Raw genomic sequence first — 144,179 nt, 5'->3', positions numbered from 1 at the left:
GGCTAGCTGCTAACGGCTATCGACCTTTTGAGTTTTTTTTTTCCCCTGGTGCCTGAGAGGAGGTTCGACCATGTCTGGTCGGCCTCGTGTGGATCCTCTCACGATTTCACCTACCTTTTTTGGACCGTGGACAGTACGGCCCTTTTTGAGCTTTTTCTGGTGCCTGAGAGGAGGTTCGACCATGTCTGGTCGGCCTCGTGTGGACCCTCTCGCCGTTTCATCACCTCGACGGCGGCTTCTGACGCCACCCGCGCTCTCATCGGCGCCTGGGTGGCACGCTTCTGGACCCCGTCTCGCCTCGGCGGTTTCGGACGTCGCCCATGCCTTTATTGGCCCGTGGGTGGCGCGCTCCGGGACCCTGCCTGGCCTCTTCCTTCGCCTCGGCGGTTTCGGACGTCGCCCATGCCTTCATTGGCCCGTGGGTGGCGCGCTCCGGGACCCTGCCTGGCCTCTCCTCTTACCGCGGCTCACGGTTGGCCTCGACGGCAGCTTCGGACAGCGCTCCGTCTGGCTTCTCCCCTGTCCACGGCTCCTTCCTCCCGGGGTGACTGCTCCTGCCTTCCTGGGATTCCGCTCCGTCCTTCCGGAGGTTTCATGCCCGCCGCCGCCGTGCCTTCGCCTGCGGCCGGGCAGCGCTTTTTCCTGCTGGGTTCGCCACGACACCTACTGCAGCCCCCTTACAACGGCCCGTTCCGGCCCGCCCCCGGTGGGGGTGCCCTCGCCCTCGTTAGGGCCCCTACCCTCTCCTGCGGCCTCCTTTCGTCGGCCCGTTCCATGGCCCGCCCTCACCTGCGACCCCACCCTCCTCGGCCCCTGTGGTGCTTCCTCCTCGGACACGGGGATTTTTTGCCATGTTTGAATTCTGGGGGGGCTTGTGTGGTGACCACCTATTTATACACTGGGACATAATTCAATCTAGGAACTACAAGTTGGGGCTATTGTTCCCACACGGACATGTTATGGTTCCCTATATATATTGTGTGCCCTCCTGGCTCTTCCTCTTGTCGTCCCGGGCTGCGACCCGACAACATGTCCTTTGCAGCTCTCTATTAAAGACAACTTTGCACCTTCGATGCACCGCCTCTGACTCCCTATCTCTCGGCACTACAGTACTAACATAGCGAGACATTCCGACACCGGACAAATTGTGCGGGTAGATTAGTAAACCTGGTGTTTACCCTTCAGGCTTCGCGTCGAGATCTTCGGGGAAGTTGAACGTTATGCAACCATTCAAAAAAGAGAACGTAGCGAAAAATACTAACAACAAATTGTGTCAGGTGCGCGTGACCTGCTCCGCTGCGCGTGCATCATTTCCAAAGTGCTTCCACAGCAGTGACACACATCTTCTTCTTCTTCTTTTCTTTAATGGCGAATCGCTTCCACTTGGAGCATATATCGCCACCTACTGTTTAGTTACTAAATGTTCATACTAAATCCTTGTCCTCAGACCAGTGCTTTTGAGGAATTTGAAGATCAGCTTGTTTGCTTCATTTCTTGATTTACTTTCAAATATTGCCTTGAAATCCATGTCCTTGATGTTGAGTTGTTCCAGTGCAGTTTTCAGAATGAATCTTTGTCTGTTATAGTCCGGGCAGCTAAAAAATACATGATGTATTGTCTCTGGTTGTTGGCAACCATCACAATTGCCATTTGGATGTTTTCCAATCAGATGCAGTGATGAGTTTAGTCCAGAGTGTCCCAATTTTATCCTGCTGTTGATGCTCTGCTCTCTTCTACTACTACCCCACGTGCTTCCTGTTCCTACTTCCCTTTGTATCTGATATAAATGTCTTCCTTTGGTGTTACTGTCCCATAGTTTTTGCCATTGTTGCTTGATAACCACTTTAGTAAAAGATTTGACTTCTGCTCTACTGATGGGTACACTAATATCAATCTGGTTTGCTTTCAAACCACATTTTGCCAGTTGATCCACTACTTCATTCCCTCTAATGCCCACATGCGCTGGAACCCACACAAATTGAACAACAATTCCCAGATGAACTAACCTAAACATGCTTTGTAAAATTTCATGTAAAATATCCTGACGACATTCTGAAGAGAAGTTGTTTATACTCTCCAGAGCTGCTCTGGAGTCAGAGCAAATGACCACTCGCATTGGCTGTATTTCCTCTACCCACTGAAGTGCTAGAGAGATAGCCATCATCTCTACTGTATATACTGCAATGTGATCACTTGTACGCTTTCCCACTTTGACTTTTAACTCAGGAACATAAAATGCACAACTCGTTAAACCATTTTCTGGATTTTTGGATCCATCAGTAAATATTTTTATAAAGTGCCCATATTGTTCATGTAGAACAGTGTTCACATAAGCCTGTACATTGAATTTGTTTTTCATTGAATGTACCCGTTTCAATAGTGATAAATCTACTATAGGTTGAGGTAGCAACCATGGTGGAACAGCTGATAACGCAACAAGTCCTCCAACTAATACGACCAAATAGGTCGATTGTTTTCCTCGTTTTCCGACCCATTAATACGACCCAGAGCAGCGTTTTCAATCAACGGGTGCGTCAGCCTGTATACCTTTAAGACCCACGGGCGCGTTTTAAATCAACGGGAGGCGGCGTAATGACGTACAACGTCCTCGACAACTTCAGTTAACAACCATCGTTTTTCAGACACGTACACTCTTCAAAAATCACGGCTGTCTGTCGTAGAACAAAACGTGATCCGTCTCTTAAATTTGTGTCGACCACAGACCTTATTTCGAGCTATTTTCCCAAATCCTATGGAGAAATCTCATTGGTTCTGACGCGAGGGAACCGGAAGTGGTCAAATGCTAACTTACCGGGGTTTTGGACTCGTCACTGCATCAGACAACATCCATTTATTTCCCAGACAAGCTAATAAACGTGAGTAGTCAGATATCAAAAGTATATTCATTTTGGGATATGTATTATGTTGTTTTATTTTGTCGTCTAGTACAGTGACTAAGATTACTATGTTTACCTAGGAATAATGATAGCAAAGCTAAATTAGCCAAAAGTAGAATCAGCTAACGTTAACGTGAGCATGGAAGTTATGTGATCCATCGGTTCATGCGGTTGATCCAAATGTTATCAAACGTCACATTCTTTAAAACTATATTAAATACTATTTATCTATTAAGTGAAGAGTGACCAGGGGTGTAATACTGCCGGAACACCGCTCCGGCACCTAAAACGGGGATGGTTGTTAGCATCTGGTGCTAGCTAGCTATGATAACGGATAGGCTAAGAGGCTAATGTACCTAATGTAATGTTTACACAGTTAACTTTAGTCTAAGTTATCTCAGTGGGTCTGAAACAGTTTGGTCACCATATATGGAAATACATATTTCCAAGGCACACTTTTATATTATTGTAATGTTCCACAATAGGAGTCGGAAATTCAAGTTCTTAGGTTCAATAGCTCCTTTGGTAGTATACAAATACAGGTTCATAGGTCACAGGTTGCAGGTCGCAGGTTCAACGTCACACAGCACCCTAAAAAAAATCGAATGAATCTAAAACATCGATGAAATCATTACAATTCATACTATTGGACATACAACAAATGCATAAAAAAACAAAACAGTAAATAGTTAAATATGCACAAAGATACATTTAAAAAAAGTATTATTCTTATCATTTTTTTTATTATTGAAATGTATACAGTTAAGTTTCATATGGGTGTTGACAGATGTATCCATAGATTTAGTTAATTTTGCCCTCAAGTGCACAAGATTGATGCATTTAACTTCACGGGGGCCTCCGGACCCCCCTAGAGGACATGAGGTCCACCCCCACTTAAAACATATTCACATGGATAGGATACTAAATACATGTGCACACTTTTTATATAGTAACCTTTGTACCTCAGCAGGAGGGAGTTAGTTTATAAAGGTCCTTCACTGATCACTTAACTATCACGCAGCTGTGTGCAGCATTTACTGTAAGAATCACACATTTATTCAATAATGCAGACTTAATAAATGACCATTCTTTGTTGATTCTGGCTGGAGTGTTAATTGACAGTAGTTACATAAGCTTCAAAACAAGCCACAACTGCGTGTGCACACGTGCAGAACTTATAGAATTAGCAATACACCCCTGCTAATGATGATTTTAGTATTATTTTCTGTGATGATGGAGCATCAACTTTTGGATCAACCAGATATTGACAGATTAGGGTTGTTCATAACAGTCACTTTAAACATGTGACTGACTCTGTATAACATTGTTTTCCTTACTCTTGTGATTTTTGTTCATCCTATCTAAAAGATAAAAAAACATGAGTTCATTGTTTTAACAAGATTTTTCACGATATAATAAAATACATGAATCCTGTAAACATTTGTAGTATAGTATTCTTATTTTTGGTATTCCCTGACATTATCTGTGTTTCTGTTACAGACGCCTACTCAAAAAGTGTGCCAGACATGCAGGCAAAGCATAGGAGTAGCAAGTAAAAAATGCAAACAATGTGGTGCCATCCAACCCTACAAAGAGAAACTCTCCAAGCAAAAAGAAAAGGTTGCACAGGAGTGGAAGGCCACGCAAAAGAAAAACCACAGTGTCAACAAAGTGTATGACTCGACACATTTACTGGTAAGCTTTTTTCTCTTGCAGATGTCAGTTATCATAAAAAAGTGTGTAAATAATCCCTGATCTTAATCTTTTTATACAAATTGTTAAATTACTGAATTGATTTATACTTTCCAACTGTCGCCCTCATTTACTTTTTAAAAATAATCCTAATTTCTTAAGTAAGTTTATGTGAGAAGTACAGACTAGTGCACGATTACTGCACTTCATGTAATGTGTTAAGCAAAATTGTTGTCACCGTTGTATTTAAAGCTGTAAAGGCATAACACATTTTTTCGAACTGATGTTAGATAGTGTTTGTACTTGCAAGCACCCAGTTTTAGTAAAACATTATTTCTTAACCAGAAGTAACATAGTTCAGGCCAGTGGTAATTCCTAGAATCAGAGCTTCAATGTACATGTTTTTCTAATTATATCTTACAAAAAAACCTGCATTTTGGTGTTTTATATTTTATTTTGGAACTTCATAGTATAGAAAACACATAATTATGTGACTATGGTTTCCAAAAGTAAAATAAATGAAATATCATATACATTTTTGAATAAATGGTAAAACCAAGAATGTCAGTGAATCAAAACCAGCCCATATTAATATAGTGCTTGAAAGACAATCAAGACCTGGAAAGAGTTAGTATTAATAAAGAGGCCCTTAAAAGCACTTTCATTAAGCTTACCAGAGTCTCTGACTTTGAGCCGTGTTCGAACAGTCCTTTAAAAATTCCCCTGTAACACCAGCTTTACATCTGAAGTGCTGTTAATGCGGAACTTTGAACCTGAAATGATATAGGTTATAGCTTGCTGACATGTTTCAAAGCTAAATGTAGCTTATTCAGATATCTGAATGTGAGAATTAAATGGACAAATATTAGGCATGCCAGAAACTGACCATGATCAAAATCGGACAGCCCTGGCGAATATTAATTGATTATTCGCCGCCGAATTGAAACTAAGCCAGGAAAAAAAATAAATACATAAATAATAATAAAAATATATATAAATAAAATCGAATTTTAAAAATAATTTTCGATTATGGAGACTGTAACGAATATTCGAAAAATAGAATAATCGCTGGCATCCCTAACCCATATAAAAATAACTATGCCCATGTAAAAAAAACTCAAAGTGAACCCGAGCTTGATAAACTTCTTTTTTTTTTTACAGTTCTTTTTTAGGGGCTCCCCTAAAAGGGGTCTAAAATCACACCTGGTTAATTGTGGGGTGCCTTCCTCAATGTGCACACGTATCACATCAGTGCATTTTTCACTTAGGCAAAATAAATGGAGTTATAATGGCTTTAGGTGTGTGAAAATGTTTAGAACTGTTGTGTACATAATATTTCTTGTTTTTTTGTGTCCATTGTGTTCCAGCTCCACAAATGGAAAATGTTAGATCGGCGTCCCATCCTCCTTCTTGCCAAGAGAGGCACAAATGGTTTTTGCCGATTGCATCTGTCCATGGCAAATCGAGACAGAAGATGGTAACAATGCACTTGTTACCATAAAGAGGATTTACGAAAGCCTTATTAATGGTAAAGTATACAAATCTGCATGCTATATTTCAGCAATTTATCTGTTAACATTTTTTGTAAATTAGTTGCTCAGTTATCTGGTTTTAAATGTAAAAAAATGTGAATCACTGTTTACCAAGTAGTACAAATATGTCGTTATGTCTTGTTTTGTCAGTTAAAGGGCCCATGTCATGCTTTTCTGGTTATTACCCGTCCCCTTCTGTGTTATGAAGCTTTTCCTGCATGTAAACGGTCTGCAGAGTCACAAACCCTCAAAGTACACCCTGTAGCGAGTAAAACTCTAACACAGAAAATACCTGTCTATGCTGCTCTTTTTCAAAAAAAAATCTTCCTGAGTATAGTGACGTAACGGGCATAGTGACGTACCGGCTCACACACACTCACTCAGCCTTATCTTTTCTCAGCCGAGGCTCCGTGGATCTCCTCACGCACACACGCACTCACACTCACAGCCTGGATGTGAGTGTGTGTGTGTGTGTGTGTGCGCTCAGGCTGAGTTCCTCGCTGTCTCGCAGACCCCACACAGCAACCAGGAAACAACACCAGTAATCCAGCTCACACTGTCTGCTCCTCGAGCCTCAAAGGGCGGAGCAGCGAGCCCCCCAACGTCCCGCCAACACGGCACCCAGACCCCACGCAGCATTCTCATCTGTTTGTCCTTACTGGTGTCATTTCCTGGTTGCTAACAAACGCCATTGTAACACAGAATCACTGATGTTCCGCTGTTTCATTTTTAGCTGTAATTACTCAGATTATAAATGTATATGGCGGATTATACTTGGTCATTTACTCACCATGCGTCTACTTTTTTTTCTTCTCAATAGTGACTTTGGCAGTTGAACCTGAGGGCCCTTGTACCACACAGGCAGAAATGGCCGCAGACCCAGGATCAGACTTGTCTGTACCTCTTACCACCGAGACTGACACTGAGTTCACTCTCTTCCTCACTCCTGTGTCCTCCGGCCTGACTCCTGCTCTCTCCTCCGGGCTGACTCCTGCTCTCTCCTCCGGCCTGACTCCTGCTCTCTCCTCCGGGCTGACTCCTGCTCTCTCCTCCGGGCTGACTCCTGCTCTCTCCTCCGGGCTGACTCCTGCTCTCTCCTCCGGCCTGACTCCTGCTCTCTCCTCCGGGCTGACTCCTGCTCTCTCCTCCGGGCTGACTCCTGCTCTCTCCTCCGGCCTGACTCCTGCTCTCTCCTCCGGGCTGACTCCTGCTCTCTCCTCCGGGCTGACTCCTGCTCTCTCCTCCGGGCTGACTCCTGCTCTCTCCTCCGGCCTGACTCTTGCTCTCTCCTCCGGCCTGACTCCTGCTCTCTCCTCCGGCCTGACTCCTGCTCTCTCCTCCGGGCTGACTCCTGCTCTCTCCTCCGGGCTGACTCCTGCTCTCTCCTCCGGGCTGACTCCTGCTCTCTCCTCAGTGTCTTCCTCACAGAAAAGAAGACCAACGAGGAATAAAGTGGCAATTAATGGTATGTGCGGGTTAATTAGTAATTATCTTATTTACATCGACTGAAACTGTGTTTGATTTTGCACATTGAATTAGTTAAAGAGAGAGAAAACAATCATCGGTACAATTAGAATACACCACCTTTTGTTTTGTTTAAGACTTTGCAGTATCGAAAGTCTCAGTGCCATTTTGAACAGTTTAATTGAGCACAATGTGATGTTAGGCAATGTTTAGGAGGTTATTGCTGAACTTCAACTTATTACCATCTTTTAATTCCTTGCAGAATGTCCCATTCATCAAGGGTCAGACACTTTCCCCTACAAAAAACTACTGAGGGAACGAATCAGGGAGGTTTGTTTAGAAAATATTTTTAAATAAATAAACAATGACAATAATGTTTCCGTGGAACCAAGTCTTATCTTATTGGATTTTCGTATACTTTGTTTAAAAGGAGTGTTTCAGTCTTAAGCATGACTGCTAATGTAAATATTGAAATTACAGTAACAATAATTTATTATTAATTTAAGGTTGAGGTACTTGTGTAATGCTTCATGTCGCATTAATGCATCATGTCCAGCCATTTATTTGTATATTACATTTTTTCTTGTAATCCTTTGTAGTTGAATTCCTATTCTTGGCAGTACAAATATTTTTTTAAATAATAATAGTATTCCAAAATATTAAACTGATGGGGAAAATGCTATTGACTATGTTACAGTCCTTCATATGTTTGAGTTAATCGTACCTACTATTATTTCAAATTATCATTTGATTTCACTGGACTTTTTGTATTTACATGTATGACATTTGAAAAAAATGAAGTTTACCTCAAATCTGTGTTTCTTTACTCAGGGCCATACCGAGGTGTTGGTGCAGTGGCAGTCTTGCTCTGGATGGTATGTATCTAATCTGAAGTTTCCTTCAGTGTAGCTGATGGGTCTGGCAGAACAGGGGCCACAAAGTAGTCTTACCAACCAACTTCATCAACCCTGAGATCACTAACTTAAACATTTTGGGTTCCTCAGCAGTAAATTGAATTTAGTTGATCACATGGGGGTGGGGAGCCATGTCATCAATGGCTCTATCAGACGTTTGCGCCATAAAGTAAGACATCCAAGTTCTCTGCCCTTCGTCATTCAGACATCGCGCCCTAGAAACGTTGTCTGATTGTAACACATAAGCAGGGAAGTAGCCTACATTGAAATAGAAATTAAAATATACAATAGAGTTTATCATTGATCAATATCACTAAAGGTTAAATGATTGATATGTGAGGCTGGATGGTATTTGATCTCTTTTGTAATTACTGACTTGTTACATTTGTTCTTAACAATTATACTATAAGTATAGTTAGTAGTAATAAGTAGTATTATTTCTGTGTGCAGTCTTGCAGGCAGTTGTCTAAGTTTAGTGCTGTATGTTTGGGCATTGATAAGACAGCAAATTCAAAGAATTGGTCAAATGAAACATTGACTTTGAAATAAAAAATGTACCTTGTATTATATATGATGTACGTGTTATATATAAATATATACATTATACTGCACTTTCATCATGATATTTTTGAGTGACTTAGTATATCTTCTCATTTGAAATAGCATTGTCAACATACTGTAGAACTACATATTCCAAAAAGTAATACTTTTTGCTGTGTCAGTATTGTCATACTGATATTCTGTACAAACTGTGAAGTCCATTGAGACAAATGTAACATTTGTGATATTGGGCTATATAAATAAACATTGATTGATTGATTGACTGTTTCTGTTTTACAGTGGGGCGAAGTGGAAAAATTCCTGGGAGCCAAAGGAAAACTTTTCCAGTTAAATATGGCTGACTTTTTTTTCTATTTTGGAGTAATAAAATACATATAAAAAAAACATCTATGTAAGTGTTGTGCCTATTTGTGTTCTTATGTTATCAGTGAGCTGAAGCCAAGACAAATACAAATATGTTTTAAGTGTATCCATACAAACTCATTCTCTAAAACTGTCATGATTGGTCTGTTGTGAATGACACCCATGAGGAAAAAGGTCCTATACATTATATCACATCGGCAGGGCTGTGATGTGATGAGGCCCTCGCGAGCGTCGACGGGGGGGTGGTGTGTAAACCCTGGACACACCAAGCCGATTACAGCTAGTGGAGCCTCGCAGCAGAAACTGTGGCGCGCTCAATTGCGTCGCATTTGCGCATCAGATGAGGCTCCCTCCACAAGATGAGGGCGAGAGGCAGACGCAGTCTGTGTGATCGGCGTGTATGGAGGGGCGGGCCTGCACATCGGCATATCACAGACTGGTGCATACATTGTACAGGCGGCAATTTGAAATGGAACGCAGCCCACACACGGCAGACAAACCCAAACACTTTTGGAACACGCCACCTCCAGACACATTAACATGCACTCCCCTAACTTTCCCCTAATCTGACATTGTATTTAATTCCATAACATATAAATATACTGTTCACCCATGTGAAACACACACACTGAAACCAAAATAATTTACAAACATGTGAAAATCTTTCATATGCGATGGAAACTTCTGAAGCAATGGAAACAGGAGTCAGAGAGACACGAGGAGAGCAGGAACTTTGATGGCAAACTGATGGTTTATTCACAAGACATGTTGTGTGCCACGAATTGACACAAAAGATGCCAAACCAATTCTGAAGATCTCTACCCCAGACCCATATTTAGCTAGTTCTGAGAGAAGAATCAACATTGTGCATAACAAGATAAAACCAACACCTCTATCAGCTGACGCCAATAGGCAGGAACAGGGAGACAAAACACTGAGAGCACAGTAGCCAAGGCTACAGGTGCCTGTGCTCAGTCAGGACAAGACCTGGGGGGTATACCACGAAACTGGTTCAACCTAACCTGGATATGTTTGAGTTAGCCGGTTGGCCTAATCCAAAACATACGCCCTCTCGCTAAACGGCACTACGACACGGGTTATCAAGTGGATCGCTCAAGCCAGCCGTGTCCTATCTAGTTAGGAGCGTTCACATAAAAGGGGTAGTATTTGGAGCATTCGACCAATCACAAACATGGAGAAGCGTACTGACAGCGCAGCGCGTATACTTCCTGAATGAAAAGTCAACTATATAATTAGACAAATATGAAGACTTTAAACATCCATGACTCAAACACTTTATCCAGGATAAAAGCCACATAGCTGCACCTGCAAGGTGAACACAGCTGGTAAAAGAAAAAGTGTTTGAATGCGTACATTAACAGGTTTATGATATGCCCCGTCTAAGACACGATCTGACTTTAATTACATTTGACTCGAGTGTTTCGTAATGTGTTGCTTAAAATAATACTTCTGCATCCAGTATGTGACACTGTAAGTGTTGCACGGCCAGATACGGCTCAGCTGACTCAGATAAGGAGATATATGATACATTATGATGTGATGCCGCGGACTGTACTGTGACTTTGATCCAGTTACTTATGTTGAGGCAGATATTTAATTAAGCTTTCTTAACGCTAATGTTATAATAGTCAGATTGCTCTGAAGATGGGAGGTGATATTCTATTAATGTTCACATTCACACGTGAACACGTTTGGTTCTATGCAAACTCAGTAATATCCATTGTGATACAGTTATAAGGCCTTCACAAGAGACTGTCAGTGGAGATTAAAGGGGATCAGGAGCTCACGTCTTCTCAGAGTCCTTGGTATCTGGCTTGATGATTGTCTCACATTTCTAAACTTCATGTCAATAACCTGCTTAAAAAGCTGAGGGTTAGGCTAGGTTTCTTCTACAGGAACAAGTCCTGTTTCTCTGCTTGAGGCCAGGAAAAGGCTAGTCACTGTGACCTTTTGACCTGTGCTGGACTATGGTGATTTGATCTATATGAATGCACCTGCCAATTGCCTGGTCAAGTTAGATGCTGCGTATCACAGTGCACTGAGATTTGTGACAAACTGTAAAGCATTAACCCATCACTGTACCCTGTATGCAAGGGCTGGTTTGCTTTCACTAACTGTATGGAGGCTCAGTCACTGGTACATTTTTATATACAAAGCCATGTTAGGGAAACTTCCATCTTATATCTGCTCCCTGATCTCACGGAAAATTGTAAGTGGCTACTGCCTGAGATCGAATGCTGTGGTTTTATTAAATGTGCCAACTGCTAGGACTGTCTTAGGGAAGACAGCTTTTAGATGCGCAGCTCCTCTGTCTTGGAATAGTCTGCAAATTAAATGGAAACTGAGCAATCTGGTGCCACTAAATGTTTTTAAAGCTCGGTTGGATGCTACTCAATCGGAAGCTATTGGTACCTGTTTATGTGGATAGTTATGTAAATGGTGCTGTATGATGTCCTTTTGTTGTTCTGTTTATGTTTTTATGTTTCGTGTGGAACCTACTTGAGCAGGTCTCCCTTGAAAAAGAAATCAATGATCTCAATGGGATACACCTGTATAAATAAAGGTTTGAAATTAAATGAAATGAGAGTCATCATCATCATGTTCTCTCTGCTGCTGCTGCTGCTGCTGGCAGCTGGAAGTGAGTCAACACTTATTATACTGCTGTTTAACAGGATAATCTGTCATATAACTTTTTTTTGTATTTGTACAGGTGTGAAGTGTGAACAGTTGACACAGCCAGCTTCTGTGACTGTGCAGCCAGGTCAACGTCTGACCATCACCTGTCAGGTCTCTTATTCTGTTAGTTAATAATAATAATAAAATTCAATAACATGCTTTAACCACTAGGTGCCCGTTTATCAGCTGTGCGCCGTTATGGTGTAAATACTGCCTATCTACCAATTGGATCCAATATAAAAGTCAGCCGAATTACTGTTGATATTGCAAGGAGACATATTGTGTGAAAATAAATCTAAGATGTTGTTAAATGGCTGATATATTTGTGATCCACGTCACGTTTTCAGTTTTGGCGGCAGTTCTTCCTGTTTGTATAGAAGTCTTCTCATCAGGGCTCTATAGATAGATAACTACGGCAGATATGTAATATGTAATGCAGCCGAACCATGTATTACAATGCCGTTATGTGATTAGCTCCAAAGAGAAAAGCAAGCAAACTCGGAATAAAGTATTATTTTTTTTTTTTTAAATGTTTTCGGATTTCACATCGCATAAACACCATTTCCCAACGTGCATTGCGGCTAAACCATGAATCACCGAGCTGAGGATCTTGGTTATGGCTAGAAAGGATCCGTCTTGTGTAAAACTCTCGCGAGAGTTCGGCTGAATGTCACGTGGCTGAATGTTTACGTTTGGCAGGCAGCCTTTCAGTTAGGATCGTTAACATCAGTTGGCCACAGCAAATGATGGTGAGAAGCTAAACTATCTATTAATTATGTCAATGACAGGGAGTGTGATCGTTGAAAAGCGGTCTTGCTGGTGTTCAAAGAAGAATGACAACACTGTAGATCACCAACACTATGGTTTATTTTTTATTCACAGGCAAGTCAACGTTGTCGCAGTAAAAGTCCCAAGATAGCTCCTGGTGCAATAAAATGTTCCCTTGCAGTGTTTTACTATTATGTCTGATGTTTCTCTATTAATATTGCTGCTGCATTAATGTGTATGTTGCATCATGTTACTGCTGTAGATGTGTTTCCGAGCCGCTCCGATTACAACGAGAGTTACAACGAGAACGTGACGTCATATTTACAATAGAAGGATCCTTTCTAGCCATAACCGAGGATCTTGCCTACGTCTGTTTCCGGTATTGTTTTTGACGGATGTATTTTGTTATACACACATTCCTTCACATTTAATTTAAAATGTACATTAAAATATTTCATGAGGCTTTCTAAAATGTTTTAAAATATAACTACGGTTCGAGTTGAAGAGTTTATAAATTAACATGAACCGAAGCTGTTGCCTGGTAACGCAATCGTGCAACGTCACGTCCGTTAATTCCACATCCACACACATCGATTTAATAAATGAATATAGCCTTTGTATCTGCTAAAAGAGGTGCCGACCAGCTGGGGCAACAGAAAATTAGCGAAATTGAGTGTGACTATTACAAATGAAATCATTATTATATTAATATTGATAATAATAACAACCGACCGTCGGGGTAGCATTTGCTTGGCATTTCCGGGTATATCTCCACTGGTTGGGCCACGTTAACAATACTGTGTAAATGTCACGTTTGAAGGGACGAAATCGTGACAGCTTCACGTCTCCCATCATGGTAAATCGTCACATGTTCACGTCTTGCCGTGATACCGGGTTGTGCTGACCATGTCCATGCCTTTATGACAACAGTGTACCAATCTTCTGATGGCTACTTCCAGCAGGATAACTCACCGTGTCACAAAGCTCAAATATTCTCCAACTGGTTTCTTGAACATGACAATGAATTTTACTCAAATGTCACAGTCCACAGTCATCAGATCCAAATCCTACAGTGCACCATTGGGATATGGTGAACGAGAGATTTGCGTCATGGATGTGCAGCCGACAAATCTGCAGAAACTGTGATGCGATCAGGTCAATATTGAGTGAAATCTCTGAGGAATGCTTCCAGTACCTTGTTTAATCTATGCCATGAAGACTTAACGCAGTTCTGAAAGCAGATGGGGGTCCAACCCATCCTAGCAAGGTGTACCTAATTAAGTGGCTCGTGAGTGTATTACTTAGCTCAATTTGTATTGTTAGTGTGTGTCTGTAGGAGTAAAGTCTAGACACATTCTTTGGATGTAAGCATTGGCTAATTAAACAGATCATGATTAAATGACATGATGATAATAAGGGTGATCACCAAAACCTTATACCAGGGGTGGGGAACCTCTGGCCCTCGAGGTAACTCGGATCTGAAGGTGACTGATAACTGCTAATGGCATTTACTTGGATACCAGACATAGTAAATGCAAAGCAGGATCATATAAAAAAAAAGGTAATAAACAAGCCATTCAATCGTAATACTCGTTTTAATACGTTGACATGCATACAACACAATAGACTTGTTAAGTCCTGTTCGTTGTCCTGTTTGTTGTCCTTATCACCGTCCTGTTAGTTTTCCTCATCACCGTCCTCATCACCGTCTTGTTCGTTGTCCTCATCACCGTCCTCATCACCGTCTTGTTCGTTGTCCTCATCACCGTTCTGTTCGTCGTCCTCATTACCGTCTTCAATGTCTTCCTCCATCATGAGAAAAGACGAGTCCGAGCCAATACAGCTGTAGGTGCTGGTGACTCTGCTCAGTTTCTGCTCCAGAAGATATTGATGGTGTAAAATACAGCAGTGCAGTCCCCTGTATCCCTCTTCTGTTATATCGCTTGGAGAAACTAAAATAAAAAGACAAAATGACAGTCTATGTAAGGCAACTTTTAATTAGCATTGATGTTGGTTCCATATAAGCAATTTGAATGTTTAACTCCGAGGCTGTATATTAGCTAAAAAGATTTGTGATTCAGAAAAAATGCAATCATTACAGATGCTATTCAGTGATAGACATTTGACACTGGGAGGGGGGCAGTGGCAAATATTATAAATCGGTATTTGTAGAACATACTTTGGTTTCTGATGTCGTCTTTTGTCTGATGAAGGAGGCGGTCCAGTTTGTCCAGTGCCTGCCTCAGATTTTGACAATGCTGGGTCATCTCCTTCACAATGATGACTTTCTCCTCTTCCATACGCCTGACCAGCATAACCTGGTCAAAAAGTCGCCTCTTTGTGCGCAGGTTCACCACTATAATGGAAAAAACGCAAAATATAACAACCACAATGGTAAGGCTAATAAAACAAATAATATCAGTTTGTATTCAATCTTTTTTAATTAAATTGACCAAAACCTTAAAATCTGGTAAAAAAAAATTCAACCTCGCCGCTTGCTGAATTTTTTCAATTCTGTCTATGTTGGCAGAATTACATTCAGTATGTCTTGAGATTCAACATTACTATGCAGTTCAGGGTGGTCAGGAAGGGTTTTACTGTTTCCATAGATATGCCTGTCCCAGTGAGACTAGACTATTAAGACTTGATAGGGCAACATCATACAGACCTTTCAATATAATTATTTTAAAATGATTTGTTGTGATCATGATGATTTGTGACACCTATGTTGATAGCTCTGTGTTACATTGGTGATTGTATTCTAGTACTTCAACTGAATTTATGGAATATCTAGGGCAAACAAAAACAAGTTGTTTCTTACCATCTCCTTGCGCCTCCCAGGGCAGAATGACATCCTCAGACAGACCGCATGCTGCTTCTGTGTCAATTTTCTCTGAACAGGCATCAATGGTGTTGTACTGCAGTATCCTCTCTCTGAGTTTCTTCTTGAGCTCTGTCAGTCTTCTCCGTTTGCGTTGCCTTGTTTGGTTGCTGTCTGTAAAGTAAAACAAAATACAAATAAACTAATATTAATAATACAAACAACAACAACAAGAAACAAATATTGTTTCTAGATAACGTAATAATAAATACCATTTTGTCGATAGAGGTCGTGTTTCTTTCTTCGGAGGGAATAAATAATTTCATCTATTTCTCTCTGGAGCTCCTCTTGGCTACTCTGGGCTCCATGTTTCTCTTGAAAACAGAAACAACAAGGTGTAATCATAAAACATGAAGCCAAATGTTTGGAAATATGGAACCAAATCTATACCACAGTGATCATATAACATACCAGTGGCTGCCCATTGCTTGACCTCCAACACCCACTGCTCCGTGTCCTCCAGGGAGATGTTCAGCTCTTGCTTGAGACTCTCAAGATTGTCCACTTCAGTTTGTGCTCTCTGTGTAGTCTGGTTAGAATGTTTCAAAGGAAAAAGTGAATATGCGTTCCAGTTGGTTGAGAAGGTTGTTTTTTACTGAATTCCTTTATGCACATTAACTGACCAGACAACAACATGAAATGCTAAACACCTTCTCTTCAAGGTTGGCAAGTATCACCTTAGTGTCCCTTTTTTTTCAAGATCAAGCAGGATTAACATTATTATTATTATTATTATTATTATTATTATTATCCAGAAATTCAGATGAATCAACCTATAGTGCTTTATTAAAAACAAACAGAACAGAGACTCTCTTGGCAGAACAGTGTGCCATGGCAGCGCCATCATAATGAAATGATTGCAGAATACATTCAATTCAACAACATGTAGCTAAGGATGGTGTTAAATTACTACAACAACAAACTCGGATAGTCTTAATATACATTTTGAAATGCAGCATGGACATCTGACTTTGACAAATCTCTTTGAGAGTGTCTTGTGGAGATTCTCCACCTTCCTGTGGTTCCATTGCATAGCCAGCACGGTTATCATATCTGCTCTAGCTGTAAACACAAAAACATAAAAATTCATATGAGCTTTACAATGTGGCACTACTTCAAACTATTTGTTTTCCTCTACCAACCTGATTTGGTCATGTATTTTGTTGTCAGAGCTGCCCTTGAGAGGAAGCTGTTAACCTGTTCCACTTCCTCGCCGACAGTATTTCCAGCACCTTCCTGGCTTCTGCCACCCCACTTCACCTGCTCAGAATCATAAACAATGAGATCTAGCTATTTAGTTCAATATTATAATTTCTTGTACTGTACATCTTTAGTTATCATCAGTGTCAGGAGCAATTTCAGAAAGTTAAAATGTTCTGATATTGAATTATGCTTTGAACTACAATGTCACAACTGCAGTTATTTGAAGCTCTATTCATTCATTATTTCTACAGTGCGGATATATTTACTAAAATAAACATAATGGGTTTTGGAAGCCTATCCTTGTGACAGTCTGTTTTGTAACAATTTTGTCAACATTTGTAACTATTACAATTATTCCACAGGCTTGAATAGAATATACTACATGATATTCTTATGTGCACTACAATTTCTAAAACATTTGAATCTAGTGACACAAATGTTTAACTTGCATACTGTACCTCGCATTTGCCTGTGTGGGCCTTGGCGTGCATTACAGAGAGAAAAGGTTTCATCTCTGTAAGTGGTTGGAGCTCAGGCAACTTTGCTGCCATCTTCTCCAAATAAGGCCAGTACCTGTAATGACAAAATCAATTAGCTTTTCCAGTTGCATGATGGCATAATAGTAAAAAGATAAACCAGGTCCTTAAAATTACCAGTACAATCCTTGTAACCAACATCAGCATTTATCCAAATGAATGTTTTTTTTGCTTTACATCTACTGGATGTGCAAGAATTAAATAGATAACACGTTTCCCACAAACACTTCCAATTTTGCAATAGTTATAACTACCTGCAGGCAACATCCATACAAAAGAATGTTGCATTCGCAACTTCAGCCAGCTCCTTCTGCAGGAACATTGGGTAGGCATATATTTCACCACGGTAGTGATTTAGGCCTTGTAGCAAGATGCCATGTCTGCACACAGCTATTTGCAGTCCTTCCTCATCCACCTTGGCCCTGGACTTGTGTGAGGTTTCTCTGCAAGCTGTGAATGTTGCCGGTCCACAAACATCACGACCACTTTTCTGAAATAGACACAATCTGTTACATTTAACCCTGTGCTAAGAAAAATAAATAAAGGGTTAGGGGATTGAATAGATTCTTACAATCGTCATCTGGCTCCTGATTTTGTCGACAAAGGCAGACACTTTACTGTCCTGGGCAATGAACAGTCCATCAAATAGAGACAGTTCATCTGTCCTGCGAAATTCGAGAAAGACATTGTAAGCAACATTATCATACATACATAAGTTTGATTGTGTCCTCTATTTAATGTGGCCAATTTGCTTTTGCCATAACATTTTCATAAATGTGGAAAAGGTCTTTGTGAATTTGATCTGTAATTCTGTGTAAAGTCTTTTGCCACCATTATTTAACATTAGTGAAAAGTTTACTGACTTCTTGTAAAAAGGTAAAAATAAAAGTACATCCTTTATATTGATGGGCATGGAATAGGGCAGAGGAAGGCATAGAAAAAGGTTCCTGGGCAATTTAATACATTTTTCATGAAGCGATTATATCCAAAACTGGTTCTTAGCTCCAACATATCCAACTAACGTCAACCATTTAACATTTTAAAGTTGAGTTAACTTTACAGGCGTCATATATAATAATTTTTATGAATTGGATTTATATAATTATGTGTAATTTCAAACCAACTATTGTTTTCTGATGGTCTACAAACTTTGGAAAAAGAAATTGCAGAGTTGGGGAAAGTTAGACATTTCAGCAAAGACATTCAGCTTAGTCAATAAAACAACAACTAAAATGAGAATATGATTTCACTGACCCTCTGGACTTCTTGAAGCGATAATGCTTTCTATTGCCATCTACAGCAATAGCCAGCATGTCAGGTGTGCATGCTGGGCATTTAAAGGGCTCCACCAGGCATAGATCTTCTTGTCTGTAATCACAGAAGGCAAACTCCCGAAAGACTCTGTGGAAGATATCGCTACAGATTCTGCCTGTCTGGAAAAAAGAATGGTATTCATTTGGTTAATTAAAAGTTTGGTATTCAAAAATCTTGAAAACCACATTTTATTCTTACCCTTCCTGTGGAAAACGATCGATGTTCAAGCATTTTTATAAATACTTGCTGGGATAATGCTGGGCTGGCCAATTTCATTTGCTCGAATGATGTGAACACATCAAAGTTAAAAATAATTTTGCAGCTGTCGGTTGCTGGCCAGTATTTGTATCCCAGCAAGTCACCTATGCTCGGGGACCATTTGGCGGAACAAATTGGGCAGCACACAGAAGGCAGACGAACGTTGTATGGACCTGAGAAAAAATATAAATGTGCAATTTGACAGCTATCTATGCAATGTAGGACAAAAGTATAATAGTAATCCTGTATTTCTGCTTGATCGTCTTCTGGTGGCAACAAACCATTGATAGTCACCAACACGGTCTGCTTTCCTGGGATGATGGTGAAATCTTGGCTTGGACCACAGAAGCAGATTTGGGATGGCGGAGGAATTGGAAGCAGACACACTGCAGCAAAGACAATTTCAGAGATTCATATGCATGTTAGGACATGTTAGGAAATGTAGTCAATACAAATTGAGACATTTTAACTGTTAAAGCAAACTTCCGACATGGTGAAAATGATGCCGCTGTATATGTAGTGCACATTAGGAAACCATGGTAAGGGAATATGTAATACCTTATTTGAACCCACCTTGTTCACAGAGTCCATATTGGCCACTTTCATCCACAACCACTAAGGATGTGGGAGGAATAGGTCTGTAAAACCCATCAAACATGGCTTCCCTGTCATGGAAGACATGTTTACCATGGATAATAGGGTCACATGCCGGACAAAAAAAGGGAGTTCCTGGTGGAACACAGTCCAAGCACCGGACCACAGCATCAGCAGTTTTGCATTGGAGACAGGAACGTGTAGTGACAATCTCTGCAGCCAATTTCAAATTAAGGAGCTCTGGCATTGCAGCTCTGAATTTTTGTTCACGTTTCAACTGTCTTTGGGTCCATGTTGATGCAGTGGGTGTTTCTTCTGATGATGCAGGGACAGTGAGAGAACCCAACAGGTTTCTCAGTGTCTGAAGATGTTGATCTAAAATAACAAAATATAAAACAAATCATGGAATTTAGTTTAATTTAAAAAAGATATTCCATACATGGCTTTTCACTTTACAATGTATCATGAACAAAGCTATTACATACTACAAACAATTACCTACATTTCAAGTTGAAGGATAATTTAAGAATTCATTGTGCATACCAAGACTTGGGACCTGTAGAGGAATCTCATGTGTCTCCTCGACCTCTGGGGACTTCTGAGAGCTGGAAGGTTTAACTGCATAAAACAAAGTACGATGATATGGGAAACATTATTGAGGACCGACCAACGACATTAAAACTTAATGAAACACTAGAACTAGATTATATTTTACAGACCAGATCGATTCTTATTCCAATGTTGGGCTATAATGTTCCCATCCAGGTCCCTCTTCCTCCAGGAAACATTTGATCCTTGCGTTATTTTCTTTGGTATCTTCTGTATCTTCGGTTTCTTTGGTTTCTTTGGTATCTTAATATATAAATATATAAAAGAGATTATATATTTCCCTTAATTGTTGCACACACATCTTTGTAATGTGTGTGTCTGTTATCATTTGAGTAAATGTTATAATACATTTTTGGATAATGTTGTACTTGCCTTATTTGCCAACTCATCTGCGAGGGCATTCCCTATCTCTAGCCATTCATTCAGTTGCTTGGATGACATTTTTAAGTGAGGATAAAAAGGGCAACAACAAACAAAGGATGAACTGACATACAGGGAGGGAGAAAAACAAAACAAAAGACAAGAAAACGAGAGGGGTGAAAGAGAGTAGGAAGAGGAATATGGCTCTGAAAAGAACCGTTGATTTTTTTATGATAATAGGCTACTTCATATAATTGAATTGATAGATGACCTGAAAAAAACCAAACAGATGAACTCAGATTAGCTGTGCTACCATGTAATTTAATTGTTGCTTCATAAATAAGCATTCGCCAAAATAAAACTACAGGCACCAAAATCAATCAAGTCCCAGGTAAATCAGTAATTACAGGGAAATATATTTCTCTTTTTAACTAGATGTGATGCTTTCACAAAACTTAAGTTGAATTAGCGAATGTTTAAAGTAGTAAAACAACTATGACCTGATGATATTCAAGTGTTGAACTTACCCTAACTATCATTAATGCAACATGTTAGGTGACATTTCGAAGAAAGAAAAAGTGTGTGCATTATAAAAAGCGCCATGTAAATGTCAACTATTATTATTATTATTATTAAAGTGCCATTTCCTTTCGCATTGTTTACGTTCATATCATGTCCTGGTCTGGTTAGCTGAATATACATACTTTTGCCATTGTTATGTGTTATGTCACGTGCTACCAAGGGTTTTGTTTTTAGGCAAGATTTTAGCTCCTTTTGTGCGAAGGAGAAAACTCTCCCTACAACTTGTTGTAGACGAACCTTCTTATATTGCAATACATATCCGTTAGCGCATATAAGCTAAGCGCTAAGCGCTAACCTTTACAGCCATGCTATTGCTAACAACATGCATTCGCCTATACTGCCTATGCCACGGGCCAGCCCTAAAACGTAAAACTGAAATATCGTGGTTAAACATGCTTAGTAGAAAAACGACAGGATTAATTAAAAGCGTAAACAAATCAAATGAAATACAGAAATCAGATTTACCACTTGTAAAGCTCTGACGCTCTTTAACAATCCTTCTTCTTCTTCATCTTCTTCTTCATCTTCATCTTCTTGGCTCTCGCACTTTTATTGATGCGCAAGGTTAAAGTTCACGGGATTACGATCGTGACAAAACGTGACAAAAGGTTGTAATAAACTGCTGCTAGAAATGAATAATGGGAAAGCTACGTGGCTATGGGTCGTAATATCGTGATCAACACTGCTTAAACAATCGACCTATTTGGTCGTTTTTTGTAGGAGGACAGGCTGTGATAACAACACCGTCGGACTAATATTCCATTCCTTAACTTTGAATTCCTTACATATTTCCGAAACACAAAAACAAAAACTTTCTTTTTTTATTTTGTTACTTTCCCAACTTGTTTGTACAGTTTGTTTGACACACATCTGATCTGTGGATAATCATTTATACGAAAATGGTTAAAGCAACCATCACTAAACGCCAGCAACACTGCATCTACTGCAGACAGTAGCAACAGGTCAGATGCGGACATCACGTTACCCTCCGTTGTGGACACTAGCTTACTCCCGCCTGACTCGCCGGCCCCGGAGCAGCAGTCTTCGTCGCCCGAAACTACGCCGCCCCTCTGCGGCCCGCAGGTGCCAGGTATATCTAAACAACTACCCGCCTATACAGTGGGGTAAGGCGGTCATTTTGCAGCTTGTGGTATAAAAATAGACAATGGCTAAAATATTCATGTGAAAATAGTACCATATTCTGACATGCCTTTAGAAATGTTGGGTCAAAAATAATGCATACAATAGCACAGATGCCTTCACCACGAATGGCTAAAAAAATATCTCATATCCCAAGCTTATTATCAACGAGCTGATGTTGCAGCTGAAATGTTCTCCAGGTCACAAATTCAACCTCACATGATGATGTGATACCAGTTTTAAAGCACAGTAAATATTCTCTTCCCAGCGTATATGATGGGACCAAGGTGATGATGTAGTAGGCTACATGGTTTTAATAATACTTTTGCCTTTCAATGTTTGCCATTTCAAACCATGAGCATGGTTTAAATAATATTGGCCTTGATTTACAATATGTTAACCTTCATTATAGTCCTTGACAGCGGTCTGTACTGCTGTATTAACAACGTGTCACATGTTAAGAATTTACAATCAGAATCGAGTATTCAACTAAGCCCTGTAATACAAGTTGTTAGTAGCCTTAAGGGCCTACACAGTTGTTATGCTATACCATATTGCCCTTCACTGGATGCATAATGAGCTGCACTAAACTACATTTTAGCATTTAAAATACCTAGCTATTCTTTTGCGGTTATTTTGGTGAAAGTAACTAAAAAGTAACTAAAGTAGTGTAACTCATTACATTTCAGAGACAGTAATATTGTAATGTAACTTATTACTTTCAAAAGAGAGTAATAAGTAATATGTAATATATTACATTTTGGAAGTAACTTGCCCAATACTGTTCGTTGCATTGATGAAATTATAGAAATACAATAAAGAAATCAGATTTTTTTATGTCATTTTTATTTTAGGATTCGAAAAAACAACAACAAAATGTGCAACGTGCATAATAGGCCTCCTGTAATTTCAGACCTCCCCATGGAAATAAAATGCAGTCCTTTTCAATCCTCAATAATACAATACAATACAATCCTCTTCTCTTTTCCCCCTTATCTGGGCAACAGACAGAGTGCAATAAAACAGCAGCCTTTTGAAAAGGAAAAGTATATACAATTAAAATAATACAGTTTAAGTTCGATTTCTGTGCATTATCCTCTTCTCTTTAGTTTTCTGCAAATGTGCAAGGGTAAAATGCAGCAGCACCCTCTTCTCTTTTGACACGCACAATACAATGCAGCCATCCTCGGACCTGAGCAACAAAACACAATAATATCCCTGTGTCATTCCAAATATATACTGACAAAAATCAGAAATCACTTTATAAAAACAGCCACTTTGTTACTAAATATGTGCCTATGACAGGATTGTGTTCTTACCCGTTTAATGTGACTTCTGTTTTCGGACATCACTGGACAGCTTCTCAACATCGGGCATGTAAGATGTAACTTTAATCTTCACGCAGGACTGCAAGCTCTCATCTGTGAGGCGGGTGCGGTATTTGGATTTTATGTAGTTCATGTTTGAGAATATCTGCTCGCATAGGTATGTTGATCCAAAGATGGATAATACTCCAAATGCATATTTCTTCATGTTCCTATAACTGTCTGGAAGAGCATTCCATGTTTCAAACACAAGTTTCTCGGGTGTTGGGAGGCTTTCAATTTCGCTCCATTTGTGGCTTTGGGCAAGCTGGGCTTTCTGGCGAGTGACGTCTTCAAGCTCGGCTGTCAGACTTTTGAATTTGGACATCCATAAATCTTTGTCAGCTATATCAGCCATTTCCATTTCAAGGTTAGCTTGATTTACTCCTGGGAATGTGTGCAACAAGGACGGGTCAATCTCCAGGGGTGTGACAGGGAAAGATAGTGTCATTTTTTCCTTTCGGAACTCGCTAAATCTGCTCCCAAATGCAGTTTGCATATCAACGATCGCACCTTGTAAATAATCACCATTGAGTGTGTGATCGTGATGGGCTTCTTTGAACTCTCTCAGGGAGGGGAAGTGAGAGAGCGTGCCTCGCTGTACATCTCTGGCGAATACAGTCAGCTTGCGCTCGAATGACAAAACAGCTTCCAGCATTTGCAGTGCAGTGTTTCCCCGGCCCTGGAGACTTTTATTCAGCATGTTTAGGTGACTTGTCATATCCACCATAAAGTGCAGTTTTTCCAGCCACTCGGTATCTTCCAGTTGCGGGTAGTTCAGGTTTTTGCTTTTCAGGAATGTTTTCACTAAACAAGCAACAAAGCGACGCAAAACCTCACCCCTGGACAGCCACCGGACTTTGTTGTGTAGCAGGAGATCGGAATATTCGCTGTCAACTTCATCTAGAAATGCACGGAACTGACGGTGGTTTAATGCTTTTGCAATTATCTTGTTCACCATCTCGATGACAAGGTTCATCACCTACATACACTCCGGTGGGAATGTTTGTGCACACAGTGCTTCTTGGTGCAAGATGCAGTGAAATGCAAGCAGATTTCGATCCAACGCTTTCTGTAGTAAAGTCACAAACCCCTTTTGTGATCCTCTCATACTGGGTGCCCCATCTGTAGCCACTGAAATCAGGTGGTTGGTGTTTATTCCATTGTCATTTAAACACTTCAGCACAGCCTCACATATGTCCTCCCCGCGTGTTTGGCCTTTCAGTGGTATTAATTTGATCATTTCTTCTTGCGGCCCATCAGAGTTCACATACCTGCATAACAGCGCTGCCTGTTCAATATCGATCACATCACACGACTCATCACAGGCAATTGAGTATGCTGGAGCTGAATTAATGTCCTTGATTTGCTGATTGGTGATGTTGTCTGCCATTTTAATGGCCCTTTCCTTCACTGTCTTTGCGGAGAGAGGCATGTCTTTAATTTTCTGTATTATCTCGGTTTTGTTTTTGAAGTCTGAAAATAGGTGCTCTGATATTTTAATGAATGAATCCTTCATGTAGTCACCATCTGTGAACGGTTTTCCACGCTTTATTATCTCCCGGGTTGCAACAAAACTAGCAGCAGTAGTGGAGTTTGGAGATGCAATCCACTTCTTAAATCTATCTTTGCGCTCCTCTAATTTCTCCAGAAGTAATGCAATCGCACTTTTTCTCTCACTCCCAACTGGGTACTCGGCTGCAAATGTAGCATGCCTTCCATGGAAATGTCTTTCCACGTTACTCTTTTTGTTATTTGACAATTTCTCATTACAAAGCAAACATACAGGCAATCCTTCCGCATTGGCAATGAAAGCAAATGATTCGGTCCAAGAACTGTTGAATCCTCTGTTCTCCTCAGCTATCTTTCTCTTGTTCCCTTTGGGATCCATGGCCCATGACACACCCGCCGGTTTGTTAGCAACAGTTAGCACCTCGGAGTTACGCGGTTAAATTACGCGGTTAAAACACGCGCAACCTGAGGCGGAGTTCCCTCCCCCTACGCTGCTGTGATTGGTTGATGACCTGAGGCGGAGTTCCCTCCCCCTCGATGACGTGAGGCGGAGTCCCCTCTAGGGGTGTCACGGTGTGAAATTTTCGGCTCACGGTTATTGTGACCAAAATTACCACGGTTTACGATATTATCTCGGTAATTTTTTTTTTTTTTAGTGTTAACATTAAGGTGACCAGGTACCGATCCGAAGACCTCGAACAACAACGTTGTTCCCCAAACATCCACATCCAACCTGGAGATGAGAGTACATGGAAATAGGGGGCATTCAGTTTGCGTATGAAGTCAAATACCTACATTAATTTATTACCTTAAAAGTGTAATGTTGATGCAGGTAAATGGTAAGTTTAGGTTATTAGGCAAGAAGCCAGTACTGTATGAGAACTAAGCTGTTTAGCGCCTTACAATGGCGTTTAGTAGTGCACTAGCTACCAACGAATAGAGCATGGCACCGCAGTAGGATGTATTTTAAAATGCTAGCAGTGGGCGTGCTTACACTGACATTTAATATCAAGGTTTAACATTTTAGACAATCGGGTATATCGTTGCATTATCCCTTGACCCAAAGTCAGAAGTAACTTAATCATTAATGTGTTTCACTGCACTATTTTCACTGTCTCATGGCATATCAAAGTTTAGCTATTCAACTTAGCTTAGAATGGCGTTTAGCGCCGATCTAAGAATGGTGAACACACGAGAGCAGGTGCATTTGCTAATGTAATGTAAATGATTATTATCAAGATTTAACATTATTGACAGTCGGATATAATTGTTACATTTCCCCTTTACCCGAAGGCAAAAGTTATTTCGAACATTTCAGCTAAAACTATGTGTTAATATTAACAAATATACCTTGCACTGGCTGTGCAGCTGCGGGTGATGGTCTCGTAGATGAGTGAGCAAATTCGATGTGTTGCTCCCTTTCGCGGATACCTTCCGCCGGCATGTCCTGCACACGGGGGCACCGTCCTCCACCAGTTGCCCCTCGGAGTTTTTTAAATATCCAAAGTAGGACCACACTTCTGATCTTCTGCGCTTAGAAGGTGGAAAAATGGTACCATCGCGGCTTCCTTCTTCTGCTGCCATGCTTAAAGTGAGAGAGTGTGATAAAAGAACCTAGGACTAGTGGCGCCTGCGAACGTTCGAAAGTGTCACGTGTGTGGTGTAGAGCTCTAGTAACGCACATAGATAACATTATGTTTTGAAATGCAAAGTATTTAGCGCGGTAACAGTGTAATACAGTGTAACCGTGGGAGTATTAGGGAAATGAAAGCTCTCCCGGTGTAACGGTGTGCGGTAATTTAACCCACCGACATAACACCGTGTTTTGAAATTCAGAAGGTTATCTCACCGTCAAAATATTTTAGCGCGGTTACCGTCTACACCGGTAACCGTGACACCCCTAGTCCCCTCCCACTCCTCCGTCGCGAATATCCAGTCTAGCCCTGACCCTGGCACTACGCCGAGCTGAAACGTGTGTCGCAGGCTATGACGTAAATCTTCGTTGACAGAAATGTTAAATTAAATTAAATTAAATATTTATTATACACATTTTTACAGCATTGGATAATAAATTATATTAAAACAAAAAATATATTCACACCATCTTTTTCCATTTTCATATTTTTGAAAAAGCTCCAGGGAGCCACTAGGGCGGCACTAAAGAGCCGCATGCGGCTCTAGAGCCGCGGGTTGCCGACCCCTGGTCTAGTGTAAATATGACGTCACGTTCTCGTTGTAACTCTCGTTGTAATCGGAGCGGCTCGGAAACACATCTACAGATGTAACATGATGCAACATACACATTAATGCAGCAGCAATATTAATAGAGAAAAATCAGAAATAATAGTAAAACACTGCAAGGGAACATTTTATTGCACCAGGAGCTATCTTGGGACTTTTACTGTGACAACGTTGATTTGCCTATGAATAAAAAATAAACCATAGTGTTGGTGATCTACAGTGTTGTCATTCTTCTTTGAACACCAGCAAGACCGCTAACACCCTATTTCAACAATCACACTCCCTGTAATTGACATAATTAATAGATAGTTTAGCTTCTCATTATCATTTGCTGGGGCCCACTGATGTTAACGATCGTAACTGAAAGGCTGCCTGCCAAACGTAAACATTCAGCCACGTGACATTCAGCAAACTCTCGCGAGAGTTTTACATAAAACGGATCCTTTCTAGCCATAACCCTCCGTGACGGAGTGAACTCCTTCTGTAGCCACACTTACAGCTCAACGAGGATCCCTCCTGTCAGATGGAGGGAGTAAATACAGCAGCAGGCTTTGGGACGGCCTCCCCTCTCTCCGGCAGAAACAGGAAATGCCGTAACTGTATGTAACGACGGTTTCAAATCAGCATCTCTTAGACAAAAAGTTGAAATGAATAACTCAAATAAAACTCCAAACATCTTTCATTGTGTTTCAAAGCTCTTTTAGTTTTAAACCTGATGTTTATAAGCTTCTTAGTTTTGCAACGGTCTGTAAATATACACAACTTTATAATAAAATGCACACATTTACCTTTTTCTAGACTAAACAAAGGTATGATTCTAAGTTAAAAACATATGAGGTTATCATGAGGTTGTTAACATCGCAGTTTATCAGTGGATGTTTGCTGGAACTACTTGTTAACAGCTTGTTTCCTGACGGACACACACAGCGTGACTCCGGTCAGGTAGAGACGGGGGCCCTTTCTCATTTCATCAAATCCCCCTCCTCGACTCCTCGACTCGTCGGTCCTCCGGTAGTGACCTGGAAATGAATTTCAGCGCGCCATGTTGAAGGACATCTCATTTCTCTAAATGCACTTCGGTGTCCTCTGCTTACTTTTAATACTTGTAAATAAAACTTTTGGCCCGTAATTTATTTTCCTCATTGTAGCGACCAGAGAGGGGGGGGGGGGGAATATATCCAGTCTCTGATAGTGTTACGTTATTATGCGAGTGCTCTGTTTGATTCTGAAATTGTATATATTTATATAAATATATACATATGTGTGTGTGTGTTTGTGTGTGTGTCCGCATCTGTAGCCTGTTATTGTCTCATTATACCGCACTGTGAATGAATTAAAATTAAATATATAAGTCATCATGAACACATCTGTCCATCAGACAGAGGGCTGCTGTGCCTCCTGTCATCATTAATGGACGTCTCTTTAAAATGACCACTCAGAGGAGAGGAGTTCTCATTTCTCTATGCTGCTTCCCCTCCTCTCTCCTCGGTTCCCCTCCTCGGCTCCTCTGCTCGCATCTCCTGTGGGTGGGACTAAGTATCGAGGATAGGAGTAGAGGAGGGGAGTCGAGGAGGGGAGTTAGAGAAATGAGAAAGGGCCGGGTTGTCAGATATATATAAACAATAGATGGCTCATGGGAGATTTTCCAGCGTAGCTCACCAGCCGCCATCTTGCCACAGTCAACAGCTACTCTGGTACTCGCTATGGTAGCTGTTGTAAGGTGAGTGATCTGCACAAAAATACTCTTAAATCGCTGAAATCTTGACTGATTTACAAACGGTTTGGTTTATTATAAACGTTATTAGCATGGCTATGATACAGGATGCTTGGATATGTTGAAATTGCAGCTTTTCTTTATGTATGTGCCGTGGTTGTATTTATTAGCTGGCTAATAAGAAGAGGCTGTGAGTGAGACCTAGTATTACAAAGTTGACCCAGCAACTTTACACCAGTGGGAGAGGCAGAACTGCTCTTTCTTTGCAACATAACTTAAGTTACACATGATTTCTTCCAGGTGGTTTGGCTTGTTAAAAATATCTTGCATTATGATACAGGAATTTGCTGGCTTTGTGTTTACAGAAGTACCTGACTATGCCGGACTTTTGTGCAGCCTACGGATGCTCCAATCGCCGCTGTCTGTCACCTACTATGTATTTATTAAATCTTCATGTTCCATGAGACGCAGCACTATGTTCCCCACATATGTTTATGTTTGCTCAGTCTAATAAACCCATAACATGGTTGTGAACGTATACCAAAGCTGAGGCTGGACGATGATTGATTGTTGTTGTGCCATGTGTCACCGTGTGTCTTATTGGTTTTGTGTTATACTGTACTTTATTGTGTGCAGCTGGTCCTTATCTCCAAGACACATTTAAAACAAATAACCTTGAATCTTGAAGCCCCATCTCTCCCCACCTGCTCCTGCTTCCTACATCCCCTCCACACCACACCAAGTTGTTCTTCTTAATAGTAATAATTAGGGCCGGGACTTTAACGCGTTAATTAAGATTAATTAATTACACAAAAATGAACGCGTTAAAAAAATTAACGCATTTTAATCGCACTTATTTTTGCACGGCGGAACGTTTCTCACTGGATGAGTTTCAGGGGTACCGATTATACTGGAGCACCAACTAACGTTCATTACTTCAGACAACAACAAACCACAGTGAACAATAGTCAAACATGAACGAAGAAGCTGATGAGACCGCTTTGGTTGGCCCCGTGGATGGGACATTTTGTTTTGAAAAACGGACGGATGGAAGCGTCAATAAGAGCACGGTTGTTTGCAAATTATGCAAAAAGGAATTCGCATATCACCACAGCACATCAAGCCTCAAGTATCACCTCAATGCAAAACATATAGCAGCTAGCGTGGAAGCTAGCGTGGACGTTAGCCCGACTCGGAGTACAAGGACCCAGACCCAATTTATTTTTCATCAGGATATTGGAAGAATAGGAGGGATTGAGGTCAATCACTGGCACTTTTTTATTTTATTTTAGATGGTACGCTTTATGTTGAACTATTTATTACATTGTTGGTGCAACTGGCATTTTATGTTGAACTGTTTATTGTTTTGGCCAAGGTTATTGAGAGAGTTGGACTGAAATTGATTAGATTTTTTAAATCAACTGTTGGTAAATCAACAAAGTCTGTTATGGCCTCTGAAGCAACAGAGAGATGTTTTCTAATAGTCAGGGTTTCCAATGTTCTGAATGTACTTGAAAGTATTGTGTTTTACTTAAAAAACAAGTGTTATAGTTTACAGAAGGTCTACCGGCTACCTGAATCTCTGAAATGTACTATATTCCTAAATATGCTATTGCTACACTTTATGGCAAAAATTGCACTTTTCTGTTGGTCTTGGTTAAGTACCACCTTGAAAAAAATAAAAAATGTTTTGTTGCTTAAGCTTATGTATTCAGTCATTATTCAATGGTATACTAAAATCCATGTGAAAAAAATTGCTTCTCACTGTTCTCAGGTCAAATATTTATATGTGATTAAAAATGCGATTAATTTCGATAAATTCATTACAAAGTCTCTAATTAATTAGATTAATTTTTTTAATCGAGTCCCGGCCCTAGTAATAATACATTTATTTTGGGGGGCCGCCTTTCATAACACCAAAGGACACCTTACAGGGGCATAGGGGCAATATAGGGAACAATTTAAAGGGTGGATTTTGTGATATTTCAGCCGGGGTGAGACAAGACAAACCACAAATGGACTACAGAAGGACACAAAAGGACACATGGTACAGTTTATATTATTCTTGGTCTTTTTTCAATAACATATTTCAAAGGTTCTGGATTTGTTTACAAATCTAGAAACTAAATACAAAACTTGGATGATATGAAGATCTCATGTCAAAAATAATTGTGATAAATGAGACAGAACTGGCCTGTCCGTGAGCACATTTTATGTTGGTTTGGTTCTTCTGATAAAGGTGTGAATATCTAAATAATATACCAACATATGCTATTGTCATTAGTTGTGTCCCTGTTCTTCAAGCTAAGGCATTGCTAAATTAACAACTCTTGGCTTACAGAGTGGTAACATGAGACCGATTTGTATATATAAAATATAAATGTATTTTAATTTTATAATTTATTTATAATTTATTTTAAATATTAACAATATAATAAAATAAATGGAAATATATACACCGGCAAATATTTAATATAAATACCTTGTGTGTGTGTGTATAGCTATTGCTTTATCTGATTAAGGTTATTTTCATATGAAAGTCCATGATTATAAGTATGCAGTATCATAACTACATCTTTGATGTTTATAAAAAACCAAACCGTTTGAAAATTGGTTGAAAATTGAGCAAGCTATGGTTATTTAAATAGTAAACCATAATGTTATGAAAGAGAGAACTGCCTGTGGCAAGATGGCGGCCAAGTGGCAACATCGGTCTCCATTGGCCAGCAGCGCGGGTGAGTCATCTAGTGTTTATATATATCTATGGTGCAGGTGTCCTGAGAGTGCAGCCTACACCGGAACTGTCCTGAGAGTGCAGGCCTGCACGCAGACCCCTCTCCGATGGCCTGGCCTGCTAAGTGGCCTGCTGGCCTGAGGATTCTTCTTTTTATGTAGGCCAGGGCTATTCAACTTCATTAGCAAGTGGGCCAAATAGGAAAATCACAGGGGGGTTTGTGGGCCACACAATACTTTGTCAAGGAATCACTACAAATAACTCTTGCTTACATAGTGTTAATAGATACTAATACATTAAATGAACTAGTCAAGTGCATCCCTTTTACTTTTTTACTTTAATTGTATCAACATAAATCATTACAGAAAGCAACCAGTCCATAAAAAAGTAGGAAAGCTTCGGGTTACAAGGCTTGACTCAAAAGTGCAAAATGTTGCATCTTTAAAACTAAGGAGACATGAGGTTTTTTCCCCAAACAGTTCCATGTCCACTAATGTAAAAAACCAGATGAATATAATAAAACAGTATTCATCACGTTAACAGTAAGTAGCCCTGTGTATAATATCCTCAACACTTCCAAGCATACATAAGGTGCATTGAAGACAACACAAGTCCTTAAAATGTAATACTAAATGCAAATAGAACATAGTAAAACAATAGCCATCAGACTCACAATAACATTCATATCTTGGAAACATTTTTACAATTTTCGAAACAGTAAGTAGGCTATTTGAATGACCATAAAATGAATGACCATAAAAACAGATCTGCATACATACCATGCATCAGACTTCTGTCATGTTTAGCCTGTTTGAGTCAGTGAGAGAAATTACACTGCCTTGATTTAGCTATTTCAGCATAGTTTGGCTCATAAGTGGTAAGAGCAATCCTGAGACACTCATGCAACTTTTCATTGGTCATGGAGCAACGCGCCCTTGTTTTGATGGCATTCATATGAGAAAAACTAGACTCACAAGCAGTGCTTGAATTGGAATAAAAAAGGTGCCAGTACTCTAAATCAGCAACAAGTATTTGGCACAAAGTCATAGTATATCCTATAATGCTGGTGGGTTTATCTCTTTACTGTATATTTTAGAAAGGCTCACTGTACTTAAACAAAATGACTCAGGGTGCATCTGAGATTAGAGGGGGTGCAGTGGTAAAGTGCTATTTTTATAAGTGGGGAGTGGACCTGACACCCTCTAGTCTAGCGGGGTCCAGGGGCATGCTCCCCCGGGAACATTTTTTTTTAAATATTGAAGTTAGATGCATCAATCTGGTGCACTTTGAGAGCAAAATGAAGAGATATATGGATACCTCTCAACATCCATAATGAAACAACTGTAAACAGATTTACTTTTTCTTTATGGATATAAAAGAAAGTAAAGCTTGACTCCTACTGGCTGGTTAAATGACTCCTCGTCCCTGAGGCCGCTACCAGTTTTTTGTGCCATTTTGCTGGATTTATTTGTCAATAGCGTTGCTGCACAAAGTGATAGCCCTCTAGTTTAAATCTACTACCCAAAAAGAAACATATGGAGATGGGTTACTATTTAAAAAAAATTGCAAATCTATTTGGGAACAATGGGGCCGGGCCTCAAATCCTATAGGGGGTCTGGGGGCATGCTCCCCCGGTAAGATATTTTTTTAAATGTTGGACTTAAATGCATCAATCTGGTGCATTTTGAGGGGGAAATAAAGAAACTACACCCATATGAAACAAAAATGTATACATTTAAATAATCATAAAATCATAAGTACATGGCCATAACCAATAACATACAATATCCAATATGAAAAAACATTGAAACTTGTTTATTTATTTGTTTTTGGTTCATTTATAGTTGTGAGTGTGTCTGGGCTCCTGAATCGGTCTCTCCTGTCTCCCTCCTCTCCCCCCTGCTCCTCTTTGAGGCAACAGCAAAGACTAGTTTTAGCTCTCAACAAGTTTATCTTACCTTTTTTCACCTAGTTAACATTTTGTTTGTATTATTCATGCATATTTTACGAATCACTACCCCCTCAAATGGAAATATGTGTTTACATAAATGGTGACCGAACCGTTTGAGACCCACTGAGATAACTTAAACTAAGTTAACTATCTAAAGACTCAGAGAGTAATTTACCTCACCAGAGCTGTAGTTATCAGTCTCTCAGTCTGACAGCAAAGGACTTTCCCTCCACCTTGTTGTTGAAACAGCTCCTTATATCCGTTAGCGCAGCTAGCTAGCACCAGATGCTAACAACAATACACGTAACCGGTGCGCGCGCTTTTTCGCTCGCTCGCGCCACACATACACCAACACACACCCTCCCGAGCTTGAATGACACACAGAGACCAATGGAGGGCATGAGTATGATCTGTATGAAAGTGGCAATGTCGGCAGGCCACGTCATGTAGACAGCCAGTCACCCTCTGTGAGGCAGAGTCAGACCCACATTTGCGCTGCGTTGCGTTTACAATATATACGTATATTGCCGGCGGCTGAGTACCGGCATTTTACTGAGTACCGGCACCTTGCCGGTACTCAGTAAGAAGTGCCGGTACCACATGGGTAAAAATCAGAAGTGCCGGTACTGCGTACCGGTGAGTACCGGCCCAATTCAAGCACTGCTCACAAGTATAGGTAGATCCAAACATTGTCAGTAAGCAACGCCACCTTCCTCATTGTGGGGTACTGATACTGGCTAACATGGTTAGACCAAACGTCTACCTCACCCTCAGACTGCAGGAGCTGTTTTAAAGCAAAGGAAGACTGCATATCAACCAGCTCCATTTAAAGGGGCTCTCATCAATGCAAGATATGACCTCTTTTACTTTTACACAGAAGTCTGCATCAGGCTTGATGGAAAACGGGTCACGGGCAAACTGCAATACCTCAATTGGAATGCTGAAGCGTTGGAATCTGTCAGTAAAGTTATCATTCAATTTTGTCATGAAGTCTGTCATGACTGGCGTTATGTTTGCTCCAGGTGATGTGGTCATAAATGCACAGAGTTTTGGGAAGTGCAGCAGTTTTGTTGTCATTAGGTCTGTTTTGAAGATCGTTAGCTTTGTCTTGAAGGCACAAAGTCTTTCAACCAAATCAGCGATAGACTTTTCGCGCCCCTGCAGTTCGCAATTCAAAGTGTTCAAGTGTCCAAAAATGTCACACAGAAAGTAAACATCTGCCATAAACTGTTCATCTAACATGCGCTCCAAGAGGTTTGTAGCTCGTTTGTGTTTACTCGTGTGATGGAAAGACACAATCTCCTGGCGGAGTTCCCAGAAACGATCCAGGACCTTTCCTTTGCTGAGCCATCGGACATCGTTATGGAAGAGTAAGTCCGTGTGTTCAGCAAACGTGTCAGCAAGCAGCTGACGGAACAGGCGGTGTTGTAGGCTGGAGGTTAAGCGAATGAAATTCACAATGTTCATGACAGTGTCCATGGTGTTTTTCAAATCACCACTGAGCTTTGCACACAACACAGATTGATGAATACTGCATGTGTGGGGCTATGGCAGATGGACGTGCCACCAGATAGACGTGCCACCAGCCCCTGCACTCTGCCGATCATAGCTGGAGCGCCATCAGTGACCAACAGGCACACTTTTGTTAAATCCAGTTGACGTTCGTTAAAAAACGAGACTAGAAGTTCTTCCCTAAAGCGAACTCCATCGAAAAACCTCACATAGATGCACAGCTGGGCCATATCAGTACAGTCAGTTGATTCGTCCACAGCGATTGATATAAACTCTGCTTTTCGAAGGTTTTCCAAAAGCTTCCCGACACATCCTTTGCAAGTAGTTCCACTCTGCGAAGTGTTGTTGTGTCTGAGAGAGGTACTTTTTTAATGGCTGAAGTGACGGTGTCTTTTACTTTTTGGTCAATAACCACTTCATCGATGACAGCAAGCATGCACTCTTTAACGGTCTCCGCGTCGGTAAAGGGCCTCTTCTGTCTGGCTAGTGTCCAGGCTACTCGCAGGGATGCTATCGTAGCTCTCTCTTTTTCCGTGCAAAAGCGACTAAAAGCCACTTGACTCCGTTCAAATGATGCTAGCAGTCCCTGTACTTTCCTTCTCCGTTCCTCTGGGCCCACAGGAAAACTGGCAGAAAACGACCCGTGATTTGAATTGTAGTGTCGCTTTACGTTGTATTCTTTCATCACGGATATACTTTCGTTGCACAATAAACACACCGGTTTATTACTTCTTGCGGCTGGCAAAGTAAATACATATTTGTCTTGGGCTTGGAGAGAGACATCTTGAAGCTGTTACTCGCTGTTACTCGCTGGCCCGCGAACCTAGTGTGTAACGTGAGTTTGACAGAGCCAATGACAAGTGCGGACACAGTGCGTTTTTTTTTTTTAATGAACAGAGCGAGGCAGGCAAAATAACGGATTCAAAATAATTCAAATGAATGGAAAAACCAGCGTTTTCGCCGCATCATCGGATTTAGTGTGATCAGACATTAGTTTTATTTATGCTATTACACATATGCCATTTCGATTTACAGGCAACCTCTTGTGGGCCAGAAAAGAGTTCTGAAGGGCCTGATTCGGCCCGTGGGCCGATAGTTGAATAGGCTTGGTCTACATGATGTGGCCTGCCGACATGGCCACTTTCATACAGATCATACACTAAAGCCCTCGATTGGTCTCTGTGTGTCATTCAAGCTCGGGAGGGTGTGTGTTAGTGTATGTGTGGCGCGAACGAGCGAGAGAGTTAACGCGCGCACCGGTTACGTGTATTGTTGTTGTTAGCATCTGGTGCTAGCTGCGCTAACGGATATAATGAGCTGTCAACAAGGTGGAGGAGAGTCCTCTCCTGTCAGACTGAGAGACTGCAACATATTCGAGGTGGTTTTAAATAACATATCCGTATTTATTTATTTCTCCAAGTTATGTTTTTGTGTGCACTGAGGAGTCTCAAACAGGCGTTTGTTTAATCATTTTAAGATTGGCTTTAATCAATGTTTGAAAATGAATTCTTCATATATGATAAATGAGAGGTAACATTTTATTTATGCTATTATTTCCACATATTTCTCTCCATTCTTCCTTCTTCCAACGGTGTCGCAGTTTCTCCTCTCTCCCGTTTTTGTGCTTAGTGCCTACGCATGGGTTAGAGTTAAATGAGGCCCCAGGTGAGGTAAAGGACTCCCTGAATGTTTAGATAGTTAACTTAATCTAAGTTCTCTGTGGGTCTCAAAGCGTTTGGTCACCCTTTGTGTAAACACATATTTCCATTTGAAGGGGGAGTGATTAGTAAAATATGCATGAATAATATTAAAAAACATTAGGTGAAGGACGGACAAAACAAGGACACCACACATGATTCTTTTCCAATTACAGTATATTTATTTAAAGAGAGTAACTCAATTGTGATATCAGTTTAATCAGTAATGTGTGTAGTGTATGGGTGTGTGAAGTGTCAGCAGGGCCGGACTGGGACCATAGGTCAGGCCGGGAATTATACACCCAGCCAGAGTTTTTTTGGGGGGTGTTTTGCTGGATGAATCGTCAATATTTACAACGTTGCTGCCCGTAGTGATAGCCCTAGTTTAAATCTACTACTTAAATAGAAACATATGGACATAGGATATTGTTAAATATTTGGGAACCTATCCATGTGAACACGTTTTATTTTGGGGTGGACCTCAAATCCTATAGGGGGGTCTGGGGGGATGCTCCCCCGGGGAGATTTTTATTTTTTATTTTGGAGTTAAATGCATCAATCTGGTGCACTTTGAGTAGGCTACTGATATCAGCTCTGCTTGCTCTCAGGAAATATGCATCTGCACTATCTCGATGCAACCCGCTCCTTTCATGCTCTTCCCTTCTTTGGTGAACATGCTTCCATGCCTGCATGCCTCCTTTAGCAAAAGCATTGTCACTGGCAGGCCTGGCAAACATGAGACACATTAGAATTTTAATAATTCTAAATAAAACAGGAAGTTAACCTAAATTATATTTAAGACACTGCAACGAAAGTAACAAAAACAATGTAATATCCTTTTCCATTTCACAGAATGCAAATTGGGTTATTTACATAATTATGTTTACACTGGTGACATTTACGGGACACAATTCACTGGGTTGTATAGTGTGTGTTGCACCACGGACGAGTTAGTAATAATAATTTAAATGATCGGGAAATTACGTTGTAATGATAATAAATCACCTCCCTCATTCAGATTAATGTTCATTGTTATTTTTTATGTTTGAATGTTAAAAAAGAACAATCGACAGTGTTGTAAAGCCGATGAATGGGAGTCAGCAGAATGATCTTGTATACACGCTACATACTCCTACTATACTCCCTTACTACTTCTTACTTCACACCACTGTCTGTGTAGGAGCCATTTATGTGTATTGTTGGCATGCCAGTTTATTTTGTTTATATTTATCTTGCCATATTATTTTTGAACACTTGGTGGCGGGGGTTAGCTGCAGAGGGTGTATAAATAGGGTCATGGGTGACCGGAAAGTTCTACCCAGACACGGCAGATGCTCACAACCAGTAGCGTAGGCAGAAATGTAATTTAGGGCGGGCCTGTATAAAATAGGGGGCCAGCTTTTTCCCAGGGGGAAAAATGACTTTAAGGTAGGCCTGGCCTATAATAATAATATATAATAATGCACATGGACAAGCATTGTTGTAGCATTCCCTCCAAATAATGGTCGAGGACCTGAATGATGATATGAATGTATTGAAAACTCCAATATCAATGTAAGGGCTATAAAGACACAAAAACAACAAATACATTTAGGCTCCCTCCGTATTAGAATCACTTTAGCATATTACCAAAAGTTAACTGTAAACAGACAGCAAAGCTACAAAACAGCATATAAACGAATTAGCACAAAATCCACATGTTTATATTATAGTTAATACCAACCTTGTGCCTCTTCGGGGGGTGCTAGACTTAAACATAAACTTTATCCTTCACTTTCTCCGTGTTTATATGTTGATTAATCTCCGCTCCTTTTGTCACGTTGTTTCCATAGCAACAACTACTTCCTGTCAACAGCGTAAACTCGCCTTCAAAATAAAAGCATCTAAATAAAAGCATCTAAATAAAACAGGAAGCTAACCTAAATATAATTTTAAGACATATTTACAACTGCAACGAAAGAAACAAAAACAATGTAATACCCTTTTCAGTTTCCAAGAACACAAATTGGGTTATTTACAATCGTTTGGTAACTCTTGTATTGCACTAGGTAACAGCAAGGTTGGAGCATTCAAACCTGCTCATGGACTTGCAGTGGTCCTCGCTTTTTTTATGTCTCTCCAACGAGTTACGCAGGTGCTTCCAGTCTACATATCCATCCCACGTAAATGCACCTTCAGCTCCTGGGCTGGGGAAATGTCTGCACATTCTACAGAAAAGCTAAATGCAATGTAATGTAAAAAAGTGAGTCCCTACTTGCCTGTTTTCAACCCAGGGAAAATCTTCATACCACCTCAACCAGTTTTTACCAGAAATTAGTTCCATTCAGAGGATAAAACACATACAACAGAAATTCCACTCGATATTTGTTCACTTGAATTTCACTTTGAATGCTTGGATATTCTCAATGGGTGAATACAATTGAGTATAATATAATAATAATAATAATAAAAAATGTTAACAATTACACCGAAGCTTTCTCAGGGTGGGTCAATGACTAAACTGGTTGGACCCTATGGTGGCTACGCCACTCCTCACAACAAACATTCACTGGAAGATTGAACCCTGGTATTGTACAACTCAGAATAAACATCAAACTAAACTGCATTGACCGGAAATCATCTGTTATGTGTCTGCATATGGATCACTCTAAACCTCACCTTTGTAATAATGGCAATGGCAATAATTGCCATTACAGTCTGTGAGTGCTCAGGTTTCATTAGAAGTGACTAGATTCTCTGCTCAGAATGCTTTGAGGAATGTAAAAACTGCCGGCATTTTGAATAAGAGAAAGCTCTCTAGCCCTGGGCTGTAGGCTATGTCTTATAAGGACACACAGCTATCTAAGTACAGGTGACGTTCCTCCACACACTGAGTGCCCATTGTTCCTTTAAACTTATTTTAGGTAAACCACTCCCATAGGTTGAGTTGACTCAACACAGGCTTTTCTTGCGTCACTTTTGAACATGCTGTTAAGAGGTCGCCTTCACACTAACCTTTGGTCACACAAGTTGGAGTACCCCTTATACACATGGTCGTTCAGTGAATGCCTAAAAGATCATTGAAATGACTCTTATCTGCAGAGTAAATGTGCTTTCCCAAACCTTTGTGGCAGCAAGAGGAATATTGTGTCCCCTATTGAATATGAAACCATAAGTGTAGACATGTAGATTATTCAGTGAAGTATGTCACAGGAGTAGAACAAATGAAATGAAATATCACTTATAAATATAGTATGAAACTGTTTGGAAAGATTGTGTTAGATTGGGAAGAAACAAAGATGTCATGCATACAAAGAGATGCTAGTAAATGTCCGGTTCATGATCTGCATGATGATGCTTGGTAGAGAAGACTGTCTGGTCCTAAATGGACACGTGGCCGCTCTCCCAGCCCGGTCTGGGGGTGGCGGTCACCTTGTACCGCGCCGGCTGGAGGACCACGCCAAACTTCCCCTGGAGACTGGGCAGAGAGTGCCCTGTGGGGACGGAGAGGGAGAAGCGCTGCAGGATCCACGACAGGAAGAGGAAGAGCTCCATCTTAGCCAAGGCCTCGCCCAGACACACCCTGACCCCCACTCCAAACGGCAGGTAGCTGCTGGACGGGACCCTCACTCCGGTGCCCTCACTGTTCAGGAAGCGAGCTGCAGAGGAACAAACCGAGTCACAACAACACAAGCAGGTTCAACCACCAGACTGTGGCTCACACACTGAAAAAACTGAATCTGACTTTAAAGGGGACCTGTCATGCAAAATACACTTTCTGATGTCTTTTATACATAAATATGTGTCCCCGGTGTGTGAGGAGACTCACAGTGTCAGAAAATAAAACCCTCTCTCCTTTCCTCCATGCGCAAATCTCTAAAAACGGGGCTACAACGGAGCTGATTCTGATTTGCTGCCGATATTACATAATAAGAAATGTGGGCTGGCTTTACGCCCACGGCCCTATCAGAAACGTTGCTATCAGAAACAATGCGCAACGTATTTTGGACGTAATATGGTCTTTGTTTAAATTAGCAAGCATCGCTAACACTCAGAGCTAACCTATACTGGAGAGAGTATGTGTAAAGAAGCCGGATATAAAAAGGTACTTTCCTTGTGGTAAATCCTTGAGCTCCATACTGTTTCAGAAATAATCCGTAATGTGGTTTTGAACAAGATATGGCGTTTAATCACGGCAGTGTTTCGCTGACAATCTGCCGGTAGAATCCCCCCCCCCCCTTTTTTTTACATTTCTTTTTTTTTTTAAAGCTTTATACCCAGAATCAGCACTTTAGTAATAGGGTGGAAATATAGGACACGAGGCATGGCTATAATGGGTGATCACTGATCTGTTTGGTATTTTGAGCAAAACATTTCATATACATGTTTTTTGTATATATCTGAGACCTATGCTATTGCCTAAAAATAGCATGATAGGTGACCTTTAATTAAATGGATTATACAGTTATAAGGTAAGTTATGTATAACTAACCTTATAACTGTATAAGGTTAGTCAAAAGCAATAATATTAAGTTGAACCTAATATTTTGCATTTAAACTGAATATTATTGCTTTCAACTCACCTAATACAGTTATGTGAAATCTCTTGACCTAATACATTTAATTAAAGTTTTTTCAGTGTAGGTGGTCCACATGTGGAAAACTGTTTGATTTAACATTTTTTCCTGCCAAAAATGTTAAGGAATTTAGGTTAAAGTACAGAAGATAAAGTGCTATCTGTACTATCTTAAAAGGTCATTTCGTATTAATTTCAAAAATAAACAATGTAGCTATTATTATTGTTCCATTTGTTCAGGTTTTCACCCGAATACAATATAAGTAGCTGAATTGATTTAGAACAACAACCACTTATCCCTGCAAGATGACATAGTATCCTGAGCAACTAGAGTTTTATTTCTGAAGAGATAATAGCACCAATAAGGACATTCCATTGATACTAACTCTGTAGACACTACGTTTAATAGTATCCATGTTTTAAATGTTCTTATTTAAAAGGATAATCCCACTATATTATCATTGCTCTAGGTGGTTGATAGCCAATGAACACTCAATGTTAACTCTACATCCTGTGTCCTAATAACAATAACAGAGATGGCTTAATCCTTTGAATTGTCAGAAATCTGGATCTTTCTTGAGTTCAGGTATTATCTGTCAAAAGCTTTCTCCCAGCAGGAATGAGAAAGGCTCTCCTCAATGCCAACTTTGAATCACACTTCAGTGCCTCCTGTTCTTGGAAAAGATATGGCACACATTGGACACAGTGTCCTCTCACCAGGGTCAAAGAGCTCAGGGTCTTTCCACTCCTTCTCATCGTGGTGCAGGGACCACAGGTTGATGACGACTCTGGTCCCCTTCCTCACTGTGAAGGGCCCAATGCTGCACAGATGACACACAGTGGTTCAGTGATTGCAGGTCTGCTTGGCGATGCCTGACAAAAATATCTTTGTAAAGATTAATATTAAGCACAATTTTCCATAAGGAATCCCGAGCAGTCATGTGATCAGTATTTATCAGTAAACTGCTGCGATGTTGATCACCTAAATGATTTCCTTCCTGTGTGTCAGAGGGGGGGGGGGGGGGGTAAAGGCCCCTGAGTGTACCTGGTGTCACTGAGGGCCACATGTGGGATCAGCAGAGGGGCCACAGGGCGGATCCGTAACACCTCCCTGATGGTGGCCTCCAGGTAGGGCAGACTCCCCCTGTCACTGAGCTGGGGGGGGCGGTCCCCCCCCACCTTTCTGTCCAGCTCCTCTTGGATATGCCTCTGCACCTGAACGCACACACACACACACACACACACATACACACAAACACGCACACACAGTCATGAATATCCACGTTCTGTACCAACAATACACATTTACGATGGTGTGTGTGTGTGAATCATAGTCAAACTTACTAAGTGCAATACTGTGATAACCTAATAAGCCATTTAATAAAGCTGACATACTTCCTCAAAATCATAACCTAGACTCACATGGGGAGTGAAATGACCAGTGGTGTTTACTGTTTAGTTACTACCAACATTGACTCAGAAGTACTGTGCTGAAGTACAATTTTGAGAGACTTGTACTTTACTTGAGTATGTCCATGTTATGCAACTTTGTACTTCTACCCTTCTACAATTCAGAAGTAATTGGTGTACGTTTACTCCACTACATGTATTTAATACCTCTAGTCACTTCACAGATGTGGATGAATGATGTGAAATATAATCAAGTGTTAAATCAGACTTTAGTTCCACCTGGAGTAAATCCACAAGCTACCCTGCAGTATACAAAGTCATTCAAACTAGCTGCACCTTTACCAGGTTTGAGAACACTTTAATGATCAATCATTATAAATCATATATATATTATTCTGAAATGGATCAATCTTTTACTTTTGGTACTTTAACTATATGTTGATGATAATTATTTTCCACTTTCACTTGAGCAACATTTTGAATGCAGTATTCCTACACTGTGTTACTTCTACTTTAACTCAAGTACAAGGTCTGAGTACTTAAATGTGGAAATATAATGACTTACCCTATTTTGAATAGAGTCAGAGTAGCTTCTAGTGGAGTGCAGAGGAACCAGCTCAGTTATATTAGTAAAAGTCAAAGAAAGGCAAGTTGAATAGCCAACTTAAACACTAAGTCAAACTCTAACTGAATTCAGACAGAGCGTGAAGCGTGTGTGAGCCAGAAGAATACAGGTCCAGGTACATTACTGCTAAAGGGAGTCCTCCAAACACACAATATATGGAGGAGGAAATAAAGCCCTTCACAGCCCAGGCAGAGCCATCTGTGGTGCACTGTGCTGCTGATCCTACCTGAGGGTGATGGAGGATGTAGGCGATGGCCCATTTCAGCACTGTGGTGGTTGTCTCCACACCGGCTCCAAAGATGTCCCCCACAGTCATGAGGAGGTGGTCCTCGCTGAGGCCTACAGACTCTGCGCTGGTCTCTGCTGTGTTGTTGTTGTCGACGCTGCGTTTGGCCCTCAGGAGCGCGTCCAGCAGGTCCCGCTGCACCTGGTCATTGTAGTCCGCCTAGTCAATGGACACAACACACATCACAATCATCATCAATCAATTGTTGTGAGCCGGGTTCAGCGCGGTGAGAATTACTATCACGTGTTGCTCCTGAAGCATGAGGTGTGATGCTGTTGGATCGCTGCTTGTTTTCCACTGTCTCTCAGCCCGTTCCCTCAAACTGTTTTTAATTGACTCGTATGAAACGTCATGCGATGCAACGAAATACAGGTCTTAGCGGTATGGAGTTAAATCTGGGCCGAAATATTGATTACATTATTTTTTTTCATTTGTGTTTATTCGCATTCAGATATGTTTTCTGTTTTCTGAAATTAAAAAAACACGACTTAAAAAGGGAAAAACGATCTGAACAAGACAAAATATTTGAGATCCGGAAAAAGACATTCCGAATCTGAAAAAAATAATTACTTAGGTAAAAGAAATGTTTAAAACAAATAATTTGAACTCATTAAAAGTGTGCAACTTTATATTTCTTCCCTATTTTATCAGTGACAATTATATAAAGATTATATAAACTGTGGGTATTTGTTGGCAGCTTGATTATCTCACCTGTAAACGATAACCATTGTTGCCACTAGAGACAGATTGTATGCATATCACTATGCTGTACCTTGTGTTCATCATATTTCTTCTGTAGAAGTTTGTCTCTGATGGAGACACACAGCTTCAGAAGACGCAGGTCTGCATTTGGAAAAATCTGTGAGAGAGAGTCAGATGTCATATACAGCATGATAATACATCATATATATCACAAAAGTAAATATATTTTCTCTATGTTGCAGTTTCCCCTTTTGTTTTCCCAGTATTCTTGTTATTTGACTCCAGATGGGTTGTATGGTCATAGTGGGTTTATATAGCCCATTGCTTAAATTACTTTTAACATCAGAAACCTTTGGTTGAGTGTGTCTGCTGTAAAGAAACAGCCATGTTATTCACCGTCATGTGGGCTGTAGTCAGCAGCAGGAGAGGACTGTTCCCCCAGAGGCTTTATGACATACACGTATCTATGGGATGTATGGGAAATGCGGTAATATACCATTAGGCTAGGTTTTTCAAGAGTCAATGAACCTTTATTTCCATGTCAAAAATACAGTATTACCAAAGACACATTGTACAAGGTGGGAAAGCAGTAAACAATCATGTTGACAATATTATGTCATAGGAAAGACCAAATCAAAATGATGATAATACAAAAATGAATGTAATGTACATAAAATGATGTACGTGTGTGTGTGTGTGTGTGTGTGTGTGTGTGTGTGTGTGTGTGTGTGTGTGTGTGTGTGTGTGTGTGTGTGTGTGTGTGTGTGTAGTCACTCACTGCTCCTCAGATTGTGGCAGGTCACAACATTTTTCTTTTCTTTATTTGTGCACAGCAATGGCATGAGTGTTAATATTACTGATGTTAAAAAATACCCATGGTGCACCTTTTTTGTCTTCATGCAAGTATCCTGTCATTACTTTAGTGTTCTTGTTTATTAGCTTATTGTCACATGACATGCTGTTTAATGTCCCTGCTGTGTACCTGTAACCAGGGGAAGATGTCCACCAGGCAGTCCTTGGCCACCGTGTCCACGATGCCCTGGCTGTAGCGCAGCATATCCTCGAACTCCTCGTCTCCTCGGCTGTAGGAGGAGCTGAAGCACAGCGAGCAGACCACGTTGGTGACGGCCCGGGTCAGCTCAGGGGACAGATCCAGAGCCAGCCCAGCAGCTGCTGCCTCCGACAGGATGGAGCACAGAGACCCGGCCTGGGTATGGACTGAGAAGGACACAGGGCACACACCTTCACATAAAAAGCAGACACAGGACACACACCTTCACAATGTTTACTGTCTGAAGAGTGGACACACACGTTCACCTGTACTGTGTGTGTCCTTCCTCTGTGAGGTAAACTAATCAGTGAGCCTCACTGTTGCACTGGCTGACATGTTCATTCATCACCAAGAGACACATGCACATATGCGCAGTGCAGACCCCCCTCCCGCAGTGCAACAATGCAATCAGACCTTTTACTTTAGTAAAAGTAGCAGAGTCTCAAGTTAGAAATATTCCATTGCAAGTAAGAGTTTCACATTTTAAATCTTACCCAAAGTCAAGAAGTATTTGCAGCAAACTGTACTTTAAGTATCACAGCATTCATCCTGCATCATTTTTGTGTCATTTCTGCATCAGATGTTTTTTTTTAAACTACTTTTTACACTGTTGGGTGCTTTAATGTTCAGTGTAACAATGCTTCATGTCTTATAAAATGATAATACTATGTACAACTCTGATCTACTAAGCTACTAAAGTTGTCAGATAGATGTAGCGAAGGGAACAGTAGAATATAGTTCTCTGAACTGTAGTGCAGCACAAGTATACATTAATTTGTGTTTTTAAATATTGTATTGTGTACAGTAAGTACAAGTACATGAATAAATGTACTTACATTCTACAATGGATGGTGCAGGTACTGTGTATGGCTTGTTTAACACTCTTTCATATGTGAGTACTGCTCCTGGTACTAGGATGGGTTCAAAGCAGAGACCACATGTCACTGTGTGTGCTGTGTGCTCTGCATGTGTGACCAATAAAGAGGGTTTCATCCTCCAATTCTATCTTTTATATTGTAATATTGCTGACATGTGAGCATTGTTATTCGGACAATGGAACATAATCCTACACTACAGCTCCTTCATACATGCCATGCATTACATCCATGGATCAAATCTCAACATCCTAAACAAAATCACAAAGTGCAAAATGATAAAAACAGAGGGTCATCTGTTAGTCCATGGACACAAGTAATTATTAACTTTGAATAATGATTAAGAAAAATGCCGAAAAGATTTCTGACTTCTCAAATGAGAATTCTGTTTCTTTTGACTTCTTTGGTGGTATAGTGAATACCTTTGGGTTTAGGATCTTTTTAGAAAATAGCGAATGTATAATGAAGTTAGTCATTATCAGTCGTTTTTGGAAAAAAAATCTTAGAGGAATATAAAACCAAAAGCATTCGCATGTTGAAATACAAAGAGGGAAGACAGCATGTTTTTGTAATGGGAGGACTGACCTAAAACTCCCTTTTAGACTTCTCAGTAAAGCTGTCTGAAGCATCATGTGACCAGAGGAGTCCTGTGTACTCACTGATCTTCTCGATGGAGGCAGAGCCCTCCCCAAACATGCACAGAGCTCCATGCACGATCTTCCTGTGGAACCTCCAGGCAGCGCTGTAGTCTCCAAATGCAATGTCTCTCCCATCTCTGGTCAGAATGTCTGTGGTCACCTTCATCACACAGCACAGGATGGAAAAGGGAAAACATCAATGACTGCTGCTGCTAATGCTAACATGGAGACAAGGAGAGGAGGTTTACCCACAGTTCTTGGTCTTCCGGCGAATATCTTCCCCTTCTTCAGGAGGACTTCTTTCGCGTGCGTGTGCTGGTTGACTACGATGACACAGTGGGAGCCCAGCATCAGAGAGTACGTCTGTCCGTATTTCTGCTGCAGCTCTTTAAAAAGCACATGAGGGGGGTGCGGGCTCCTCAGGCTGAGCAGACTACCGATCAGAGGCAGTGCTGGGAGATGAGGGGGCTCCTGGGGGCCATGTGCGGACATTCTGAGCTTCAACTGCAGAGCTAACAAAACCAGGCCCACCACCAAAAATACACACAGATACAGGAACCAAGCCATATCCACAACAGAGGGCCCTGACAAAGGGAGGCCAGGCGTCACAGAGAGGGGTTCTTCAGGAAGCCCCCCAACTGCTGCACACACACGCCTTTATACACTCCTTCAATGCCACAGCCTTCACTCGCAGTGTGTAAGGCTGGGCCAACCTAAACAAGATAAGATCATACTTGATTAATTGAATCCTTGCAAAAACCGTAACAGGACCTTTAACCTTAACCCGGACACAGCTGTCAGCAGAGAGGAGCCACACTGCACTGAGGCCGGGTCCACTCGCTGATCCCAGATCCATTACCTGATGGCTTTGCAGATCATTTCATGTTATCATACAATGGTATATTTATACGCAACACTTTATAAACAAAATGAAAGGGCTAGTTTGAATACTGCAGTTTATAATTGATTAAAATGCAACAGTTAACACCTTTGTGTTTAAGTTTTTTATTATTTTATTTAAGTACCGTCAGTCATGCCCAACACTCCAAATGTTTTGCATATTTGTATACAAAAATACCTTATTTCCTATCTTTGACTGTGTTTATGTATGCACCATACACCAAGGGAAATTACTCGTATGTGTAAAGGCACATGTAAAGGTTTCTAATTGAGTGGGAATGCTGTTAACAGCATTCCAACTAAAAGTTATTCCACGCACAAAAAGTTTATTATTCCGCCGACTTATTTTGGCCCTCTTCTCCTCCCGCATTGAACATCGCAGAAACTCCGTTCAAACATCAGAAACGTTCAGCTCGGTCGGGAATCGATTGCTATTACTTTTCTCGTTCATAACTTTCATAATTCCAGAGATACATCCCATAATTCATCCCATTTTTAACCCTTGAACTTTAACGAGTGCGTGATGTCAGATTTAGAGTGGAGGGCAGTTTGAAATGTGCCTTCATATATATTTTTTAAAACTGCCATAATTCCCAAACCCTACATTCCTGAGACATAATTTTTCATGACAAACGTAGGAAAACTTGCTTGAAAAGTAGCTTGAAAAATGACAAATAATTAAGCAAAAATAATTAAACAAAATGCCTATTGAGGGCATGAAGTGACAAAAACATTAAACCCATTGTAATTTCAGGCTGATATTTCCTCACGGTAGCAGCCGCACACCTTTAGTTAAACTGCCAAAAAGGCCACATCATTAACCCGAAAGTACACAAAAATTACAATTCAGATACTCAACTTCCTTGACATGCTTCACGTTTTGAAATTTCACAGATATCTCTTACGGTTCTTCCACAAAACGTTCACATGTAACAGGTTTATCTCTCATTCAGAACAATGGAAACCTTTGATCTCTAACACGTGTCATGGAACACGATGATGTCATCGCTCCAACTGACACGTTCAAGGCTGTTTCTGCATGTAAGTCTTTATGCATGACGGTGTTTTTGATAATGGATCCTAACCACTCACATTTGTACACTGTGGAGTTAAACAAATTATATTATTAAACAAATATATAACATAAATACAACAAATACTCTAATTTAGTCTCTTTTCCAGCGCTCTTCATCTGTAACTTTCGCATTTCTGACGGCCCGTCTACACTACAGGCATCGAAAAATGCTTTCAACGCTTCGCCCATTCACTTGAATGGGGTGACGTAGAAGATTTTTAATCTTCGCCGAACTGCATTGTGGGGAGCATGGCATGGCTTTGCAAGCATCACAAGCATCTATCGGCATCAAAAGTTGAACAATGTTCAACTTTTGAGGCTCGATGCTTGGCATCAGCCAATCAAATCCCGTTTATGCAAATCCCGCCAGTGCAAGCGCAGCCAATCAAACCGCGTGCAAGCTGGGAGAGCCAGACCGCAGTTCATTTCCTCATATTCCAAACAAGATATTACAGTAGCAAATCACCCGGTTCTTTACGACCAGAACTATTTACCGGGATACAAACCGGAGGAACCAGGCATGGAGGGAGGTGGCAGAGACAGTGGGTGAAACTGGTAGGTTTTTCGCCTGTTTGGAGAGTTTATATCCAGTTTACTTCGTTTTAACATTGCTATTGCTTTGTATGTCGGGGGCGGGAGATTCATGTGATTGGTTGTTGGTCGCGTTACTCGCAAAAAATCGCCAAGCTTCAGACACGCCCAGCTTCAAGATTTTTTTATGCCTGTAGTGTAGACGGGCCGTGAGTGTCCTTGAACGCATCAATAATAGCAGATGCGTCACACCACCAAGCCCGGGAGATTTATTCTGCTCTGACTCCTGCTAGGGTAAGTTCATGTATCCATAAACACCTGAACTTTAAAGTGTCAAATGAACTCTTTTAAAAAGTATAACACACCGTTTGAGCTTGTTCATAGACTGTTTACTGGCGTGACAACTGATATTAATTTACACATTAAAGGATACAGCTTCTAACGGGCTATGGCTGCTAGCAGCTAGCAGCCTTAGCCCGTTAGCATTGCGCTGTTTGGCTAACATCTCTCCCTAAACAGTTGAACTTTAAAGTGTCAAATGAACACTTTTTAAAAGTATAACACACCGTTTCAGTTTGTTCATAGACTGTTTACTGGCGTGATAACTGATATTAATTTACACATTAAAGGATACAGCTTAGCAGCTTATCCAGTCAGCCCTAACATGCTAATGTTAGCACACTGCGCTAACGGGAAAAGTGCCAAGCTTGTCATGTTGTTTATAGCAGCTAACTGCAGTATGACTACTCCTGTTTAGGTACCAAAGGATGCTAACAGCCAGTTATTAATGCTAACCTCTGTGGTGTTAGCTGTTATGCTTTTATTGTGATAGAGCTAACAGGATGTATGAGACCGGATGTGGTCACAACTGGTCATGCTACTACCAAAGGACATGGAGAGTACAAGCCTGAATAAAGTAACCACCATGCTCTAAACCGTCTGTATTACTTTACGCTACCACGACATGGTGTCAGAACGTGGGCAGCGGTAAAGAGCTAGGTTGAAGTTGGAAAGAGAGTTGTGGAAAGTTAACGTCTGCAAGCGGCGAGATGTTAGCCGCACCGGCTGCACAGCCTCCACAACCTCCCCAGCTACAGGCTAATGCTAACGCTCCTCCGAACGCTACGTTCACCATCCAACCACCTGAAGCATTCAACTTTGCAAAGCCTCAGGACTGGGAGCGATTGATACGCAGGTTCGAGAGATTCAGACTGGCCAGCAACCTCCATCTTAGCACAGAAACTAACCAGGTGAACACGCTGATCTACTGCATGGGGGATGAAGCAGACGACATCCTACGGGGTCATAATTTATCCGACGCACAGAGACAGCAGTACACTTCGGTAAAACCCATACTTGAAACGTACTTTTTGCCTAGAAAGAACGTGATATATGAGAGGGCAAGATTCAATCAGAGAGTGCAGCAACCAAACGAGGCTGTAGTCGCTTTCATTACTGCATTGTATGCCCTAGCAGATATATATATATATATATATATATGAGAGAGAGAGCTCTGTTTTCCAGCCTGACTATTTAATTTATTGTTTTGGTTGTGTGATTTAATTAATTAATTATAATTGAATTAATTTGTTTTATTTATTATATATAATTTATATATTTTAATATTATTTCACATTTCATTTGCAATGTTGAATGTTCAATAAAAAGTTATGTTTGAAAGGATGTACTTGAATTATTATTATATATTATCATTATGTCTAAAATGGTCTTAAAACGGTGCCGACAATATTATCGTTTATCGCAATAATTTCCAGATTTATCGTCCAACAAAATTAATTATCGTGACAGGCCTACATGTCATGCATGTGGAAAGAGAGGTCATTACAGTAAAGTATGTAAATCTACCAAAGCAGTACATGCTGTAGAAACAGAAAGTTGCTATGATGATGATGATGACACTCCCTTGTTCCTAGGCTCAGTAGATGCAGGTTTAGACCCATGGTATGCTGATTTGACTATAAGGGACCATAAGGTCAGGTTTAAGATAGAAACAGGAGCTGATGTCTCAGTTATTCCAGCCCAGACCTACTATGCCATTGCTGAGAGCAACACACAGTTAGCTAAGCCTGACAGACCACTATTTAGCCCAGGTCGCATGCATCTATCTGTTTTAGGCAGATACAGAGAGTCACTATGCAAAGGAGAGCAGGTGATACAGGAGGATGTTTACGTTGTCAATGACTTAAACGTAGCCTTGTTAAGCAGACCAGCAAGTGTAAAGCTTAAACTAGTCTACAGAGTACAGGGCTTGACATTAAGGGCTGCCCGATGGCCCGGGGCCATCTAGTATTTAGCTCGGGCAATGAAGCCTCACCTGCTGGTTGCCCGATCGGGCAATCTATTATGCCAGCAGCTCGCGGATCCAGTAATGAGTGACCCGACAGTAAAACTAAACATATCTATAACTAGTTTAGGTAGTTTCAGAGGTTATTAAAATAGCTTGTGTGATATTCTAACCTGAAGTGTGTGTTTTGTCCGCTCACCGCTGCATGTGATCATGCAGTGCTGCATGTCGACTCGTCAGCAGCAGCTCCCGTCAGATTAAACTTCACTCACGTTTATGTCCATATCGATCAGATCCAGCTAGTTCTAGTTAATGATAGGACTACCTGCTTATTAAAAGACACCTAAACAATAAGCGTCGCTATGCAACTGGGTGAGGCCACAAAGTATAGCGCAGCATTATGCATTTGTTTACATGCCCACCGGAACCCCGAGGCATTACCAACAGATCAACGCACAATCAACCCATACAGGACATCTCTTTCTCCACATTAAGTGTTAGACATTAGAATTGACTATTCTTGTCTGTCACATACTCTTCTTGTCTGTCACATAAGTGGCGCAACTGAAGCGGTATTGCACTAAAGGGAAATTATTGTGAAGAGATTTAGATTTGCCGGCTAACGGGAACTCTGACGTCGCCATTTTGTGTGCTTCGCGGATGCGCTCGGCTCCTCTCGACTGCTGCTCGGGTCTGCTCGGTCAGCTTCCGGATGAGGAGGCATTCGTTTGACCAACTTACAGTAGATAACATTACAAACATTTTTAATAGGGTCCATAATAGTGTAAATAATGTTTGTTTTGGCAGTTACAACTGAATGTAATGTTTTCTACTTTTTTACATCTGGGAAGGCATTTGCCTTCATCAGATGGAAAGTGTCTTGACCAACAACTTAAGTATTTCTTATAGCTATGCAGGGCATGCAAGCGAGCAAACACAAACAAGAACAAACAAACAAGTGAAATGAAGAATAAAATTGAAATTGTACAATATAATATTGTGGTGGTTCATCTTATAATTCAGTCTAGAGAATGCACCAGACAGCATCTAAGACCTGAAAAAATCTAAATGTTCTAGGGGGAGGCCCCCCAAACCCTTCGTGGCATTTCGTCCGCACGCATTTTTCAGGGCAATCTCTATTGGGCTCAGGGCCATCTGTAAATTAGCTTAGATGGCCCACAGGGCCATCTCCCAAAATCCTTAATGTCATGCACTGGAGTAGACAGCATAGACAAGTCAGAGATGGAAGAGTCCTACCCAAAGTTGTGTCAGGGTTTAGGTATGATGTAGCAGCCATACACTATTAAACTCAGGCCAGACGCTATTCCCTATTCCCTGGCCCCACCTAGACGGGGTTACATCCCTCTACTCGACAAAGTGAAAGAGGAGCTCAAAAAAATGGAGGACATTGGGGTCATCTCCAGAGTTGAAAAGTCGACCGACTGGTGTTCGGGCATGGTTCCGGTGCCTACAAAGACTGGCTCAGTGCGCATCTGCGTCGACCTCACCCGCCTCAAAGAAGCAGTTCGCAGAGAGAAATACATATTGCCTTCAGTTGAGCAGACAATTGGATCTCTGGCAGGAGCCCAGATCTTCAGCAAGTTAGATGCCAACAGAGGATTTTGGCAGATTCCATTATCCCCCGAGTCGTCACTGTACACAACGTTCATAACTCCCTTTGGGCGCTTTTACTTTAACAGACTGCCCTTCGGCATAGCGTCAGCCCCAGAACATTTTCAGCGGCGCATGTCAGTGATTATCGACCGGCTGCAGGGGGTTGTATGTCACATGGATGATTTCCTCATCTGGGGGAGAGATCAACAGCAGCACGACATCAGACTACACACTGTCCTCAACAAGCTCCAAGACGCCGGGGTCACACTAAACATGGAGAAGTGTGAGCTAAGCAAACGTGAAGTCAAGTTCCTAGGTCATATTCTGTCAGCTGACGGTGTGCAGCCAGGCCCAGACAAGGTAAAGGCTGTCATGTCCATGAGAGAGCCGTCCAACACAGGAGAGGTTTGCAGTTTCCTGGTAATGTTAAACCAGCTGGGAAAATACATTCCAGGTCTTGCCGAAAAGGACAAGCCGCTGAGAGACCTTCTCTCAAAGAAGTATCAGTGGGTCTGGGGCTGTGCACAACAGAAAGCGTTTGACCAGCTGAAAAATGATCTCACATCACCTCCAGTGCTGACACTTTACGACCCCAACAAAGAGCTGAAACTGTCTGCGGATGCCTCTTCCTACGGACTGGGTGCGGTCCTCCTACAGAAGGAGGGAGAGCAGTGGAAACCAGTCGCGTACGCATCGCGCTCTATGACAGAGTCAGAACAGAGGTATGCCCAGGGGGAGAAGGAAGCGCTAGGATTGACATGGAGGTGCGAGCGTTTTAGAGATTGGGAGACATTTTGCCATGGAAACTGACCACAAGCCACTTGTCAGCCTGCTAGGTCACCAGGCACTAACTGAACTTCCTCCCAGGATCCAGCGGTTTCGACTCAGACTCATGAGGTACAGTTACACAATCTCACACACACCTGGCAAAGCCCTGTTTACAGCCGACACTCTCTCACGCTCACCTGTCAGTCAAAACTCAAGTTCAAAACTGACAGACAACGACTTAATGGAAGACACAAACATCTATGTGGATGAAATCATCAATAGCATGCCCGCCAGCTCAACATCCATGGCACAACTGAGAGAGTGACTGCAGGAAGACAGTGTTTGCTCGGAGGTCATGTCATACTGTCAGAGAGGATGGCCTGACCGCAGCCAGCTCACAGGTCCAGTTAAAGCTTACTGGCCTGATAGAGCTGTACTTACTGTACATAATGGACTCCTGCTCATGGGCTCCAGACTTGTCATTCCCACAGCGATGCGCAACACTGTCCTCGATGCACTGCACGAGGGACATCAGGGGATGACCAGGTGCAGAGAGCGGGCCAGAGAGACGGTACGGTGGCCTGGCTTGAGTGGCCAACTAAACGAGCTGGTGAGAAATTGCAAAACATGCATCAAAGAGCGTGGCAATCCTGTGGAGCCATTAATGTCCAGTGAGCTCCCAGAGAGACCATGGCAAAAATTAGGTTCTGATTTATTCACACTCAACCATGATAACTACCTAGTAGTAGTGGACTACTACTCTAGGTATGTAGAGATTGCCAAACTAACTCCCACACGATCTCAGGATGTTATTGTGAATCTCAAATCAATATTCTCTAGACATGGGGTCCCAGAGAATTTTTTTAGTGACAATGGCCCCCAGTACTCCAGTCAACAGTTCAAGGACTTTGCAGTAGCCTACGGGTTCAAACATGTCACTAGTAGCCCTAGGTTCGCTCAGATTAACGGGGAGGCGGAACGTCACGTTCAGACTGTGAAACAGCTGCTAAAGAAAGCTAAGGATCCGTATCTGGCTGTGTTGGCCTATAGAGCTACACCACTTGCTAATGGCTACAGTCCTGCCCAGCTCCTCGTGGGCAGGAGACTGCGCACTCCAGTGCCCCAGCATCCCTCTCTACTCACCCCAGAGCTTCCAGACAGCACTGTTGTGGCAGCTAAAGAAAGGGAGAGGAGGGTGAAGGACACTGCAAATTTCAACAAAAGGCACTGTGTGAGAGATCTAAGTCAGCTCACACCAGATCAGCCAGTGTGGATTACAGATACAAAGTCTCAAGGCACAGTGGTTTCGTCGCACTCAGCTCCACGTTCCTACATAGTGGACGGGCCTTCAGGCACCATCAGGCGGAACAGACACCATCTTGTCCCTTTTCCAGAGACTGTACCACACACACCTCACACTCCAACACCCAGCACACCACCCCAACCAGGTGAGCCTACACCGGGTTCTCCAGAACGCCCTGAGTCACCAACACACCTGTCCGTACACACACACACCGCCCTACCACTAGGTATGGCAGAGTGGTGGCAAAACCTCACAGACTGGACTTGTGAACTGGGGGGGGGAGAAAAAAAAGACAATGTGAAAAGGGACGAATGTTGAATAATTTTGTGTTTTGATGTTTAGATCACTTATGCTCACAAAGATATTGCCTGACTCAGTGGTTGTTTTTGTTATTTTTCACGAGAAGCCTTAAGAGTGCAATGTTCTATTTTTGATTAAATAGCTATGTGATTGTGCAGAAAGAAGTGTGATGACATGTTCTGAGGTTCTTGCAGAGTTTTCAGTTTATCACCTGATTTTGCATTTTCTGAGTCACAGTATATAAATGTGACAGTCTGTTCTGTTTTCTTAAGAAAGGGAGATGTGGTGTTAGCTGTTATGCTTTTATTGTGATAGAGCTAACAGGATGTATGAGACCGGATGTGGTCACAACTGGTCATGCTACTACCAAAGGACATGGAGAGTACAAGCCTGAATAAAGTAACCACCATGCTCTAAACCGTCTGTATTACTTTACGCTACCACAACATTAAACATGTAACTCTTGTGATGCAGTGCTTGTGGTATAGTGGTACTTGTGGGTTATCTGTTGCCACTTTTGTGTTTTTGCATACTTTTTAAATATGCAAAATGAATCTTTGGGACCTGTATTAGCAGCTACGAACAAGCACTGATGTTAAGTAATTCACTATATTTAATCATGCACTGTACTTAAGTACAACATTGAGTGACTTTTACCTTACTTAACTATTTAAATAATTTGCTACTTTGTTCTTCTACCCAACTACAATTCAAAGGTTAATAGTGAACTTGCATCACCTATTTAACTCTTACAGTGTCTGCAAGTTCATTGTACTGCACAAGTACTGTTTCAGCTGCTAGCCAGCAATAAACTAGATAAGGATACATTTTTTATTTGCAATTAATTTAGGTTTTCTTGACGGATAAAAGCTTAATGTAAAACTGTTACTTAAACATAGTTGTATTATTGATTAACACATTTGGCTCAAGTGTGCAGTATTACATATTAAATAGCTTGTGTACATTATTGACAGTTAAGGCTAAATACAGGGAGTTGTATCTGCTGTTAAACACATCATTACAGAAATAAAAATATGTAAGAGTAACATCTTGCTTCCTCTTATAGACAAGAAGAACACAAAGACTCTGCGCTTGATGGGTGAGTAAAGACAATAAAAAATGAAATGAACAAGGGCACATCACTAGACTGTGATTAACTGTTTTAAAAGATGAAGAAAATGTGCTCCTCAGTTTCCAGACTAATTTCACTAAGTTCTCGTTGGGTTTCAGTCGGGGTTAAAACATTATTATTAGCTAATGTTCTTCATTTTTTTATTCAAGGTCTGAAACCACAGCAAATGTTTTGGCCTTTGACAAGTTTTCATATCAAAATACATGTTATTCTACACCTTCTTTTGGATTTGGGAACACCTTCAGCAGTTTAGAATATAAAACAAATATTCATTGTATTAACACAAATCACTATAAACATCTGACCTAAAGAAGTATATCATAATTAGCTTTGCTTCAAACACACTTGGACAAAAACACACCTTTAAAATGTAATTCAGACTTTCTTCCACATGTTTCACACATTGCCCATTTGCATCATTGGTGTAAAGGCCCGGACACACCAGGCCGATTATCGGCATCGGTGGGCGATGAGCGTCGACACGCCCTACTCAGATTGGTGTCTTTTCAGACGGGCCGACGCCTTTTCGGCCGAAAACCCGCCGAATCGGCGGGCAGTCGGCCAAAGGCATTCGGCAAAAGATATCACTCTGGTTGGCTGTTCAGCTAGCGAATCAAAGAATGAGAAGCGAAATGGAAGTGAGGGACCCAAACAAACTATTAAGAAGGCAAATCGGAGATTTCATTGAACTCCAGCTCTCGACACAGGTTCGGGAAAGCCCCATGAGCTTCTCGTTGTAGAGTGAAAATGGAACGCACACGCTACTTGTTGTTTGTTTATATCACCTAGTCTGTTCTTCTTCTCTCGGTTATCACGCAGTCTGTCTTCCCGTTGTTGCCTCTTTTGAATGACGAATACACACTACCGCCGCCTGCTGGTAAGGAGAGTTATTGCCACTCATGCATGCGCAGTCCCTACGTGCGTCTTGGCCGTCGGCTGAAGTCTTTGCAGTGTGTTCCAGTGCGACACATGGCCAAAACGCAGAGACGCAAGGCGACGCAACTGTCGGGGTCCGTCTGTGTCAGTTCTTTGTTGTCAGATTGGTGTGTCCAGGCCTTTACAGTGTTCTCTCCATGCACCACAGAACCAGAACCACATGGACCCAAGACCAGAGTCATCAGAGGCAGTGCAGCTCAGGATTCTTTAAGGAGCCTTCAATGCTTCATCTAATTAAATGTAAGCAACCAATTTGCATCAGATACCGTGATACTATGAGTAGATTTAATGTTGTTTTATAACCTGGAAACTGCGTTCATGGGTTTTTTATACCTTGTAGCATATTTTCCACTTCTCTCATAAGTTGATGTCTGTGTGTGTTAAGGCAACCATATCAATATTGTTTTCCAACATTTTGTTGCTCTATTATGATATTTATCATCTTCTTTACAGCAACTTCTGATTGGAGAGAGTCCTCAACACCCAGAAGACTTTATCTCTACTGTGGTCGGATCAAGAATTGGCACCAGGGTGGAGGGAGGTGTCAGGAAGGCAAGGCCCTCATCCTCTAAATGGCCTGGCACACTTTCACCGCCAGAACCTTCACCTTGATTGGTGGGAGCCTTTCATAAGGTTTAGTGGCCGTTCCAATTTTTTTTGACAGACATTCAGAAAAAAACACAACAAAATAAAAACCAACGTATTAATGATTTCATAAAATACCATGGACTATTATTTCATGACATTTAGGGTGACATTTTAATTGTTCAATTAAAATATAAATATGTGACGTGCATGAAATGCATAGTAAAGCTGTTTGTTTTATGCTTGCTTTTGTCTTGTTCTGGTTTGACTGCTATTATTTAATTAATATGAAAAGTTGCTTTTTTTTCTCTTCACTTGTTGTTTGATTTATTTAATTGATATGAATAGTTTCTGTATTTCAGATTTTTTGTTCTTCAGATTGTTATTTTCTTTAGTAATTGATGTGAAATGTTTCTATTAGGGCCGGGACTCGATTAAAAAAAATAATCTAATTAATTACAGGTTTGGTAATTAATTAATCGCATTTTTAATCACATATAAATATTTGACCTGAGAACAGTGAGAAGCAATTTTTTTCACATGGATTTTAGTATGCCATTGAATAATGACTGAATACATAAGCTTAAGCAACAAAACATTGTTTATTTTTTTCAAGGTGGTACTTAACCAAGACCAACAGAAAAGTGCAATTTTTGCCATAAAGTGTAGCAATAGCATATTTAGGAATATAGTACATTTCAGAGATTCAGGTAGCCTATAGGTAGGTAGACCTTCTGTAAACTATAACACTTTGTTTTTTAAGTAAAACACAATACTTTCAAGTACATTCAGAACATTGGAAACCCTGACTATTAGAAAACATCTCTCTGTTGCTTCAGAGGCCATAACAGACTTTGTTGATTTACCAACAGTTGATTTAAAAAATCGAATCAATTTCAGTCCAACTCTCTCAATAACCTTGGCCAAAACAATAAACAGTTCAACATAAAGTGCCAGTTGCACCAACAACATAATAAATAGTTCAACATAAAGTGTACTGTACCATTTAAAATAAAATAAAAAAGTGCCAGTGATTGACCTCAATCCCTCCTATTCTTCCAATATCCTGATGAAAAATAAAATCTCTCTGTTGCATAGGCCACTGTTTGATCAACGCGAATTGGGTGTGGGTCCTTGTACTCCGAGTCGGGCTAACGTCCACGCTAGCTTCCACGCTAGCTGCTATAGGTTTTACATTGAGGTGATACTTGAGGCTTGATGTGCTGCGGTGATATGCAAATTCCTTTTTGCATAATTTGCAAACAACCTTGCTCTTATCGACGCTTCCATCCGTCCGTTTTTTAAAACAAAATGTCCCATCCACGGGGCCAACCAAAGCGGTCTAACCGCTTCTTCGTTCATGTTTGACTATTGTTCACTGTGGTTTGTTGTTGTCTGAAGTCATCAACGTTAGTTGGTGCTCCAGTATAATCGGTACCCCTGAAACTCATCCAGTGAGAAACGTTCCGCGGTACAAAAATAAGTGCGATTAAAATGCGTTAATTTTTGTGTAATTAATTCATCTTAATTAACGCGTTAAAGTTCCGGCCCTAGTTTCTATATATTGTTTGTTTTTAACTTATTCACTTGAGCGATTTTTTAATATTTATTACAACATTTATCAATAGTTTCTGTATATAGTTGTTTTGTCTTGTTCTTTCACACAAATTACTTTATTTTTGTTCACCTTTTCACTTTGTGGTTTTACAGAATATATTTGTTGGTAATTGATTTAAACAGTTTTATATAGTTTTTTTCATGTATTGTTTGACAGATTTTCACCTTTTCACTCGTGTTTTCACTGAATATAATTTGTTAGTAATTGATTTGAAATGTTTTATATAGTTTGTTTCCCCCATGTTCTGGTTTTTGAAAATAAAATGTGCGAAATGTTACTATTTCACCAGTTCTTTTTGCATTTTCAACTTTTCCTACAAATAATATTCTACATTCAAAGCCTTAAATCTTTAACATTATTTATACATTTGGAGTTTCATGCTACTTTTTAACATAATATTCATTTATATGGAACCCATTCAGTCATCCAAATATTCCTGATTATTCACTTTCTTCCTACACATTATATTTCAGCATAAAGCATTCCCACTAGCAATTTCTTCAGGAATTGCATTCTCTAGTTAGCATGTGAACTCTGGCTTTGTTCACTTGGTCGTGTATATATACAGTATATGATTGCGACAGTTTAATGGCCATGTATATGTCAGAAGCATTTGAAAATGAAATACAAAGTAAACAGGACCCAACATAAAGTGAGGGGATCGCTCTGATGGACTATTTTGACCCTGCTCTCTCGCCGTCTCCAGCACAAACACAACATGGCGTCAGCAGAGACCCAGCCGCGGTTCGGCCAGTCTGTCAAAGGCTTACTCTCCGACAAGGTGGGCTCCTTTAGCGGGGATGTGATCGCCCTGACCCGCCAAGTGCTGAAGGGATCCCGCAGTCAGGAGGTAAAGCCCCGCGAAGAATGTCATCACGTCAAACAGCTAACAGGCTAGCACAGAGAACACACCTCCTGTAGAGTCAGAAAGAATCAGAGGAGGCCAAAACATCTGTGACCCCATCAGTCAATCACAGGGCTGCCAGCATTTGAGTTCAGCTTGGAGTGAGATTTTTGTTTTTGCTGAACCGAAAAAAGAAACGTTCATGTGTACAGCGTTACAAATGTATTGAACATGCACAAACTAGGGTTTCCCATTAATGTACCGGGCGCTACAGTGGAATATGCACACACTCAGTGTACCCGCGACTCTTACAATGAAGGCTCGATAATCAGCTCACAGCATATCAAATGGCATATAGGTGTAAGCAGAGGTAAAGTGCTATTTTATAAGTGGAGGGGGGTTCTCACCTCCTCTAGGGTGTGCCCGGGGGCAAGCTCCCCCAGGAATATATATATTTTTAAATATTGAAGTTAAATGCATCAACATGGTGCACTTTGAGAGCAACATGAATTTATGGATACATCTCTCAACAACACCCATATGAAACAGAACTGTAAACAGATGTTCTTTTTCTTTATGGATATTTTACAAATCACTCCCTAGAACTGTATTCTTGTTTTACTGTCATATAGTATTTCATAACTGTTTTTCATTTATTCTCATAAATGGTGACCATACCGTTTGAGACCCACTGAGATAACGAGACTAAAATTAACTATCTAAACACTGAGTCCCTTACCTCACTGAGCTGTATTTATCTCTCTCAGTCTGACAGGACAGAGCTCTCCCTCTCCTTATTTTAGAAACAGCTTTTAATATCCGTTAAGCTAACCAGATGCTAACAACAACAATGCAAATAGAGAGTTTGGTAGAAATATACTGTATATTAGTAAAGTTATTGAAGATGATGCCATATTTATTGAAGATTTACATTATAAATATTCTCCAAAATTATTCAAAAGCATATTCTTCCTTTAATGAAGCAAACTAATGCCTTAACTCACTCAAATACAGTTGTTTACTTATTTTGGTGAAACGAATGTGCGTAGAGTTTTAAAGGATGCGGATAGTCTCACCTTGATTCTGGTGCATTGCTTATCGTTTTATAGATCTATTCTCATCCACCATCTTTGTTTGTGGCGTAAAGAGTGTAAGAGTCACGTTTCTGAATCGGACACTGAGTGGATGCAGTCACAGCCAATCGGAGTCTGATTCAGAGGGTTGCCTGTCAGTTCCGTTGCTATGGTTCCGTTGTTATGTGTACTGAAACGGAGAGACAGCAAGCACATTTCGTGGCATCTGCGGGCAGTGGCAAGTACTTCCGGCATCTGCCACAGAGGCCGCTACTCCGTGGTATCTGTGGCAAGTATATGCCACAGATGTGGTATCTGTGGCAAGTATATGCCACAGATCCACAACTTGCCGTGGCAAGTATATGCCACAACCATGCCACAACTTGCCGTGGCAAATATATGCCACAACTTATATATGCCACAACTTGCTGTGGCAAGTATATGCCACAACTTGCTGTGGCAAGTAAATGCCACAAGTTAAGAGTTAAGAGAAGGCTTACGGTAGCTGCCACTCGCCTTCCGTGGCAAATGCTGATATTTAAATGTCGCTGTTTTGGCATGACTTTATCGGACTGATCTGTACACAAGACTGATGATCTGTTACTGATGGTCCGATCATATTTTTCAAAAAGATTAAACATTATATGTGCTATAGATTTTACTTGGAGAACGTGGTTTGTTAAAATAAATAAACGTGCTATTTTTATGATAATACTCAAGATACATTATTAGTAAGTTGACATAAAGATCTAACATTGTTGACCAGAGGTGGGAAATAGGCTAACTTGTATACTCAAGTACTGTACTTGTGATTTAGAAATAGCCTACTTGTACTTTAGTTGAGTATATAAATGGTATGTTACGTAGTAGGCTACTTACCACACTACAATTCAGAGGTAAATTGTGTAATTGTAGCCTACTCCCCTACATTTATTTAATACGCTACCTTTAGTTACTTACTACAGATTCTGATTAATGATGATACATATAATCAAGTCTTAAATCAGACTTTATAGTTACTCCTGGAGTAAATTCACAAGATACCCTACTACAGTATACAAAGTCATTAAAACTAGCTGCACCTTTACCAGCTTTGAGAACACTTTCATGATCAATCATTATAATGAAAACATGTATTATGCACTTTAAGTATATTGTTATGCTAATCATTTTGCGCTTTTACTTGAGTAACATTTTAATGCATGACTTTTACTTGTAACAGAGTATTCCAACATTTAGGTTGGCTACTTCTACTTTTACTTCACACTAGAACCGCCAGGGGTCGCTGTATAGCCTACCTAAAACCACCAAGGTGTCAAATGAACGAATGCATTGATTTTCAAGGTACAATATTATTTTATTTATCATACTAGAACACAATGAGTGTTGCCATTACTCGCCGTGGCATGTGCCTTGGCATTTGTGGCATCTCCCACAGAGGCCACTACTCTGTGGCATCTGTGGCAAGTATATGCCACAGATGCCACAACTTGCCGTGGCAAGTATATGCCACAACTTGCCGTGGCAAGTAAATGCCACAGATGCCACAACTTGCCGTGGCAAGCATATGCCACGACTTGCCGTGGCATTTGCGCATGCTGAACGGGAGTTGCCACAAGATGCCAGAGTTAAGAGAAGTTTTACAGTAGCTGCCACTCGCCTTCCGTGGCAAATGCTGATATTTAAACTCGTATTTATCGTGTAAAATGTCGCTGTTTAGGCATGAATTTATCGGACTGATCTGTACACAGGACTGATGTGCGATCTCTATTTTTCAAAAAGATAATAAATTATCATTTATATTCAATTTTACTTGGAATAGCCTACGTGGTTTGCTAAAATAAACAAACGTGCTATATCTATGAAAGTAGGCTAAACATAGGCCTATATTGTAATAAAAAAAGAAATATTGGCAAGTGAGCGTTGCAACGCAAGCCCTTGGCAATTGTCGCTTCTTGAGGGGAGTTTCCACTGCTTGCTACGATAACCAGGTGTATTGTTACTAGTAAATACAAATAATAAAAAAATAAATATCTGTATTGACACAGCAACGTGTACAATGGTGTTATTAGACTTGGCTACAGACTTAGGGCAGCACCATGAGAATGATAAATACTTAAATAAACATGAAGAATGTTCTCTTAAGCATGATACTCCAAGCAATCCTCATTTAACCGTATAAAGTTGATTTAATATGTTGAGGAAAGAGGGTTACAATGTAATATAATTACACCCTTGTTAAAACTTTTTTTGTGCATCAGTAAAAAGGTTATATGTCATGCATGCAAATATCAAATCATTGTGTTGCTAATTAACATAAACAGATTTTGATATGATACGTTGTATTTACTTTATTCATCTAAAATGTTGAAATCTTTGCGTTACAGCAGTGATAAGGGATAGGAAACATAAAATAATAATAATAAAAAGAAACAGGAAATAATTTACACATTATTAGTAGATATTTATCTACAGAGTATCTAAAGAATAAACAATATAGCCGACTGAATATGTAAGAATGCACTATAATAAACCATCTTACTAAAACTAATAGAAACATATATTTGTCTTTCTTAACCCTTTCATGCATGAATTATGAAAGCCTCACTCAGGATTTTTTTTTACCAGGTGTTTTTATTGCTCTTGGGGCATGAAAAACAAGATTTTTACTTTAGTTTATTTTTATCTAGTTTTTTCAAATTTAGAACATTTAAAAATACATTTTAAAAAAGAATTTTAAGGATGATGTTTTATAATAATATATCTTGAGTATTATCATAAAAATAGCATGTTTATTTATTTTTAACAAACCACGTTCTCCAAGTAAAATCTATAGAACATATAATGTTTAATCTTTTTGAAAAATAGAGATCGGATCATCAGTAACAGATCATCAGTCTTGTGTACAGATCAGTCCGATAAAGTCATGCCAAAACAGCGACATTTTACGCGATAAATACGGGTTTAAATATCAGCATTTGCCACGGAAGGCGAGTGGCAGCTACCGTAAACCTTCTCTTAACTCTTAACTTGTGGCATTTACTTGCCACGGCAAGTTGTGGCATATACTTGCCACGGCAAGTTGTGGCATGGTTGTGGCATATACTTGCCACGGCAAGTTGTGGCATCTGTGGTATACTTGCCACAGATACCACATCTGTGGCATATACTTGCCACAGATACCACGGAGTAGCGGCCTCTGTGGCAGATGCCGGAAGTACTTGCCTCTGCCTGCAGATGCCACGAAATGAGCCAGGCCCTACTGCTGAAACGAGAGCCGGTATAATTCCACGCGCGAAAACAAAATAAAAATACGTTATTTTAGTGTCTTAAAAGTAGACTGATGTATGAAGGGTTAATGTTACATTTTAGGATAATTTTTAGCCATGTTCTGTATACATACTAACCTATAAGGGTATACTTAGTGTGGTTACTCCATGTTTACTAGCTATAACATTAATGTTACATCACTCTTTTTCACTTGTTACTCAGTCAGCCAGAGGGCAGATATCACCATTAGATTCACAAACCTGAAACATCATCCATTTCTTCACTGCTGGTAATGACATTGTTGTCAGCTGCTGATACTGCTGCTGCTTCAGCTTGTGGCTTTCTAATATCCATAACTTTATAGGCTATTAGCTTAAAACTCGTCAGGCACTATGAAGGATCACTTCTTCAGGGCAGGGAAGGCTATGCAGTATGCAGACTACTGTCCCGCAGCGGCTGCCTCTCTGGTGGACTCCGGTACTGCACACTACGTCCCGAGAAGTTTTCAACCATTTTTTAAAATTTTTTAAGTGAAACATCCGGGGCTTGAGCCCAAGTAGCCACCGCCTAGCGCCGCCACTGCTGCTTAGGTCATGTAGTTGGATTTCTTAAATGTAGCCTAACATCCTGGGTAAAGCTAAGGATCCTTACACTTACTTGTACTTCAGTAAAAGTAGAAGTACCAGAGTTTAGGAATACTCTGTTACATGTTAACAAAATGTTACTCAAGTAAAAGTACAGTATTATCATCAACATATAGTTAAAGTAGCGACAGTAAAAGTAGTCATTGTGCAGATTGGTCCATTTCAGAATAATATATATGATATGTTTTATAATGATTGATCTTTAAAGTGTTATCAAAGCTGGCAAAGGTGCAGCTAGTTTGAATGACTTTGTATACTGCAGGGTAGCTTGTGAATTTACTCCAGGTGGAACTAAAGTCTGATTCAACACTTGATTATATTTCACATCATTCATCCACATTTGTAAAGTAACTAAAGGTATTACATACATGTAGTGGAGTAGAAGTACAACATTTACCTCTGAATTGTAGTGGAGTAGAAGTACAAAGTAGCAAAAAATTGAAATACTCAAGTAAAGTACATGTATCTAAAAAATAAGTTTGGGTAACTTAACTTAAAATTGACCTATTAGAATATATTCTAGGGCCATACCTACAGTTGCAAGAAAAACTCTTTGGAACTACCTGGATTTCTGCATAAATTGGTCATAAAATGTGTTCTGATCTTCATCTAAGTCACAACAATAGACAAACACAGTCTGCTTAAGCTAAAACCACACAAACAATTATATGTTTTTATGTTTTTATTGAACACACCATGTAAACATTCACGGTGCAGGGTGGAAAAAGTATATGAAGCCTTGGATTTAATAACTGGTTGACCCTCCTTTGGCAGCAATAACCTCAACCAAACGTTTCCTAGTTGCATATCAGACCTGCACAACGGTCAGGAGGAATTTTGGACCATTCCTCTTTACAAAACTGTTTCAGTTCAGCAATATTCTTGGGATGTCTGGTGTGAATCGCTCTCTTGAGGTCATGCCACAGCATCTCAATTGGGTTGAGGTCAGGACTCTGACTGGGCCACTCCAGAAGGCGTATTTTCTTCTGTTGAAGCCATTCTGTTGTTGATTTACTTCTGTGCTTTGGGTCGTTGTCCTGTTGCATCACCCATCTTCTGTTGAGCTTCAATTGGTGGACAGATGGCCTTAAGTTCTCCAGCAAAATGTCTTGATAAACTTGAGAATTCATTTTTCCGTCGATGATGGCCATCTGTCCAGGCCCTGAGGCAGCAAAGCAGCCCCAAACCATGATGCTCCCTCCACCATACTTCACAGTTGGGATGAGGTTTTGATGTTGGTGTGCTGTGCCTTTTTTTCTCCACACATAGCATTGTGTGTTCCTTCCAAACAACTCAACTTTGGTTTCATCTGTCCACAGAATATTTTGCCAGTAGTGCTGTGGAACATCCAGTTTCTCTTTTGCAAACTTCAAACGTGCAGCAATGTTTTTTCTGGACAGCAGTGGCTTCCTCCATATTATGACCAACTTATGCAGAAATCCAGGTAATTCCAAAGGGTTCACATACTTGTTCTTGCAACTGTATGCAAAACATGTCCGTGAAGTGTTTTGCTTAAAATACCAAACAGATCACCCATTGTAGCATGCCTCATACCCAGTGGCGGCGCCAGGGTATGGCTGGGGTAGGCTACAGCCATACCAAGAAATGGCTTAGCCCCACCTTAGCCCCACGATGAAAAATGATGTTAAAGTAAGCAAATTCAATTAAATAATAAGCAAAATGCTAAATGTTGAGAAAACGGCTTGCGAAAATATACGGGTCATGTCCACAACACACAAATTGATCTTGCTGTTACAACAAGTGCACGTTACTGATGCAATATGGTTGAGACCATTCGGGGTTATGCTAGAAGAGGGGTGCAAGGAATAGTCTAAGTAGTGGGGAAGTTTTATACACTAAAGGTGTGGAAATTCTCTGGCGTTATAATATCAGCGTGGCCGCGGTCAGATCAAAATGCCTCCGAATGCAATTTGAATAGACCTACAGCCAATCAGAGCAACGAAACGTTGGGTCTGCGTCATGCCTTATTGATTGAGATCAATCGGAACCGTCATTCCGTATTGCCATTGCATCTTCAACGTGTACTATCCCTTTTTATTTCCTACAAGACAAATGTGCCGTTTTATTTCATACAGTTCCATTTTGATTGAGACAGGGACACCTCGCGGGTGGCATTTCACTGTCAAGGGGGGCAATATAGCGTGTATGTAATTACATTGCAAATACTGACTTGAGCCCCACCACTGCATGGGTTAGCCCTACCATAGATTACCCAACAAAAATACTCTGGAGCCGCCACTGCTCATACCCCTCTATTCCAGCCCTGTTCCAAAAAGAGTAACATGAAGCTGCAGCGTCGAAGGCTGCAGTCTCAGGACCGCACTCTTAGGACCCTAGTTTTTCGTGACACTGCCACCTAGCGAGCAGGAGACATGAATATGAACGACAAAGCACAGAGTGTGAGTAATATGAAGTGCTTTTAAAGTTGTATTTGTTTAAAATTAATAACAATTCCGGTGTCTTGAAATGAAGTGTGATTAACTAACGTTAACTATGATAGTCTTAAGGCAATACAAACAATCACCTGTTAGCTTATGATAGCTTCTAACCGTATTAAAGGCACTAAAAAAAGTATTCGTTAGCTATAGCTTTCGGCAAAATAAACTGTTAGCATATTTGATTATTTGTTTAATGAAACTGTAGCGTGATTTTGGCAAGCTCAACTAGGTGTCCTACATTAATTGTTGATTTAATCACTAATTACAGTAATAGTGTGAGTAATGTGAACCGTGTTGTTTGTTTAAAGTTAACAACTTTTCTGGTGTATTGAGTCATATGTTAGCCTGATGACTCGCTGCAAAACCAACTGTTAGCATTTTTGTTTAATGAAACTGGGCATAGGGGGCGCGTGAGGCTCAGGTTTGGGAAGGCTAAATAACTTTTTTTACCTGACGCTGCCCGCCTCCGGCGTCTATAGAAAAGAGATCCACTCAGTGAAAGCAACGCCTGCTGACCAATCAGAGCTCAGTGTGCGGAGTTTAAATCTATCAAGTCGTATTACAGGATAAAGGAAATGCAGTTTAAACTTCCGTATGCAGAGAAGACGCCGGCGTGTCGCACTTATCATTCATATTACATCATCAATCAGATCATCGATCATATAATATCATAATGTATCATATATTTCCTTATCTGAGTCAGCTTCTCGAGCCGTATCTGGCCGTGCAACACTTACAGTGTCACATACTGTATGCGGAAGTATTATTTTAAGCAACACACTAGGTTGACGAAACACTCAACTCAAATGTAATTAAAGTCAGATCCACTCGTGTCTTAGATGGAGTTTACACTTATTTAATCTCACCCCTTCTCCCAAAAACTAAATTAACATTTTTGTTTTCTTTTAAGAAAATATACATCTAAATGTATGTCAACTGTATGTGTTACATACAATATACATTTACAATTATAAATAGATTATATAATTCTTACTACAATATATATATATATTTACGTTGTTTGTCAAATTTGATAAGACAAATATAAAAGACTTTGTTATTAAAAGACAAAAACATTAACAACAAATTGTTGTTGATAATAATAGTTTTTTTTCTGTAAGAAAAACACATTTTCATGCATTTTTAGATCGTTAATAACAATCATTACATCTAAAGAGACTCGCTGTGTATGAGACTCAATAATTGCTGGTTGTACTTGCGGTCATCCAATTCGCTAGGTGGCGATGTTGCAAAACAACTAGGAGTGCGGTCCCAGGAGTGCGGTCCTGAGACTGCAGTCTCCGACGCTGCAGCTTCATACTATTGTCCGAAAAGGCTGATTCTGTGACCGTAGCTTTAAATGGAACAGCTGCTGCTAGCCACGCCCCTTTGTAGCGTCAGGAAGCTTTCCCCTGCTAACCCCTCGATTCCACCGGGTCCGTCTGTGTCGCGTAACGGCTGCGTTTGGTTTTGGTCCGGCCTCCTCCAGCGTCATACCCTACCGGGTGCGTTTCAGAAGCATTTCAGAAGCGGAGCGTCTTGCCTGCCGGCTCGCAGTTTTTGTTGATCTGGGCATATTTCCTGGACAGGCTACTTTGTACAGACAAAGTTAATAATAATTGTTATATCCCAGTTATAAATGACATGAATCAAAGATGTGTTGCTGTATTTTAGTGGTAAAAAAATGCATTTATCATCATAATTATTCTATATATTGTGGTGACACGTTATTGGACATAATTCACCTCTTGTATTGTGTTGCCACACGGACCCTTTAGTGGGAACACTGAGATGTAGCTAATCATTCCTGCTAGCTTGTCATGCAGAGCAGTTCATGTATTAACCCTCCGAGAGTTTAATGGATAATAAAGTGTGGAAGTCAATTCTTAATACACCGCCTCCGACTCCCTTTTCACGGCACCACACTGGTGACCCTGATTTTTCCGAGACAGTTTCCGGGAAATGTACGAACATGGCTGAGCGCGATGTTTTCATAAAGCTGCCGCAATTCTGGGAGCACGCCGTGGAGGCATGGTTCGCACACGTGGAGGCGCACTTCGCCTGCCGACAGGTCCGTGACGGGGACCTGAAATACTACCATGTGGTAGCAGCGCTGGGAAGCTCTGCGTCGTCCAGGTCGGTGGGATTTATCGCAGCCCCCCCACACCTTGGCAAATATGAGGCGATTAAGGCCCTTCTCCTTAAGACATTTAGCTTATCTGCTAAGGAGAGGGCCCGCCAGATACTTGACATTCAATGCCTGGGAGACAGCAAGCCATCTCAGCTAATGGAGAAAATGCTAAATCTGCTAGGGGGGGGAGATTTTCCTACGTCACTTGCCTCCCCCGGTCCAGACGGCGCTGGCCAACACGCCTGTCACGGAGCCCCGTGACTTGGCTGAGGAAGCGGATCGTTTTTTCCTGGCTACACAACAGCCAGGTGCAGAGACGTTAGCCGCGACGCTCAGCGGCCCATCTGCAGTCAAGAAAGCGTGGCGGAGGCCGGACACGGTTGTGTCGAGCCGGCGTGGAGACAACGGAGAGTCCTTTTACCACGCACGTTTCGGGACAATGGCTAAGAAATGCATCGCTCCATGCAGCTACAAACCCCCGGGAAACGGAGGGGCCGGCGCTCAGTAGTGGCGGCACGTGCAGGCTCCTCTTCGTCAGCGACAGCATTTGGGGAACCTGTTTCTCTGTGACACGGGCGCTCAACGGAGCATAGTTCCCGCTTCGAGTGAAGACATCCCCCGCGGTGGGCACGGACCGTGGTTGACGATGGCTAACGGCGGTCCCATTCGCACGCACGGTGTGAGGCCTATGTGTTTGTGCATCGGAGGACAGCATTTCAGCTGGGATTTTGTGACAGCGGACATTTCTTTTCCCCTCCTCGGAACGGATTCTTTGTTTGCTCATGGACTCTTAGTGGACGTTAAGAATAGGCGTTTGGTTGATGCCTTAACATTTTCTTCCCTCGTGTGCACACTTGGCAGCGCAGCGTACGACAGGCTTTCGGGCTCGCTGTCGGGGGCAGACACGTTTCTCAGACTGTTGGCCGAGTTTCCAGACCTGTTGCGGCCCGCCTTCTCTCCGCTTACCACTAAGCATGGCGTGGAGCACCACGTCACTACCAAGGGGCCTCCTGTCTACACCAGGGCCCGGCGGTTGAACCCTTCTAAGCTGGCTGTGGCGAGGGCGGCAACCATGGAGCGCCTGGGCATTGTCCGCCGCTCCGACAGTCCCCCTGGTCTGCCACGGCCCAGCGGGTTTTCCTACGGGACGCGGCGGAGGCTTTCCCTCCAGTTCCGACCACTCAGCACGGAGCGCCAAGGTCTCAAGTTCCCGCGGAGCTACGCTCGGCTGGGCACGTTTTCGTCCGTCACGATGCACACAGAGGCCCCCTGCAGCCCCCTTACGATGGACCTTTCCGGGTCTTGGAGCACGGGGACAAGCACCTGGTGCTCGACATGGGCGGCAAGGCTGAGCACGTCTCAGTTGACCCGGTGAAGGCTGCTCACTTGGACGTGGACCAGCCGGTAGTGCTGGCTCGACCGCCGAGACGGGGCCGCCCCCCGGCTTTGATTCCTGTCAGGGAGTGCGGACCTGTTGTTCCGGTCCCTCCTCTGACGGGGGCCGCACAGGCGGAAGTCGCTGTACCGACTCCGGTGCGCAGGTCTCGTGGGGGCAGGCGGGTTGTTCCTCCCCGCCATACGGATTTTGTTTACACATGAATTCTGGGGGGGCTTGTGTGGTGACACGTTATTGGACATAATTCACCTCTTGTATTGTGTTGCCACACGGACCCTTTAGTGGGAACACTGAACTGTAGCTAATCCTTCCTGCTAGCTTGTCATGCAGAGAAGTTCATGTATTAACCTCCGAGAGTTTAATGGATAATAAAGTGTGGAAGTCAATTCTTAATACACCGCCTCCGACTCCCTTTTCACGGTACCACAATATATAATTTACACAGTGCCTGTAAACCGGAGGAGAACGCTGGCTTTTCTCCTCCGACTTGAAGGACTACGGAGGGATAGGGTCTGCAAATTAGTTTATTTGGGGGATGGGCCGGATGCTGTCACCGGTCTACTTCCTGCCCGCCGCTGTTAACTGTGTTCGTTATTCTCCCGACCAGGAGAGAAGCTTTAAAAGGAGACTAAATGGAGTCTCTGTGAAAGTTCAATTGGGTACTTTAATTAAAAAAGGCGCGGGTTGGTCACAAGCATGATATTGTTCAGTCAGACAAACAGCTGTGATCCGCTCCTCGATAGGGAAGAGAAGAGCCTGGATCTCTCCTCTGGTGCTGTTATATATCCTCTGCTGGCTCCTCTCCGCCAGCCGGCTCGCCTCGTCTCCAATGTCCGTTATTGCATTTAAAATGAGGATAGGTTCTTTTCACATTCAATATATGCTTAACACGCCGTTTCTCCTCATATTCTCTTTCATCACTTTTCATTTAACACATTCTAAACGCTGTAATCAATACTCTAAACAATACTTCTCGGCTCGTTTGGTTTCCGGTCATTCCGGATGTTGTCACATGCTACTCTCGTCTGTAAACAATAATGTATTCAAATAAACTGCGTTGCGTTACGGCCCCTAGTGTGTGTGTGTGTGTATGTATTTTTACATTTGTGTGTATTGTATTTGTTTCCTGGGGAAAACACTCACAAGAAAATGTACAAGCTTCAAAAATGTATTTATCGTGTGATTTTGGAATGAAATATATTGATATTGATATTCTGAAAGCCAAGACTTTGTTTATTTAAAATCAAACAAAACACCCGAACCCCGAAAAACAATTTTTTTACGCAAATCCACGTTTATTTTTAAATGAGCCGTTGCGACTTCCGACTGATTTCGATAGAGCGCGTCACACATTCTCTCCAGTACAGCGTTAGCTCTGAGTGTTAATGTAAACAGAGACCATATTACTCCCAAAACACGCAGCGCATTGTTTCTGATTCAGCACATAGCTTGACATGTTCTTTCTTAAGTGTTTACCGCTAGAACAGTGCCATTATATGTATTATATATAACAAATTTACTCTAAGTACCTCCTGCAGACATCCTGCTGAATACACAGACACACAGCTGCGAGAGGGGATTCAGCTAGACGATAGTATACGGAGAAAATAGGTTGGGACGTGTCACGTGTTTCGGAGACGATAGGTTGGGACGTGTCACGTGTGCCACATTTCGCCATTGACGTCAGAGGAGAAAAATCCTGGATCTGCTTTGCATCCCGATTTGTTTCTTTTAGGGTTGTATTTTCTGACACTTTGTGAGTCTCCTTACACACTGGGGACACAGATTTATGTATAAAAGACATCAGAAAGTGCATTTTGCCTTTAAGTAGATTCCTTGAGGAAAAACTTTGGCAAAATATATCTACTGAACATGTTGCTAGCATTAGCATTCCTGCTTCATAGATAAGCAGTTCTGCCTCTAGTTGCATCTCACTTCATTATAAACGCTTAGTCGACGTATTGAATTCTTGTTGGAAGATTCGCTGGCTCCTGCATTCCCGTTTTGAGAAGTGTCTGCTTTTTTGTCTTCTGTGACATTAAACTGATGTTTTTTTCCTGACAAGACAGGAATCTTGAGTGTTATTAGTTTGGCAGATGAGAGGGTCATGAACATTGTGTCTCTGTCTCTCTCAGCTTCTGGGACAAGCAGCAAGGAATATGGTGATCCAGGAGGACGCTATCCTTCACTCTGAGGATGTACGTATGAGCACAGAGTCATTGAACACACCACAGACAATAGACACACACAACAGTACCACACACTGAAGAGTACATCCCATCTCACTGTGTTGACACCTGTTCTGCTCTTTTTGTATAATTACAAAAATGTCTTCATTATCATTTGTCTTCCAGAGTCTGAGAAAAATGTCCATAATCACGACACATCTACAATACCAGTGAGTACCGGCCAGCTGTTTATCCAGACATTATGTTGCTCTATTGGAAGTGAATATTAAGACTGTCTGTCTGTCTCTCTGTTAGGCAGGAGGCCATCCAGAAGAAGTAAGTCTCCCCACCGCGCTGTGTTTATGCCTCATGAGAAACAGACTGAGAGTTAACACAAAGTGATGACCTGCCCCTCTCCCCCTCCCCCTGCAGTGTAGAGCACTCAAAAAACCTACAGGACCAGCTGAGACACCTTCTGAAGTGATGCCCCCCCCAACACTAACACCAAGCCTTTACAATGCAAGGGCCTGGGAAAATGTTTTATTAAATAATGTCAAATGTTTTAAATTAATTGTATTACGTTAATGCACATGTGTCAAACTCAAGGCCCGGGGGCCAAATCAGGCCCTTGGTGGATTTAATTTCGGCCCACAGGATAATGTTTAATTACTATTAGATCTGGCCCGCCGGTATATTGTAAGCACACCTTCACTCAACCCTGAGGGTTTCCTCAGCTCAGAGCCTGAGCCCAAACATTGATGAACTTGCACCCAAGATGAGATGCCAAGTATCTGAACTAGCATCACAGAGCAGCACACTGAGTTTCAATGGATGTTTCCTTCTGCACTTTTTCTCTCACGACAACAGGGCATGTTTGGTTTTTTCTTTGAGGGAAATAGTTTTTTTGAAGCTGTTGTTGGCCTGTGGAAAAATATAATCATAAGAAATGACTCTGGAAAAGCTGCAGATATATGGAGCTATTTCAGGGTCATAAGTTTTGATCATTCAAAAAAATACAATTTATTTGAAAGTTCAAGTTTTTATCCTGAACTTTGAAAAATACAATGATGTATTCAAAATAAAAATAAGTATTTGAAATCATTTTTCAGTTTGAATATTATTTTTGATTCAGTTCAGCAATCTTTTTGAATAAAAATATTTATTTTCAGATTTCACTTTTATACATATTTTGATATTTGAATTCTTATTTTTTTTCAGTTACATTTTTATCGTTTTCAGATTCAAAACAATTATTTTTTCAGTTTCAAATCTTATTTTTTCAGGTTTCACATTGCTTTTCACCTTCAGATCGCTTTCAAACTTTTGGCCCTGATGTTGCTTGGGGGGGCGGGGCTTAGCAAAGAGTAGTTTGGCATCCTGAGTGACAGGCCTCCCTCTGTCATGTTGCCTTCAAGGATGTTAGGTAGCGCGAGAAATATAACTCAATACTTTCTATACACGATACTCCCTGATAGGTGGGAAATAAAACTGATACCAGCGTCAAAGTTCCGTTAATCAAGCTGTTGAGCATCGTAGTTGGCAACAATCAAGGTACAGTGGGGCAAAAAAGTATTTAGTCAGCCACCAATTGTGCAAGTTCTCCCACTTAAAAAGATGAGAGGCCTGTAATTTTCATCCTAGGTATACCTCAACTATGAGAGACAAAATGAGAGAAAAAAATCCAGAAAATCACATTGTCTGATTTTTAAAGAAAGTATTTGCAAATTATAGTGGAAAATAAGTATTTGGTCAATAACAAAAGTTCATCTCAATACTTTGTTATATACCCTTTGTTGGCAATGACAGAGGTCAAACGTTTTCTGTAAGGTTTTCAAACACTGTTGCTGGTATTTTGGCTCATTCCTCCATGCAGATCTCCTCTAGAGCAGTGATGTTTTGGGGCTGTCGCTGGGCAACACGGACTTTCAACTCCCTCCAAAGATTTTCTATGGGGTTGAGATCTGGAGACTGGCTAGGCCACTCAAGGACCTTGAAAGCTTCTTACGAAGCCACTCCTTCGTTGCCCGGGCGGTGTGTTTGGGATCATTGTCATGCTGAAAGACCCAGCCACGTTTCATCTTCAATGCCCTTGCTGATGGAAGGAGATTGTCACTCAAAATCTAACGATACATGGCCCCATTCATTCTTTCCTTTACACTGATCAGTCGTCCTGGTCCCTTTGCAGAAAAACAGCCCCAAAGCATGATGTTTCCACCCCCATGTTTCAAAGTAGGTATGGTGTTCTTTGGATGCAACTCAACCTTCTTTCTCCTCCAAACACGTCTCGTTGAGTTTTTACCAAAAAGTTATATTTTGGTTTCATCTGACCATATAACATTCTCCCAATCCTCTTCTGGATCATCTAAATGCTCTCTAGCAAACTTCAGACGGGCCTGGACATGTACTGGCTTAAGCAAGGGGACACGTCTGGCACTGCAGGATTTGAGTCCCTGGCGGCGTAGTGTGTTACTGATGGTAGCCTTTGTTACTTTGGTCCCAGCTCTCTGCAGGTCATTGACTAGGTCCCCCCGTGTGGTTCTGGGATTTTTGCTCACCGTTCTTCTGATCATTTTGACCCCATGGGGTGAGATCTTGCGTGGAGCCCCAGATCGAGGGAGATTATCAGTGGTCTCATATGTCTTCCATTTTCTAATAATTGCTCCCACAGTTGATTTCTTCACACCAAGCTGCTTACCTATTGCAGATTCAGTCTTCCCAGCCTGGTGCAGGTCTACCATTTTGTTTCTGCTGTCCTTTGACAGCTCTTTGGTCTTGGCCATAGTGGAATTTGGAGTGTGACTGTTTGAGGTTGTGGACAGGTGTCTTTTATACTGATAACGAGTTCAAACAGGTGCCATTAATACATTTAACAAGTGGAGGACAGAGGAGGCTCTTAAAGAAGAAGTTACAGGTCTGTGTGAGCCAGAAATCTTGTTTGTTTGTCGGTGACCAAATACTTATTTTTCACCATAATTTGCAAATAAATTCTTTAAAAATCAGACAATGTGATTTTCTGGATTTTTTTCTCATTTTGTCTCTCATAGTTGAGGTATACCTAGGATGAAAATTACCGGCCTCTCTCATATTTTTAAGTGGGAGAACTTGCACAATTGGTGGCTGACTAACTGATTTTTTGCCCCACTGTATAAGCACAATAAACTGTGCTAGAATGTGAAATTACGTATCCGTAACGAGCCAGCAGGTTGTTCTGGTGGACCTGACGCCATCCCCCGCTGTCTCACGAAGAGATACCGCAGGTCCTTCCTTCCTGCAGCGGTCAGACTACAGTCAGCACAGCCCCTAGACCCCGCACAAAACAACTCAGTCTATAACACCTCTTGTTGATAAATACCAACTATGTGCAATATTTGCAATATGTGCAATATATATATGCCGTTAAAAACTGTGCTGCTAAATCCGCAGAACTGTTACAGGGTGTGTATTATGTAAAATGTGTAACTTTAAAAAATATATATAATTTCTTTTTTGAATCTTTAATACTTTTTTCATGCATGCTTTAGGTAGCATTAAGCTGTCTTTGGCTCTTCTCTGCTGTAAAAATGTAAATGTATCCTCTGTGGGACTAATAAAGGTAATCTGATTCTGATCGCAAAAACCAAGCCAATGCGTTCATGGAGCTACGTGGAAGTGGGGAAGGACAATGCTTGATTGCGGATACGTAATTTCACATTCGAGCACAGTTTATTGCTCTTATACCTTGATTGTTGCCAATTACGATGCTCAACAGCTTGCTTAACGGAACTTTGATGGTGGTATCAGTTTATCACCAATCACGGGAGTATTGTGTATAGAAAGTATTGAGTTATATTTCTCGCGCTACCTAACATCCTTGAAGGCAACATGACAGAGGGAGGCCTGCCACTCAGGATGCCAAACTACTCTTTGCTAAGCCCCCCCCCCACGCAACATCAGGGCCAAAAGTCTGAAAGCGAGAAAAAAAGATCTGAAGGCGAAAAAAAAGGTCTGAAAGTGAAAAACGATCTGAAGGTGAAAAGCAATGTGAAACCTGAAAAAATAATTGCTTTGAACCTGAAAAGGAAAAATCTGCAACTGAAAAAAATAAGGATTCAAATACCAAAATATGTATTCATTTCATTTCAAACCTTTATTTAGACAGATTAGTCCCTTGAGATCATCGATCTCATTTACAAGGGAGACCTGCATCATTTAGTTCCACATGAAACATAAAAACAACATACAAACAACAGAGGATATCATATTTACATATTCAACATTTACAAATACCCAGAGTGTCAGAAAGCATTTCATTTAGACATGCCTTAAATACATTCAAAGAAATAAAAATGCTCAATTTCAATTTTGCCTGTAGACTGTTCCAAGCAAGTGGAGCTGCGCACATAAAAGCTGTCTTACCTAAGACAGTCCTTACTCTTGGCACATCTAACAAGACTATATCCTGTGATCGCAGACAATAGCTGCTTGCAACTTTCTGCTTTATCAATGAACAGATATAATACGGGAGTTTGCCCAACATAGCTTTATAGATAAAAGTGTACCAGTGACTGAGCCTCCGTACAGTGAGTGATGGTAAACCTGCCTTGGTATACAATGTACAGTGATGAGTAAGTGCTTTACAGTTAGTGACAAATCTCAGAGCACTATGATACGCAGCATCTAGTTTGCTTAGGTAGTTGGCAGGTGCATTCATATACAGCAGATCACCATAGTCCAGCACAGGTAAAAAGGTCACAGTGACTAGCCTTTTCCTGGCCTCAAGCGAGAAACAGGACTTATTCCTGAAAAAGAAACCTAGCCTAACCCTCAGTTTTTTAAGCAGGTTATTGACATGAAGTTTAAAAGAGAGACAGTCATCAAGCAAGATACCAAGGTATTTGTAACAGGCAACAACTTCAAGTTTTGTTCCTTGCGTTGATACAATATCTAAAACAGGCTCTGGTGACTTTTTAGCTTTTGAAAAGAGCATTATCTTGGTTTTATCCACATTTAAAAGAAGCTTTAGTTCAGAGAGCTGAGTCTGAATAATGTTAAAAACAGCCTGTAATTTAACAACCGCCTCCTGAATGGAGGGACCTGCACAATACATCACGGTATCGTCCGCATAAAAATGTAAAGTAGCTTCATCCACATTTTCACCTAAACTGTTGATATATATAGAGAATAAAAGTGGACCTAAAACAGAACCTTGAGGAACACCATTAGCAATGTTTAACCACTCAGAAGACAGCCCATCAAAGTGAACACATTGGGACCTTTCAGAGAGGTAGTTCACAAACCACCCCACTGCATGGCTGGATATGCCAGTACTGAGTAGCCTCTGTTTTAAGACACGATGATCAACGGTGTCAAACGCTTTGGAAAGGTCAATAAACAGAGCTGCACAACTCTGTTTATTATCTAGCATACTAGTAATATCATTTACCACTTTCATTGTTGCAGTGATGGTGCTATGTTTCTTCCTGAAGCCTGACTGATGTTTAGACAGGATATCATTTATACATAAAAACTCCTTTACTTGTTCACTCACAAGTCGTTCGAGCACCTTAGCCAAAACTGACAATTTAGAGATTGGCCTATAGTTATTTAAAATAGTTGCCTCCCCTCCTTTCAGTAGAGGCAGGACATAAGCAGACTTCCATACTTTAGGAATTGTATTTGTGCTGAGGGAGAGGTTAAAAAGAGAAGTAAGAGGTGGAGCAATAAAATCTGCAGCTATCTTTAAAAAGAAAGGTTCTACGTTGTCCGGGCCAGCCGGTTTCTTAGGATCTAACTTGGATAAAGCTTCATGGACAATACCAACAGTTAAAGGAGTAAAACTGAAAGGGTTTTCCAGACCACATTGTTCAGAGTCAAGGACTGGAGCGTTCACAGAAGCAGAAGCACAGTCAGTGACAGAATCAAACAGAGAGCCACAAGAGACAAAATGCTTATTAAAGCAATTTAGCATGGTGGCCCTGTCTGATATAATGCCAGATGCTGTGGTGAGGTACGGAGGTAGCTCATTTGGGATATCACCAGTGGAAATCGATTTTATGGCTTTCCAAAATTTACTAGGATTATTCAGGTTTTCTGTGGTAACTGACAAATAGTACTTTGACTTAGCACTTTTGACATTTGAAGTAAAGCTATTCCTTAGCTGCCTAAAGCGTAGCCATTCTACCTCTGAGCCTGATTTCCTAGCCTTTGCCCAGGCATTGTTTCTCTCATGAAGGAGACTGGACATTTCAGCAGAAAACCAGGGATTGTTTCGTCCCTTCACTCTAAATTTACGCAGAGGTGCATGTTTATCTATAATTTTTATAAAACCAAGATAAAAATAAGACCATGCAGTTTCTACATCAGCACACAGATCGATTTTTCCCCAATCAAAATCAAACAGATCATGTAAAAAACCCTGCTCTACTAAGTGTTTTTTATCTCTCTTTGTGATGATGCGTGGTTTAACTTTTTGGACCTTAGTGTCCCTAATTGTGGCTACAACACAGTGGTCACTCACATCATTAGCAAATACTCCCACAGATGAGTATTTATATGGAACATTTGTTAAAATTAGATCAATTAAGGAGGATTTATTTGGGGACTTAATATTTGGGCGAGTAGGACTGTCTATAATCTGAGTAATGTTCAAAGAGGTACACAGGTTTTTAAAATCCTCTGACACAGAAGTTAACCAATCCCAATTAAAATCACCAAGCAGCACTATTTCCTTGTAGGAAAGTTGAGATAACAGTTTTGCCAATGAAGATAAGGAGTCCTTGACAGCCGAGGGGGCCCTGTAGCAACCCACCACCATGACCTGTTGACCCTTTGTTACTTCGACATTCACAGCTAAAAATTCTAGTTGTTTACTAACAGATTTGGAAACCATTTTTGTTACACAAAACTTATTTTTGACATAAATGGCAACGCCACCACCTTTTTTAGGACGGTCAGTGCGATATACATTGTAACCATTTATGTAAATGTCAGAGGCCAAGATCGATTTGTCTAGCCACGTTTCTGATAAGACAATGACATCAGCATCAGTTGAACTCACCCAAATACGGACAAAATCTAATTTAGGTAACAGACTGCGCACATTTAAATGAATTAAACCTAACCCCGATCTAGAACTAAAATCAGCAGGAGTAGCTATTTGACTAAAACTACCAGGTGGACCCGGATTTGGCTGTACATTTCCTGATAGTAACAACAATAAAAATACCAAGCACCTTTTCCTCTTAATCAACACACATACATTTTCAGCTGTTCTAGAGTCACCAGCAAACTTCGCAAAAGTGAGATTAGAGTTCAAAAAACAATTCTGAAGGACCATTGTGGCAGGCATGTGAGAAAGACAGACATTTGACGAAATGAATGTCCGCGACAGTGCAACTAGCAATTGTTTGTGCAACCCATCCGAACCTGTACAGGGGATGTCCACTGCGGGCGGCAGAACGGACCCGCATCCAGCAGAATTGTCAGGATGACTAGCGAACTTCTCCTTGTCCAGCACAGTCAAAAAAAGGCACAGCAGAAACACGACATTTGCCATTTTCCCAGTCCAGCTCAACAGCATCCACGATGTTCCCGAAGCAAAACCACGTCAGGACAGCAGCAAGGAAATAGGCATAAAAGGTATAAAAGTGAAATCTGAAAATAAATATTTTATTCCAAAAAAATTGCCGAACTGAATCAAAAATAATATTCAATCTGAAAAATGATTTCAAATACTTATTTTGAATACATCATAGTATTTTTCAAAGTTCAGGATAAAAATTTGAACTTTCAAATAAATTGCATTTTTTTTTAAGGATCAAAACTTATGACCCTGAAATAGCTCCATACATATAGAGCCATAAGAAATGAATGCAACTGATTATTTAATGTTTAATGTTGTTTTTATAGGCAATCATTTAAAGGTCCCATGTCATGATTTTCTGGTTATTACCCATCCCCTTGTGTGTTAAGAAGGTTGTTATGCATGTAAACGGTCTGCAGAGTCAAAACCCTCAAAGTACACCCTGTAGCGAGTAAAACTCTAACACAGAAAATACCTCCCCAAAACGCCTCGTTAGAGATACTCACTGTCCATTGATTCTTCCGGGTAACTCATGATGTCATGCGTTACCCGGAACCAAATGGACGAATCCGCAGAGCCGTTACGTTAAGCCCCCGCTGATTGGTCCAAAATGACCAATCCACGGACTTCCTCACACACACACTCAGTGCATGCAGCTCTGCTGATCTTTAAGCTTGGTTAGTTCCAGGTTTAATATGTGCAATAAGTTCATTTCAATACGTTCTGCAATAAACATTGAACCAGTCCGGCCCTCGACTAGTACCCATTTTTTTATTTTGGCCCACTGTGTATTTGAGTTTGACCCCCCTGCGTTAATGTATTAAATTCTTTGTTTGTGTCATCTTGTCTAATGTAACGGCACCCTGTAAATCAGACTGCATACAGCTGAGGGAGCTAAAGGTAAAGGGACACATTGTTCGCAGTGGAGTCAGAGACCTTACCAGCGCATAACTTCTGTAATACTACATATATATATTATAGTATATAGTATTACAGAAGTTATGGATTGATGCTATTTTAACATGCACAGCCTCAGACCACAGATTTGGAAAGACTGTAATCACAGATTAAAGTATTGCGGGGGCACCGTTCAGACCCAGCAGTGTTACAGAATATGACAGGTGGAAGGTTCAAAGAAGCTTTCTCCACAAAGCTGAGCCCTGGACAGTTATCGGCAGCCTGAGGGCCGAACAGCTGCTTGGCCCTGACTCTGTCCCTGAGGCTCTCCCTGCTGCACGTGGCCCCCACTGGCCCTCAGCATACCCCTGTTTGTAGATTCTGGAAATGTTATACATTCATCAGGATGCTGTATCTTAAGAAGGGATGCAGCTCTGAGAGAAACATGACTGTGTGACATATTTGTGAGCCATGGAGAGGATAAATTATACTGAGGGCATGATTTAGCTATTCATATGAATTAATTCTTACTTCAATCTTTCCTATGTTTTGACACAAAGGGTATCCTTAAATAATGTGCACAGTCTGTCATGCAGCCTCCAGCTGCGACTCATGCCTTGGATGTAGATAGCTGTGAGAAAGGCTAATGTTGCTTCACTTAAGCAGATATAAGGGATTATCAACAGTAAAAGGAACTGAATGAGAATGTTGAGTGTATGTGGATTATATAATCGTAATATGCTGATGTTTTTCATTCCGTTATCTCTTTTCAGGATGGTTCAGGTTTTGATGAGGTGGCAATGTCAGCTAATAATCCCCCTATTGTAGGAATACTGCTCTCTGCACACACACTAGTGTCATCACACTGTGTGTGCCTGAGGTGTGAGACATTTTCATGATTCTTTGAATCATGGTACTTTTGATTCTATTTAATTGTTTTTTTATATCTATTAAAACTACTTAGTTACTTATCTTTGAGAAGTGTAGAGCTTTACAAATAAAGTTATTGTTATGGTGATATTATTTGTCTTATGTACTCCCTCCATCCTCAGAAGGTTGTTGCATTATAATTATTCTGCATGTGTATTTGACAACCTGTTTAAATGAAGGGAAAGTCAGACTTCAGCTGTTTCACTCTCTGAAATTGTCAAATAAAGTCAACATTTCACTGAGCTGTGTGGGGTTTGTTCAACTTTTAAAAGATGTTTGAATGGTGACATACACAGTGATAGGTGTTAAGGACTAACGTTTATAATAAATACGTTTGTATTGATTTTAAGATATTTTCATACAATCATACGTATTGGGATCGCTTGTATTAATGTGGACCGGAGGGAGAGGGTGACAAGCATAAATGTCACTTTCCTTTTTTATTTCAATTACAACTTTGGTCATGAAGAATATGTTTCTCTGTTATCCACATTCATAAAGCATAAAACAACAGCATCAGAGCACGGTGCAGAGTCTCTGAGTTTACAGTAGTCTATCGTTCTTATTAAACATCCATAGTCCGTTGTACAGAGCACTGTAGTTTCCATAGTTTCAACACAGCAGCAGACGCACACAATGACGTCCGCTGGCGCATCATAAACACGTCGGATAGTGAAAGTGCAGTCAGAGGCCGTTTCTCAATCTCGAGGAAGCTGGCTTCCAAGCCAATATTTCAAGGATACTACGTCACCGAGTGCCGCCGAAGGACTGTTCCAATCTCCAGCATACTTGGAATTCCACCAAGGCCGCGTCCTTGGCTTGGGGGTAATTTCGAGGCTGCACATAGGTAGACTTCGCGTCCTTCAAATCCCCACAATGCTTTGCGCACGGACCAATTTCAAAAACCCTTGCGGCGAATGGCTGAACCGACGCAGCGCAGCACACATTTAAATGTAAGTATGTAGTGGCGTAGAACATGTGTTGGTAAATATGTTACTTTGTTGCATTTGTTATCACCAAAAATGTGTTCCGTGAAAGTAAAGCAACTTCATAATTAGACAGACATCGTGAGGTATTTATTTTCGGTACAGTTTAGGTTGAAACCGTTAGAGAGAGTGGCACACTTGTTAGCCTGTTCCATTCTTCTTTGTTTTCCGAAGCCGTGGCTTGGAAGTATACTTGCTTCGTTTCTGAAGGAAGTGACTTGGAAGTATGCGACTACAGTATCCTCGTGATTGAGAAACGGCCTTCGTTTTCCGAATGCCAAGGAAGGATTCTTGCCTAGCTTCTGAAGGAAGTGACTTGGAAGACATGTGCTACCAAGCAAGCATCCTCGCGATTGAGAAACGGCCGGATTCTCTAAAGTACAGCAGTCTCTTCTCCTAAGTCCTTTTGAATTCCCCTATCCACTATCCCTTAACCCTGTGACGTTTCACTCAGAGGTCAAGGAATAGGAGATAGGGTTAGATTTTAGGAGCTGATTTTTGGATTATCGGAACGCAACCCTCGACTCCTCGACTCCTCGGTCCTCCGGTAGTGACCCGGAAATACATTTCAGCGCGCCATTTTGAAGGACATCTAATTTCTCTAAATGCACATCGAGGACAGAGCGTCGAGGAGGCTCTCTGGAGGAGCTCTAACCGAGGGGACACTGGCCATTTCTCAATTGCTTGGCTTGGAAGCCAGTTTCCTCGTGATTGAGAAACGGCCACTGATGGTTCCTCCACGGCTTCTCCGTGGATGCATTTCCGGGAACGGTGGAGTATAAAAGAGGCGTGACACACCGCTGGATTCATTTAATAAACATGGCGGGAGCAAAGCACATATCTAAGTGTTGACAATGATAAGTTGCATTAGTTATTTAAGAAGTGAAATGCGCGATCAAACTCCGCCCGTCTGTATGCAGTTAGAGCCTTCTAACCGCATTCCTTATTGACATTTCACCTGATATTCTTTATGTTTGTATCCACATTTTAACTACACCCAATCCTGCTACAGCATGCTATGATGTTTAGAAGGGCAAATGTTTATTTATTTTTAAGAGTATTAAATCAACAAAAACTTTGTTTAGCACTCAGCACTATCATTTGATATGTTGTTATACACTAGAATCAATTGCTCATTACAGAGTCGGTAAATCTTCCAACAGTTTTAAGCTACACCTTTTTACTTTGTCTTTTCACAGGGACAGAGGAGGAAACACTGACCCTTATTAAAGTGAGGGTCGAGAATGACGAACTTTTCAAAGGCCGAAGGCACACTGCCAAGAAAGCCTGGGAGTGAGTGGCATTTTCCTTGTTGGGAACATATGATCCTTAGCATTTACGTATTGGTGGTTACAATTGGTATTTTCATATTGTCTGCTGAACCTGTGAGTTTAAATATCGATTGCTTTGATAGATGCACTTGTTGCTGCAGACCTTATTAATTGCTGGCCAGCTTGAAACGTCTCTTGTATCACTCAGGGAAATTCTAAAGGCAGAGCTACTAGAAAGACAGTGGAACCCGGTGAATTCCTCCGTCTGAATGTGGTGCACTTTTGCTAAATGTTTAGACAAATTGCTTGTGTTACCGCCCTTACATGCTAAACTCTTATTGCACTTTTGGTAATGAGCATTGTCCACATCGACACGGCTATAGTTTAACCACACCTCGGAGCGCGTTCTCTCCGCCATCTCCTCCGTGTGTGTGTGTGTGTGTGTGTGTGTGTGTGTGTGTGTGTGTGTGTGTGTGTGTGTGTGTGTGTGTGTGTGTGTGTGTGTGTGTGTGTGTGTGTGTGTGTGTGTGTGTGTGTGTGTGTGTGTGTGTGTGTGTGTGTGTGTGTGTGTGTGTTGCATGCATGTAGCAGAGGGTGTGTGTAAACTGCCCTGCCCCCTCGCACACAGACGGGGGAGAGAGATCTCTCGTCTAAGATCTAAAAGACGCATGTTGCTGTCTTTTTGCATATTAGAAACGGAGTTGGCGACACTACAACTGTTATGTAATGTTTGTGTAGCAATAATACATATGACATATAGACCCTTTTACAGCCGACGTCATCAAAAAGTTGCGCGCGCATGTGGGCAACGGAAGTGGTGTTGTCTTCAAGCAGTTCTGAATGACAAAGACGAGGTAGCAACTGGTTAGCAAGCATTTACAAACTGTACCCAGCATCAACATGTCTGGTTGTTGCGTATACGGTTGTACGAATCGCTATTCCACCGGCGGACTAAAGTTTTATAGGATTCCGAGAGGACCACGACCATTTCAGAGCAACCGGCGGCGTCTGTGGCTGCAGGCGATTAAACGTGTGGACTGGAATGAGGACATAATCAAAAATGCTCGCGTCTGCAGCGCCCACTTTATATCAGGTAATGAGGTTATCTAGCCTACTCTTTGATTTTACGGGAGAGCCTTGTTTACATTAGTGATTGTCTGTATGATGTAGAATAATAATCAAATGCAGCTAAAGTTTGATAAGCTGGCGTTAGATTTGCCTAGTAGCTTGCTAGGCTAAACAAACGTGTTTGTGTTTTATTTTTGCAGGCGAGGCATCATTGGACTCTAGTAGTCCTGATTTTGTGCCGTCTGTGTTCATGTACACAAAACAAAGCCAGAACCCAAATTCAAAGATGGACAGGTAAGATTAGAGTTGACATCCTCTCAGTCGTTTTTTGTTTTGTTTACCTCTCTTGCATAAGCTTTGGTGCCTACAGCTGCTGTTTTGAGATATGGATTAGTCTAACTATGAATTTCTGCTGTTACTGTAGGTACCATAGGAAAAGGAGGAGAACTGACACTGCAGCAAATCAACGTGTTACTTCTGAAACTCCAGAACAAGAATGCAGCATGGATCCAGAACAAGAATGCAGCATGGATCATTGTCCTGGTATGAATATATTTATGAATATATGAATATATCATCTTACAATTAACTGATTGATTGTCAGGGTTCCCACCCTCACTGAAAGAGTCAGTGTGCTCCTAGTGTGTGTGTGCTCCTGCCAGGCCCACTGCTCCAATTGCTATGTATGTCTGTGTGTGACGTGTACACTGGCCCCTGGATGGGTCAAATGCAGAGGAAAAATCTCCCCCTGGGATCGATAAAGTATCTTCTCTTCTGTCATGGAAAGGTTTTGAAAATTCATTGGTAAAAATGTGTGAGAACCCCTGAATTGTGAACTTGTTTGCATTGGTTGCAGCACATGCTAATTTTGCACTTTTCTATATTAAAGCTGAAGAGGATATCCCAGTTCCAAAGAGAGAGTACGATGATCTGAACCTGAGATACAGTCAACTTCAGGAGGAATATGTCAACCTGCGACAGGAGTTTGACACACTACGAGCAGAAAATGTAAAGCTGAAAGAGGAGCTGCAAAAATCTACATTCTCCTACACCACTGTTAAGTGCAACATTGGACAATTGATTTTTCTCACAGGACTGACCTCTGTGGTCTTTGAGTGGCTGATTACAAAAATGATGGGCAGCGTAGAAAGAATTCACAACAAACTTACAGTAGAGGACCACCTATTGATTATATTGATGAAATTAAGGTTGGGCCTATGTAATACTGACTTGGCTTATAGATTTCAGGTATCAAAAACCACCTTATCAAATATTTTGCGGAGCTGGGTCCCTGCTATGGCCTTGGTCCTCAAGCCACTCATTAAATGGCCAAGTAAGGGTGCAGTACTTAAAAATATGCCAAAAATATTCAAGCGCAACTTTAGAAGATGCCGGTGCATAATAGATTGCACAGAAATGTTCATAGCTAGACCCAGTAATCTGACTTCCAGGGCCCAGACATGGTCAAACTATAAACACAACAACACCATTAAATATTTGATCGGCATCACTCCAGCTGGTGCAATTTCCTTTCTGTCTCCTGGGTGGGGTGGACGGGTTTCAGACAAGCAGATCACTAAGGAGTCAGGTTTCCTCAAACTTTTGGAGCCTAGGGATGAGGTTTTAGCAGACAGAGGATTTCTCATCAGAGATGAGCTTGCGGCCTATGGTGCAACCCTTCGTATCCCTCATTTCACAAAAGGAAAGAAGCAGCTTTCTGCACAGGAAGTGGACACATCTAGACAACTTTCTCGTGTGAGGATCCATGTAGAGCGAGTTATTGGTCGGTGGAAAAACTTTAAGATTTTACAAACAGTTATTCCTTTGTCGCAGGTTGACATACTAGATGATGTTGTTATTGTATGTGGTGCCCTCACAAACCTCTGTAAGAGTGTTGTTCCCAAATGAGTTACACATAACCACGTATGACTTATAAATTGATTTTACATTTGTAAAACATGTATATAGGCCTACTGTACTTAAAACTGAATGCATTTTAATAAACCTCCCCACATTGGCTGCAACTGGTGTGTCTAATGGTCCTTTCCCCCCCAGATTATCTCAACAATTCAGAGTGCAGTATCACATTTATTTGTAATGTTGTTACTAACAGAGTTTCATTCCATTCAGGTGCCATTAAAGTGCCACTAAACATTAACAACATAAAAAGTAGGAGTATGTACAATATATTAGAATCAAACTGGTTCTGTATGTTGTAAACAGTAAATAATCATTTTAGGTCGCGAATTATCTCTATGGATACATATATAGCATTACAGAATAAAACTTAAAATATCTTGTTGCACTGAAGTGCATCTAGACACAGCTTTCAATAACAACATCAAATGTAAAGAAAAGGCTGATGATGAATTCATTGTTTCAACTGTAATGCAACTTTAACAACCAGGGAAAGACAATCCATAACCGACATCTAACAGCATATCTGGCCATATCCGTGTCACTGTTTTCCAGGCTCGTCAGCACTGCAGCACCTGGGTTCACATCCCGCAGTTCCCGGATGTCATCATCTGTCAACACTGATAATAGAGCAACAAAAAGACACAATTAGTGTGCTGCATAATGTTCACATTTTAAGAATAATGACTGAATTATTCTAAAACCAGACCAGTTAAGCTGTAGATAACAAACAATCAAATTTCTAGAATCAGTAATCTGAAGACAAAAGGACAGACATATTCAAACTAACATAACAAATGATACTGAAACTATTCAAACTGAGCGTGTATGTTTACAAAAAGTCATGATGCCACGTTGGTCTGTAGGCCTTTTCATCTCTGCATCACCAAGTAACACCTTTCTCAGGCTACATTATGGTGTCAAGACACTGAGGAGAAATCCTGAGAATTAATTAAATGCACTATTGCAAAAGGAAACTTATCTAGGCTCTGTCAACTATTACATGCCTCTGGGTGTGATACTATTCTTCCTAGCAGATGTTGAAGCTGCTGGAAGTTGCCTGCCAAGCCTCTTTGGTTTGTGGAAGCTGATTTCCCTCAATGGAGCTGGTCTGACTTCTTTCCTGCTGGTGTCTTTCCACATGCACACTCCAGAAGTAACCGCTGCTTTCTCTGTCCTTCCCATCCTAACATAGAGCTCAACTTTGAATAATATTGCAGCTGCATGGCTGCAGCATGACCCAAGCCTGAAATTTCACAAAATCATAATAAACATACTGGGCTTGAAAGTAACATTTGCTCTCAGACAAATCTCAGCTCTGGCTATGAAGTAGGTAAACATCTAACTTACTAGACATGTGAGTATCCTAAGCTTAATCAGGTTTTGAATGTAACTGAATGATATTGGCTGCTGACATTTTGAACCCTGTTGTCGATGTGTTGTTCATGAAAATGTTAGTTTCAAACCCTGGTTATGATGAGAAAGTTACAGGGCAAGGCATACGATTTTTGATATGGAAAGGAGAGTAATAGCCAGCTGAAAGGACAGTAACACACCCCTGAACTGTTACCTACAAGCCCACAACACCAAATAATAGGCTACTTACCCCGCCATACAGGTGCAATTCGCTGTGAGGACGTAGTTTTCTCGTTGGTTGATTATGACCCAAGCCTCATACATCGTTGTCTTGTGTCCTTGTCTTTGACTAGGGAGAATTTCTGATCCCAAAATACAAAACTCTGAGTCTATGTCATGGTATTTGACGTTCTGTACATGACCACAGACAACGTATTCGTAAGCATCCACTGATTTATAGGCTCGTAATTTCTCTCTGGTGTACACACTCGGTTTCTCAATTAAATAGGTATATATATCTGGCCACTGTATATTCGGCCACTTGCTAACGTCTTCAAGCCACTCATCAATAGAACACGGATCTGGAAGTCGGACACCATTTGTCAAAGTCAACTTGTTAAGATAACATTCACGATCTTTAGTTGATAATCCCCTTGCTTAGCTTGACAAGCTGTTTATCTCTGCCATCCTTCTGTTTGCACCATGCGCGCGCATACGTTCTACGTCATCATTGTATACAAACACAAAAAGGGTCTATATATATATCGGCGGCCACAAGTTGTTTATCCTTGACAGTCGCACATAGGCACACACTGAGTGTTTTCATATTCAGCAAATGTGTACACCCTAAACTGCAAACTTCAAGAAGAAATAATACTTTCATTCACTCACGGCAAAAGTTACTTTACTTACTATAAAAACTCACGGTAAAAAAATGAACTCCCTGTTCCGTTGTCATGAAGGTGGAATCTAACTATATCCAGAATAAGTTTTATTGGATCCAGGCTAGAAACATGTTTATTTCTGCTGTAAAGTTGAGCATTTTAACATGGGGGTCTATGGGAATTGCTCCTTTCTGCATCCTTCCCTGGTCGGCCACTAGATGAACTGCAGTTTGTGGCACTTCCTTCTGGGCTTCCCGGCTCTGCGCTATGAAGCGCTGATTGGCTGTGGGTGGGCCAGACGTGCATGTGGGTGGGCCCAGGCCCACCCGCCCTTATGAAAATTAACTATAGTATTAGTATAGTATACTATAAGAGTTGTATAGTATCCTATAGTAAGTTTGTAGAGTTCTATAGTATTTTTCACCAGCTATCGTATTACTATAGTCTTTTCTGTAGTGCCATTTTACTAGCTATAGTAGCCCTATAATATTTCAATTGTGATACTATGTATCTAGATCTTTGTAGTATTCCTATATTATTTTAAATAGTATAACTATAGTATAATATATAGTTTTTCTGTAGTTGTTTTTTGAACACACTGTAGACCACTCCTATAGTAATAGCATGATATTGTCATATATGCATATTATTATATAGTGTTTGTAAAAGTATTACCATAGTGTTTTTTTTGGTGTTTCTGTATTAAGACTATATTATTTTAAATAGTACTACTGTAGTATAATATTTAGTGTTTCTGTAGTTGTTTTTTGAACACACTATAGAACACTCCTATAATAGTATGATATTGTCATAATGAATGCATATTATTACCATAGTGTTTGTAAAAGTATTACACTCCTAGAATTAATGTGTCATTTTTTTTTAACACACTGCTGTGTCAAAGGCAATTCAACACATTCAGTGTCATTTCTGAACTATTTTACACACATGTGTGTACATAGAAAAAATAAAAATGCACATAGTCAACACATTAGTGTTGACTAACACTGGGCTAACATTGGGCTAACATTGGGCACTAACATTGGGCACTGTCCTGCCCAATCACGGTTTAGTTATTTCAAATGTATCATTTTTCAACTGTCCAACTGTCAATCAAATGTCCCAACTGCCATTTCACCTCTGGCTGCTGTGGAGGATGGATGTCAGCGGAGGAGAGTCTAACTCGAGGTAAGTTATACAGAAACAAAACGTTTTTAACAAAGTGAGCAGATATATTGTCATAATGTGAGCAAGCTAGGGGTCTAAATACATATTTTTAAACTTAAATAAATATGTTTTGCCAATGTCGAACAGCTAACTATTTTTTGAGTTTAGCTGCCTGGATGACAGTTATTTTCCTTTAGGCCGTTCTTCTTCTTTTTTATTATATTTATTTTATCTTAACTCAATGTAGCTTACACTCTTTTCTGTGATCATTCTTCAATCGGCATTATATTGATAGCATTAGCAGCTATATGTTTAATGCTATCTAGCTACTTTGGCTAGGTTTCATTGTTCGGCCAGATGTGGCGAGAAAGTGCGAGTGAGGCTGCGTTGATATACAGTCTCTTACAGTGCAAATACGTAACTTACTCGCACTAAAGTTATTTATTAGTAGTACGTGTACACTACAGTTTACCTGTTTCTGACTAAAACATCAGCCACTACTCTATACTTGCAAATATTATATTGTGTAGAAGGGAGATTTCATGTCTGCCTCTTGTCGCTAAGGCAACTGTGTATGTGAGACGCAGCGTCACGCACGACAGTTCGGCCTTCCCCATTTGATTGGTCGGAAGGGAAGGGCCGGCAGGCTTTCCTTCCGACCAATCAAATCGTTGGAAGGGAAGGCCCCCCCCTGGGGGGTGCAGAGGCATGACAGGGGGGGGCGCGAGAGACCAGGAGGAAAAATGGTTATTTAAAAATAAAAAATCATAATTTGTAAAATTATTGATTCGAAAATAATATGATACAGTACTATTACGTCTGGGTCTCTGTGTTTAATTAAAGCTCTCTATGTGTGTGGAACGAGCCATTTTGTGTGCATGCACGAGCGAGAGAGATAGAGAGAGCGCACCGGTACCGGAGATCGTAGTTGTTAGCTTCTGGTGCTAGCGAGCTACGCTAACGGATATAAAGAGTTTTTTCAACAACAAAGTGGAGGAGAGTCCTCTCCTGTCAGTCTAAGTTATCTCAGTGGATCTCAAACGGTTTGGTCACCATTAATGTAAACAATTATTTCCGAGGCACACGTTTATATGATCATTATAGTTATAAAAAAATAAGAGAATAAATGAAAAACAGGTATGAAATACTATTAAAAGGGTGATTTGTAAAATATCCAGAGAGAAAAAGTCAATCTGTTTACCGTTGTATTTCATATGGGTGTTGACAGATGTATCCATAGATCTCTTCACATTGCTCTCAAAGTGCACCAGATTGATGCTTTTAACTTCAATATTTAAAAATAAATCTTCCCGGGGGAGCTTGCCCCCGGACCCCCCTATATGAGGTCCACACACCACCTATAAAAAATAGCACTTTACCCCTGCTTACACCTATATGCCGTGAGCTGATTATCGAGCCTTCATTGTAACTGTCACAATGTGTATTTGCGTGGGGATTGTTGCAGTAGAAATTTCCAATGTAGCGCCTGGTACATTAATGGGAAACCCTAAATGTTTGAGCACCCTCTATGAAATGTCAAGCTACCCCGCACCACCCCAAAATAAATATCTGGCGCCGCCACTGAGCCTGACTATTTGTGTTGGGGGGGGCCGACTTATTTTTTTCTCCAGAGGGGAGGCCCTGACAGAAAAGGTTTGGGAACCCCTGGTATAGAGTGAGTGTAGCGTGCAATACTGTGTTTCACCACACATTAATTTAGAGGGGCGCTGTTTCAGTCTTTGTAAAATACTCACTGACAACAGCGGAGAGATGTTTTTTAATACAAATAAAAAATATAAAGAAATAACCAGCCTCCAGGAGAAAACGCCACTGGAGACTGAGCAGAATCTCCCCTGTGCTTCTCTAGAAGTTGTCTTTATGGGTGAAGTTAATTAACTTAAAATTACCATACTGCTTATAATTTATATAAGGTGTGTATTAATGGGTTTAACTAGAAGATGATAGATGATGGCATTTAATTTAGTCTGGCATAATATGATTAGTCAACATCAGGAGGAATTTGTCTTTTTCTTATAATTACAGGAAGTTGGAATGAGCTGCAGGAATCTGTTAAAGTCCTAGCAAAAAGTAAATTAAAAGAAAAATCTACAGTGTCCAAAGCACAAACCATCTCCTGGAAGTAACAGGTGAATTTGGATTTGTCCTTGATAGGATTTTAAAATACAACACAGACTTCAAAGAGTTTATAGATGTTGATAGAAGTGAGAATCAGTAACTTTGACAGATTCCAAGTGCACTTTTCTGAAGCACCGGATCTTCAGCCTCTACTAAGAGAAGTCTGTCAAACTCAGGTATACATGTACCAGGCGTGTTAAATTGTGTTTCAAAAAATCACACAGGCCAGAACTTTACTTTGTGCTGTGCTTGCTGTTATTGTTTTGTTCAGCCAAGAACCAGTTCTTCTGAACGGCCTAACTGATCTATTTAAGAAGAAAATTCCAGAAGTATTTGATGAACTGCAAAATGGCATTCTTACCGAGAAGACCAGCCTCAAGCTTGTCAGAGTTTGCATCTCTGAATTGGTAGAGAGGCATGGGTTGTAAGTATATGAATGTGAAATGTGTTTATACTGTATATAGGGGTTGGGACACTTTTTCCCCTTAATTTCATTGCCCAACCATTTCTGTTTCAGGCCTGAAATTGTTCTTGTAATTTTTTTACATTTAAGTTATTCGTATTCATATTCTGTGAACAATGTATTTTATTTTGTTAATAAAGTCCCTATCTTTCAAATTGAAACTGCTCTGCTTGCTAACTTGTATTTGTTGATACCATACTTACTATAGGGATGAATACATCATTATTAAAGCTAATTAACTATAGATTCACTATAAGATCACCATAGCCAATTCTATAGTATTACTATAGTAATTTTCTGTAGTGTGTTCCAAAAAACCATAGAAATCATATAGAAAGCACTATAGTGATACTACATAAAACTCAATAGTATAGCTATAGTAATTTCGTATAGTGGCCGAAAAACCATAGAAATACTACAGGAAACACTATAGTATAACTGTAACTAACTATAAGATCACCATAGCCAACTCTATAGTATTACAAAAGTAATTCTCTATAGTGTGTCCCAAAACACCATAGAAATACTATAGCAGTTTTTGTGGTATTTCTATAGTAATTCTTAATAGTAATACTATAGTGTTCTTTCGTAAGGGCGGGCCCACCCCACCCACAGCTACTGGGCTGTAGCCTGATTATGCTTTAGGACAGTGACCACCAACTGGCGGCCCGCGGGCCACATCCGGCCCGCCAGACATTCTCATCCGGCCCGCACGACGGTGGTGACAGTGCATTGGCGGAGTGGTTACTGCGTTCGCCCCCCACTCATTTTCTTTTACAACGTCTCGTGATTAAGGTGCAGTACCGGAGTCCAACAGAGAGGCAGCAGTTGCGGGACAGTAGACTGCGTACGGGGAAACCTTCCCTTCCTTGAAGAAGAAGTGATCCTTCGTTGTGAAAAATCTGATTAATGCGCTCCGCACCACAGCAATCGCCCCGCTGTGACAGAGTCCAACAGAGAGGCAGGAGCTGCGGGACAGTAGCCTAGAAGCAGGGTTGGGTTGTAACGGAATACATGTAACGGCGTTACGTAATCAGAATACAAAAATCAAGTATGCTAACCTTTCAGGTGGCGTTAAATTTGAAAAACGAGTAACCTGATAACAGTTACTTTCGTAAACCTGAAGTGAATACATTTTGGAATACTTATTGGAAATATTGGTGGAAAAGATTCCTCACAAAATTTAATATTCATTACCGGCAGAAATGTAGTGATGGCAGTTTGACACTGAAGCTTCAAACGGAGCTTCAACCCTGGACTTCCTATTCCATAGAAGCAGTGCTTCGAAGCTTGCTTCAAATCACGTGACATGTGACGTCCGAAGCAGCAACTGCTTCATTTCCTGAATGAATCAACTCACTGGTTCACCGTCCAATCAGGTGATTCAATGCACTGCCTCGTCTCTATTCTGACAGGTGACAGGTTGAAATAGTTTCAAATTTGAGCGCTTCAACACTTTATAACCGCTCTAAACAATGCGCAATGTGTGGGTTGTTGTCGTAGTTTGCATTGTTGCTGTTGAGTTGTTGTTGTTGGCATTGCATTTGAATTGGATCATTATAGAGCAAGCCAGGAAGAAAAATAGGTCGTTCTGGCTCGTGAAACACTTCGAAATGTGGAGAAGTTGTGAACAAAAAGACAATGAGTAGTATAAAAACACTTCGATATATAAGTTATATATATAACTTCCTGAAACTCAACTGCGATAAATCTGAAATAATAATCATTGGACAAAAGAAGCTCACCACACCTATCCATAACTTCACCCTCAACATAGACGGCTTCCCAGTTCAAACCTCCCCTCACATCCGGAACCTAGGCATCATATTTGACCAAACCCTCTCCTACAACAGATACATCAAACAGATCACAAAGACAGTCTTCTTCCACCTCAAAAACATCGCCCGTCTACGTCCATCCCTCTCTCCCACTGCTGCCGAAACCCTCATCCACGCCTTCATCACCTCCCGTCTGGACTATTGCAATAGCCTCCTCTATGGTTCACCTGCAAAAATCCTTCAAACAAACTTCAATATATCCAGAACTCCGCCGCCCGTCTACTCACCCACACCCGAATCCGTGAACACATTACACCCGTCCTCATCAAGCTCCACTGGCTCCCCATCCCCCAGAGAATTCAGTACAAGATCCTCCTGATGACGTACAAAGCCCTCCATAACCTGGCCCCATCCTACCTGACTGACCTCCTCCACAGACACACTCCCACTCGCTCCCTCCGCTCTGCCACTGGCAACCTCCTGTCCCTCCCCACCCGGACCAACCTCAGGTCTTGGGGCGACAGAGCCTTCTCCGTTGCTGCACCCACCCTCTGGAACACAGTACCCCAATCCATCAGAGATTCTTCCTCCCTCACAGCATTCAAAACATCACTCAAAACCCACCTGTTCAACACTGCATTCAACCACTGACCACCCCGCTCCCCCCGTATTTTTTCTGTTTTGTTTATCTCTTTTTGTATTTCTTTGTCTTTTTTGTTGTTGTGTTTTCTTAAATTCTCTGTCAAAGCGTCTTTGAGTTTCATGAAAAGCGCTATAAAAGTCCCATGTATTATTTTTATTATTATTCGATGGCCTAAGGAATTGATTGTCCAGTGGATAGAGCCGGCGGCCAGGATGCGGCAATATCCTCCGCGCAGCTGGTTCAAAGCTCGGAATAGTTAAACTTTTAATCATTGCTTTTCAACTTTAATACTTTAATAACTGATAAAAGGCCCTCTCCGCCCAAAAAAATGTCAAGCACTCTCTAGTCTCTTCTCAATAACCCAATACACACTATTATCAATCTTTAATTGCAAATAGAACATGATATTCAGTCTTAGTGTGTGTGTGTGTGTGTGTGTGTGTGTGTGTGTGTGTGTGTGTGTGTGTGTGTGTGTGTGTGTGTGTGTGTGTGTGTATCGAATATTTTTCAAGGCAAAGATGCGTTAAACCCACTGCAGCCTTGCACTTCGCCAGGAGAGGTCGCTGTAACTGAAGCTTCGAGAAATGAACCTATTTCCGACACAATAGAGAGGCGAAGTCCCTCCCTTTCCGGGGGAGCTCATGGGACCCCGGAAGCGGAAAATAATACATTGAATTCAATGGAGAGAGAAAACGTATCTTTCGATCCCGTTTGAATTGTGCCACGAACTACACATATGATGTTTGTCAATTTAAAAGAAAATTTTGCAAATAAAAAAAATAAAAATGTGTCGTAAAACTGTGAAGTAACACATTTTGTTGTGTTAAGCCGCTCAGTGAACTACATGTCTCTGGTCCCGCACAATACGCGTCACCAACACAAAGATGGCCGTCACGTTGGCACATTTCACCTCATTCTTTCAGAATGAGAATAAAAGTATAAAACGAGGTGAAAATCACTACAAGTCTGGGCATGTTGAGAGCTGTACATACACGAAAGGGGAGTTAGTCGGTTCTGTAAGAGCCAGCATGCGGGACCGGCTTTACAAGGTTTCGGTGAGTAACATAAGTGCAATGTTTAACGTTAATGTCAGTCAATAAGGAGGAGAATGAAAAAGAAGATGATGAACCACAGACCCGGCATATAATGACTGCAGTGTGCAGGGCTGTGTTAATTTATGTTACTGTTATCAATAGCATTAGTTGACTGAGAAAACCGTCAAGAAAAAAAGTTTAGCGATGTTAGGAGTCGACTAGTATAATATGCCCACGGCTGTGATTGACAACCTGGACAGCCAGTCAGAAGCTAGAATGCCAACCTAGAGAGCCAATCAGAACCTAGAACGGGTGTACTGTATACGGGTGTGTATGCTATGGATAACATTAGTGTTCACAAGAACAAGGTACACTCCCGTGTTTTGTTTTAGTTGCTCTTCAGATTGAAGCGGCCAGTTTTATATGGACTATATGTGTGATCTCCTTTTTACATCTCGTTGTGTCATTTGAGTTTATTTGCTGTGTGTAGATTCAAGGATTTTGGTTATCTTGTCAATTTGTTTGGTTATCTAGGCACAGCTGTGTGTGACTCCCTCTGGTACACTGGTATGTGTTTTCCTAATGTAGAGAGCATTGATTAATTCATAAACTACACACTGAGTCTAGATCCTGACCAAATCCTTTTTTTTGATCAAATGTTTTTCAAAAATGTAATACACATTTAAAAAAATACAATGTACAATCACAACCAATACAACACAAATTACAAAAAATACAGAAAAAACAAACAATAACAACAATCAGACAACAGGACAAAACTATGGAAAAATAAACCCTCCCACCCCCAGATCCGGACCATCCTTGTATTGCTCATTCAATCTATTATAGCATGTTAACAAACATGGTACTTACTTTATTTGTACAGATCTACATTGGAGAGGATGGCACGATGCAGAGCGCTGTCTGTGGTTGTGCACGGGGGATGTACAAATGCAGCCACGCTGCAGCATTGGCAATATTTGCCATGTGGCAGATCAGCTCCACAGAAGTTGAGTGCCAGTGGAGGAAGCCTGGCACTTCAAAAGTAGTCCAGCCGGTGTATCAACTCTACCAACAGCAAGAGGAGACATACAACCCACTGGCCAGAGACATCGCCACTGAGGAAGTAGACTGGTTCAGGTCTGCACTGAGGGGCGCAGCGTGGCATGGCATGGCTTGTGTCACCTGAGCCAGAGCTGCAGCCTCAACATCAGGCCATTTTCAACGTGCCGGAGCTGGTGAAGGAGCATGGGGGTCGTGGGCTCAATGCGACTGAGCAGAGATCAGCAAGCTGCCCTCCAGACAGCCACCGTAGGACAGCGGACAAATCCTCAGTGGCAGTTACACAGGCAGGGCAGGTTGACAGCCAGCAATTTTGGTGCTGTGCCGAGGTCGAGACTTTCATCCACTCCATGCGCGTCCCTCATGAAGAGGGTGCTTGGGGGGTACAATTTAGACAGAGTCATGGCTGTCAACTGGGGAGTTGTAAACGAGGTGTGTTTGGCCAGTGTTTTTGGCCTTTTAAGTGTGACACATATGTAGTGATAAATGCTTCACTTGACCACTGTTCCTAAATAAAAAAAGTTTTCTGCATCGTCAGTCATTTTTTCCAAATAATTACCAATATTTCACAAATTCTTCATGTCAACTTAAGAGCACAGCTGTATGTTGAGTGTCAGCTTTGCTTGGTTCATCTTACTGGGGGCAGCTACATGGATGTTGGTGCAGTCCACAATCATTTTGCAGTTGAAGGCAGAATGAATTTATTATTGAATCAGAATGAAGCACAACTTCCTGTCATACAATACATTGACTTTATTTGTAATTGTGTAAAAAAATAAAGCATTGATTAGCAAGCAGGACCTGCAGGAACAGAGAACGGTGATGGATGGAGCTGGGAAGAGAGAAGAATAAAGAAAACAGATCAACTTTATTATCGGATATTAAAAATTCAATTTCAAAACAAGTTGCCGCTCCTACAGTTTTCTAGTATGTAAAGATGATTTCACATGACCTATGCAAAATATCACACTCAATACATGTGTGTCTCTGGGGGGTGCATTGTGCCTTTGATGTATATAAATAATATACCATAACCAAATTCTATTACGTACAGTGGAAATCAGGTTGCCAGAGCAGGTCAGTGTGCATGTTCCTCAGGGTCTCAGCAGTTACAGGTGAGGTAAAGAAAATAAAAGAGAAAAAGGTCAGTAACAACACTTTAAAGTAAAAACACTGAATAATTATCTCTTTTAATAATTTTCTCTCAGTAATCACTCAACTACTGTCTTTCCAACAAACAGATTGACTCACCCTCACTGTCATCACAATGACACATGTCCAGAAGAATGTCATGCAAAGCTCCCTGCCTGCCTGCCTTCCTTCGACTCTCCCTGAACTGCTTCCTTAGCACCCGGTGGAGGGCGCAGTAGGCTACTCTTCAAATGTTTCACGAAATACTTACCATGATGACTACTCTTACTGTTGAACATTTTGGTGTACTTCATGTAATAAAATAATAACTTCATGGTAAGGCTACTAAAAAGGATAAGGCTAAGTAATGTAATGCTAACCAACGTGCTCGCTACTCGTCGCTACTAGCTAGGTAGCTAACTTGACTATGTTCCATGCACAACATGTATATTACCTATGATATTACCTGATATGTCTGATCCAGCGACTCCTGGTCCTTTCATCAGACGGGAAGCGATAGAACGAGCAAGTGGTATGATCACTTTTGTGATTACAACATGGTACAAAGCACACAGGCATCTTGTAAAAGTGAATTTATTGGAGCAATCTCTTATATTTATTGGAGGTAATAAATCAGTTATGAAATCTTCTTCTTCGCTTTAATTACGAGTCTCAACCACTTGGAGCATTATCGCCTGTGACATCACATACGCGACCCAGAATGGGATTTGGGATTTGTAGTCTTTGTAGTCGCGTATCTTTCATAGTCTTATATTTCAACAGTTTTACGACAAAATGTGACTTTTTTGACATGGAAATGATTGTTTAAGATTGACAAACATCATATGTGTAGTTCGTGGCACAATTCAAACGGGATCAAAAGATACGTTTTCTCTCTCCATTGAATTCAATGTATAATTTTTCGCTTCCGGGGTCCCATGGACCGGAAGTAGATGGGCGTGACTTCGCCTCTCTATTGTCCAAGTGGTTCGACGCTTCATTCAAAGCTTCATTTTGCCATCGCTACAGAACTGTGTGCACACTGCACAGCGCTGCAGCATGTCTGTGAGCAGGAGAGAGATGCAGCGTGTCTGTGAGGCCCCCCCCCCCCCAGCACGGAGATGAGAGAGAGATCTCTTTTAGAATATATTGAAAGTTAGAAACGGAGATGGTTAGATAAAATGTGCAAGATAACGTTTATGTAGCATTTCTTTATTTTCGAAATGAGCCTGCTGCTGCTGAAGGCATGGGGTAAGTGACTGGAAAAAGTTTTAAAAGTTATTACATCGTTTCAGATAATAAATAATAATGATAATTCATTCTATTTAGGGGCGCCTTTCAAAGCACCCAAGGACACCTTACAATTCATAACATATTCCAAGGAAAGGTTTTAAGACAGTACAAAGAATGCAGTCCGGGTGATGTTTTTTATGCGGGGTGCAGATGAGAGAGCTGCCAGAATGACACCAACATGTTGTGTTTGAGTTCTTGATAAGCCATTAAAACAGTAAAATAAGTGTCCCCTGTTCACCAAAACATACCCATCTGTTATGGAAAAATAAAGTATTCTAAAAGTAATCTGAATATGTTACTTTTTTAAGACACGTAACTGTAACTGTATTCTGATTACTTTCAGAGCATGTATTCAGTCAACAACTTCAAAATTCTGGGCTATATAAAAATCGCTGGCCCGCGATAGTGTCTATTGGATACATTTTGGCCCTTGGACCAATGTAGTTGGTGATCCCTGCTTTAGGAGCTGTAGGTGTGTGTGGTACAGGTGTGTGTGTGGTACAGTGTGTACTGTAGGTGTGTGTGTTGTACAGTGCGTAGATGCAGCGGACAGACAGGTCTCAGTTGGTTTGGTGTCCTCTGCTTACTTTTAATACTTGTAAATAAAAAACTTTTGGCCCGTAATTTATTTTCTTCATTGTAGCGACCAGAGGGGGGGGGTGATATATCCAGTCTCTGATGGTGTTACGTTATTATGAGAGTGCTCTGTTTGATTCTGAAATTGTATATATTTATATAAATATATACATATATATATATGTCTGTGTGTGTGTGTGTGTGTGTGTGTTTGTGTGTGTGTGTGTGTGTGTGTGTGTGTGTGTGTCCGCATCTGTAGCCTGTTGTCATTATGCCGCACTGTGAATGAATCAAAGTAAAAATAAGTCGTCATGAACACATCTGTCCATCAGACAGAGGGCTGCTGTGCCTCCTGTCATCATTAATGGACGTCTCTTTAAAATGAGCTCTCATTTCTCTAACCGCCTGCTGCTTCCTCTCCTCGGTTCCCCTTCTCGGCTCCTCCGCTCGCATCTCCTGTGGGCGGGACTAAGACACGAGGATAGGAGTCGAGGAGGGGAATTAGATAAATGAGAAACCTTCAATATCCTTCTAGAGATGGCAAATCCGGATCCTTTTATGGACTTGGAGTCTTATATGTAAGTCATTGAAGAGATCCGGATCATACGAGTCATTTGAGTCATATGAGTCAGCATCACCAAGACAGTAGAAATTCTAACGGTGAAACAGAAAAGTTGTTGCATTTCACGAGCATATTAAACTGACGTTATATTAACCTCCGCTACACAGTGCCTTTTGCTTTAATAAAAAATGTTGATCACAAAAAAAAAGGGTTATTTTGTGATTTGGCGAATCTGAGTCTGCTGTTGACTCGTGCATGACGAGTCTGCTGGATCTCTGGATCTGCTGCTATACGGTTACGGCTCTGAGTCCGCACGAGTCTGCTATGTTTTACACAGTGAGTCAGGATTTGCGAATCTCAGTCTGCTGTTGACTCGTGCATAATATAGCGCGCGGCTCTGAGTCCCCACGAGTCTGCAGGAAGTTTCACTGATCCTCGTCCCCTCCCCTGAGCCAAACGATAACTTCTGAAAGCTATCCCACTTGCTAAAGGGTAGGCAGATGGACTGGGGTACGTTGTAATGTTATTTACATTTTATAAAGAGAGTAGAGAGTGACGCAATTGATAGTTTTAATTTGTAAGTCACACCAGGTGTAGGACTCAAAGGACTCGGGTTAATGGAGAGGGGAGACTCGTCACGACCAGCTCATTTCTAGGATCCGGGTTAATGATCCGGATGAATCAGGACTCGCCCATCTCTATATCCTTCACATCTGTCTTGTCAGCGCAGTATTCAGCTCCCTCTGCTGCACAACACCACCATCGTATAACCTTATAATCAAATGTCTTCATATGCTTAGTTCATACACAAATATGAGATGGCCAAACTAGTAAAGGTTGTGTTGGGTGGAGAGCTGGGGACAGCTGTAGAAGAAGAGAATCTAGTGGTGTTCAGCTCCTCAGCAGCTCTAGGCCAGAAGACATTAGCTACGTTCACTCATTATTGACAGATGTGGGAACTTGAGAGAAAAACAGACCTACAATATCAGTTGAGAACCTTTATTAAAAACAGACTCACTCACAGCATCTGAACTGCAGCATCGCTGCCTTCAACAGTCTTCATCTTCACAACATTTTAAATAAAACGGAATACATGCAGCATGCGTTAAATATGGCTGGGAAAAAAACAACAACATTCATTTGGTTCACTTTACACGTTAGTATGTGTGATTATCAAAGCTGACAGCAAACATAAGAGAGAAAAATAAACCTTTGAGTTTCAACAGTCTGCTATTGCTCCCATACTCAAATAGCAGGAATAACATTGCAAGCTGCAGTGGGGTTGGACATGTTTAACAATCAGCTTTCAGCAGGACATACAAATACAAATAAAGAAATATGCGACCCAAGCAGATAGAATGCACATCAGTGTTCAGCAGCAGCTCCTAACCGTCCAAGATCAATACTGCAGCAGAGAGGAATTTACATCACAGCTCCTCCTGTTCCATCACAGGCCCTCTAAAGCAAAGGCAGTAACACATGACCATACACCCCACTGAAATACACCACTGTCATCATGTACACAGTTTGTTTGGTTCTCACACTACAGCAACAGCATGTTGAAAGCAGCAGGCCAACCTAAATATCACAGTAACTATGTTTGACTCATAGCTCTGAAGAACACAATTTAGACTTATATCATAACGACAATATATTAACTCATACAATTTGTCTTAATATAAGTTTGAACCGTTCGCTTAAAAAAACTCAATAATTTATGAGGTCGTCAAAATGCAATTTGTTTTGTTATCTGAAAAGCTTTCATACCTCTCATTTCAGATGTTCAAAATATACTTTAACATTCATTCTCATTCCAACTATGTGAGATAAATAAAGCAGGGTGTAATATCTGCATTACCCTTTAAAAGAAACACGTAATACAGACAGACTTCTCTGGTGGATATGGCATATCTGCATCATGAATGCATCCAGCCCCTGTCGGCCACTAGATGAACTGCAGTTTGTGGCACTTCCTTCTGGGCTTCCCGGCTCTGCGCTATGAAGCGCTGATTGGCTTTGGGTGGGCCAGACGTGCATGTATAAGTAGGGGGAGTTTCTCTAAGCCGCTGCCATGTTAGTGATACCGTGTTAGCAGCCTCCCATCCACCTCACCTTTCAAAACACACTTTTAAAAACCTTCTGCTGCACACACACAACTCTTATGGAGAGGAACCGTTTGTGATCCATGGCAGCTGTGCCAAATAACCAAATGACCAAAGGACAGTGCTTCAAGTCAAAATCCACCCTTGGATGCGCTGTTAATAGGTTCCTACATTTCCCAGGTCCATGTTCCAAACACCTGCTGCGCTCTGTTGAGGACACATGCATCATCAGTTATCTTCTGAACATGGTCCCTAAAATGCCTGAGGTAGCAGTCTCAGCAGAGTTAGGGTCAGCATGTTGTACAGAGAATGCTGTGGAGCAGGGGGAAGCAGCAGAGAGACGTTTACAGAACAATGAGTGCATGTATACAGGACTCCTGAACACTTTCACTTTAATGTCACCATGGCTTCGCCTTAATCTCACCCGAACAGACATGCATCTAGAATAACAGCTTTCTCTCCCCGTGGACAGGTGCAGGCTGCAGGGAAGAGACCCGACCCACCCCCAGTGGTCCATGTCATGCCTCATATGCAGAATCTGCTGCTTCACCCTGCTATTGCTCCTCCTCCTCCTCCTCATCATCATCATCATCCTCATCGTGGCAGTGTGTGATCTCCTTTGGGGGCTGAGGGAAGAAGTGGGGGGGCTGGATCTCACTGACGGACCGAGTCAGCTGGTGCCGTTTGCACTCCATCTCTTCGAGGTCCACATCGTGCCGGTTGCGTGTTGCCAGCGGAGACTCGGTGTCCATGACGCTGACGTGGGTGTGCTCCACCGTGGACTCGTGGGGCATCTGAGGGGGAGAGTTTCACCTTATAGGCTAGTTGCTAGCTTAGTGAACCCGGAAAGGTTGACTACCCCAAAGTCTATGTTAGAAATGTATAGCACGGGACCCCAGGAACATATGTTGATTATCTGCAATTTATACAAAAGCATAAATTGCGTTAGGTATCATTAATTACCATTATAGCTTATGTGGACAATAGTGAAAATGGCCGATTTGCACATTTTGGAGTGGTTTTGGGTGTTAATAAGTATGCTGAAACCATTTCTGACATTTTCAGGATAGAAAAATTGCAGTTTTCACCAGAAAGTGGTAGTATGTATTCCTGGTGGGCTGAAGTTTACTACCATGAGTAGCGTTTTGCGACCATTGGATATAGAGAGCACAAGATGAAAATGATCTCTGCTGTGGACAATACAAATAAATAGGCAATCTGTCCAATCCAAATGATCCAGAGTCCCTGTAATCTTAAAAAATGTAATCAAAATCAGCCCTATATCTGCATTTTCTGGTTGTCCTAAAAATGTCAGAAATGCATTCAGCATCCTCAATCACCCCCAATCCCACTCCACTGAACTCTTTATTTGTAACCTTTGTCCACAAAGGCTATAATGCCATTAATGCTAATTAACGCAATTTATGCTAATTGTGCAAATTGCCATACATATGCAGGTTAGCATCCGGCAGTTTCTATGAGCTGGGGCCCCTACTATACATTTCTAACATAAAACGTTGGAGTACTCTACATTTCCGGGTTTACTAAGCTGGCAACTAGACTATTAACCCAGACGGACGCAGAGCCTGAGAGCCTCACCAGCACGTGGGCCGCCCTGAACAGGTAGCTGAAGGGGTAGTACAGCAGGTTGATGAAGGAGGCGGCGTAAAGGTCAGCGTAGCGCATCACCTGCGAGGCAAACAGCGTCTGTCGGGATCCACTGCGGAACAGACTCCCCATCATGCCGTAGCACATGTCCATGTCATGGGTCACTTTCTGCAAGGGACAAAAAGACAGGCCTGATATTTAAAGTGCAGCCTGTTCCCTGGGGATTCTGTGTGTGTGTGGAATCTTTCACTGTAGTGGAACATTTCTGAGGACAGTTGATAAATGAGAGTATATAGAATAAGGTGTGAATAAGGTAAGCACTGTGTTAGTTGGAGGAAGTGGTACCTTAATGTGTCTCTGCAGGGAGCTGATGTCCGGCCTCTCGTTGCTGCTGCTGTCCAGATGCCTGAGGACAAACACAAGCTCTAAAATGGACCTTCACATTGGGCTGTCACAATATTACCAATTTATCTTCAGAACATTCGAAAAATGTATATAATGCTATCAATGTTTATTTTTGTTTTTGTGCAAATCAATTACAACAACAATCTGGGTGTAGTGAGGAGGAGGAGGAGGAGGAGGAGGAGGAGAGGAAGAGGAGAAGAGGGTCTCTGAGCACAACTTATAATTTGAGAGGTGCAGAAGTTTTTAAACACTATCCCCAAAAATGATTTAAACTGCCTTGAAGTCAGAGTTAACTGTCAGCAATCTATAGGGATCATTTGCATGAAAACACACAATATAAATGATTAGGAAATAAATCGTACATTTTACAAGGTTACATTTGAACACCATCTTGCTGTTGCCTATACTCATTTGTATTGAATAGTTTGAACCCATCACAATGTTACTCAATGCAACCTCTGTAGCCTGCTAACAGCTAAGGTTAGCTAGCGCTCCTCCTGCTGATTTTAATTAACAGGGATTTGCTGTGCACAATGTAGCTGCTGATAGACAGTTATACTGAACATCCATACACAGTTGCAGGTCAGATTGATTTCATATCAATATTACATTTTTGTCATGGTCAATACGGGTAAATAATAACACCCCTTTTTCTATACATCAAACCCTGCAAGGCCACATTAAAGAACATGCTGCTGAAGTGACACCACACTGCAGTATAACTAACACTTGCTCAATTATACATAACATACTCAGAACAAATGCGCAGAAATGATTCAATTGCTAAATAATGTAACCTGTAGATACATTTAAATCAGCATACAAACATGAAAAGGAATCCACTAAGAGCAGGGATGAACACAGTGAGCGAAAAATACAACCTGCTTACAGTAAGTAAGTCAATAAAGTACAGCTGGGAACCCATGAATACCACTGAAAAAAAGGGCATATGCATCTACCACACTGGACAACTGTTTTACAATCAAGACTTTGCTTTCAGGTTATTTCCCTGGAGAGATACAACTGAAAGCAACAAAATCAACAACACTGAACACTGAATTTTAGGAGATTTATTTCATTCTTCTTAATTAAGAATGTTTTCGTAGGAATACATCTAAAAGACACAACAAAAAGGAACTCACTTGTAAAGCTCTGCGAGGAAGCACTCCAGAGACTGAAGCTCCTCAAAGATGGCTGAAAAATCAAAAAACATTCATCAATATTTTAGAGTGAGCGAGTGACTGAGTGAGGCCCAATCCCAAACCACTCCCTCGACCCTACCCCTCCGTCACTGAGTGAACTCCGTCTGTAGCCACACTCGCAGCTCAACGAGGCTCCTTCCGGTCAGATGGAGGGAGTAAATACAGCAGCAAGCTTTGGGACGGCCTCCCCTCTCTCCGGCAGAAACAGGAAATGCCGTAACCGTATGTAATGTGTGTGTAATCAGCATCTCTTAGACAAAAAGTTTAAATTAATAACTCAAATGAAACTTTCATTGTGTTTCAAAGCTCTTTTAGTTTTAAACCTGATGTTTATAAGCTTCTTAGTTTTTGCAACAGTCTGTACATATACACAACTTTATAATAAAATGCACGCATTTACCTTTTTCTAGACTAAACACAGGTATGATCCTAAGTTAAAAACACATGAGGTTATCATGAGGTTGTTAACATCGCAGTTTATCAGTGGATGTTTGCTGGAACTACTTGTTAACAGCTTGTTTCCTGATGGACACACACAGCGTGACTCCGGTCAGGTAGAGACGGGTCTCAAGTCAGCACCGCTGCAGACTCACTGTTTGAGGGCTTGATAGCCCACTCCCCCTCCACACCGCTCCACACTCGTTGCTTTGGAACAGCCCTCAATATGGCGGACCCTCCGCGTGAACGCGCAAACGGAGGGGTAGGGTGCAGGGGTAGGTTTGGGAATGGGCCTGATTGATTGAGTGAGTGAGTGAGTGAGTGAGTGTGTCTCACAGCTCTTGTCGGTCCACACGTGCAGCTCCTGGGCCAGCTCAGGAATCACCAGGAAGGTCCTCCAGCCCTGACGCTTCTTTGATTTGAGGATGTCACCGAAAATGTGGTCTCCAATGTAGATGATGTCTTTTCCTTTGGCCCCCAGCAGATCACACACAATGTCTGAAGAACCTGTCAGGACAAATATGGCATCGGAAATTTGATGCACACTATTTAAATCTCGTAAAGCGATCATCAAGGATGGTATGGCTGGAATTCCAAAGGCTTATTTACCAAATCCGTACAGCTACAGCGTAGTTTTGGCAATGAAAATCTGAAGTCTCCAACAATGCAACATACCATAAACTTAACTGCATCTATTTTCGAGGTTTAACTCCACTCCAATATCTGGAATCTTAAAGTAACTTGGATTCTTCATTTACCTCCAGAGTAAACAATCCCATGCTGCAGGGGCCCTGTGTATGTGCCGATCCTCAGCCGGCCTGTGGTCTGAAGGTAACACACATTGTCACACTCCTATTAATAAACATCATATTTTAGTAGAGTATCTTGTCCATACAGGCTTCTACACACTCACAGTGTCCACTTGCCGCAGCACCGTCCCCTCTCCAAAGAACACAGGCTTGCGGGCATCCACCAGAATCATGTCGAAGTAGGACTTCCAGGGCCGGTGGGGTGTGCCTGGCTGTACACACATCATAAAGGTAAATCCTGGTACAGTACAGTGTTTTTTATTTCTTTACACTTTTTAATCCTAACACACTGGCCCCAGACAGGTGTATCCAATGTGCTTCATTCAGATTGACAATGCAAATCATTAGTGTTACCTTTGGGCCATGAGGAAAGTCAAAAAGGTAGGTCATAATTTTCTGAAAGAAGACAGGGCAGGGTATTTAATGTCTGAAAACCACCAAGCAATAGAACTTCATGAAAATATGTGGACTGAATCAGTACATCATGACAATATGAGGTTCGACATTGTGTTTGCTTTAATACATTTGACATATCTGACTGTAAGCTGTCCTCTCACCTCTGTGTATTTGTAATCACTGTTGGTGGCCAGAAACACTTTGGCTACTTCATTCATGCGACTGAGGAGCAGAGGAAGCTTGGGCTGGAGGAGAAACAGAAGCAACATGAGCTGATAAAGTACTACAGCACAAGTGGTGTGTATTGTAAGACCTTAATATGCTGCTCTCCTTACGTCCTTTGCCACATACTTCTCCAGGTTTTCAACGGTTTTCTCTTTTAAAGACCCCTGGGAAAATAAAAAGCAGTGGGCTGAAGGCAAACAGCCTAGAAACAGGATTCATGTGGAAAAGCAAATGACTCTACCTTCATATGAACCCAGTCCACGCCGTCTCGCACGTCCTGGAACATGCTCTTGTAGGACATGAAAAGGTCACCATTTTTGAAGCCAGCCTCACAACTACATTGACAGTTAGAAATAGAAGAAATGTGTGTGTATCATATATTTGTTATCTGTAGCACCATCCTGACTCTATGGGCATTTATAATGCCTCAATGTTTAATTCAGCAGGATAAACTCCACATATTAACGCCACTTTATGATTTCTAAAGTAAATCTAATGTTGGGCTATAAAAGGAACTACAACGGTCACATGACTTCACATCACCACTGCTAAGCTAAAGGTGGCTAATGTTGGGCTATAAAGGAACTACAACAGTCACATGACTTCAAATCACCACTGCTAAGCTAAAGGTGGCTAATGTTGGGCTATAAAGGAATTACAGCACGGTCACATCACTTCACGTCACCACTGCTAAGCTAAAGGTGGCTAATGTTGGGCTATAAAGGAACTACAACAGTCACATGACTTCAAATCACCACTGCTAAGCTAAAGGTGGCTAATGTTGGGCTATAAAGGAATTACAGCACGGTCACATGACTTCACATCACCACTGCTAAGCTAAAGGTAGCTAGTAGGCTTGTTTGAGACGAGCTGCGGCTGAGTGATGTGTCGGTAGCGAACGAGCCGATTCTTTTGAACGGCTCATTGGTATGAACGAGGGGAACCGAGTCTTACTTGGTGAGAGCCGTTCTTTTTATCGTTCAATCGTTGCCAAAATCCACTCGCCTGTTAAAAAGCTTGATTTTGTTCCCCGAACGTATTCTGTGAAGAACCGCCCCTACTCTGATTGGTAGGTGTCAGCAGGAGGAGTAAGGTGGGGTGGGTTTTAACGGAATAGGCGCGAGAGATAAGTCATAACAAGTGGTACAGGACAGGTAGACGACGTGTTTTTCGGATGGAAAATGAGCCAAACGCGAAAACGCAGCAGCATTTGGATGCACTTCAACCAAAACCCAGGCAGTGATAAAGCGCACCATTTGTAAAGGCAAAATATCTTTTAAAGCAGGGTCAACAAATAATCTCCATCGCCACTTAAAAACACAGTATCTAATATTAAGAGTTGCATGAATTTCATTCAAGGCAAGGCAACTTTATTTACTTAACACATACAGAGGGTAAATTCAAAGTAGTACATTCACTGACATGAATGACATGGATATGGCGCCACCTTTTATCGTCTTTACAATGCAGATTATTGACATTAGGTCTGGCAATACAGTCAATCATTATCCTGGTGAGTATTTCACAGGTAAACCTGTAACTCGTCCCCTTAAAAAAACTGCTCTTTTGAACGGCTCTTTGAAAGGAACGGAGCCGTAAGATCCGGCTCCCTTCAAAGCCATAATTCGCATCACTACTGTGCGGCTCGCCTCGAAAGTAGACGAGAATAGCCGATTGCAGCCGGGGGAGGTCTCAAAAAGCTTGCCGGAAGTCGGACAGCTCGGAGTCGGGTTCTTCTTCTTCCTCTCTCGGTTTTTTGGCGGATTGCAAACAACTTTAAGGTGCATACCGCCACCTCCGGAGTTGGCTTGACTCGGTTTTCATTTATAATATCTCAGGTACTGAGACAACGAAATGCAGTTTAGCTTCTAACCAGGAGTGCAACAAGCAGTAAAGTGAAAAGTAATGTACACAATCTACAGAATAAAATATAGAATGAATTGAACGATGAATAAACAGTGAGGGGTATGAATACACTAGATATACACAGCAGCCTGTGAGCAGTATGAACAGTGTGTATGAATACACTAGATATACACAGCAGCCTGTGAGCAGTATGAAGAGTATTAACAGTGTGTACGAATATGCTAAGATATATAACGTATGAAAACGGTAAGCAGTGCAAGTATAGTATAAAATATATAGATATTAATTTCATGATGATAAACATTGTGGAACAATGATGAAAAATGTGAATGGAAGTGGCCAGGTAAAACTGACAAAACAACAAAAAACTTTTGCCGAGCCAATTGGAGAGTTTCATCAGCAGCACGGGGTAAAAACCACCAATGAGCACTCAGCTCGAGATACCAGCGAGCCGTTTCCCATCAAGCATTTCGCAGCCCGTGGAGAGAAACTGCACCGCCTGGCCGCGCCTCGCTCTCAAGTCTGCGGGCGTCTTTGTCCGGCGAGATTTCAACGTCTCATGCAGGCGAGCCTCCAGAGCAAGTCGGACAAAATGACTAACCATCAAGCAACGCACTAGCAAGACGTTGATCGAAATTGCGCAGGTCTGCGATGGTCTCGCTCGTCTCAAAGAAGCCTAATGTTGGGCTATAAAGGAACTACAGCACGGTCACATGACTTTACATCACCACTGCTAAGCTAAAGGTGGCTAATGTTGGGCTATAAAGGAACTACAGCACGGTCACATGACTTCACATCACTACTGCTAAGCTAAAGGTGTGCAGAGCTGAGTGTGCAGTACCTGGAGTATCTGGAGCAGTTACTGAAGGAATCCACCAGGCAGGCAAAGAGGTAGGTTTCTGAGCAAGAAGGCAAAGGACTGGAATCAGAGAGACTGACTGAATATGATCATGCTTTCTATATGACCATGAGTAAGAAGAAAACAGTGAACTCCAGGTTACACACCACAACGTTTCCTTCTTCTTTTTTTCTTTTATTATATTGGAAGAAAGAAATTTCACTCTGAGACGGCTAAAGGTGTAGAGCAGTTCTCACCAGGTAGGTTGAAGAGTGTGTTAAGGATGTAGAAGCGGTCAGTGTCTCCACGCTGAATGAATTTGTTTGGGTAAATCTCTCTGATGTCCGGTCTGTGCACAGTGACACAAACATTACATATATTAGCATGGACATTGCATTTCTATGACCCCCCCCCCCCCCCCCCCCCCCCCAATGTGTTACTGTTGTTCTGAAGGCTGAACCCCCTGAACACGGCACACTGTATCAGCAGAGCTACTTCAGACAAGGTTTGAAGTCGGTGAAGGCGGGAATATCTGATCCTGCAAGCACTCTTGCTGAAGACTGCAGTTGTGCTGCAGAGGAGAAGCTCCACACCTCCAGTCTAGATCTCTTCCACACGCTGTGCATTACTCAAAGATACGGTAGGTCGCCCTCAGTTTCTTAATCAGTCAAAATGAAGGACGGCCTTCAGGTTTTTTGGTCATTGTTAGGAAAATGTAGTCAATGTCAGAAAATGTTTGGCTAACCACTGCATGCATTGTGCCCAGAGGATGAATCCCATTTGATGCTCTGACTTTTACTGTAGCGCCACCACTAGGTTGTAACTTCCACTTAGAGATATTCATGGTGCCTAGATGAATAATCCTAAAATAACGTCAATTTGATGGAATAACATCTGGTCAAATTTTACATTTCTCCAATACTTAGATTTTAGACCAAATATCTGCAAAACTGATGACATTCCCATAAGCCTCAGCAGTGCTTTGTGTTTGGAGCTATTCATCGTAGGGGAATATTGTTATTATGGCAAAACATTAGCTTGTTAGCATTGTCAGCATGTTAGCATTTAGCTAAAAGGTGCATTGATGCAGACTGTAGTGCTGTTTATGACTCATTTGCATAGAAGAAGAATCTAACTTTGTGAATAAATGTGTGTTTTTAGAGATGTGGTGTGCAGCTCAGTCAGAGTCGTTAACCTCACCCCCTCAAGAATTTGAATCCGTGCACACACACCAGGATGTTCCCATATGCATCCACTTTAAGCAGATTTCCATACGTTGTGTCAAACAGCAGACCTCTGGAAGAATGAAGAGGGAAGACAGTGAGAGACAGAAATACCACTTGTGAGAATGCACTGCTGTTCAAATGGATTTCAAAAAGGCAGGGCATTGTGAACCAGCCTGGTGGGGAAGGAGGGGTCGTAGACAAAGTTGAGCAGCTCTTGTGGATAACCAATGTTCACCAGGCGCTCCACCGTCAGGTCGAAGCCTAGCGACTCGTACTCAGGAGATTTATACACTGACAGGGAGACAGGGAGACAGGCTCATGTTTACTACACATAAATCACTGACGGGACCAAAATACACCGATTCTACAAAAACAGTCATGCAGCTGTGTATTCCATCATCTTTCTAACTTCCAACTGGATTTTCAGGCTGCAGGTCTGCAAAGACTCACAGCGCTACAGCAGACTCTTTAGAGCCAGGCTTAGTGATGCATTAATGACCATTGTGGAGATAGGACAATTCTCCTTCACTGCCAAAGGAATTTGTAAAGTATAAATTATTTTAAAACAATGTTTCTGTTTTTAACTCTTTGAAATGTGTTAGGGGTAAAATCTCATTTTTTTGTTTTAAGCTTTTTTGCTCCCCACTGATATCAGGACAGCAGGAAGTAATCTTCCGGGACAGATTGAATCACCTGTTTCTCTTGTACCTTGGTCATTAAACCAAGCCCGTTTCAAACTAATGCACCAGTACTTAGTGGTTTGGCCAATTTGAAGCACCGCACCACTGCTCGTCCCAAAAAAGTCTCCAACTGGATTTAACTGAGCCAATCTGTAGGAGCCTTCCATTGGATATTTACTGCTTTGATTAATATGTTTCAGCTGGCAACAAGTTATTTAACCCCAGCTGTGTCTCACTTCACAACCATGTTGGAAGACATATCCTGTGGTCGTGGAAAGGATGATAATGAGTTTCAGAAGGATCAAATGATTGGCCTGCATCAAGCAAAGAAAACAACTAAGGGGATTGCTGAAACTACTCAAATCAGGTTAATAACTGTCCAACGCATTATTAAAACCAAATCAATTAATCCAGAATTACCCTTTCACAGAGTGATGGGCGCATCAGGGTAAGAACAGAGGCGGATGAAGTGATGTGCCCATCATGCCTAGTGCCTACAGTACAAGCAAGTAGGAACAAAGGAAGTGCTTACACACTAAAATATCCAGATTTATAAAACAGTGCGCACGCACGTCCTACGCCGGTTTCCCTTTATAAATCACAATCAACTTGAATTGCGGGCTTCACGTAACGCCCATATTTTCCTATAAATAGTCAAAGAAACGCCCCATATTAATACTCATTTAGACTGACTGCATGAAGAAAATCGTAGCAAATGCCGACAGAACAGCTAAAAAACAACATTTCACGGTGACAGATTTTGGTTCTTTTGGGGAGACAAGTAAACCCGATTGTTTGGTGGACGCAGTTTGAAGCTTACAAAGAGGTGCAGCATGAAGGTCGGATCGTCACCAAAATAAATACATAAGTTGTACGAAAAAGTGAATGCTTTGTAAAGGAAATAAAACAGATGTGTGACATCAGCTGTACAATTGACCAAACACATGTTGTTCTTAGTTTGCATACCTCTTGTGTTTTAGGAGCATCACGTGTTGGCGAGCGGCGTTATAATAATTAACTTTATTTGTAAAGTTCAGTTTAAAAAATAAAAAATAAAATGCTTAACCATTTTAAAAACATAATTACTGTATATAGTATATACAACGATATTTACGTCTGTAACTACGGTTCTATGAGTCCCGGATGACCGCCAGAGGCGGTGCTTTTAGCACTGGATATGTCCATCGCGCGCATGCGCCGTACGAGTGCCAATAACAACAAAGTCACCTGTGATCCATGTGACATCGGCTATATCAGCTGGGGTCATCAGAGGATCTGTTCCAAGAATCTTCTCGCGAGCACACAAGAATTCTGAGTGACAGGAAACTCCGGGACTCATAGAACTGTAGTTACAGACGTAACTATTGTTTTATTTAGTCCCTACTGACCGCCAGAGGCGTTGCTTTTAGCACTGGATGATTTATACCAACCATGTCATGAAGAAACCAAATACTCACCTAGCTGGATGCAGCGGAGCTTGGCAACAGGACCACGCACAAAGGATGGGGGGTGGCGACATTGACCCGGTAGAACCTGGAGAATGTGCTAGAAGAAGCCCAAGACGCCGCGGCGCAGATGGTCTCCAGGGGCACTCCTCTCAGGGCGGCCCAAGACGTTGAGACGCTCCTTGTAGAGTGGCATCTCACCCCTGATGGCAGGGGGCGGCCACTGGCCACATAGGCATGTGCGATTGTATCAACAACCCAGTGGGACAGCCGCTGCTTGGAGAGAGCACAACCCTTCCAAGTGTTGCCATGGCAAACAAAGAGCTGCTCTGACCGCCGTATACAGGCCGTAGCATCGACATACGCTCTTAGGGCACAGCAACTCAGGCGTGCGGCTCTCCTGTGGGATGTTAAAGCGTGCCAGCTGGATGGGCCGATTGGAGTGGGCAGGAACGCCACATTCGGCCAGAGGGCAACACCTGAGCCATCAGAGTTCCACCTCAGGCATGCATCGCTCACGGAGAGGGCATGCAACTCCCCAACTCGCTTCCCTGAGGTTATGGCAAGCAGAAATGCTGCCTTCAGGGACAGCCAATTAAGCCCGACCTGGGCCAGGGGAGGAGATGATAGGGCATCCAGCACTAGGGGCAGGTCCCAAGCCGGGGCCCTTGGGGCAGAGTCCTGCACGGGTCTGATTTTCAAGACCCGCTCCCGCCCCGCACCCGCAACGTGCAATACCGAACCCACCCCGCTACCCGCACTAATTACCAATTAGTTCCGCAACCCGACCCGACCCGTCGGCACAGGATCCGCAACCCGACCCGAACCCGCATATATGAGCACTAAGCAGTGAAAACGTGCAATTATTAACACACGTAGTTGCATATTTGTCTCAAAAAGCATGGGATGTTTGCTTATTTTCTCCATCTAGGTCGACACCAAAAGCCTCCCAGACGTTGGATTTCGCTCTTGAGGAAATGTTGGAAAATGCTGTATTCTCCGCTGGAGAGCTTCACCTCAGCCATTCAGAATGTACAGCGCTCAGAAGCAGATTGATGCGCTGCAGAGGTTATGATTATACACGGTCCCGCGGGGGAGAGGTCTGAGGATTTAAACATTAAACTAAATTATTATTATTTTAATATATTTATTATGCAACACCCGCGACCCGACCCGCATCATCTTTGTTTTGCCCAGAACCGAACCCGGAAAAAATAAAACTTTTTTGCGGGTCACCCGTCGGGTACCCGACCCGATGCAGGACTCTGCCTTGGGGTGCTAGGGGGACGCTGCCGTAGAGCCCATCTTAGAAAGAGGGACACCAACCTGTGGCGCCATCGAGTCCGAAATGTCGGGCAGAGATAGCAGCCATATACACCTTCAAAGTGGAGTGAGAACGTCCACTATCCAGAAGGGACTGCCGGAACTCTAAAACAGTGTCCCGGATTCTCAGCCTTACTCAAACACCAGTGAGAGAAGAGCTTCCATTTGCACTCGTACTGTGGTTGAGTAGATGGTGCTCTGGCATTCAGGATGGTTTCCCTGACAGATGCCGTAAAAACGCTCAGCAGTGGGTTGGGCCCGGCAGAGGCCAAGCCCAGAGCCGAAGGTGGTGCGGGTCGGGATGCCAGATCTGACCCCTGAGCTGTGACAGAAGGTCCTTCCTGTCGGGGAGGCGCCATGGTGGGCCGCAGCAGAGACTGCGCAGCAGTGGGAACCTGACACTCGGGGGGCAACCAGAAGGAGCCTGTGCCCCTGAGTAAGAACCCTCTGAAGCGTCTGTAATAACAGCGACAGCTGCGGGAAGGCGTGCAGGAGACTGTCTGGCCAGTCGTGTGCCAGAGCGTCCTGCCCCATTGGGCTGGTCACCTCTGTCCAGGAGAACCAGAGGGGGCAGTGCCTCGACTCTTCCGCTAAGCGGGGAGACGCCCAAGACAAGAGGTTCTGTGAAACCCGGAGCAGCTGTGCGGACCTGGTGCCCCCCTGGTGGTTGATCTGGGAAACAGCGGACATGTTGTCTGGACGAACAAGCACATGCCTGTCCGTCAGTTGGGGTAAAAAGTGCCTGAGGGCAAGCAGCACAGCGCGAAGCCCTAGCATATAATATGATATGCACCTTCCTGGGCGGACCACAGACCCCGAACAGTACTGCCCTGCCACACCGCACCCTGAGAGACATGCATCTACAGTGACAGTCTCCCGGCGGGATGGGGAGGCGCCCATCAGAAGATAGGCCCTGTTTCTCCAGCGTGACAGAGAGTGAAGGCACTGGTGCGACACCCTAACCTTCCTGTGCCTGTGCCACTTGGCGTCCAAGTGAAGGCTGTTCAGCCACATCTGCAAAGGGCACAGCGACAGCAGGCCTAAGGGCACAACGGCTGAGGCAGCCGTCAGTCTGCATAAGAGCCAGAGGAACTGAATGTAAGGCACACTCTTGCCCAGCCAGAAGATGGGGAGAAGGTGGGAAATGTCGTCCACGTGGAAGTAGGCGTCCCTCAAGTCCACGGTTGTGAACCACTCCCCCTGTGTGACAACACGGAGGGTGTCTGCTGTGGACAGCATGTGGAAGGGCAGCACCTTCAGGAATCTGTTGATTCCTCTGAGGTCCAGTACTGGACGAAATCCGCCGACTTTCTTGCTCACCAGAACGTACGGCGAGTAGAACGCCCCGGACTGAAGCAGGGGATCTACTGGGTCGATTGCGCCCTTGGCCAAGAGGACGGACAGCTCTTGGCCTTTGCCGGGTCGCTGACAACTGTCATCTTGACCCGGCCGAAGGCTAGGGGCCGGCGTCGGAACTGCAATTCGTATCCCTGGGTTAGGGTGGAAACCACCCAAGGGTCGGAAGTACAGGCAGCCCAGTAGCTGAGCTGCTGCTGGGAAAAGCGGCCGACGACCGGCCCCGGGACCTCAGGGCCTAGCCCCCCGGCCCCTTGGGGGGCGTCGGTAAGGCTCTGGGGCACGGGGCTGCCTAGAGGGCCGGCGACCGGGGGCACGAAAGTCATTGGGAGGCAGTTGAGTGGACCGCTGGGACCTTCGCAGACCATCACTGTAAGCCAGTGGCAGAGTGCAGCTGCTAAAGGGGCCCCTGGGCCTGCTGGGAGTAGGCAACCTACGTAGACCCGAGAGCTGCTGCCTGGTCTGCTTAGCTTGGGAAGCACGCTCTAGTGCCGCCAAGGCAGCTGCTCCAAACAGCTCCCCTGGTTCGACTGGCACGCCGCGGAGGACACTCCTACATGTCTCCGTTAGTGGTGACTGAGCCAGCCAAACCTGGCGTTGAGTCTGCACCAGTAGGGACATAACTCGTCCCAATTCCCTAGTCATTAGGGCAAAGGCCTGCAGTGATGCATCACTGAGGCCCAGCAAAGAAGGCTCCGCCGAAGCCTGCTGGAGGCGGCCAGCATTAGATGGGAGAGAGAGTTCCCGATACGACCCGTGCGTGCCGCTGCGTCGTAGGCCTTCCAGAGCAGTTCGTCAGTGACCCTGCACTGAGGCCGAGGGCACCTGGCATCAGGCCTTAGAGCCTCATCAGGAGCCAGAATCAGGGAGGCGATGGCAGGCTCGATGGGTGGCATGCGACCCAGCCCAACCCTCGCCGGATCCTGCATGGCAGCCAGGGTCCGGGCATCAGAGCTAAAGCGGGAGATGGCCTTGGTGTCTCTCCAGCATGCATGGAGCTCCCTCAGGTACTCCGGTGAAGGGGACAGGGGCAGGGCCTGAGCGCGGAGCCTGAGCCGCGTCGGCCTGCGGAACCGGAAGCTGCAAGTGTGCCAGGGCCGCACGAACAATGGCCGCCATGGAGGCGTCCTGAAGAAGGCGCAAGCCTGAGCCACGTCGGCCTGCGGAACCGGAAGCTGCAAGTGTGCCAGGGCCGCACGAACAACGGCCGCCATGGAGGCGTCCTCCACGCCCTGCAGAGAGCACTGAGCAGAGGAGTGGGAAGCTTCCCCGGAAGTGAGTGGGGCCTCGTCCTCCACCTCTTCATTGAAGAGGTTAGCCGAGGCCGCTAGTGACATGGCATCCTCATGCAGAGGTGCGGCAACCGAAGGAGGGGCCGTCGGCAGACAGCAGCCCTTATACCGGCCCCTGCTGAAGGGCTAAGAGGAGCGACTTGATCATGTCCATGTCGGCGGCTAACCGATGCACCTTAGAGGACAGCCTGTTTCTAGTCCTCCTGTTGGGGGGCGAACCCGTAGCCATCGCTCCCTCGGGAGCGGGGAGCGAGAGCACTGCCTTCACCTAGCTGAGTAAACGAAGCGCGGAGCTACCAGCAGAGGAAGCGGAGAGCGAGAGCACTGCCTTCACCTAGCTGAGTAAACGAAGCACGGAGCTACTAGCAGAGGGAGCGGGGAGCGAGAGCACTGCCTTCAACTAGCTGAGTAAACGAAGCACAGAGCTACCAAATGAGGAAGCTTAACAGGGCAGCTAGCCAGCCGGCTGCTGCTCACAGTCAAGAACACTCTTACCAGGAGCGGGGGTGAAAACACTGCCTTCACTGGTTGAGTAAAATAACAAGGAAACTGGCTTCTAAAGAAAAAACAGCACAGGTAATCCAAAGTGGCTGACCAGGCAGGACACAGTTAGGCTGAGCCGCGCTACTGCTAACTAGCTAAACAAGAGAACACGACAAAAGCTGGAACTCAAGATGCTAATGATAGCTTGGCGCAACGCCCCGCTATCAGAAAAGTACAGAGAGCGCAACAAGGGCAACTCGTGGGAGAGGGGGCGGAAACGCTGCCATCACCAGAAAGTTCAAGCCAGGTAGCAACCAAGACAGAATCAGGACAACTTAGCTGGGAGAGGGAGTGGAAACACTGCCGTCACCGACCAAGCCGACACCAACCTGTCCGTTGAAGTTTTCTGCGCAGCCGGCCACAGCTCCTAGAGGACGGGTAACCCCGCGGCTCCGACTGGATCAGTCGCGAAGCTGCACGCAGCCAGCTGGATGCAGAGAAATCCTTAAATCAAATGTTCCAACTGAACGCTGTAGGCTACAATATTGTAGCCACGGTACTCTCGTGCAGCAAGAAGATGAAAGGAACAGATCCTCTGATGACACCAGCTGATATAGCCGGTGTCACGTGGGTCACAGGTGACTTTGTTGTTATTGGTACTCGTACGGCGCATGCGCGCGATGGACATATCCAGTGTTAAAAGCATCGCCTCTGGCGGTCAGTAGGGACGAAATAGAACTATGCACTCGTATCTACACGACCCACAGAAATGCAAAACGGCATCAGTTCAAAGTAATTATGTCTTTCTGTTTACCGCATCATTTATTAGAATACATTTCATAACATGTAAGAGAGAGTTTTCAATAACATATCCGTATTTATTTATTTCTCTAAGTTATGTTTTTGTGTGCACTCAGGAGTATCAAACAGGCGTTTGTTTAATCATTTTAAGATTGGCTTTTACCCATTTCTGTGAGAGATTTATGGTATTGTTTTACATGTTTCTCTCCATTCTTCCTTCGGTCAATGGTGTCGCAGTTTCTCATGTCTCCTGTCTCTGTGCTTACGCATGGGTCAGAGTGTCCGTGGAGGACCACACATTGATCTGTCAAGTTAGTTTTTTATAAATCACAGAGATTGCTCAGAAACTGGCATCCTTTGATCGTATGCTGCGTTTATAAATGAGGCCCCAGACCCGTTGAGTCTTCGGGGTTTTGCCGGAGAAGACTTTGCGCAGCGGTGCAACTTTCCCAATCAATACCAGATCTTGGCGGAAAATGAATGCAACTCTGGACAGATATACATTTTGTGATGTTGCAGAAGCTTATCGAAACGATGCCATGGCGACTGCGTGCCGTACTCAAAGTGCATCTTCTTTTTGGGACGGGCAGTGTACCTGCAGGTTTCTTGGTGTTCTGATAATCTTTATGGTTTTTTCACTTATAAGTCATTTTGGATCACAGCGTCAGCTTAATTAAATGAAATGTAATAAATTGGTATCAGCTTCTAAAAACATGTTTCTGATCCTCTTTGCCACCTCAGACCCCTCCCCCCCATGGGTGTTGTGTGTGGAATAACTGCCAGGAATATCCTGACACAGCTGGGGGGGGGAGAGGAGGGAGCAGCTTGGGTTGCAGTGTGTGCTCCAGTGAACTCAAGGACTATGTTTACACACCCATCCGGCAGATTAGCATTTTTGCAGCAAATATTAAAGAAGAAAAAATACTTGTGTGAAACTGAGACAGTGCCATGGAGATGATGGATACTTTAAGAGTGCTCAACTCAACCCAGTCTCATGGCATTTCGTGTTATAATCACAACATTAATTTAATCTATTGATTCGTGTTCACCAACACGATTTTCCCCTTTTTTTCGTGTCACACAGAACGATTTGAACAACAACAAAAAGCCGGCGTTTTAACCAGTTTGTAAACAACGATGGAGAAACTTAACAAACAGCAGTGGTCCACTGAAGAGACCAGCTACCTACTGGGAATCTGGTCTTCCGAAGAGGTACAGAGGATGCTGGAGTACAATCGGCCATTGTTGTTGTTGTTGTCGGTGTGAGCTGTGAGGGGTTTCCGCGCGGTTTGGCTTTATGAAGCAGGCACGCAAACGCAATGACGCAGCACCAGTCGGACTCTGGGCAGTGTGAAAAGAGCCGGAGCTAAACCGAAGAGCCGGTTCTGAACCTGAAAAGCTCTAGCTAGGAGCTTGAACCGGAGTTGCGTTGGTGTGAATGAGGTATGAGTGTATGAGGCAGACAATCGGCAGCAGGACATTGAGGCTCTCCATGCAGCAGCTGTAGCTCTTCACTCTGACCTTTATCAGACTGCACTTACCTGCCAGAGTGTAATCCATGTCAAACCCAAAGCACTTGATCTTCTCCATGGCCAAGCTTCGATTGACAAACACTCTGGAAAGGGAGAACAATGCTGGGTCAAACAATGCTTGGCTTACTTCTAATTCATGGTTTTTAGAGCTACAGAAGAAAATAAAAAGCAGCACTGCACACGCTCCCTTGAGTTCAGTCTTGATATTCATGGCAGACTGTGTGAGTGACCTTACCAAGAGTCACTCAAATAAAACTTAACAACCACAACAGACATGCAATCCTGCAGGTTATTTAAAATGATCAGAGCATCTGAAGTGAAACTCTCAGGCCTGCCAACTTCTTCTCAGATGGAAAGCTGCTGTGGTTTCTATTGAGTCATGTTGTCAGATACATCTAAAAGGACTGTCATCAAGGTTGCTGTCACAATGTTCCATATGGAACTGAACATTACCACAACATTTGTGATTCCCTCGACAAGAATACGTTCCTTCCTGATGTGTGTGGACCCACATTCATGTCTGAATGGCTCTGATACGGTACTAACTAAATAAGTGAATAAACAAAGCTTTTTACTAAGAAGCTGCAGTATACTTTTGTCATTCTTATTGATAAACATACAATACAGAATTGTTGACATTGTTCTTTAAAAAGAAGACCAACATTATTTATCAATTAGTAGAATAGTTGACATTTTTGCCTTAAAAAGGCATACATTTCTCAAAACATAGGTTTCCTATCCAGCCTTAACCACCTGACCCTAACTATCAATCTATAGATGTTAAGCCTAAACCTGCAGACATACAGAAATGATAATGTATATACAGTGGGGCAAAAAAGTATTTAGTCAGCCGTCAATTTTGCAAGTTCTCCCACTTAAAAAGATGAGAGGCCTGTCATTTTCATCCTAGGTATACCTCAACTATGAGAGACAAAATGAGAAAAAAAAATCACATTGTCTGATTTGTAAAGAATTTATTTGCAAATTATGGTGGAAAATAAGTATTTGGTCACCTACAAACAAACAAGATTTCTGGCTCTCACAGACCTGTAACTGATTATTTAAGAGCCTCCTCTGTCCTCCACTTGTTAACTGTATTAATGGCACCTGTTTGAACTCATTATCAGTATAAAAGACACCTGTCCACAATCTCAAACAGTCACACTCCAAACTCCACTATGGCCAAGACCAAAGAACTGTCAAAGACACCAGAAACAAAATTGTAGACCTGCACCAGGCTGGGAAGACTGAATCTGCAATAGATAAGCAGCTTGGTGTGAAAAAATCAACTGTGGGAGCAATTATTAGAAAATAGAAGACATACAAGACCACTGATAATCTCCCTCGATCTGGGGCTCCACGCAAGATCTCACCCTGTGGGGTCAAAATGATCAGAAGAACGGTGAGCAAAAATCCCATAACCACACGGGGGGACCTAGTCAATGACCTGCAAAGAGCTGGGACCAAAGTAACAAAGGCTACTAGAGATGTCCCGATCCGATCACGTGATCGGGGATCGGAGCCGATCACGTGATTTTCAAAAGATCGGAATCTTTTTTTTTTTTTTTTTTTGTATTCAATGTTACAAAACAAAAATGACCATGTTCAAGTCTTAAAGTCATCCTGAGGCCTTAGTTTTGGTTTCAAATGACAGAACATCATGTATGTGTTGCTTTTTTGGGGCTTGTTTTCATAGACCTGGTTGCTTATTTCTCTCAAATCTGGCAACAGAGTGGGCAGGGCGCAGTGTCTAATTGTAGCAGTAAGCTAACGAGTACTGAAAGCTTTATTTTGTTTTGATCCAATGCTGCACAACTGAACTGATCCAATGCTGCTGTGAAAGAAAGAAGCTATATCCATGTTGGATAGAATATCCAATTTAAATAAAAAAATAACCTTAAGGGACAACTTGAATGCTTTTTTTTCTCTTAATGCATTGCATAAAGATCGGATCGGGAAAAATCGGTATCGGCAAATTGTCAAAATCAAATGATCGGAATCGGATCGAGAGCAAAAAAAGGTGATCGGGACATCCCTAAAGGCTACCATCAGTAACACACTACGCCGCCAGGGACTCAAATCCTGCAGTGACAGACGTGTCCCCCTGCTTAAGCCAGTACATGTCCAGGCCCGTCTGAAGTTTGCTAGAGAGCATTTAGATGATCCAGAAGAGGATTGGGAGAATGTCATATGGTCAGATGAAACCAAAATAGAACTTTTTGGTAAAAACTCAACGAGACGTGTTTGGAGGTGAAAGAATGCTGAGTTGCATACAAAGAACACCATACCTACTGTGAAACATGGGGGTGGAAACATCATGCTTTGGGGCTGTTTTTCTGCAAAGGGACCAGGACGACTGATCCGTGTAAAGGAAAGAATGAATGGGGCCATTTATCGTGAGATTTTGAGGGACAACCTCCTTCCATAAGCAAGGGGATTGAAGATTAAACGTGGCTGGGTCTTTCAGCATGACAATGATCCCAAACACACCGCCCGGGCAACGAAGGAGTGGCTTCGTAAGAAGCTTTCAAGGTCCTGGAGTGGCCTAGCCAGTCTCCAGATCTCAACCCCATAGAAAATCTTTGGAGGGAGTTGAAAGTCTGTGTTGCCCAGCGACAGCCCCAAAACATCACTGCTCTAGAGGAGATCTACATGGAGGAATGAGCCAAAATACCAGCAACAGTGTGTGAAAACCTTGTGAAGACTTACAGAAAACGTTTGACCTCTGTCATTGCCAACAAAGGGTATATAACAAAGTATTGAGATGAACTTTTGTTATTGACCAAATACTTATTTTCCACCATAATTTGCAAATAAATTCTTTCAAAATCAGACAATGTGATTTTCTAGATTTTTTTTTTCTCATTTTGTCTCTCATAGTTGAGGTATAACTAGGATGAAAATTACAGGCCTCTCATCTTTTTAAGTGGGAGAACTTGCACAATTGGTGGCAGACTAAATACTTTTTTGCCCCACTGTATGTATTTCCCGTTTGCTCTTTTTATCTTCATCATTTTCATAGAATTTGTTCTCAACAGTTACTCTCACAGAAAACCCCCCTCACTGCTGAGTTTACAGTCAGACATACAGTATGATCTGTGACTCTGATCAGACAGTACACCGGCCTCAAGTTTCTATTCAAATACCGTGAGAGATGACATCATTGACAGTAACAGATGAGCATTAAAGCAGAGATGCAGGAACAAGGGGAATGCAACAGGAAACCACACTGAGAGCCACCTGCTGCCTCCACAGGGGTCAGGATGGATGGAATTCAATGAGAGTCGGATGGAAAATCATTTCACATCATGGAAGAGTCATTGAGTCAGTAATCGCAGTTTGCTTCAACAACAGAAGGATGGCATACCTTGTTGCAGGATGGGTTTGAGTCTGATCCCTTGGAAAGCTTTGTAATAGAGAATACATGGAGTATTACCACTGAGGTCATGCTACATGGCCATGGTCGGCTGTTTTTGTCAGAGAATAAAGTATTTTCTACGACAATTCAGTACCCAGTAAACTTCATTTATTTCCACAGAGGTGCAAGAACTCTGCTTTCAGCCTGGTATTACGTTAAACTTTAAGGCTGGCTTGGTTTCTATATGTATTGGAGTCAGGAAATATGTGTAGTGTACGAGATTTAAAGTAACAAAATATGTTATTCAAAGTTTTGTTGCATTTTCCCTGTTCATTATTTTAAACTTTTATAAAATCACATGTCGTTGCAAGTTAAACAAATGGCTCGATCATGGGTACATGGTACATGGATATAACCACATGGGGAAAACTGTTGCAAAACTGCGGATAATCTTTTAAGAGAGGAACAGATTTTTGGTCAGATGGTAAAAGTCATAATTTAATATCCCTATCTAACCAAAAAATGATTTCTGCAAGTGAGAGGATTGAGATCTGGAGAGTGACGAGTCGGATTGAGACATGTCATAAACAGTTAGAATCTGAGGTTTCTGAAATAGCGGATGAGATGTGACTGATTTGGTTTGCACGCCCACTAAATGTTTCAGAACTTCATAGAGTACTCACAGACACTTTATTTCAATAACACACACACACACACACACACACACACACACACACACACACACACACACACACACACACACACACACACACACACACACACACACACACACACACACACACACACACACACACACACACACACACACACACACACACACACACACACACACACACACACACACACACACACACACACACACACACACACACACACACACACACACACACACACACACACACACACACACACACACACACACACACACACACACACACACACACACACACACACACACACACACACACACACACACACACACACACACACACACACACACACACACACACACACACACACACACACACCTTTGGTGAGCTTCTCGGCGGTACTTCTTCATGGTCACACCGTCCATGTTGGCAGGGAGCTCAGCGTGGTTCTGCAGACGGTCGCTCCATGAAGTCGTCATCTTGATTCTGAGAGGAGAGGAGCTGATGATAAACCTCATGCAGGATGATTGGTTAACCCAGTGTCCTCTCAGGCAGGGAGCTGATCAGACCTTCTCCTCTCTAAACAGAACTCATGTACTATGTATCCTGACCCAGATTGCTGCACTCAGGTAGGCTGCCTTGGTCAACAAGAGGTACAAGAAGTACTCACATCTTGTACTTAAGTAAAAAACGATTGTACAAATACTTTATATACTTTTACATTTAAAATTGTGCTCAAGTACTTTTACTTGAGCATGAAAATATATATTTAAGTACTAATTTTTCAAGTATGGCCCATATCAGATTTAAAAATATTACATGTATGTATTCTAATTATTAATGCATTAATGTCAATGTTACACTTGGTAAAGGTAGATTATTTAAAATACTTCATATTCTGCTGAGTAGCTTATCCTATAATAATAAATTATGACTTATTTGTTGATTTATATTCTGTATTATAAATAAAAAATGTTGGAGTAAAATGTAAAAAATTGCCTCCAAACTGGAATAAAGTAAAAGTATAAAGTAGCATAAAGTTAAAAATAACCAAGTGAAGTATAAGTACTTGAAAAGTGTACTGTGTAAAACTAAAGCAGAAAAACTAAAGTATGAATGTGATCAAGTCGAACATGGTAGGCCTATACATGTATTAAATGTGGTTGCTTTATTGGTGCAGAGTTCTGTATAAGACTCTACCAGGATCCTGTGCTTCAGAATGCTTCTTCCTACCCATACCGGAAACATATGTAATACATCAGAATAAAGGCTAAGCTAAAGTTAGCTGTGTGTAAGTAACGTTAGTTTCATCAACTCGCTGTTAGTTTAGCAGCTTTAAACTCCACCCGTTAGTGAGTGTTTGAGAGAGCCCGTTAATCTGTCACAGCTCTCAGATTGAGGCCAAGCATTTACTGCAGACACACAACACAACACCACTCACCGTGACCGTCCACTTCTTCTTCTTCTTCTTCTTCTTTTTAATGGCGAATCGCTTCCACTTGGAGCATATATCGCCACCTACTGTTTAGTTATTAAAGGTTCATACTAAATCCTTGTCCTCAGACCAGTGCTTTTGAGGAATTTGAAGATCAGCTTGTTTGCTTCATTTCTTGATTTACTTTCAAATATTGCCTTGAAATCCATGTCCTTGATGTTGAGTTGTTCCAGTGCAGTTTTCAGAATGATTCTTTGTCTGTTATAGTCCGGGCAGCTAAAAAATACATGATGTATTGTCTCTGGTTGTTGGCAACCATCACAATTGCCATTTGGATGTTTTCCAATCAGATGCAGTGATGAGTTTAGTCCAGAGTGTCCCAACTTTATCCTGCTGTTGATGCTCTGCTCTCTTCTACTACTCCCCCAAGTGCTTCCTGTTCCTACTTCCCTTTGTATCTGATATAAATGTCTTCCTTTGGTGTTACTGTCCCATAGTTTTTGCCATTGTTGCTTGATAACCACTTTAGTAAAAGATTTTACTTCTGCTCTACTGATGGGTACCCTAATATCAATCTGGTTTGCTTTCAAACCACATTTTGCCAGTTGATCCACTACTTCATTCCCTCTAATGCCCACATGCGCTGGAACCCACACAAATTGAACAACAATTCCCAGATGAACTAACCTAAACATGCTTTGTAAAATTTCATGTAAAATATCCTGACGACATTCTGAAGAGAAGTTGTTTATACTCTCCAGAGCTGCACTGGAGTCAGAGCAAATGACCACTCGCATTGGCTGTATTTCCTCTACCCACTGAAGTGCTAGAGAGATAGCCATCATCTCTACTGTATATACTGCAATGTGATCACTTGTACGCTTTCCCACTTTGACTTTTAACTCAGGAACATAAAATGCACAACTCGTTAGACCATTTTCTGGATTTTTGGATCCATCAGTAAATATTTTTATAAAGTGCCCATATTGTTCATGTAGAACAGTGTTCACATAAGCCTGTACATTGAATTTGTTTTTCATTGAATGTACCCGTTTCAATAGTGATAAATCTACTATAGGTTGAGGTAGCAACCATGGTGGAACAGCTGATAACAACACCGTCGGACTAATATTCCATTCCTTAACTTTGAATTCCTTACATATTTCCGAAACACAAAAACAAAAACTTTCTTTTTTTATTTTGTTACTTTCCCAACTTGTTTGTACAGTTTGTTTAGTAGGGTGAGTATCTTTATGACCCTGTAGATTTGCCCAGTAATTAACAATTAACTGCTTTCTCCTCAAAGAAATAGGTACTTCTCCGACCTCTACCTGAAGTGCCGACACTGGTGTAGATCTTACTGCCCCACAGCATATCCTTAGTGCTTGTGCCTGGACTCTATCTAATTTTTGAAGAGAAGAGTATGCAGCTGACCCATACACTATTAGTCCGTATTCTATGGCTGATCTTATTAAGGCTGTGTACACGTTCCTCAAAGCAGCTTTATCAGCCCCCCACTTAGTGCCTGCCAAGCACCTCATAACATTTAAAACCCTTTTACATTTATCTACGACTTTATCAATGTGAGTACTCCATGTGACTCTCTCGTCCAACCATATTCCCAGAAATGTAAATGTCTTCACTTTCTTTAGATCTTGTCCATAAAGTTTTAACCTAACCTCCTCACCTATCCTTTTCCTCGTAAAAAATAAAGTTTCAGTTTTTTCCACCGACAATCTAAACCCCCATGTCAGAGACCAGCTTTCAATTTCCCTAATGGCTTCCTGAATCTTAGCTACAATATATTTTACATTTCTGCCCCTTTTCCAAATAGCTCCATCATCTGCAAAAAGTGACTTACCAATATCAGATCCTACTTGTGTATATTTATCATTGATCAAGATAGAAAATAAAAGAGGACTGATGACACTCCCCTGCGGGGTTCCATTTTCAACTTCATGCCTTCGAGAATATGACTTGCCAACTCGGACTCTGATGGCACGGCCAAACAAAAAATCCCTAATCCAATTATATACATTACCTCCCAGACCCATAATGTCCAGTTTTATTAATAATCCTTCCTTCCACATCATATCGTAAGCTTTTTCCACATCAAAGAATACAGCTACAACACACTCCTTGTTCGCTTGGGCTTTCCTGACTTCAGACTCCAGGCACAGCAGTGGATCTAAAGTACTCCGCCCTCTTCTAAACCCACTCTGATAAGGAGTCATTAGTTCATTTTTCTCAATGTAGTATGTTAGCCTTTCTGTTATCATTCTTTCCATAACTTTACACAAGTGTGATGTCAGAGCTATAGGTCTATAACTGCCTGGACTGGTTGGATCTTTCCCAGGTTTCCTAATAGGAATAATGACTGACTCTTTCCATATTATTGGCAGCTTCCCTTTCTCCCAGATCTTATTGTACATCTCCAGCAGCTTTCCTAAGGCAAAATCACTTAATTTGTTCAACATTATATAACATACATTATCTTTCCCAGGAGCAGTCATTTTACACTTACTTAATGCTCTTCTCAACTCTTGAATAGAGAAAGGTATATTTACAACACTCTGCGACGAATGTCTTTCTTCATATACATTAGGATGCTCATCTAACACTTCCTGCCTCCTGATCTTACCTTCTTCTGTCAAATTTTCCGAAGAATGAACTTTGACAAAATGTTCAGCTAGAATTTCTGCCTTCTCCAAAGCACCAGTGGCAACTTCCCCTCCAATCTCTAATACTGGCAGGTTACTCTGATGTCTTATTCCCCTCATCTTCTTAATCATTCCCCATACTTTATCTAATGGTGTAGTTCTCCCAATACTTGAACAGAATCCTCTCCAACACTCACTTTTTGCTCTTTTAACAATGTTCCTCACCTGAGCCTGTGCCTTTTTATATTCTAATAAATTATGTAATGAATGTGTCTTTCTTAGCTTTCCAAACAGCCTGATTTTGTTTCGGATTGCATCATTACAGTCTTTGTTCCACCACGGTACCATCTTAACACATTTACCAAGTTTCCCAGTTTTATTCCCAATAGTTTGATTAGCGCTTTTAATTATATTTGAAGTAAATTGCTCATTTATTTCATCAATACTTTCTGCCATATCAATCTGATCCAATTCATTATCGCACAATTTAGCAAACATCTCCCAATTTGCTTTAGAAAAAGTCCATCTCATGATACCGTCTAGCTCAACCACATGATTTATATCAAACTTGATTATAATTGGAAGATGATCACTCCCAATACTGTTATTTGTCAATACTTCCCAACTGCTACCAGAAGCTAATTCACTTGTTACAAGAGTTAGGTCGATCGCAGACTCTGTTCCATCTCTAAAATTGATCCTTGTACCTTGCCCATTATTTAAACAAACTAATTCCTTTGCCTCCATTAAATCCTCCACCACCTGTCCGTTGTAATCTGTTGATCTCCCTCCCCACATTGTATGATGTGCATTAAAATCACCACACCATATTATTTCATTTCCTTGGCAAAGACTGTCTAATTCCTCTATTCTGAGTTTATTACATGGATTATAAAAATTCAGGACACTCATTTTCCTTTTATTAATCCAAACTTCTACACCCACTATTTCTAAATCATGACTGTTCTTAAATGTTAGCTTACTATAAGACATGACTTCTCTGATAAAGATTGCACATCCCCCTCCCTGGCCATCTTTTCTATCTTGTCTTATAGCAGTATATCCCCCAATTATGAAGTCCAAATGAGTCTTCAGCCATGTTTCTTGAATACAAATAACGTCTGGTTTTTCTTTTAACTGATATATATAGGTCTTGAATTCTTGTCCATTTGCAATAAGGCTTCTAGCATTTCATTGCAGAATGAGAAAAACCATTCATCTACTCAATCTGTGAATCATCATTATTGGTGGCTAGCATTTCATGTATCATTTCAACGGTTATATCCTTTATCCCCAGAAATTCACCTGCTGCCTCCACTATTGTTTTCAGTCTTGACCTCTTTTTTGTCTGTTGTAACGCAACATTCACCACTTTTCCAATAAAGGCCACAAACTTGTACTTATTAACAATCAATGCATCCTCTCCTATCACACACTTATGTGAACACTTTGTGGGGCTTTCCTTTGCCTGTGGGAGTTTGGGAAAATCTTTTGAAGAGAAAATACTTGATGCTACTTGGGATTTCCTAGCTATGTTTAGTGAAACCTTTTCTGTTGCTTCAGCATATGAGATTTTATTTTGCACTTTGTATCTCTGCACCTCCTTGGCCTTTTTCTGCACTTCACAGCCCTGATACGCAGCACTATGTTCCCCACCACAGTTACAACATTTCACCTTAGCACCTGCAGTACAACTACCATATTCATGTTCCCCCGCACATGTTGGACACCTGGGCTTAGTTGCTTTGCACTTGTCTGCCACATGCCCAAACCTTTGGCACTTAAAGCACCGCAGATGTTTAGGGATGAATTCTCTTACTGGAAAGCTCATGCAACCGATCATTATCTTCTGTTGCATTGTTTCTTCAAACTGAAGAAGAACAGACAAACTATCCACTATCTTACCTTGATACCTAGTAGGAAGACGCTTTACTACAGTCACTTTCCCCCCTTTAATTTCCTTCTTGAGTTCTTCTATGCCTATTTCTATGGGAACTCCACTGATAACTCCAAGTATTTTCCGATTTGCTCCAGGAACATGGCATTTAATTCGAACTTCATTCAGGGTCTTCATTTTCAGTAACTTTTCCTGTTGTCTTGCATTAATCAACTCAACCAACATCCGTCCTTTGCTCAGAAATCTTGCTTGTTTTATCGATCCAATTTCTTTGTGAATTGCTTTAGTCAGGGCCACTGGATGTAGCTTAGCTGCGGATTGCTCACCAAACTCCACAATCACTTTCCACTCTTCATTCTCAATCCTTTTCTTTACTTTCTTCAATTCATTCTGTGAATCAGATTCACTAAGACTGTCACTTGACATGTCTATCTTCTTTCTTGAAGTCTTTTTCCTTACTTCATTCCATCCTCCTTCAGATGCACTTTCCATATCCTCCTCTCCAGGACTCAAAGAAGCCATTCCACCAGCTGCTCTCAATCCGGATACCGTCCACTTCTGCGTGTCTTCTTCTTCTTTATCTCCACCTTACCACGGACGGCCACATACGGCAATCCAAGTAGGACAGTTGACACACAGCTGCGTTTCGCAAAGAAGAAAACAGCTATCACACTGGAGAAATAAGAAACTGTAAATGTATGCAATCATTTGTGGAATTAATCATTCATATCTAATTCTTAACTGTGAATTGCTTTCATTTATTAGCAGTGGCCAAACTTTCTCTGTTGAGATTCCTGAAAAGGGAAATTACATAAAAATATTTCCATAAAAAGGTGATTCAAGAACAAAATCCCAATTTTGTCAGCAGCTGTTCTCACTGTAAACATCGCGTCGCGATTAAAGCAGTTAGTAAACAGCATTCACACTAATAAGAACTATAGTAATAAGAAGAAGAAAAAGAAGATGATTCAAGAAAAAAAGAACTAGTGGAATGCTGTTCGCACTAACAAAAACGTATGCAAAAAAGAAATGCCATTAAAGATTTTGGAGTATTATTTTTGTTATTTTTTAATCCAAGAGATGCTGTTACGAAAAATTACGGCATTTCCTGTTTCTTTCGGAGTGAGGGGAGTTTTATCTAAGAATAATCGATCTGAGCAACTGTGACAAATAATCCAACTGAAACCGCCATGGACAATAACAATGTTTTAAAAATGCGCTTATCCAGACAAGCCCGGTTTGGACACTTTACGGGCAGAAGAAATATTTCTATTAAAGACAAAATGATACATTTCTGTCTTTTTATGCCTTTATTAGCTACCAACTTGAATTTTTATAAAAAATTAATTATTTTTTACATTTTATTGTAATGTAGAGACAAGGCTTTTAGCGACAATCATGATCAATTAAATGTAAAAAATAAATAAATAATAATCATCTGAGGCCTGGTGCACCCCCTGCGATCTTTGGTGCACACCCAAGGGGGGCGCGCCCCCCAGGTTGGGAACCACTGATCTGGAGCAGTGTTTCTCGAACTTTTTCATACCAAGGACCACTTAACCAATAAAAAACACTCACGGACCACCTAACTCCACAAATATCCCAAAACACATTGTTTTTCTAGAACAGATTACAAATCACCTGAAAATGGTACAAACGAGTGGCAACATGTGTGACGAAGGTGTTGCGCTGGCCTGGCCTATATCATGCAATTGTGAAAATGAAACTCAACAACAGCGGTAATTAAAGTTTAAAAGTCCAAAAATGCTACAACTACTGTCACAAACTGGATGAATGTGAAGTATTTTGTTAAAGGAGGATGAAAGCGTAATTGAGGAGCACTATTGGAGTGACTTTGATGGTTATTGGACTCAGGATTCATTAATTTGGATTCCCGCTGTATGAAGAAATTAAAGGACGGGGCAAGTAGAAACAATTCACAAAGGGATTAAACTGTTTAAAACACATGCTCAAAGTAAGCCAGATTTTGCCGATGTGTTTATGTGGATTCAAAAGTCGTAAATAATCTACAAAATGGAGGAGACCGATCTGATCGGAACAACTGTGACAAATAATCCAACTAAAACCGGCATGGACAATGACTATGTTTTAAAAATGCGCTTATCCAGAAAAGCCTGGTTTGGACACTTTACGGGTAGAAGAAATATTTCTATTAAAGAAAGAATTATACACTTCTGTCTTTTTATGCCTATAATAGCTACTAACTTGAATTTTTATTCAAGTTAATCAATCAATTTTTTTATTTTATTATTGTAATGTAGAGACAAGGCTTTTAGTTACAATCATGTATTACGTTACAATTATATGTACAAAAAAAAAAATGTCTAAATATGATATTTGGCCTCAAATCATCTGAGGCCTGGCACCGCCCCTGCGATCTTTGGCGCAACCCAGGTTGGGAACCACTGAAAGAAGCGTCATCCCAATACCCCTCCTCGACTCCACCTTTCCCTCACTCGCCTCCCTTCCATCTTAGCTCCACCTCCGTAAGATGCGAACGAGAGACACGAGGTGACGCGAGGACAGAGGAGTCCTCAGGTATTAATTGGGATGTCCTCGTTCACTCAAACATCACTCTTAAACGACGTCTGTTAATGATGACATGTGCACAGCTGTATCCCCTCAGTAGTTATATTCATCCCGCTTTCGTCTCATTAGTATGCATACAAAAGTGACAGGTCACACCTCCCCCCATTATACAAATGAGCTAAGTCCCGCCTCCCCTTTGATCGAGGTGTGAGATCTCAAGTAGGTGTGATATCCCAAGTAGGTGTGAGATCCGTCGATAGGAGGGGGGTGATGTGTATTCACAGGTGTGAAAAGCCCCCACTGTTGCGCCTTATGGTGTATAATAAAAAACAATACATTTAAAAAAAATTAAAAAAAATGCTGTTTCAATCACATTAGTATGCATAAAAACTGATAGGTGGGCCCGCCCCCAAGTGTGTGTGTGTGTGTGTGTGTGTGTGTGTGTGTGTGTGTGTGTGTGTGTGTGTGTGTGTGTGTGTGTGTGTGTGTGTGCGTGTGACGGTCTCCCCTAACCCCTGCTGTGGACCGGGGCTACATCAAATCTTATTTTAGCCCCTAAAGAAAAGCCCACTATAAACATAATAATTAAAAATAGTATGTTACCACTTTCCTTCTTCATCAGACAGCGGGGTGACTGTGTGAGCCTGGCCCTGCCCCCTCCTCTCCCCTTCCTGCCATCTTATCACTAGACAGAGGGGGGATGTAATTTAAAAACACTTACCTTACACTTGTATTTGTTCTCTCTAAAACACAGTGTCTGTAAAGGTGGGGGAGACTGTCTCCCCCCTTCCTGCCATCTCTCTCTGTTTCTGCTGATGTGTAAAATATACAAAATAACGTTTTATATACTTACTCTCTTGTTAAAAGATGATGAAGTTTGCAGCGTAAGCCAGCCATCAGTGTTCTAGTTTGAAGGTTTTGCATACCTCAAAGTGTGTCTAAAAGTATCTTGGCAAGAGAAAAAAGCCAAAATCCGCCTAGGCCATTAAAAAGAAACCCAATTCCACGTTTTACAAATGAACAGACACAAATGCAGACTTGACTACTTGGCAGTTGATTAAAGCAGATTTGTCCTTTTTCATCTCTCAAAGGTTTGGGTCCTGTTCAACACTGGGTACAGAAATATATTCAATATACAGTCATTTGTACGTAAAGATTTTTTAAGTTGTAAGCACTTAGAAATATACATTTGATTGCATTTAAAGTGGCTGTAGACAACTTATCATAATGAAGTAGTTGATTGCACTCATTTGTAATGGATGTAGAATAAAGACGACATTAGCATTTAAATTGGCTCCCTATAAGACTCGCTTTCTCTATGAAATTATGTCTGGCTCTGAGTAGTGTTCTGCCTTTCACAATAAAAGCCCAAACACAATACTTTCTGAATCACTGCAGGAAGCATTATGCTAAAATGCAAATACAAATAGCTTACAGTAGCTCCCAATTAGTTGAACAATTGGAAAACCGCAAGGACTGTGGAAACACCTACTGGCAAAAGATTGTGGATGCAAATTATGCAAAGAGGAAGAAAAAACATTCTATCTAAAGCTATATAACACAATCTACGTATTGACAGTATGAGTACAACAAAAACAGTATGCATGTTGATGCAAATGACGATGTTCAGTAAATGATCAATCAAAATCGAAGGATCCAATGTATTTTTAAATGGAGCAGAAATAGAACTAGTCTCCCAGTTCAAGTATCTTGAACAGGGAGTGTCATATTGGACTCGCACTTGACTTTTAAGAAACATATCCAGAAAGTATCCAATACGATTAAATTCAACTTGCAACATTTTAAACAAATTAGAACTTTTCTTAACTGGCAATGCTGCAAAGTCATACCCCCACTGTATGATTCTATTCCACATAGAATACTGTTTTACAAACTGGTCGTTTGCTTGTGCCACACACCTGAAACCCATAGAACAGCTGTTCAAGAGAGCTATCCAGGTGTTTGACAGAAAGCCACAGTCATACCACCACTGTACCATCCTTGATAATCACAATTTCTTGAGTTTTTGACAATTTTAAGTCTTTTAAAAGTATGTGTTTTTAAAAATAAATAATATTTACATGGGCTGGCCCCCCTCCCCTTGGGGGAATTCATCCACAGAAAACACACTGGACGCAGCACTAGGTCAGAAACCAGAGGAGACTGTGAAGTCCACCACAGACGGACCACCTTTGGACAAAATGTCCTCTCCATTAAAGGCAGCTCATTGTGGTCACAGGTGTGAAAAGCCCCCACTGTTACTGTCGATGATGTCATCTCTCACGGTATTTGAATAGAAACTTGAGGCCAGTGTAAAGTTATTTTTCATCTATCATTTTCAACCAAGCAGCAAGAGGTCAAATTTAAGAATAAGTAATAGTTTGTCAACATTTTACGGGAAATAGTCAGAGCGCAATGTCACATCTTAAAGACAGCTTGAACTGGATAAATGGTTAGTCTTCAAACATACCGTACGTTCTGCATGTTAGTATATCTGGCCAATTGGTTTAGACCAGTGGTCACCAACCTTTTTAAGCCCAAGATCACCGACCTCGGCCTAGGTGAAAGGCGAGATCTACCTCTTGCAGAATTGAGTGAAAAAGACGGCCCAGACAGTGCTTCCAATTTGAGGCCTTTTATTTAGGCTTATTGCATCTGAATTACTGTTACAACAAAGGCTCCATAATCAGCCCACAGCATATAGGCAGGGGTAAAGTGCTATGTGCGAGTGGGGGGCGGACCTCACCTCCTCTAGGGGGGTCCTCACCTCCTCTAGTGGGGTCCGGGGGGATGCTCCCCCGGGAAGATATTTTTTTAAATATTGAAGATGAAAGCATCAATCTGGTGCACTTTGAGAGCAACATGAAGAGATCTATGGATTCATCTCTCAGCACCCATATGAGACAGAACTGTAAACAGATTTTCTTTTTCTTTATGGATATTTTACAAATCACTCCCCTTTTAAACTGTATTCTTGTTTTACTGCCATATAGTATTTCATACCTGTTTTTCATTTATTCTTTGTATAACTATAATGATCATATGAAGGTGTACCTAATTTGTGACAAAACCGTTCTAATCTAAACACTCAGAGTCCTTTAGCTTACCTGAGCCCCTCAGTCTGACAGGGGAAGACTCTCCTCCAGCTTGTTGTGGAAACAGCTCCTTATGTCCGTTAGTGCAGCTAGCTAACCAGATGCTAACATCACGGTCCCCGCTAGCACCGGTCCCTCTCTCCCCTTCTCTCCCTCTCTCCCTCTCGCCCTCTCTCTCTATCACACTAAATGCGCTATTTCCACACACACACACACACACACACACACACACACACACACACACACACACACACACACACACACACACACACACACACACACACACACACACACACACACACACATGTGCTTGAATGATACAAGCACATGTGTATTTCCATGCAACTCTCTGATTGGTCTGGTGAATTGCCTCTGTTACATTCACTGAACACGGGAAATTGCAGACCTGTCGTCCTCTCTTGTGTCATGATGAGGTTCACATAAAGCACGGTTAATGTATTATATTATTGAGGTGTCTCAAATATACGTCAATAAAGTGGGACCTGCTACCAGGGTGGTGGATGATATGTTTACATCTAAAAACGTATTTTTCAAACATTATTATTTTTATTTTATTTTAATTTATTTTGTTACTTTTTTTGTTAACGGTCCGCGATCTCCCCGCACCACGATCGACTGGTTGATGACCACTGGTTTAGACCCTAATGCCCTAGACCAGGGGTGCCCACACTTTTTTGGTCGGTGAGCTACTTTTGACATGACCAGCTCACGGAGGTCTACCAACCAAAAATAAAATCCCAAATTGCAAGGGGCTGAATAACACGTTTTATTTATACTTGGGATAACTACAACAACTCTATTTGGGTTCTTGAACAGAAACAAATACATGAATACATAAAACAAAAAGGCATGTTAACCTCTCTCTCTCTCTATTTCTCTATCTCTCTATTTGTCTCTCTCTCTCTCTATTTCTCTATCTCTCTCTCTCTATTTCTCTATCTCTCTCTATTTCTCTCTCTCCTCTCTCTCTCTCTCTCTATTTCTCTATCTCTCTCTCTCTATTTCTCTCTCTCTCTCTCCCTCTCTCTCTCTCTCTCTCTCCTTCTCTTGCTGACTGTCCCTTCATTTCCCTGTTAAGAAACACATAAAAACAAGCAGGGTAAGAAACCTCTCTCCATGGTCCTGATATAATGCTGCAAAACACAATTCAATATATTTAGGTGGGTCCCTACCATATTCTGATGACTTGCACTGAATGGAGTCCGTCAATGTTGCATAATCGGGACAGTAACTGCTGATGGCTAGTCTCAGACAGGCCTCCAAATGTTTATCAGTTAATTGGGAACGGTATTTCGACTTCACTATCTTCATTTGGGAGAAGGCTGACTCGCATAAATAAGTTGAGCCGAAGAGTGAGGTCAGTGAGGTGGCACATTTTCTGACGTTTGGATACTTTTCAACCCTGAATAAGTTCCAAAACTGTCCGGCATGGGCACGCGCCTTTAACTGAATGTCGGCCTGCAGCGACAACATCTCATCCTCCAGCGCAGACGGGTTCAGATGAAACACTGCTCCGATGTTTTGGGCCAGCGAATCAATATCATGGTCTTCACTAAACGGATAGCACATGAATGTGGCGAATCGCTCGAGCAAAGCGAAGTCTCGGAAGCGTTTCTCAAAGTCAGATGTAATGTTATTGACTTGCTCTGTGTAGCGCACACTGTCAAGGAGCGCGCTGTCCTTCCCTTCTCCAGCTCAGAGGCGATGTTTTTGAAGTTGGCCAAATCTTTGCGCTGCAGCTTTGAACACAGCAGATGCAGTCTTCGTTTGAAGGCATTAACTGAGCTGATCATGTCAACCACAGTTCTGTCTTTCCCTTGTAGCTCCAAGTTCAGCTCATTTATCATGTGTGTAATGTCTGTTAAAAACGCCAGATCTAACAGCCACTCCTCGTCATCTAGACGTGCGTACTCCGCGAGCTTGGTGCCATGGAGAAATTCCTTTATCTCCGGTAGAAGCACTCGAAATCTCTGGAGAAAAATTGCCCCTGCTCAGCCATCTTACGTCGGTGTGTAGTAAGAGGTCAGTGTGAAAACATTCGGCATCCTCCAGATATGCACGAAACAGCCGTCTTTGAAGAGGTCTTGCCCGAATAGAACAGGCCACTTTAAGTGACACATCCATGACCTCTTTCATGTTCAGCATTTTTGCACAAAGTGCGTGCTGGTGTATGATGCAGTGATAATTCAGAAAGTCAGGGAATGTGTCATCCTCTCTGCATTTTGCGATGAAGCCATTACAACGGCCCACCATCGCAGGCGCACCATCCGTTGTGATGGAACTCAACTTAGACACGGGGAGTTTAGTGTTGTCAACAAAGTTTTTAAATGTCCGAAAAATTTCCTCGCCCCGAGTGTATTCCTTCATTGGCAGAATTGTCAGCAATTCCTCTTTCGCCATCATGTCTGTGAACACCATCCGGATAAAAACGCACAATTGCGCTGTATCGCTCACGTCAGTGGACTCGTCTAGTTGGAGTGAGAAACACTCGCAGTCTTCTATGTCCTTCCTGGATTGCTGGGTCAAATCCTTAGCCATGACTTCACAGCGACGTGTGACTGTGCTCCGTGATAATTGGAAGGCCTTGATAGCGTTTACTATTTCTGTTTTGTTTGTGTAATCCCGAAACAAGGCGTCTGCTGCTTCTACGAAGGCTTCTTTCACCATCTCTCCATCTTGAAAGGATTTTTTGTGTTTGATTATAGCGTGACTCACTCGTAGAGATGCTTCAGTGGCTGCCTTTGCGGTGGATGTCGGCTTTAAGAAAAGTGACTGCTGTCCAGCTAATTGTGATTTAAGTTCCCTCACCTTTCTCTTTCTTAACTCGCTACTCGGAGGGAAGTCGCTTTCATATGCCTTGTGAACACTCCGATAATGCCTCTCCACGTTAGCTTTCTTTGGCAGAGCGACACTTGCTTTACAAATAAGGCAAATAACCTTTGAATGTGACATCACAAAAAAATATTCTTCCTCCCATTCTGGATGGAAGTGGTATGTTTTTAGCTTTTTCCTCGGTCCCGCACTCATTTTGTTGTTTTTATCTTGTTTATCTCTTTAACTTAATTTGAGTTTTCCCGGCACTTGACTGATTTTGTATCGCTTTGCATTCTGGGTTAACAGACTGGAAAGTGATAGGTCGCTTTTTCTGTCAATCAAGTCAACTCCTGAATTAAGTGGCAGGGAGGCCAAGGGAGGAGGGATCAAAACCTGTTTTGTCTATTTTAACGGAGCTGGATTTTAGTTTTTATGAATGACTCGCGATCTACCAGCTTTGTCCCTGCGGTCGACTGGTCGACCGCGGTCGACGTACTGGGCACCTCTGCCCTAGACGCATGCTCTCAATAGGGAAGTCACGCTTTGGGAAGAGGTGTTTCATTTCACTGATCCACCTTGATTCTTGTTATGCTGGCTGAAGGAAGAGGGACGGGGGAGGAAAATTCAGAGGATGAAGAAGCAGAAAAATAACTTGTTTTGTAAAACGGACAGCACGTCAGTTTCAAGGAAAAGATGACACCGTGTTTATGCATGACATGATAAATATCTTGAAGCCCTACAACCACAAAAAAGGTACAAGTATATTGTGTTGAAAATATCGCAAAAAGTCGTAATATTGTATAATGTATTAGTTGCATGTTGTATTTTGCTAAAAACCACTATGTAGTTTTTCAAAAATATAATGGAAAAAGGAGAGAAAGACAAAAACAGAATATCACAGTATGTGGAAAAATATGAAAAAAGTAATGTTGTGTTAAAATAACATGAAAGAAATCAAAGTAAAGCATCTCAAAACATATATTTAGAAAAGGAATGTTAGTCAAATCAAGTTATCAAGACTGCATTGTTTCATCGAAACAGTGTTAAAATCACAAACTTGCCTTTTAGAGTCGCAGTCTTTTACAAAAATTTAGTTTTGTTAAGAGCTACCAAAACATAGTAAACATCGCAATTATTCCCAAAACAAACTGGGAATGGGGACATCGATAACATATTTTAATGTTTAATTTTCTTCAGGGCTACCGTAGTGCACATTGATGAACACTTTAAAACAAAAATAATGCTTACAAGTGTAAATGAGCCGGATTTTAGCTTTGAACTAATTTCCATCTGTAGTCCCGTCACATACAGCATATAAGAACATGACATTTATATATATATATACAGCAAAAATAAATACATGATATGCAGAAAGAGCATGAGCAGCATACAAGCATTTACCACATGGCAGTACAATGTAGCAGCTATGATATAAAAAGTGCAAGATAAGATAAAAAGCGCTACATAAAAGCGCAAGAGGAGATACCCCTGTGTTAAAGTGCATTTATTTAGCGGTGATTACACATCTGTTTGTTGCTCAACCATTCTTTAAGTTGACCTTTAAAACTATTGAGAGTGGGACAATCCCGTATCTCAGTTGGGGGGCTATTCCACAATGAGCAGCCTTTAATGGAGAGGACATTTTGTCCAAAGGTGGTCCGTCTGTGGTGGACTTCACAGTCTCCTCTGGTTTCTGACCTAGTGCTGCGTCCAGTGTGTTTTCTGTGGATGAATTCCCCCAAGGGGAGGGGGGCCAGCCCATGTAAAAAAATTTTTTTTTTAAAAACACATACTTTTAAAAGACTTAAAATTGTCAAACACTCAAGAAATTGTGATTTTCAAGGATGGTACAGTGGTGGTATGACTGTGGCTTTCTGTCAAACACCTGGATAGCTCTCTTGAACAGCTGTTCTATGGGTTTCAGGTGTGTGGCACAAGCAAACGACCAGTTTGTAAAACAGTATTAAATGTGGGATAGAATCATACAGTGGAGGTATGACTTTGCAGCATTGACAGTTAAGAAAAGGTCTAATTTGTTTAAAATGTTGCAAGTTGAATTTAATCGTATTGGATACTTTCTGGATATGTTTCTTAAAAGTCAAGTGCGAGTCCAATATGACACTCCCTGTTCAAGATACTTGAACTGGGAGACTAGTTATATTTCTGCTCCATTTAAATACATTGGATCCTTCGATTTTGATTGATCGTTTATTGAACATCGTCGTTTGCATCAACATGCATACTGTTTTTGTTGTACTGATACTGTCAATATGCAAATTGTGTTATATAGCTTTAGATAGAATGTTTTTTCTTCCTCTTTGCATAATTTGCATCCACAATCCTTTGCCAGTAGGTGTTTCCACAGTCCTTGCGGTTTTCCAATTGTTCAACTAATTGGGAGCTACTGTAAGCTATTTGTATTTGCATTTTAGCACAATACTTCCTGCAGTGATTCAGAAAGTATTGTGTTTGGGCTTTTATTGTGAAAGGGAGAACACTACTCAGAGCCAGACATAATTTCATAGAGAAAGCGAGTCTTATAGGGAGCCAATTTAAATGCTAATGTCGTCTTTATTCTACATCCATTACAAATTTGTGCAATCAACTACTTCATTATGATAAGTTGTCTACAGCCACTTTAAATACAATCAA

General features: G+C 41.7%; 4 protein-coding genes and 4 long non-coding RNA genes across 15 annotated transcripts; 4 read left to right on the top strand and 4 right to left on the bottom strand.

Annotated features, from left to right (window-relative positions):
* The first annotated feature begins 2,576 nt into the window (after positions 1 to 2,576).
* On the top strand, positions 2,577 to 7,173 carry LOC307042430. The gene is made up of 4 exons (XR_013809107.1): positions 2,577 to 2,876; positions 4,398 to 4,592; positions 5,957 to 6,117; positions 6,942 to 7,173. It is a non-coding gene; the product is annotated as an uncharacterized lncRNA (long non-coding RNA).
* A 270-nt stretch (positions 7,174 to 7,443) lies between these two features.
* Positions 7,444 to 9,711, top strand: LOC307042433. Of its 2 annotated transcripts, XR_013809110.1 has the most exons (4): positions 7,444 to 7,586; positions 7,848 to 7,915; positions 8,417 to 8,460; positions 9,340 to 9,711. It is a non-coding gene; the product is annotated as an uncharacterized lncRNA (long non-coding RNA). The 2 variants fall into 2 exon arrangements; XR_013809111.1 differs by having other exon boundaries at positions 7,848 to 8,460.
* Positions 9,712 to 11,436: 1,725 nt separating this feature from the next.
* On the bottom strand, positions 11,437 to 21,089 carry LOC307042419 (uncharacterized protein). Its single transcript, XM_079686283.1, has 17 exons — positions 20,656 to 21,089; positions 20,394 to 20,526; positions 20,218 to 20,292; positions 19,654 to 20,049; positions 19,362 to 19,466; positions 19,021 to 19,253; positions 18,763 to 18,941; positions 18,080 to 18,173; positions 17,763 to 17,998; positions 17,431 to 17,545; positions 16,912 to 17,029; positions 16,740 to 16,831; positions 16,181 to 16,298; positions 15,982 to 16,083; positions 15,710 to 15,883; positions 15,068 to 15,244; positions 11,437 to 14,840 (listed from the first exon to the last, which is right to left on the bottom strand). Exons 1-17 carry the CDS (start codon positions 20,722 to 20,724, stop codon positions 14,566 to 14,568), a joined length of 2,691 nt encoding a protein of 896 aa, XP_079542409.1. The 5' UTR covers positions 20,725 to 21,089; the 3' UTR covers positions 11,437 to 14,565.
* A 17,515-nt stretch (positions 21,090 to 38,604) lies between these two features.
* On the bottom strand, positions 38,605 to 47,851 carry cyp17a1 (cytochrome P450, family 17, subfamily A, polypeptide 1). Its single transcript, XM_079686293.1, has 8 exons — positions 47,485 to 47,851; positions 47,254 to 47,392; positions 45,651 to 45,886; positions 44,739 to 44,825; positions 43,907 to 44,125; positions 42,691 to 42,860; positions 42,363 to 42,466; positions 38,605 to 40,728 (listed from the first exon to the last, which is right to left on the bottom strand). The coding sequence occupies exons 1-8, from the start codon at positions 47,797 to 47,799 to the stop codon at positions 40,451 to 40,453; spliced, it is 1,548 nt and encodes a 515-aa protein (XP_079542419.1). The 5' UTR covers positions 47,800 to 47,851; the 3' UTR covers positions 38,605 to 40,450.
* An 8,641-nt stretch (positions 47,852 to 56,492) lies between these two features.
* On the top strand, positions 56,493 to 58,759 carry LOC307042436. Its single transcript, XR_013809113.1, has 3 exons — positions 56,493 to 57,127; positions 58,245 to 58,336; positions 58,550 to 58,759. It is a non-coding gene; the product is annotated as an uncharacterized lncRNA (long non-coding RNA).
* A 2,233-nt stretch (positions 58,760 to 60,992) lies between these two features.
* On the top strand, positions 60,993 to 81,906 carry borcs7 (BLOC-1 related complex subunit 7). The gene is made up of 5 exons (XM_079686304.1): positions 60,993 to 61,149; positions 74,252 to 74,314; positions 74,471 to 74,514; positions 74,600 to 74,620; positions 74,717 to 81,906. The coding sequence occupies exons 1-5, from the start codon at positions 61,018 to 61,020 to the stop codon at positions 74,766 to 74,768; spliced, it is 312 nt and encodes a 103-aa protein (XP_079542430.1). The 5' UTR covers positions 60,993 to 61,017; the 3' UTR covers positions 74,769 to 81,906.
* A 7,159-nt stretch (positions 81,907 to 89,065) lies between these two features.
* LOC307042432 lies at positions 89,066 to 91,176 on the bottom strand. The gene is made up of 2 exons (XR_013809109.1): positions 90,521 to 91,176; positions 89,066 to 89,534 (listed from the first exon to the last, which is right to left on the bottom strand). It is a non-coding gene; the product is annotated as an uncharacterized lncRNA (long non-coding RNA).
* Positions 91,177 to 103,982: 12,806 nt separating this feature from the next.
* nt5c2a (5'-nucleotidase, cytosolic IIa) lies at positions 103,983 to 128,622 on the bottom strand. 7 transcript variants are annotated; one of them, XM_079686286.1, is made up of 18 exons: positions 128,497 to 128,622; positions 127,434 to 127,541; positions 123,036 to 123,109; positions 114,288 to 114,405; positions 114,089 to 114,184; positions 113,146 to 113,237; positions 112,892 to 112,949; positions 110,426 to 110,519; positions 110,295 to 110,348; positions 110,121 to 110,204; positions 109,918 to 109,959; positions 109,668 to 109,775; positions 109,513 to 109,579; positions 109,091 to 109,261; positions 108,257 to 108,308; positions 107,055 to 107,115; positions 106,701 to 106,877; positions 103,983 to 105,895 (listed from the first exon to the last, which is right to left on the bottom strand). In XM_079686286.1, the coding sequence occupies exons 2-18, from the start codon at positions 127,532 to 127,534 to the stop codon at positions 105,656 to 105,658; spliced, it is 1,689 nt and encodes a 562-aa protein (XP_079542412.1). In that variant the 5' UTR covers positions 127,535 to 127,541; positions 128,497 to 128,622; the 3' UTR covers positions 103,983 to 105,655. The 7 variants fall into 7 exon arrangements, with proteins under 7 accessions (XP_079542412.1, XP_079542410.1, XP_079542411.1 ...); XM_079686284.1 differs by lacking the exon at positions 128,497 to 128,622 and adding an exon at positions 126,394 to 126,432 and having other exon boundaries at positions 127,434 to 128,477; XM_079686287.1 differs by lacking the exon at positions 128,497 to 128,622 and adding an exon at positions 126,394 to 126,432 and having other exon boundaries at positions 105,878 to 106,017; positions 127,434 to 128,483.
* Positions 128,623 to 144,179: the final 15,557 nt, after the last annotated feature.

This window comes from Notothenia rossii (assembly GCF_949606895.1).
Source record: "Notothenia rossii genome assembly, chromosome: 6".
NCBI lineage: Eukaryota > Metazoa > Chordata > Actinopteri > Perciformes > Nototheniidae > Notothenia > Notothenia rossii.
Note: the sequence above shows the minus strand (reverse complement) of the source record. Positions and strands in the feature narration are given on the sequence as shown.

Bases quoted from the DNA above. Each gene is read 5' to 3' on its own strand.
- borcs7 (XM_079686304.1), top strand. From the start codon at position 61,018: ATGGCGTCAGCAGAGACCCAGCCGCGGTTCGGCCAGTCTGTCAAAGGC. The intron at 74,515-74,599 runs GTGAGTACCGGC...TCTCTCTGTTAG, and splicing joins ACGACACATCTACAATACCA to GCAGGAGGCCATCCAGAAGA. The intron at 74,621-74,716 runs GTAAGTCTCCCC...CTCCCCCTGCAG, and splicing joins CAGGAGGCCATCCAGAAGAA to TGTAGAGCACTCAAAAAACC.
- cyp17a1 (XM_079686293.1), bottom strand. From the start codon at position 47,799: ATGGCTTGGTTCCTGTATCTGTGTGTATTTTTGGTGGTGGGCCTGGTT. The intron at 44,826-45,650 runs GTACACAGCAGG...TCTCTCTCACAG, and splicing joins ACATCTTCCCCTGGTTACAG to ATTTTTCCAAATGCAGACCT. The intron at 42,467-42,690 runs GTACACTCAGGG...TCATCTGTGCAG, and splicing joins GTGGCCCTCAGTGACACCAG to CATTGGGCCCTTCACAGTGA.
- LOC307042419 (XM_079686283.1), bottom strand. From the start codon at position 20,724: ATGTCATCCAAGCAACTGAATGAATGGCTAGAGATAGGGAATGCCCTC. The intron at 19,467-19,653 runs GTGGGTTCAAAT...TCTTTGCTGCAG, and splicing joins ATATGGACTCTGTGAACAAG to TGTGTCTGCTTCCAATTCCT. The intron at 16,832-16,911 runs GTTGGTAGAGGA...TTGTGTTTACAG, and splicing joins AAAATACATGACCAAATCAG to CTAGAGCAGATATGATAACC.
- nt5c2a (XM_079686284.1), bottom strand. From the start codon at position 127,573: ATGAGGTTTATCATCAGCTCCTCTCCTCTCAGAATCAAGATGACGACT. The intron at 112,950-113,145 runs GTGAGAACTGCT...CTTCTTGCTCAG, and splicing joins CACACTCTTCAACCTACCTG to AAACCTACCTCTTTGCCTGC. The intron at 109,960-110,120 runs GTGAGAGGACAG...GTCTTCTTTCAG, and splicing joins GTGATTACAAATACACAGAG to AAAATTATGACCTACCTTTT.